We start from the raw sequence: 134,870 nt of genomic DNA on the forward strand, positions 1-134,870 counted from the left end.
GGACAGAGAATGGCTGGTAATAGGTGAATACAGTCGAGGGGAGGTTGTTTGATGGGTAGATTGTTGGCCAGGGATATTCATAAGTTCATAAGAGATAGGAGAAGAATTAGGCCATTCGGTCCATCAAGTCTACTCCACCATTCAATCATGGCTGATCTATCTTCCTACCTCATAACCCCTGAAATCTGTACTAATCAAGAATCTATCTATATCTGCCTTAAAAATATCCACTGACTTGACCTCCACAGCGTTCTGTGGCAATGAATTCCACAGATTCACCACCCTCGACTAAAAAGAAAATCCTCCTCATCCCTTTCCCAAAGGAACGTCCTTTTATTCTGAGGCTCTGACCTCTAGTCCTAGACTGTCCCACTAGTGGAAACATCCTCCACATCCACTCTATTCCAGGTCTTTCACTATTCGATGAAAAGGCAGGTTTGTGCCCGAAAAGGATAAAGAGTTGCGAATTGTGAAACTCAATGGTAGAAAAGTTGTGTTGTGTAGCCACTGGAAGGGATGTAGGTGGTGGGGGAGGGGAGAAACAGGTGCAAGGACAGGATTCAGGGGAGAGGATCAGATGGGGGGGGGGGGGGGGGGTCTAGAGGAAGAAAGGGGAGGGAGAAGAGTGCTGTTTGTGGGCAACAACTACTGCATGTACTCCAGATATACTCAACAGAAACAAAGCCACTTATTCCAGCATCTCTCATCACCCTGACAAAAACCTGTCAGCTCAGCAAAACCCGAGGTCCTCATGAATCGTCTGACACAAGCACTTACTGTGTCAATGCCTAATTCATTCAAACGGGAACAATGCACTCCCGCTCAAATAAGTGTGAAATATGTATTATATTCTTAAAATGGTTGCAGTAACATAATAACATGCGACCAATGTGTCAAGACCAGAATGAATTCATTTAGTTTAGTCGATCATCAAGTACAGTGAAAGCTCTTGTTTGTTGCTTGCTATCCAGTCAGCGGAGACTACACATGATTACAATCAAGCCGTCCACAGTGTGCAGATAAAGAGTAAAGGGAATACGTTTAGCGCAAGATAAAGTCCAGTGAAGTCCGATTAAAGATAGTGCGAGGGTCTCGAATGCTGTGATGCATTCGGATAAAATGCTTTCTACGGCACAGCTGTAGTTGATGAGAGTTATTAGCGACATGCCAAATTTCCTCAGACTTCTAAGGTGGTGTGCTTTCTTGGCCATTGCTTCGATATGGCTGGTCCAGGACAAATCACGTGCATTACAACCAGATCCCTCTGGACAATTTGCTTCTTTTTGTTTTCCTGCAAAATGGACAAATGCACATTTCCCACATTACACCCCAACCATTTGCAAGACCTTTTGTCAGCCACTTAACCTTAACGTGATCTTCTTATGCCCACTTCACAATTTATTTTCCTGCACATTGACGTGTTATCAGCAAGCTAACCCTCAATGCCTTCATTTACTTAAATTGTAAAAAGGCTCAACATCGATTCCTATGGTTGATCACTCGTTATGCCTTGCCACCCAGAACCAGAAAAATACATTATGCCTACCAGTTGCCAAACGAAGCAAGCAGTTTACCATCCGTACCAATATTATTCATGTGACCAGAGGGGTTTCGTCCAGGTGCTCTGGTTTCCTTTGAATTATGGCTTAGTGGCGCAGCGAGTAGAGCCACTGCCTTGCAGAGCCAGAGACCCGGCTTTGAACCTGACCTTAGATGCTGTCTGTGTGGTGTTTGCACCTCCATCTTATAACTCCATTGGTTTCCTCTAGCTGCACTGAATTACTCCCACATCTAAAAGACATGGAGATTGGTCACTGTAAATTGCTCCTTGTGGACATCTGACAGGAATTGATGGGAATGTGCAGAGAATAAAAATGTTATAAGTGGAAATTTATTATGAATGGGTGGTTGATGTTTGGTGTGGACTCGTGGACCAAAGGGCCTATTTCCATGCTGTATCTCTCACTAAAACATATCACCTACACCATAAGCTTTTAGATTCCACAATAACTTTGAAAATGTCCATTTAATTCACCTCTCCCCGAACATTTACCATGCTGAGAGCAAAGCAGGATGCTATGTCATGCTAATGCTTCACAGAAAGAGTATTCGGTACGTCTAGTAATTATTTTCATGAGTAGAAAAAATTGACCGCTTTCTACAAGGTTTAAGCTTTCAAGGACAACAGCTCCACCATGTGTTAACCAAGCCACATTACACATTTAGCTGCCAGTCATTGAAGTCTTAATGGTTTTTTAAAAATTCAGCAATATACTATGTACTTACTTATGAACTCAGTCTATTTGATACTAGTGCAGAATGAGTCAAGTTTTATGTTTCATGATCATCATAGCCAGTTACCTTTTAAACTCCATCCCATAATATCAGCTGCAAACCATCAAATAATTAATTAATTAGATGGCTATACTTTCATCTAATCTTTGACACACAATCTCCATTCTGTACAGCAGAGCAAAATGCATGTATATTAGAAATTCAGGAGTGCAAATCCATATTTGCTGCTCAGTGCCATAGTTGAGATCAGTTCAACTTCACGGATCGACCACACTTCACGGTAATTGATTTCATAAACTACCAGCGAGTTGGCAATAGAAAAAAGATACACATAATTCTTTTTTAATCTATTTTTAATATAAACTTTGTACAAAGAAATGTGAAAAAATACTTCCATATGCTAAAAGCAATCCTGTTTCACAAGTTAGGCTAGCAAGTATGTTCTCAAAAACAATGGTAAATTTACTATAGTGTCAATTTTTTTTTTCTAATTTTTATTTTAACATTTACTCATCAGGACTGGTTGAAAACTGTACAAACTGCTTGTATAAATCAGGATGAAAAATAAAAAAAACAAAAATATACACATCAGAAAAGCACTGGAACGATTCTGAACACAAGGATTATCTCATATACACAAACTCCTTCTGTTCAAATATCAGACACTCCAAGAGGAAACAAGAGCGAACATGGGGAGAAGAGAAACATTGAGCAGCAAGACATACCTCCCCATTTTGTATTCCTTCATTAGAAATGCCAAGACATTGCCCACCCCCCATTTCATGCTTTTACATCACTGGATTTCACAGACTCCTACATATAAATATTATATGCCGTGGTCCAACTACTAAAGGCTTTTTAGTTTTGTCGCATGCTGTATATGTTCCCCAATTCACTACATTTTCAGAAACTAGAGTCTACAATCTTCCATCAAGTCACATTACAGGAAAATACCAACAGGGATGGAGTATCAAGAATTGACAAATTCTAGAGAAAAAAAAGAGAAAAATTTGCCAGATGTGGTCATCTTCTGTAGACGTTGCATAATTTTTTTTAATATGCTAGCATTTTGTAGTGTCATGAAAGCTCTGTATAATTATATACAAAGCAGATAACCAATGCATTTGTCTATTCAAGATTGGAGAACGAAAGGCTGTTCTGATGAATTCCCATGCAAAGTCTTGCTCCATTATGCTGTTTTCTTCAAATGTCCTCAGATTAAATCTGGGGCTTTCAGGCTCTGTGGGCTTGCACAGGGATCGTGGTCTGGGCGCACTGGACCGCAGGCTGCACAGTCGCTACTCCAGCCGGTGAATTCACAACTGGCATGACCTGTGTACAGAAAAACAGCATGAAAGCGCTGAGGAATTGAAGTTCAATTGTAGTAAAAATCCACAGTCCGGCAAAATGCAAGTACAAAAGGCACTGTTTCCAAGCAAGAGCTGCTGTGTGGAGTCATGCGGAAAATATATGCTCATTGTGCTCCACCACTTAATGCACCTGCTTTCATCCCAAACCACACTGCAATACTACACCCTATGCTTTAATTGCTGTAAATGCCTTCCCTTTGCTCCATAGGCAATAAAGAGCAAAGAGAGACATAATTATCAGATGCAACAGCGACATACAACAAGAATATAATAACTACCAAAATAGACAACTGCATTTAAGCTAATAAAATGTTGGTATACAAGTCAAGCTCCCAAATATAAATACGTACAGAGGCACAACAAATTTGCCAGTATTTACCACATGCTGCTTCTTTCTATCTCAGCATTAATTAAAATAATTTACTAGGTCATAAGCGCCAACAGTCAAAATGTTCAAGGAATCAAGCCAAACTTATGTGGCCCTTTCCCACGACCAGATGATCGACGTTACTAAAAGAACACAGATCATTAGATTATTTTGCATTCACAACAGGAACTTCCTCAGCCTAAGTCCCCAGCTATCCACAGTGCAGTTGACCACCTAATTTGATGGCAAGAGTAGAAGTAAAGCACAATAACATGCACAGGTCTTCAGCATTCAGTAACTCCTTGTCAGGAGGATGGACAGTACTCTGCACATTCGTGGCAGATCTTGTCAGTTCTTGTTATTTTATTCAATGCGGTAAAATCACTGGTGTAACTTTTTGTCAACAGCTGGCCACAACTCTATCTTTTGCATTGGCAAAAATAAAGCTTTTAAGAATAGACCTATCTGCCAGCCTCCAACAAATTGAAGAAATTTCTAATTAGATTTGTGACATGACAATTTTTTTAAAGTTTCAGGTTCAAAGGTTAACTGCAATAACAGCAGACATATGGTGCCAGCAAGGTCAACTATTCTAAGTGCTCATTCTTCCAACGGTAAACAGCAAGTTGCACAGAATGGTATTCTATTGTGCATCTATTGTGCGAGCTTCCAAATATTATGCGCTTAAAAATGATTCAACTTCAATCTGCAATTTACTGTCCCATCAATTCAACCATGCTCAAGGCAGCTAGAGTGTGATTTTTCTCCCCCCAGAAATAATAGACTTTGCAGTTTGTAATGGCAACTTTCCAACTTATCCAATAGTCTTTTCTAATTGCCATTACTACACAGGGAGTCGGAATGATCTTACGCAAACCCAACAGAACAGAACTTCCAGTCGTTTTTCCAGTTTAATTAGTTGTTTATTGAAGTAGTTGTACAAACAAGGAGATGAACATACCAGGCTGCACTTATTTCGCATACAAGTCGTAGCTGGCTGCTCTGACCCTGGTCTGATCCCAGGTCTCCAGATCTTTTCCAGGTTTGTTCCCCCCATTTGTTCACAGGTCTGTGCTGTACTGTATACTCTCCCTCCCTGTATCCGATCCTCCCCAGTCCCTGTATCCCATATATATACCACCCAGTTCTGGCTAATGACCGTAGCTAGTCTAAACATAAATAACTCCTACACAGTTATTTGCTGCAAAAATTGAGGTGAGGTGACGCGAAAGGTGGGAAATGCACACTATCACTTTGCAGTTCTGCATTCAGATTGTTACTTTCTTTATGACTGCAAATTATGTTCAAGGTTAGTTTTCTTAATGTGATAACAGTGACTACCACAGGGCAAGCCAAGGGCTTTGACAAGGGCTCGTGAATAATTATTAAGCTCTTGGCTTACATGAGGAATAAAAGTAAAGGACCCATAGATCTTTTTGTTCCCAACATGGAAGACAGTATTCATCCAAAGATTAAGTTTCATATCCTACCCATAACTCTGAGTTGTCCAAATAGCATCTAGCAAATGGCACACTACAGATTATATCCCATGAACATCAAACAGGTACCAACATTCACAAAAGACTGATGCCAATAAACACCATGCACCACCTGACTCCCCAACAAACCAGAAGCAAAGTAGAAATCTAAGAATTATGGATTTAGGAGTTTTTACATCACAAAACCATACGCACCTCTTCACATCCATCTCTAAGGTAACATGCAAGCATCACTTTCTACATGAATTACTGCTGTACTCCTATAGCGGTATAGATGATGGCTTGCTTCTTTCATAACATTTGGATATGGTCATTGATCAAGTCACAGGCCATGTCAAGCTCCATTTCCTCCAAATTGAGTGCATATGTGTATAAATCATCATAAAATGATAATTGTTTGAATATCTCCCCTCATCTTTTAGGATTAAATCGAAGAGGCAAAGAAAGAAAACATTATTTTTTATTTACTAATTCATTTTTCAGACCTGGCTACCATCGTCAAGGCCCACATTTACTGCACAACCATAATTACTATTAAACAATTTGACCTGCTAGGCCAATTCAGAAGGTATTAAAGAGTCAACCACACTGGTAGGTCTAGAGTCAAAGGCAAGCTGGACTCAGGCAAGGAAAGCAGATTTCATCCCATTACGGACAGTAATGAACCAGATGTGTTTTCACATCTGTGCAGTACTAGTAGTGGTCACTGCTAATGACTGGATTTTTCCATGTTGAGATTTGAACTCCCAACTCCCATTAGTCCATCACTGCACTCATCATAATTAGTCTGGTTATCAGTTCCATTTTTTTCAAATACTGATGAAAACCATAAATATACAACAAGGCCATGAGCACAAACTGACAATCAATAGGGCATGTGCTGTACACACAGAGAAACCAACAGGAACACGAAGAGAGAGATATTGCAACTCTGAATCATCATAAACAAAAAGGGAGATTGGGAGGGTCAGAGCTACCGTGACAGAGAATTAATTCAGAATGTAACGTCTTCACCTATGTTTCACAGAGGGGAAAATAACTTTGAAATCACAGACTTAATATGTTACCTCTGTTTCCTCTTCACAATTTCTGAATATCTCCAATACATTCAATTCAATACTCCAAGGGCAGCATGGTGGCGCAGCAGTTGAGTTGCTGCCTTACAAGCGCTTACAATGCCAGTATGTTAGTACAAATTAATTCAGCCTCGTTTTGCTTCAAAAGGTGCATTACATGTACATAATTGTAGATAGAAGTAGCAAGTGTGCTAAAATCGCCTCTGGTAGGTGGAGCGTGTTTCCAGTTTTAGGTTCTTGGGTGCCAACATTTCTGATGACCTCTCTTGGACCCACAATACCTCAACGCTGATCAAGAAGGCTCACCAGCGTCTCTTCTTCCTGAGGAGACTAAAGAAGGTCCATCTGTCTCCTCAGATTCTGGTGAACTTCTACCGCTGCACTATCGAGAGCATCCTTACTAACTGTATCACAGTATGGTATGGCAACTGCTCTGTCTCCGACCGGAAAGCACTGCAGAGGGTGGTGAAAACTGCCCAACGCATCACCGGTTCCTCACTCCCCTCCATTGAGTCTATCCAGAGTAGGCGATGTCTGCAAAGGGCGCGCTGCATCGTCAAGGACAGCTCTCACCCCAACCACAGATTGTTTACCCTCCTCCCATCTGGGAGGCGCTACAGGTCTCCCGGACCTGCAGATTCAGGAACATCTTCTTTCCTGCGGTCGTTACCTTACTTCATAAAGATCATCAGTTCCACAATAATACCCCAAAGAAACAAACACATTTGCCAATGTACCATTTTGATAAGCATCAATGGCTTCTCTCCAGGGCTAGACATTGTATTTGTGAAGATTTTGATCTTGTTTAATTAGTGATATTTTGTTTTTCCTAGTAATCAGTAATCTTCAGTAATCTTGAATGTCTGACATTCAATTTGAAGAGCAAGTAATGCTCCTCAAAGTCTTCATGCCATGAGTCAGAAGGGTCTCAACCCGAAAAGTCACCCATTCCTTCTCTCCAGAGATGCTGCTTGTCCCACTGAGTTACTCCAGCATTTTGTGTCTATCTCCTTCTCTTTCTGCAGACACAAGGAACTGCAGATGCTGCTTTACAAAACAGGAAAAAAAGTGCTAGAGGACATTGATAGGCGATATTTTGGGTCGAGACCCTTGTGAAGAAGGAGGATCCCGATCCGAAAAATCAGCTGTCCATGTCCTCCAGAGATGCTGCCTGATCCGCTGAATTATTACAGCACGTTGTGCCTTTTGTCCTTTTGCTTAACTTTGCAGAATCTGTTGCAGGCTTAATTAATAAATAGACAATAGACAATAGGTGCAGGACTAGGCCATTCGGCCCTTCGAGTCAGCACCGCCATTCAATGTGATCATGGCTGATCATTCTCAATCAGTACCCCGTCCTGCCTTCTCCCCATACCCCCTGACTCCGCTATCCTTAAGAGCTCTATGTCTCTCTTGAATGCATTCAGCGAATTGGCCTCCACTGCCTTCTGAGGCAGAATTCCACAGATTTACAATTCTCTGACTGAAAACGTTTTTCCTCATCTCCGTTCTAAATGACCTACCCCTTATTCTTAAACTGTGGCCCCGGGTTCTGGACTCCCCCAACATTGGGAACATGTTTCCTGCCTCTAACGTGTCCAACCCCTTAATAATCTTATATGTTTCGATAAGATCCCCTCTCATCCTTCTAAATTCCAGTGTATACAAGCCTAGTCGCTCCAGTCTTTCAACACACGACAGTCCTGCCATTCCGGGAATTAACCTAGTAAACCTACGCTGCACGCCCTCAATAGTAAGAATATCCTTCCTCAAATTTGGAGACCAAAACTGCACACAGTACTCCAGGTGCGGTCTCACTAGGGCCCTGTACAACTGCAGAAGGACCTCTTTGCTCCTATACTCAACTCCTCTTGTTATGAAGGCCAACATTCCATTGGCTTTCATCACTGCCTGCTGTACCTGCATGCTTCCTTTCAGTGACTGATGCACTAGAACACCCAGATCTCACTGTACGTCCCATTTTCCTGACTTGACACCATTCAGATAATAATCTGCCTTCCTATTCTTACCAACAAAGTGGATAACCTCACACTTATCCACATTAAACTGCATCTGCCATGCATCCGCCCACTCACACAACCTGTCCAAGTCACCCTGCAACCTCATAGCATCTTCCTCACAGTTCACACTACCACCCAGCTTTGTATCATCTGCAAATTTGCTAATGGTACTTTTAATTCCTTCATCCAAGTTTTTGACTCCTGGCTTGATCATGTATAGTTGCAAGAAATTATCATTTTCAACTTAACAATGGAGTCTAAAACAAACTAGCACTGAGAATCAAGCACCAGTTAGAAATTAATTTCTTATAACAGATGCCCAGTAGGTAACATCAGCTACAAGTTCCAATACTATTTTGTAAATTAATCTCAGTGCGCATTTTAGTAAAGAACAGTGGCTTAAGTACTTAAAATCAGCAGTTCAGCATCTGAAAATGAAAGTGGTCATTGAAATCTCAGAAAAAAAACAGTAACCACCACAATTAAAATGTGGATTACGGAAATGACCGAGACCTTACATTTGGAAAAAATAAGGTTTGTCTTAATTGACAAACCAGATCTATTTTTTAAAATTTGGTTTCCATTTATTGAATTTTTAAAAAAGTAAATGGGTTTGACACAAAACTAAAATTTAAAACTAAAGTTAAAACTTGAGTTTAGGGTTGGATGTACAACTATACTCATCATCTCCCGGATCTATCCCCATAACCTTTATATTTGTAATTCTCTTTCTTCCTTGCTAATAAAAATAAAAATCAAATATATATTTTTTTTAAATCTCAGGTGTTACCTATAGATAGTACTGGTGTGACAAAGAAAATAGGAGTGATAAATAGAAGGCACCTTAAAGTTTCTCGACCTGAAATGTTACCCATCTTTTTTCTCCAGAGATGCAACTTGGTTATTCCAGCACTTTATATTTATCTTCGGTATATACCATCATGTGCAGTTCCTTTCTGCACATAAAAGTTATTCATCCCTTTTTAAGTCTCTTTCTTGTTTAGGGAGTAGGGATGATGCAGGTAATTAATATCATGCTAAAATTTAGGTGTAATCCAATTCAGACGGGTGGGTTGAAAATACGTGTGCTTCTCTCTAGTATAAGACTTCTATTTTTACAAAATGCTTGCAATTCATCGTGGCCTTCTGTATGACAACATAGAACAAATTGAGAGCTATTTCAGCAAAATATCCTCCAAATATATTTGTGGCACGTGAGACCAGGAAAGTAGCAGTCAGGTTTTTTTTTAATGTAAGCAATGTAAATCAACAAATACAAATTAAAACATTTCATTTTTTAAAAAGCTTAGAAAAGAAATGAGGCTAGTAGGGAAGGTAAGACAAATGGAAGTTTTTTTTTAAATGGTTTAAAATATTTTTTAAATAATTAAAATTGGAAGCTATGAGGCTCCACACTGTAAAGTGTAATTTTTCAAAGCCATTTCATGTAAATAACACGTAAAAATAACACTTTGCACCTAAATGTGCAACACTTAATCTTTTCCTGATGTGTATCCAGGATGGGTAAGTGTTGTACCATCAGAACTTCATGCATTCTAATGCCAAATCCACTGGTGATAGTAATACAAAGCTATTTAGAGATGTGCACGATATCTTGAACAGCAACTTACAGATTTCCATGGCTTACTGCACTTCTATAGAAACTAGAAGCTGCTGTGCATTCCATTTTATTCCACAAACAATAATTGATGAAGGCCTCAGTAATATTATTCGTGTTAAAAATGGACCATCATGTTTGTGATAGTTACAACTACCGGATGTCTACAGTGTAAATAAAGAAAATGAATTCCAAACTGTGCAGTGGGGATTTCCTGCATCTATTTCCTGCGGCCATGTTCTTTGACCTTCTTTCCCCCCCCCCCCCCCCCTTACCACGGGAGGAAGGTAAGGCGTGGGGCACGCTGAGACGGGCGCCAGTCCTCCCGGCGCCACTGCGCAGGCGCGACGCCACAGGGCCCAGCAACCCTCCCTCGTTGTGACGCCGTATTAGTTCAAAATGGCGATCTCATATATGATCCATTGGGTTCCCATTGTGACGCAGAACACGGAAGTATTAGATCAAATTGACTTGTCCCAATAACAGTATTATTGTTTATTGGAGTTTATAAAGTGAATTACTGTTAAAATATAATGAAACCTGATACTGCACACCATAGGCGAATGGTAAGGTGGACCTAAAATATATATACTAGACCAGGTCGACCCGTTGGGCCCAAACCTCTCCTGCATTGGTCCAGCACCCTCTCCTCCCCCACTCATCCACTCCATCCCCCCTGAACCCCCCTTATCCCCCCCTCCTCCCCCCCTACTCACCGACTCCATCTCCCCTCAAACCCCTTTATCTCACCCTCCTCCACCAACTCCATCCCCCCTGAACCCCCCTCCACTCCCCTCCCACATCCACTCCATCCCCCTTGAACCCCCCCTCCTCCCCCCCCACTCACCCACTCCATTCCCCCTGAACCCCCCTCCCCCCCCACTCACCCACTCCATCCCCCCTCAATTAGGGTTGCCAAATTCCTCACTCCCAAATACGGGACAATGTGACATCACCGCCCTGCGCCCCACGTGACCTCATCCAGCCAGCGGCCATGTGCTCCCGCTCCACCAATGACGGCGGCCTGGGCCGGGAGGAGGGCTGCTACGCAACCTCAACTGCGTTTGAATCAAGCCATCAGTGGACCGTGCATAGGCTAAAGGACGCAAAATGAGCCTGCGAAAGCAGACGCCCAGCAATTTTCTAAAACAAATCAAAGGGAGGCCAGTGGTGGTTAAACTGAACTCGGGGGTTTATTACCGAGGTGATTTAGCTTGTTTGGATGGATATATGAACACAGCACTGGAACAGACAGAAGAATATGTAAACGGTCAGCTTAAGAACGAATAAGTTTATTGGCCAAGTATGTACACATACAAGGAATGTGCCTTGGTGCTCCGCTCGCAAGTAACAACACGAACATACAGTAAACAATTAAAAATAAAGCATAAAACATTAAAACATTAAGAATACAACATTACGATCTCAACATGTGAGTGAAATAAACCAGAGCAAAATGAGACTACAGACTTTTGGTTATTGAGTAGAGCTACTACTCATGGAAAAAAAGCTGTTTTTAGGTCTGGCTGTGGCTGCTTTGACAGTCCGGAGTCGCCTTCCAGAGGGAAGTGCTTCAAAGAGTTTGTGGCCAGGATGAGAGGGATCTTACCCGTTCGCTTCCTGGCCCTTGCAGTGTACAGTTCGTCAATGGGGGGGAAGGTTGCAGCCAACAGCCTTCTCAGCTGATCGAACGATGCGCTGCAGCCTCCAGATGTCGTGCTTGGTGGCTGAGCCAAACCAGACCATGATGGAGAAGGTGAGGACGGACTCCTATGATGGCAGTGTAGAATTGGACCATCATTGCCTGTGGCAGATTGTGTTTCCTCAGCTGCTGCAGGAAGTACATCCACTGTTGGGCCTTTTTGACTGTGGAGTCGATGGTGGCCCCCCATTTAAGGTCCTTGGAGATGATGGTTCCAAGGAACTTAAATGACTCCACAGATGTGTCTGTAGGGATGGTGAGTGGGGGGAGGGGGAGCTCTCCTAAAGTTTATAATCAGTTCCACTGTCTCAAGAGCATTGAGCTCCAGGTTGTTGCGATGGCACCAGGACGCCATCTGTGTCACTTCCCGTCTGTAGGCAGATTCCTCCCCATCCTGGATCAGTCCAATCAGGGTTGTGTCATCCGCAAACTTGAGAAGCTTGACAGAGGGGTCTGTGGAGGCAGTCGTTGGTGTAGAGAGTAAAGGAGAAGGGAGAGTACGCAGCCTTGCGGTGCTCCTATGCTGAGGGTTTGCGGGTCCGAGATGTGCTTTCCCAGCCTCACATGCTGCTTCCTGTCCGTCAGGAAGTTGATGATCCACTCACTGACAGAGGGGTTCAGGCACAGTCAACTGGGAGAGTTTGGAGTGTAGTAGCTCTGGCACAATGGTGTTAAATGCAGAGCTAAAGCCCACAAACAAAATCCTGGCATAGGTCCCCTTGCAGTCTAGGTGCTGGAGGATGAAGTACAGGCCTAGGTTGACTGCATCATTCACCGATCTATTGGCACGGTATGCAAACTGCAGAGGGTCCAGCAGGGGGTTTGTGATTTTTTCAGCTGGACCAGCACAGGTCTTTCAAAGGTCTTCATGACTACAGAGGTCAGTGTGACAGGCCTGTAGTCATTAAGACCAGTGATCCTGGTCTTTTTGGGTACAGGGACAATGGTGGAGACCTTGAAGCAGGCAGGGACAGTGCAGGTTTGCAGGGACTGATTGAAAATGTCTGTGTGGACCGGTGCCAGTTGTTCGGCACAGAGCTTGAGGGTAGAGGGGGGAACATTGTCCCGTCCTGGGGATTTCCGGCATTTCTGTCTCCTGAATAGCCTCTTCACCTCCTCAATTTCTATTGTTGGAGATGGGGACGTGGCCAGACTGATGTTGGGCAGCAAGGAGGTGGTGTGTAGTGGACGAGGGCCCAGTCATTGCAGACTGGAGTCACGCTGTAAGTGGGTGTGAAGTGGTGATTGCAGAGGGGTGGGGGGGAAGGGGCCAGCCTTAACAAATATGGAGATGCATTTATTCGAGGCAACAACGTGTTGTACATCAGCACACAGAAGAGAAGACTTTAGATGATGTTGTAGACTAAAGATTGATTTTTGATTTGAAAGGCATTATTTTTTTATATGTAACATAACTTTTCATTAACTCTTTTGAAAATTTAGTTTCCTACACTATATAAACTGGTGGTTTCTCACTAAAGAATGATTTAATCCATATCTTAGTGTAAGAAAATAACTGCAGATGCTGGTACAAATCAAAGGTATTTATTTCACAAAATGCTGGAGTAATTCAGCAGGTCAGGCAGCATCTCAGGAGAGAAGGAATGGATGACGTTTCGGGTCGAGACCCTTCTTCAGACTGATGTCAGGGGGTGGGACAAAGGAAGGATATAGGTAGTGGAACAGCACCTCATATTTCGCTTGGGCAGCTTGCAGCCCGGCGGTATGAACATTGACTTCTCCAACTTTAGATAGTTCCTCTGTCCCTCTCTTCCCTTCCCCCTTCCCAGTTCCCCCTCTATCTTCCTGTCTCCACCTGGCGGCACGGTAGCGCAGCGGTAGAGTTGCTGCTTTACAACGAATGCAGCGCCGGAGACTCAGGTTCGATCCTGACTACGGGTGCTGCACTGTAAGGAGTTTGTACGTTCTCCCCGTGACCTGCGTGGGTTTTCTCCGAGATCTTCGGTTTCCTCCCACACTCCAAAGACGTACAGGTATGTAGGTTAATTGGCTGGGTAAATGTAAAATTGTCCCTAGTGGGTGTAGGATAGTGTTAATGTACGGGGATCGCTGGGCGGCACGGACTTGGAGGGCCGAAAAGGACAGTTTCCGGCTGTATATATATGATATGATATATCCTTCCTTTGTCCCGCCTCCCTGACATCAGTCTGAAGAAGGGTCTCGACCCGAAACGTCACCCATTCCTTCTCTCCTGAGATGCTGCCTGACCTGCTGAGTTACTCCAGCATTTTGTGAAATAATCCATATCTTAGTTTGGTTTACCAGATAATGGCTGTGATGAATGTGTCAAACATGATGTCTTATTCTGACTGGTACTGGCCTATTTTGGAAGTATTGTATACAATTAAAGGAACATGCATGTTTGGATAGAAGCTAATATACTGCTGAAAACATTGTGAATAAAGAACTTGATGTACATGTAAAAAAATAATCTCCGTTAGGTGGTGCCCGGGCCTCCGGACCTAGACTGTCTGGAACTAAAATGTCAGAAACCTAGAGTGTTGGGACCTAAACTGTCGGTGCCTACAGCGTCCGGGCCTACAGTCCCCGTCCCCCCCGTCCCCCCCCTCCAACCGGGCCTAATATGGGACAAGGGCGGTCCCGTATGGGACAAAAACAATTTAGCCCAAAATACGGGATGACCAGGCTAATACGGGACAGTTGGCAGCCCTACTGCCGACCCACGGGGCCACAGGCGAGCCGCTGCTGCTGCACTCGATGGGCTGCACTACGTCGGGACGGGTGAGGCGGGGCTGGACGTGGCGCTCTGACCTGACAGTCCCCTCGGCCCGAGTAGTAGCAGTCAAATACGGGACAAGGGCGGTCCCGTATGGGACAAACCAATTTGGCCTAATATGCGGGATGTCCCGGCTAATACGGGACAGTTGGCAACCCTAGGGCTGGCAGCTAGCAGATGGTAACAGGGACCTTTTTCAAAAGAGAGAGAGAAAGAAAAAAAACCAACAACCATGATATTGGTAAACAAATCCAATATATTAACCATCTACACATATCTTCAGTGTTATACATGAAATGTAACACCAAATTATAACAGAGCATAATCTGACCACCAGTCAGACATGAAATAACACCAAATAACCCGACCTGTATGTGCCTATAGAGTAGACATATAATCACTGCAAAAGAGGAAGGGGGGGGGACTCATCAAGTCTACTTTTTCCATGGATATTTCTTGCTACTCTTGACTGATTCAAGCAGTCCTTTGTCTTTTTGCACAGCCAGAGAGAAGTCCATACATGACAAGTCACAGTTCACAGATATTTGAAGTTCATTTTTGATCAGCTCTGTGCTGCATCTATTTCTTGAGTCAGACCATTTAATGGTCATCAGAGAGAAGATCTTCTCTACAAAGGCATTTGAGCCTGGCACACTGAGTACAAATGAGACAATCCTGAACATGTTGACCAAGTTGGCTTTCCCTATGTTTTGGAAAACTGCCACCCACTTCTCACTGGTAGATTTTGTGGTATCCTGTCTGGCTTTTTCTATTTCCTCCTGGCTAGCACAAAACTCTTCATAGAGTTGGTCCATATTGACTGTGTCTGTCATTTTGAGGGCAGCCACCACCTGCTCCAGGTCAGGGAAGGAGAGGTGCTCATAGAGGCCGATCAGTTTCAGTTTTGTCATTACATTTTCTGGTGAGAAATCAAACCACTTGTCAATGTATGTAATGACAGTATCATAGAACTTCACAAAGTCCTGTTGCTGCTTGAACCTTTGTGCTGGCACTTGTTTGTCCATCAGCTGCTTGGTCTGGTATCCAAAAAAGCTGTCCTGTTTCCGTTGAAGCATCTTCATTTTGAACTTTCGGACTTCCTCGTAAACATCTGTGATGCAGAGCTTTGTTTCCTCCAGCTTTTTTACGAGTTGGTCAAAAACACACCCCACGTTGTGGAAAAAGCACAGATAAATTTCAGTAGCTCCAGTTTGTTCTTCATCCTCAAAAATCATCTTCAGTGCCACAGGACAGGTCTCAAGGGACCTGAAGTACGACGTAAGAGCTGGCCAGCTTTGCAGGAGACGTTCGACAGCTGGACGGAGAGAGAGCCATCGTGTGCAAACATGACGCAGAATTTCACGCCACTCAATGTCAACAAAGGCAAAAAATGAACGCAGCTCCTCTCTTCGGGAAGCAGATATTGAGAAGTGGCTGTAGACCTTGAGAACAATTGTCTCAAGATCCACTGATAGCTGATCACAGGCGTGCTTGCAGGCGGTATGAGCTATGTGAGCTGGGCAATTAGCTTTCACAATGCGATCGTTGGCACTGCTCAATAACTGGTAAACTGAGTGGTGTTTTCCAAAGTTTACATTGGCATTATCTGCTGCATAGGCTGTGACGTGTCTAATATCCAGTTCATACTTTTCCAGACAGCTCATCAGAGCTTGATGTATGCCATTTGCAGTTTTATCACCGTCTTCATAAAAGTCAAGTAACTTACACTGCACTCCATCAGATACAGAGAAATATCTCACGCACACTGGAAACACTTTTCTATCTCCCTTGTTTGAGGCATCGGTGGCAACTGAGAAATATGCGGGCTCCGCGGGCTCACCTACGTCAGTCGGGGACAGATCATCCATAATATCCCGCACAGTCTTTGGTCCTAAAGCATTAATTGTAATCATCTCAGCTTTCGTTCTTCCCAAGTGCATCGTCTTCATAATATTTGAGTCATTAAACAAAGCACCGTTGAGCTTAACAAGACAGTCGGTGCTGTTGTAGCTGAGTCCGTGTTTAACTGTATGGTATACATAAGAGGCTTCACTTGCCGCCATTTGATCATTTTCCGCAGTAGATTTCACGAAGAATGCACCAATATTGCTTGCACCTTTAGTTAGTGTGGCCTTCTTGTGCACTTCTGTGGAAGCATGCTGAGTCAGGTCACTCTCACCTCCATGGCCAATTGAGAATTCCCGACGGCATAGAGTACAGAAGGCCTTCGTCGAGTCACCGCTGACAGGCTGAACCCAAGTCTTTTTTGCTTCCCATTGCTTGCGATAGCTGCACAGTCTTTTCTTTTTTGCAGATTTATCCATATTTGCACAAGCCAATCCGACCGAACACCAGACGTCACTGAAACTTCTTGTTTTGGCAGGAATTGGCAAAAGATAGCGTACAACTGATGCACACAAGGGGGCCTGTGATTGGATGACAGGTGAATCACTCGTGCGTGGCGTCAACAGCACATGCAACACATGTTGTATCAGATCTAGATCTGTCTGTAAGCGTGCCCTCTGATGATTACAGAGTACAGATGCTCCTCCACTTACGATGCTTCGACTTACAATATTTCGACTTTACGATGGTGCAAAAGCGATACGCATTCAGTGGAAACCGTATTTCACTAGCCTGGCCTCGTGGCAGCGTTGGGCTGCATTGATAATTTAAGGGACAATGCTGTATTGTTTCATTAAAATTGCTTTCCTGTGGTTTATTTAGATTTACACCTGCTCTGTTGAGCAGATGTACTCACTCACCTGAGCTGGCGTGTTAGTATCTAACGCTACCCTGTGCACTTTCTCTCCTATTTATCTTGATGTAAGGTCGATTGAGTCAGCTGTTTTGTATGCGAGGTATCTGAGCTGAGGCTGGAGAGAGAGAGAGAGAGAGAGAGAGAGAGAGAGAGAGAAAAAAAGCATACAGTGGATACAGAAGAGGCGAGCTTCAGGAATCAGGACCGAAGAAGAGGCTGATGTCCGGCGAGATTTTGCAGGGAGATAAGAGAACCGTGTTAGCCTTTCAGTGGGAGGAAGCGACGAGGGATGGACAGGTGAGAAATCATGCAGGAGGCGAGATGGACACCAAACGGCAACAGATCTGATGAGCCGGTTGATAAAATCTCAGAGCTTCTACCTGCTGTGACAATTCGCCAGGTGTTCGCTCCTGCAGGGGCTGGCACTCGGGAGATTTAAGGGGTGTCGGTGCTCAGGGAACTTGTGAGCGCTCCGCCTCCGAGCCTCCGACCGAACAGGGGAGGTGGGGGTGGGGTGGGGTTTGAGAGACGCCAAAGAGATTTAATAGTTAAAACGTGGAAATTAAAAACACTCCAAAGGGAGAGGAGAGAGAGGGAGGGGGGAAACTAACCCAGTGAATTAAAACCCACAAGCGCCTGGCGGTCCAACACTGAACACTGCTGGTAGCACTCAAATACGGGACAAGGGCTTGTCCCGTACAGGACAACCCAATTCAGCCCAAAATACGGGATGTCCCAGCTAATACGGGACAGTTGGCAACCCTACCCTCAACCCCCCCTCCTCCCCTCACCCACTCCATCCCCCCTCAACCCCCCTTATCTCCCCCTCCTCTCCCGCCCCCCTCACCCACTCAACCACTCCATCCCCCCTCAAGTGGCCGGAAGCGAGCTGTGGCTCGCTACGGGTCGCTGCTGTTTGCACCATCGCAAAGTCGAAATATCGTAGATCGCCCCAACTGTGCACGCACGGACTGACTTTGAAAACGCGGCTCGTCCTTCCGGCGGGGGGGGGGGGGGGGGGGGAGGGAGGGGAGAAGGTGAGTAGGTGAGGGAGGGGGGGGGAGGGAGGGGAGAAGGTGAGTAAGTGAGGGGGGGGTGAGGGATAAGGGGCGGTTGAGGGGGAATGGAGTCGGTGAGGGGGGGATGAAGTGGGTGAGTTGGGGGGGAGGGGGTTCAAGGGGGATGGAGTGGGTGAGTTAGCGGCAGCTCATCGGCCCACAGCCCCCCGCCCCACCATTGGCCACCACTCCCGTCACTCTGGCGGGTCCCATTGTGACGTCGAACGCTGAACACAGCCAGTGTCAGTTTAAAAGGTAATTTTTAAACTTTAAAATGTCTATAACTTTAAAAATAAGACCAATTTGAATGAAACGCATCAAGGTGACCGCAGGACAATGGTACGGTGGGCCTAAAATTGTCGCGTTATCGTGTGACGGGGGCACAAAAATAAGGCATCATCAAACAGGCATGATCACACAAACAAACAGAGTTTTTGTAATATATATATATATATATAAATAGATTTGAGGAGCAAGGTTTTTTAACACCAGGACAGATTGAAATCTGGAACTCACCCTGGTGAGGTGGTAAGATCAGATGCAGACATTTAGACAGACAACTGAATAGGGAAGAATATGGACTAAGTGCAGACAAATGGTACAGATGAGCAAAAAGGTTGGCAACAGTAGATTGAAAGGGCTGTTTCTGTACAATTCCAAGTGTTTTGCTGAGCTTTATTACGCATTTGCAAATCTCTATTATAGTCATCTAATCAATGGAATTATTGCGGGAATGTCCAGGACCTGACCATTCAACTGGAGCAAGGAAACAAGCTATTATGAACAGGTTGATAGAAGACAAAAATTATTGGTGAACAAAGGCAAGAAAATATTGATCACAAATCCAAGGGAAATATAGCCTTGGCTATAAAAAATGATGTTGGAATAAATTAATGTATTACATTGTGCCATATATGTTACATTATATATCTGTTCATTACATTGGTCTTAAGTTAGGTGTGGATGAAGCTTTATATTAAATATTTTAAGGTGGGTTATTGAAACGCAGGATGTTTTATCATCTTGTTCAATACCCAAGCAAAAACCTACTTATGTACCTGACACTGCAAAATATTCCCGCTTCAGTCTCCATAACAGAAAAAGAGCACTGTGTACAATTTGCAAGGAGCAAAATAATGGTTTACGAACAGAATGTGAAAGAAGATGATCAGAAGAACACAAAAACTGAAAATAAGAACAGCCACGATAACAAATTCCAAAGTACTCTGGAAAAACTTTTAATCAGTGACCCTCCAATAGGAGGTTGGACAAAATTTGATAACCAACAAATTTCCTTTAGCAGCGCACTGGTCAATAAAAGTTTCAACAAGCAAAACCACTGTTGTGAAATCTGCACTATTTTTGTTTTATTTTATCTGAGCTGCATCCTTAAGGTGAGGAGGTTTAAAAATAAACACAAGGTATTTGAGAATACTATAGCCTTGAGTCTCTCGGAAAGGTATTATTTACACTGGCGCCAAGCTCAACTTACTGTGACATTTTCCTTGTTCTTATCTGTGCTGGGATCCTTGTCATTTTGGCCTGCTTTGGTCTCTGGTGGCGATTGCTGGACAGTTGGGGCTGGCTGTGCACTTTTATTCAATGCCTCGGAGTTCACTTCCGATTCTGGTTCCTGTTGAGTGGCAGTGGCTGCAATCAAAATACACAACTGTTAAAACCAAACTCCTGAAATGACTGCACCAAGTTAAAAGCAGCACTGGAGAGATGGCAGCAATCTTAAATTGATTCCATCTCAAGAAGTATTGTTTATGTGGAGCAGTGGTTTCATATTGTACAAAATTATACAATACCAGTGCATTTATGGACAATTGAATTAATCTATGCCTACAGCTGTTTTGTAAAGAATGAAGACCGTGCCCACGTATTTTTATTGCTGAAAAAAGAAGTGGCATAGAAATCAAATGAGATGAAGTATCAACCCTTCATCCCTCAGAGTCAGTACCACAGCAATACAGCGACCAAAACTATGTTACTGTTTCGGTCAAATTTTCGATTGAGAAGCAATAGCTTGGGTTGACCTTATGCTCGTAGACAGCACCCAGCCAAGCGGACGCAGGTCATGCCAGTTCAATGGGAAACCACATAGGAATATCAGAGACAGGTTTGCTGCTTAGGTAAAGAAGTAATCATAACACTAAATTGAATTCAATGAAAAGAATCTCAATTATATTGCACGTGTAAAGAAAAGCTTGACAAACACACTTTTTGTGGATTGAATGATTAAAAATCACAGCATGGAAACAGGCCCTTCGGCCCATCGTGTCCACGCCAACCATAACAAAGTTCCTATGTTATCCCATTTTCACATTCACTTCCTACGCACGAGGAGCAGTTTTCACAGGCCAATTAACCTACAAACCCACACATCTTTGGGATGTGGGAGTGAACCGGATACCCGGAGGAAACCCACGCGGTCACAGGGAGACTGTTCCACCCAGACAGCACCTGTGAGACAGCAACTCTACCAGCTGCGCCTCGGTTAAATCCCTTTTTAAACAAAGAAGAATGCATCACTGTGTTGTGAAAGTTAGATAATTTAGGATGGGGAAATGTGCAGCACTATATACCTGACTGAGTACAAGACTTCATGTGTTCCGGCCAGTGTGCCTGCTGGCAAGGGTAGTCGCAGTAGCTGGTGTTCCAGCAACAGTAGAAGATGGCCTCCTTTCTGCAATTTGCACACCATTGCTTCTTCTTAGTTTCGTCAACAGCCTGCTGCTTCTCCGCCTCCATCTGCTTCTTGATCTCTGCAACCATGCGGTCCTTTTCTTGCTCAAGACTCTGGCGCATCTCTGCCATTGTTAGCTCTGTAAAGTACAAATTGAAAAAACATTCAGGAAATGACCACACTTTATTTGTCAAAGGATTGAAGAGCAGATTTCCTGAAACAAAAACGCAGTCAACCAATTACTTAATGGTATTTCAGTTCTCCATCCTACTGTTTTTGATTTTAACAAGCTGCTAGTCAGAACCAACATTTTGAGCAGATTCACTTCGTTTGGGATTAGGAAACATTCTTACATCATTCAAGAAGTGTCCAGTTGCAGGAGTCCACCTACCCTCACTTCGTGATCCGAGAGGAGCTTCTACACACAATCTACTCCTTGACCACCTTTGGCAAAAAATGCCACCAGACTAGAAAAATAGACTCCTACATGAAAAAGGTATGCCAGTTAATATTTCAGCATTATCTGATTCTGTGGTAGAGATGGAATGAAAATCCGTAAGCAATCCGGGAACCTATTTACGATAGGTTCTATCATTGAAGGAATCAGGCCACTAGGGCTATTGCCTCGGAGCCAGCTCAATGCAAGAGCAATCTAGCTGGCCCCATTCCCTCACCTTCTCCATATTCCCTGTAATCTTTTCCATTTTCATGAATATACCCAGTTCCCTTCTGAGTACCATAATCAGCTCTCCCTCTACAGCTCCATCACTGATTTTCCGCCAACTGGTGGTCATGGTTCCCCCCCCTTTAATCCGGACAAAATCACCCCCCGCCGCCCCCCCGGAAGATCCCCCCTGAAAATGTGGTGATTGGCGGGTCAAATTTGCCAACTGCAGCAGGTGCGCTGGAATTCCAGCCCGGCCGGAGTTGGCAGATCAGCTCTCATAGCCGACTTCTGCAGCCAACTGATGGGACAAATTTTCTACCCGCAGCCGGGGCTCTGGAACTCCAGCCGGGCCGGAGCCGGCAGATCCGTTCCCATAGCTGACTTCCACGGCTGATTTTGCAGGTGGGTATCTCGGCCTCCCCAAGGCCGTGACCTCTGTTGGTCCAGCAAAACGGATGATCCAGAAAGGCTCTGGAACCAAGGGCGCCGGAACAATGGTGGTGGGCCTGTATTTCCTGCCACCACCACCCAATGCAGATTCTACACAAATGCTATGCAAAAAAGGTGACACTTCTGGCTGTTTCACCAATCATCTACATTTTTTCTTCTCTGGATCTTAATCCTTCTGCCAAAGGGAACAGTTTCTACAGTGCATAGGTTGTGGGCTGCCCAAGGATTGTTGTATATTTACAACAAATCGAAAAGTAAAAATAAATTCTGTCAAGTTTCAAATTGCTAGGCAGCCGAAAGACCTATGTTTCACTCATCTTAATCTCATTTGCACCATTAGGGAAAGATAATAAAATAAGGCTTTGAGACTTCTCATAAGAGAAAAGAAACCACTTTACATAGGTGTATCTTGCATGCTAATATACTTCTGCAATCTACTGGTCAAAATAACATATTGTAGCATGGAGAGGACAAATAACATGATTTATTCATCCAATATATAAAGTAAAATAGAAAAGAAGGCTGATTTGTGGCACCTACCAAGATTATGCTTCATTTCTGCAAGCTCCTGCTGATGCAACCACTGCAGTTTATCAATTTCAACTTTCATTCGTCGAATCTGCCAGATGAGAAATTAAACCAGTAATTCAGATTGGTTAGCTAATGTCAGTGATGTTATTTAACGGCAAGACTCCAATAAACTAACCTCTGATATTGTGCTTCCAGAGCTGTTTCTGGAGAAATCATTGTAGATTTCAGTCATTGTTCCTTTTATTGCTTCCATCATCTAAAAAGTAATGATTGTATCGATTAATCAAGAAATAAGCAGGGCAAAAGAGTGAATTTGTCGTTGATTAAATGGAAAATATATTTTATGTTGTAAAAATGAATGGCAATCCCCAAGATCAACAGAATGGAGGGTATAAAGAACATCCAGGAACATGAGGTTAGTATAGGAATGGAGGTAACAATCAGAAATTATATTGTTTTCAATAGTGGAGCAGGCATGAGTTGTTGAATGGCTTATTCTTGATCTATTTCTTATATTAAGTCGGTGGGGGGAAAGGGGTGTGATTGGTGAAGACGTGACCAAGTATCGGATTTTTTACGTTGGTGATGATGGTAATGTTGATGGGAGGGGAGAGGGTTGGGTGTAATTATGCCCATTTTGATTGAATGGATACGTTAAAGAGATCGAATGTTAATATGGATTCCCCCTTCGTCATTGGTATTGCATCTTTCATGTCAAGAAATATGCAAAATGGAGCTGAATTAGCATATTCACTGCTTGACCCAGTGAGAGAAAGAACACAGACCAATCAATGATGAATTTAATTAATAGCGTTTACAAGTTTCAATTAACTGGATGACTGGATTGTGACCTTCACATGTTTGCAACAGGCCGTTGAAGATGACAAGTTACAACAGAACCAGGTCTAATTACCTGCCTTATGGTTCTGATTCATTCAAATATTTTATCCTTATTCTGAGACATGACTTGGCTGCCTTTCAAGCCTCATTTCTTTAATTATCTTGCACATTTTTTTCAATATTAGCTCACCATCAAAAAAGAAACAAAGTAATATTCATTTTTGGAGCATATTTCATGAATCATTCTGTTAGCCGTTAAGTAAAAACAATTTATTCAGAAGCAAACTATTTTAATTTTTGTGTTAAAGATTCTCTAAATTTACTCTTTTGACAGAGGTGATGGATTATAATCGAGCTTCAATAAATCTGTAATTATGTTTAATTTACAGAGCTGTAATGCTATATTTTTGATTTCATTATCTTAGTCATTTGTTTTAGCCCAATCTATGTGTGGCACGACAGTGAGACTTGCAAAATTGTGGCATGGTGGCGCAGGGGTAGAGTTGCTGCCTTGCAGCACCAGACACCGGGTTTGATACTGACTACAGGTGCTGTCTGTACGGAGTTTGCACATTCTCCCTGTGACTGTGTGGGCTTTCTCTGGGTGCTCTGATTTCCTCCCACATTCCAAAGACGTGCAGGTTTGCAGGCTATTTGGCTTCTGTAAATTGTCCCTTGAGTGTAGGATAGAGCTAGTGTATGAGATGATTGTTGGTCAGCGCGGACTTGGGACAAACGGCTTGTTTCCACACTGTATCTCTCAAACTAAAATTAATTTTGTGCATACTCAAGAGTGAAAAGTTCATTTTTTGCTCTGACGATCACAAGGCTGACATTGAGATTCAAATTTGGCTCAAGAAAAAGTATCGTAGCAGGGTAATAGGTTTAAGTATTTACAATTCGGCAATGCAGGTATATTGCAGCCATTGAGTGGATACGTGCTACATTAATTATTTTATGTACCAGAACGAAAGAGAAACAATAATAATCCCCAAACCAAAAAGGGATATTGATACGGGTGACTGGGACAAATGGTCTACATCTATGTCATAATTTCTGGACAAAATTCTATGTAGCAGGTATTTTCAATCATAGCTACATTACAAACCTTATTTGTATACTTTGTAAGATCAGCAGCAACGTCAGCAGATGGAGTAGCTATGGGTAGATCTGTGTTGTACATCGAACTGGAGGCTGTGTTCACGACTGCTGAACCGCTACCTGCCGCTGATAGAGATGACGTACTTGTAACCAAAGTAATGGAAGACGTAGAGGTTTGCAGAGTTGCCTCTTTCTGCTGCACAGCTGCAATGGGAAATAAAGTCAAAGTATGAATTGTGAGAACAGGTCAGTATCCTTTCTATCTTGGCTATCAGTCAAACCCTCCCAAACTCTCAAATCATAATCAACTTTTGTACAATATGAGCTTTGACCATTTTGGAAACTGCAATAATTCTGAACTTATGCCACAATAACTCTGAACTTATAAATTTTGTTCTTTCGTAATGTTCACGGTGCCAATAAAGGATGGGGAGTTGTTTTCCTGCAATTAAAGAAAAATGGCCGATCTCAATGTGCTGACTCCGTTAATCTTAAAAGAACTGTGTTTTGATTGAGACACTCCAGATTATTCAAGATAATTCGATTGGGTCCTATTGTGTTTTTTTCTCTGTAACAATCACATGGACAGGATCAATCTACTTATTGCCCCAGTACAAAATCAAGACTTTTTCCATGCCTGTAATGGACAGGAAAGGTTTAGAGGGATATGGGCCAAACACAGGCAAAAGGGACTAGCTTAGATGGGGCATTTTGATCAGCATTGACGAGTTGGACTGAAGAGCCCGTTTCCATGCTGTATGACTCTATAACAAAATTACCGCTATCATGTGGTTTGGCATCTGCCAGATTTAGAGCTAGACTCAAAATATTTATACCTTTCACAGCCAATCTTGTCTGGTACCGCGTTCCTGTGTTCTGAGACTGTTGCTGTTGAGTCGTTGGCACTTGCTGCTGCTGTTGCTGCCTTTGGACCTTCTGCAAATGCCATTTCTGTGAGGAGGTCTGAAACTTGGTCGAGGGATTCCACACAACTGCACGTTGGACAGATGGTACGGTTTCCTTTGGCAATAGAGGCCGTTGCTTTTTAACTGGACTGTTGCTAACAGTGGCAGCTGAAACTGCGGATGTGGACACCGCGCTGGCAGCTGTCGTGATAGTGGTTGAAGGGGTCTGGCTTGGGAGACTGGGATGTGAAGAGGCAACCTCACCTTTTGGTTGATTGGAGACAGTTGCAGTGGGTGATGATTTACCTATACACATAATTAGGAATATTACTTTTTCCCCTTATAACTATTAGAAAGGATAATCAACAATCAATTCACAATTCACTCTTTGATTGCAATATTCATTGTAAAAGAATGGAAAGCTGGTGGGAAGAGCATATTATATTCAAGGTATTCCTTCTCCCACCGCTCTCTGAAATTTTTAGTGAAAATATTTAATCTTTAAAAATCTGATGTAACTTTTATTCTTTATATCATCACCTTTTTGGACTAACCTCCTACAAAATATGGCCAATCACAACCAAAAAAAAATCTACGCTCCCGCCCCATGAAGCAAGCTAGTACTGAGGAAAACATAGTCATGTTAATCCCGTTGTATAAATTAACATCCCCCATCAAAAGACGCCAAACTAGATTTTCTTTTAAGCAATCATCTAATTCACAAAAAGAAGGAAATACTTTGAAGAAAGCACTTCACAAGACTTTCCTTCCTGTTTAGGTTATTGTATTCCCTTATTTCAACACATCATGATGCAGCTGCACAAGTCGTTGGAGAGACCCACACTTGGGAGTACTGTGTGCTCTTCTGGTCGCCCAGCTACAGGAGATATGTCATTTAGCTGGAGAGGATGCAGAGGAGATTCACCAGGATGTTGCCTGGGCTTGCAAGCTTGAGTTACATGGAGTGGATGGGACTTTTTTTGCTTTGGAGTGTGGGAGGCTGAACCTTATTGAGGTGTAAAAGATGATGAGGGGCAAGAATAAAATGAATGCTCACAGTCTTTTTCCCCAGGGGAGAAGATTCTAAAACTGGTGGGCACAGGCTTAAGTTGGGAGGGGAGATTTTTAAGAAGGACCTCAGGGACAACTTTCCCACTCAGAGGGTAGGTCTGTACATTGAATAGGCTGCCAAAGGAAGCTATAGAAGTGGGTACAATTATGACTTTTAAAAGTCATTTGGACAGATTTATGGACAGGAAAGGTTTAGAGGACAATGTGGACAAATGAGGCTAGCCCACTATGCCAACTTGATCGACATGGATGAGGTGGGCCATTGGGGCTTGCTTCCATACCATACATATGGCTCTATGACTCTATTAAATAACATCACAGAAACCTATACCAAGCCAATAAATCTCTAATTCAACTAGTCCAACGGTTCTGCTTAGTTTATGCAAGTAAACTCATAACATCATTTGGCAATTCATGCTTTAAAATAAGCAAATTCTAAATCCCAATGTCCTTTTCATCTGTTAACATTAAATCTTCCAATTTGTTAATCCTGTAGCACCTTCTATATCAAGTTATGGATTTCCTCAAACAATCCTACAAAACCATAAACTGATGAACTAGAAGGCTGGACAAGGTGTTATTCATGACTAATAGCGCACAACATCCAATCGAACCACGAGGAACTAAACGCAGTATTATTAAACTCATTCCAAGTTTAACAATGAGAACAGGTATAATACCATGAAGGAAAGCACAAGTTTAAGTATACATACTTTCCGTATTTGACGAGGCTGGCGATTCCTTCATTGTTGGTGTTGACTCCTTTTTGCTCTTCTCACCTTTCTTGCCTTCTCGTACAGCTTCTTTGCTTTCATCACCTAAATCTATAACTAGTTCATTGTCAGAATCAGAATCCAGTCCCAAATGCATTGTTGGAGAATCAGTCTCATCTTTATTTCCCAGTTTCTCCTTTGTTCCTTGATGTAGATTTTTAATTTTCTCAATGTGCTCTTTGTCTGAATCCCCATTTGCCTTTTCCTTCCCCAGAGCCTCATTTTTGGCCACAAGAGAACTTGGACTGGTCTCCTGCTTCACTTCCCCATGAACTAAATGTTTAGGCTTCTTTTTCACAAAGGGAGAATCCTTTTCACTCCTGGTACCGTCTTTTTCCTCTCTCTCTTCTTGTCCATTGTTTAGCTTTGGACCTTCATCACTGGCATATTCACTGTCAGAGGTGTCCGATTTTTCTGAATCTTCAGAGTCGCTGTGTTCAGCACCCGCATCAACATCTTCAGAAATTTCATTTATCCCTTGGGATAAGAATATATAGAATTTTGAAACAATACCAGACATATCATAAATGATATTTTTTCTCAGAAAAAATGTACATGCTTCTAAAGTTGATGATAAACGTATCAAACTAACTACATTTTTAATAGCATTTCCTATTAACCAATATAATACAACTTGTCAAAACAAGCCATTGAAGCAAGAAGCACCTGGTGGTGCTTTAAAATAAAAATGTGATTTAGCAGCATAAGTAGAACTAATTCAACTTCTAAATCTCCATAAGATTTTTAAAAATACAAGAATATAATTGGCATAAAGTCTCAAGGGCAATCCTCGTGGTTTTTAAGTGATTTAAACTACCTGGATTAGATCAATTCCCACACAAAAAATCTATATCGTTTTACTTTTGTTTACATTTATTACGGTCATGCACAATATATAGCAATCAATTCCAAATTGGAGCATCTGTCTGAAGTTGCAGTGAAGAGTCAATATATTCTAATGGACAGAAAATTATAAATTATAAATTTGCAGCAATTTCGGTCATAAACTAAATAATCAAAAATTGATCAATAAGCATAGCTTAATCTGGAATAGGTTGCATTTTCACTAGTTGGAGTTGCGTTAAACTGGTACCCCACTTAACGCTGCTCGTAATAGTGCTTTTGGTCCCACAGGATAAGCACTCATGTGTACCCCACTGAACATTTTTAAAAAGCTAGACATCGGTTCAGGCTGTGTGCTGGCACGCCAGGAAACTCGTGTGAACCCCACACTTTACTGCTGCTGCAAATTGGCATAAGTCCTTGCCCTCCACTGGGGTCCATGGCTTGCCACAGAGGGATCCAATGAGGATTGAGACACGCAGTGCAACCGCTCACCCTGGCTGCCACTGTGAGTGCAAGTCATTTCTGGAGACTGGCAGCACTAACTCTATTTGTTGACTGACTATCGGATCGCATGGTGTCTGTCATCATTCTTTGTTGTATGTGATAGAAGCTACTAACCTCCCACTCTAAATTGAAAATTACAAAATAAATCTCAGGGCAGGAAAAAAACCTGTGCAGTTAAAGAAAGGGGGAGGCATCACATTCAACTAACGGTGAAGGTGGAGACTGTAGGGTCCATGCAGCACATGGAGAACTACTGCTCTGCCCCAGTAAAGGTCTGCAATCACTGTGCCCGCCAGGGTGCAGATCAAAGCTCACCAGTGCCAAAACAACCCTAGTTTTTCCAATACTAGCCTTCACATGCAGCGTCTCCACACAAAGTCAAAAGATTATTCAGTGGATAGGATGGTTTAGAGGAATATGGTCAAACACAGGCAAAATGGGACTAACTCAGTGATAAAACCTGGACAGCATGAACACGTTGGGCTGAAGTGCCTGTTTCCCTGCTGTATTTTTCTATGACAAATCAGAATAAAATTCAAATCAAATCTAACTCAAATCAGGTTTGTGGTACAGTAGCACAACCAAAGGGGAAGGCACAGGCTTAATCCAATAAGTCGTCTAATGACCCCCTTTAGCTTAAATTCTCAGCACTCTCATTCCCAGTCATGCATCCTGAACACCAAGTGAGGTTCGAGTGTATAATTTACCATGAGAAATGCTAGTAATGGGAAACATGAGAGATTAATGCGAGGGAATATATTCTTACAATAAAATAAAGTAGATGTTACCAATCAAAAATGAAATAAAATTTTGTTTAAAATTTACAAATGAAAAAAGTAAGAATCACATTGCAAATTACTACAAATTCAAATAATTAAAATATAACTTAGCTTATTAATATGTTTCTTCTTCACACTGATTCTCCAGTGCGAATGCTAGGGAATTCCAGAAAACTCCTACTCCATTGTCAAGTGTCAAGAGTGTTTTATTGTCATATGTCCCAGATAGAACAATGAAATTCTTACTTGCAGCAGCACAACAGAATATGTAATCATAGTACACGATATACAATATAATAAATGAGAAAAAAAAGTTCAATGCGTGTATATGCACACACATGCATGCGTACACATAAAAAACAAACAATAATGGTGCAATAATAACAATTATAGTCTATAAAGTTCAGTGCTTATTTCAAGTTGTCGTGTTTAATAGCCCAATGGCTGTAGGGAAGAAGCTGTTCCTGAACCTAGACGTTACAGTTTTCAGTCTCCTGTACCTTCTTCCCAATGGCAGGGGTGATACGAGTGTGTGGCGGGGTGGTGTGGGTCTCTGATGATGATGGCTGCCTTTTTGAGGCAGCGACTGCAATAAATCCCTTTGATGATGTGGAGGTCAGAACTCGTGATGGTCTAGGCAGTGTTCACAACTTTTTGCAGTCTTCTTCGCTCCTGGGCATTCAAGTTGCCGAACCAGGCCATGATGCAACCAGTCATTATGCTCTCTTCTGTACACCTCTGACATACTGAATCTCCGTAATCTTCTCAGGAAGTTGAGGCATTGATGTGTTTTCTTTATAATTGCATCAGTGTGCTGGGTCCAGGAAATATGCACACCCAGGCAGGAATTTTAAGCTTTTGACTCTCTCCACCATCGTCCCTTTGATATAGACAGGTTTGTGGATCCTCATCCTTCCTTTTCCAAAGTCCGCAATCAGTTCCTTGGTCTTACTAACATTGAGAGCCAGGTTGTTGTGCTGGCACCATTTGGTCAGTCAATCGATCTCACGAATGACTCTTCATCATCTGTAATTCGTCCAACAAAGGTTGGGTCTCGTCGGTGAACTTGAGGATGGAGTTTGCACTGTGTCCATCCGGCTACACAGTCGTGAGTTTAGAGTGGACTTCATCTAAAGTCTGGCAGAGAAAACCGCCAGGAAATTGCCAAAGTAGTATTTGCTTGGGTTCCTAACTTGCTTTTGAAAGTGAATAACTATTCTGTGCAGAAATGCCCCCAAAATTCCCAAAAGGTCTTAGCCAATACATTTCCAGTGAACATTGCTCAAAGTTAAGATAACCTGGGTAGTAGTTTCTTGCCTTTTTGCTGGTTTATGAATTGTAAAGCTGCAGAAACCCCAGCAATTCAATCAGATTATTAATCTTTTCTTTACCATTAGGCTGTTTCTTCACAAAGGAACAGTAATTACTGTTCAAAAGACATCATACAAAACCCAACAGGGATCATTGGATATTATAACAGCCATAAATTAAACTGATTTTTCTGCAGTCCTACCTCAAATCAATTAACAATGTTTTTTTATTTTCTGTGTAATAAGGCTTTATAATCCTGTCCTGTATTCTAACAGAGGTCACGCATTATCGTTTGGTCCTACATTGCAGTATAGAATGCCTAATAAAGCACAGGACTTACATATTCAAACGTTTGCCAATGTCTCTTCAGTATAACTAAACAAATAATCTTTGTGATGATCAGAATACAAATACTTAAAGAGCAAGTTTAGTTTAGAGATACAGCGTGGAAACAAACCCTTCAGCCCACCGAGTCCGCGCCGATCAGCGATCACTCCGCACATTAACACTATCCTACACACTAGGGACAAGTTACAATTTTACCAAAGCCAATTAACCTGCACACTTTGGAGTGTGGGAGGAAACTGGAGCACCCAGAGAAAACCCACTTGGTCACAGGGACAACGTACAAACTCCGTACAGATGGCACCCATAGTCAGGATGGAACCGTGGTCTGCCGCTGTGAGGCAGCAGCTCTACCCGCCACGCCACCGTGCCGCCCCTTCACTGTTTATCTCCCCTAAGGAGGCAAACGGGGCTGGGTCTGGCGTGTACCATGGCCCGTGTCGGTGCCATCGTGGCACCCATCGTACGTTGATCGGTGACTACATGCCCTTCCTGCCCATGGCCATGTACAGCGGGATAGCAATCATATCTGGACTGGCTGCCTTTAGCCTCCTGGAAACACGCAATGTGCATATGAAATTGAACTAAATTCTTTTAAATCACATCTTAGTCTTGGCAATTCCAGACATAGAGTACTGGATTAGCCATTAAATGCAAGTAAATACAAATCTCTATCTCAGATATCATTAATACTAAACTTCTCCAATAAATGTTTTTCAGCAGGTCATATCCATCATGTTGGTTTGACGAGTCTTAAGAAAGCTTCCCGAACGTCACCCATCCATTTTCTCCAGAGATGCTGCCTGACCCACTGAGTTACTCCAGCACTTTGTGTCTATGTTGGTTTGATTGTTCATTAAAATGCATCACTCGAACTTTACCAAAGGTATGGGGAAACTAATTTGTCCCTCAAAAAAATGCATACCCCCAGACAAACAGTTAAAAGGTGAAATGCCAACTCCCCTGCCATCCTAACCATTAAGTTTAGAAAAAAATCTTCTTCCAAACTTTAATTACACTGATATTCCAAAGAACAAATAAGTCCTTCCTGAAAGCTTAAAATTTGATAAATAACAAACACATTCTCACCTAACTGTGCTTTACAACTTTCTATTGTCTTGTCGAGATTAAGCAGGAAACTGCTCCGGACCGGTTGCTTTTTGGGTGAAGTAAGAAGCACAGGAGCTGATTGCACCACAGATTCACTCAGCTCTTTCAGATCCATCTCTGCTTTACTGCGATCTATCAGACAAGAGGACAGATTAAAACATTAGCGAGAAAGCAAGACAAATTATGTGGGGTCAGCCTGAAAGCAAGCCTCTGTTGAAGACATCTGAAAAGACAGAGAGGTGACCCAAAGCCAATGTGGAACATGGTCTCAGAATACTGATCATTCTAGAATGCAATATTAAGAGATGGTATGAAAACAATGGAGTTTGGCAAATCAATGACATGGCCTTTGAGACAATAAATTGGACAGAATTCCAAGCTATTACTGTTTTAGGCCCAATATAGAAATGAAAAGCACAGCTTTTGAAGCCACAGAATAAGTAATAATGAAAGAAAACAACTTTTCAATCATACCAAATGCTTAATATAGAAAACTGTATGAAAAGCTACCTACTCCATCTCATGGCCTCCAATATACAATGAAAAATAAACAATGAAAATAACTGGGATGGTGTGCTACTGGGAACTACCTTGTTGAATCATAAAACAAATAGAAAAAGTAATATTTGTCCAACCTTATGCATCTAATTTCCTCTCAAAGAATGAACATTGCTCACTTCAAAGTCCCCTTGCCTGGAAATAACTAAAGGAAGCTGGCACACAACACTGGACAATCCCAATGCATGCACAATCACTGCTCCCACACAGCCTCTTCAACTGGCTACAGATTGACTAAAAATCCCATAAAGCCAATGGAAAAAACATTTTGTGGTCACAACTAACCAAGGTTTAGATTAAGGATGCTGCCCGTAGGAGGGGTTTTCAGAGTCCTTTCTGATTTAGCAGCAATGGGAGTGGAGGACTGAGGAGAGAAGGGTTTTGGGCTGCCCGACACACTGCCAGCTTGACTTGTCTTCACAGATCCAGGAGAAGCTGAAAGAGGAAACAAACTGGATCAATGAGGATCTGGCAGAGAATTTCAGGTTTGAACATTGTTTGTAACCTGTACCACAAATGAACATGAAGTCAGTTGGATGAGAAAGGTTTGTCATCCAAAACTCAACACAGAATGGGAATGGCTGAATGGAACTATTTAACTTGCAAAAGAACACAGAATCCTTCAAACTAATGCATGATCCCTGCATGACTCTTGACTTCCTTCATTCTTAAGATCAAGTTCATTTACCAGACAAATTCCATATTCAGTGGTAATCCATTACCTATCCTCATATCTCCTTTCTGTCAGAATAACATTAAGAATCTTGTGTAAGGTGGTATTCATAATGTCAACACAATTTCAAATTCAGCAGACCAAAGTTGCAGTCTCCATTACTTGGAAGATCTTTACATACTGGTAACATCAGCACATCATCTCCAAAATACAGAACACTCTATGGAAACGGCATGCAAAACTACCCTTTTAAAACCCAAGACGACCTATTTTTAGATTTACTTTTTAACATTTTTAGATTACTCTTTAAAACCCCAGAGCATTTATTTGCCTGAAGAAGGGTTCCGACCAAAACGTCACCCATCCTTTTTCTCCAGAGATGCTGCCTGACCCGCTGAGTTACTCCAGCACTTTGTGTCAATCTTCAACATCTATTTTTAAATCTTTTCACTTTTGACTGCACAAATTCTTAGGAGCATCTGTCTAATGATGCAGTATATGTCATTTCTGCCTCCCAATAAAATTACAGGGATACAGTCACCCATTCCCAATTCATTTTAGGACTAATGGCATTCTGGTTTAGCACTTACTGCTCTACTGTGATATCTGGAAAACAGAACTGACAGTCCTCAGGGCAACCGAAATTCTTTTACGCAACTTACTGGGAACAGTGTGTTATCCAAATAAATGTGATTATATCGGAAAAAAATTGTCAATCAAATTTATAAGCATAAATTTTGAAGGAGTCATAAAGGTACAACCTCTTCAGTGGGTTGCTTTTATATACAGTAGCTTCCGAAAAAAATGTTTCATTTCTCCTTTTCCTTCCCGCTCCATCAAATGCTGCCTCAACAGATACTTTGAAACGAGTTGTTAAAATTAAGGTATATCATACCTGTGCTCCGGTCAATGAAGTCCATCGACTCCTCACTTGCACTAAAGTGACTGGAAGTAGCTTTCATGCTCTTCTCTGTAGGATCAGTTTCTAGGTCAGAACCGGTGTGCACTGAAGAATTGGTGCTCATTGGTGAACGAGGCGTGTCCATTAGTGAAATTCTCTGACTGGGACCACCGATTAACAGAGACTTGCTGAGAACTATTTTTGGCGAGGCAGTCATATCAAAGTTTAGTTTGATTTTTTCATATTTATCAGGCTTAGCAGTTCCTGCGGCTGGGTTCTGGGGATCTTTCAGCATCTGGAATTGGTTGTTGGGAGTGTACGGTGACCGAAAAGATGCATAATTGAATGTTCCAAACTTTTTACGAATGTTCTCCACATATACCTCCATTTCTTGCATTGCACTATTGAAGATGCTTTTCGTCTTTTTTACAGAAAAGGGGATTTCTCTGGACATGAGGTAGCAGTTATTTATTGGAACCCAAGCCCTGTGTATCGGAGAAAAAATTGTTAAATTAATGCCTTTTAGATTTACTTGGCAATATTTTCTCATCGTCTCCAACACCACAATGACAAAAACATGTTACTTATAAATGCAAATCGGCCTTTTCCTAGTTGAGGATCAGATTGTCTTTTGATCCAAGGGCCAGAAGGTCAAGAATTCTGAGAGATCTTTTTCGTTTTTTCTTCGTCATATCATGCTATTTTCAATGGTCATGCTTGTGGGTCACTGACATACAAATCATTCCAGTGTGGCACCGCTGATTAAGACAATTATCCTCAGTGTTTTCAAATCCCTCCCTGGCATTTGGGTATCTGTCCTCGCATCTCTTCATGTGGCTGAAAGTCAGATGTTGATAATGCTGCGGTGAAGTGCCTTGGGATATTTTGTTCTGCAAATGGAGCCACATCAATGCATGGAGTTATTGCCAGGATTGAGTAAACTCAGGGGATAACCAGACACTTTGCACAAATGCCTGCTAGCAACCCATCATGCGGGACAAAACAACCTACTTGACTGGCGTTCCCTTAACCATTTTAAACATTCCCTCCACCATAAGTGCATAGGCTACTTTGGAAGCTCCTCCCAAACCATCCATCACCAAGAAGATCGAGTGCAGCAGGTGCATGGGACCACCACCATTTTGGGTACCACCAAGTCACATCTGAAATTATATGGCTGGTCCTTCATCATTGCTGGATTCAAATCTAGGAACTCCTTAACCAATAGCAATGCAGTTGGATGCTCTCTAAGACAAATCATTCCTTAATTTAGATGTTGAAGACAGACCCTATCTTCCATTTAGAATTAAGAGCGCATTGGTGCCCTGATTATTCTGGCCTCAAGATATAAACTCATGCTCCACTCCAGAATTTGAGATCATGCACTGTGAGTTAGCAAAAAGCAAAAACACTTTGGCATGGGGCTCTGGCAACATTAATAATGGTACACTTAAAACAACAAAATTATTTTCTTGAAGAAGGGTCGCGGCCTGAAACGTCACCATTCTTTCTCTCCTGAGATGTTGCCTGTCCCGCTGAGTTACTCCAGCATTTTGGGGTCTATCTTAGGTGTAAACCAGCATCTGCAGTTCCGTCCTACACATTACTCACCTGTCATGCTGCCCAAAGAATCGTGCGTCAACCTGTCCATCCTTGTCCCGCAGTGCTTTTGCAGGCCAGAAGGGGAAACCTTTAAGCTTTGCCCAGACAAGTGGGTGGGGATTACTCTGCAAACAAAAAACAGACAAAAATTGGGATAAGAGGCAGGTAAATCTGAACTGTTGGAAGATTACTCCATTGCTGAATGGAGAAGATCAAGTAGAACATGAAGAATTACACAAATTCAATGCAAGTAATTCTAACTAAAAGGATTTGTAAACTGCACATAATAAACAATATGTAAACACAATTCCTCTGTGGAAAATCAGTAGCACCGCACAAGCATTAACCCTGCAGGCCACAGACACAGTGACCATTTTTTTTTAAAGGAAATCTCGACCAGCACTCTTGGCAGTTATGCGGTGCCCTGCTACTGTGCTGGCTTCCCCCAGAGTTCGGGCCTGCTACTTGCAACCTAAATTAGTGCACTGAAAACAACCAGACTGTGCCCTAAAGCCTCACAGCAGAGACTGGAAATTGAGCGAAGTCAGTTTTACTTTGATTCAAAGTATTACTCAATATCATTATTCAGAAACAGCAACAACAAAACTTGCCATTGTACTTGTTTTGATTTAGTTTTGGGGAAATAGAATTCCATTCCTTAAGTTTAGCAGGGAAGTATTCCACAAGGTATCAGAGATTTTATTTTCACTGATTCAGTGGCAAAAAGTAGAAGTGATGAAAAAATAAAGTGGTGGCCCAAAAATTGTGATTGCACAAGTTAGATGAAAAACACCAATATTTACCCACTGTCTGAACAACACGTCTATTCCACCAGACTGAACACAGACTCAGAGTCCACTTGATGAAAGATCAATAAGATAAATGGAAGGTAGTAATGTAAAGGAAGTAAGCAATTCTTCATAGACGACTGGAGGATGCAATTTGAAAATTCACAACCCCTGAACAGGATTAGGACCTGACCTGGAGGGGGATAACAAATTTAGCCCGATAACCCATCAAAAATTTAAATGGATTCAGACTAACTTTCATCTTCAATAATGTGATTAATATCTGGTGAGAAGCATAATGGATGTTTTTTCCAATCTTTCATGTTATGCTTAAATTTCCTCTCGTTTCCTTGACCAACGACCTACTGCCCACCAACAATGCACTAATGAAAATATTTTTCTCCGAGACATCTATAGAAACATAGAAAATAGGTGCAGGAGTAGGCCATTCGGCCCTTTGAGCCTGCACCACCATTCAATATGCTCATGGCTGATCATCCAACTCAGTATCCTGTACCTGCCTTCTCTCCATACCCCCTGATCCCTTTAGCCACAAGGGCCACATCTAACTCCCTCTTAAATATAGCCAATGAACTGGCCTCAACTACCCTCTGTGGCAGAGAATTCCACAGATTCACCACTCTCTGCGTGAAAAAAAACTTTCTCATCTCGGTCCTATTTGAGTGAAGGAGCAATGATTTAGAATAACCACTTCTGGATAGTGGAAAGAATGATTGTAAAGATCTTTAGAAATGTCTTAAAGTGAACTAAAGATCATATGGGATCATTTGTTTGATTCAATGGACATATTGACATTCAGTTTACAGAACACTTGAACTTACACAAGGCTCACAGAACCAATTGTCCCTCTTCTGGCATGCAGCCAAATAGCATTCTGGACAAACTTCAATTTCATTCATCTATTTTTTAAGGGGAAAGAGGAGAAAAATATTAGCTTGAAACCACATTTTTTCTTCAATAGAGCAAAGCATTAACTAAAACCACAAACAGTGGACATCTGAGAGAGTAAATAGCTGACAGAGAAAAGAAGAATAGAAGGATGATTATGGGGAATCAGAAAAGTTAAAGGAGCTTTTCTCTTTCAGACTGATCTGAATAGTTTGTTTAACATTGTTTTTCAATTTTATGAAGAACATAGGTTTATTCAAAAGTAAATGATCCTTTTGTACTGTCTAAATAAATCCAATCAAATCAGAGTATAAAAATACAAAATCACACAAACGCCTCATCAATACTTACTTCATGCTCGCAGATCTTAATGATCACTTTAGCTGTTGCTGTTAATTTGTGATTGGCTGCAACACAGAAATCTATTATTGATTTTAAAAACGGAACACAGAATGACATTGGCACCCCGTTTAATAACATGAGGAGTGCACCTAATAACTACACTGTGACAGGTTTCGGATTTATTCTGCATTTGCTTGACTAAGTGGAAATTGTTTCTTCTCTAAACCAGTAATGGGATTAAATCATGATGAGCAGAAGCTACATTGCACAATATAAGATCGTATGTGTTACGTTGTCAGAAATATCATGTTTCAGAAGAGACGCATCCCATTTTGACTAGTTCAGATGAATATTAAAGGCCACTGGAAACATGTTGAAAAGCAATGTAATCTCTCCATGTTATCTTTCACTGCAATACCTTGAAATGATTGCACACATGATAATTATAGCTCATTTGCCATTGCGACATTATCCATTGAGTAGTTAAGGCATACAAGCCATAATTTAATCCTTAACCTTCTGTTAGGTGAACACCAGCGCTGTATAATGCAGCTAAACACTATGGGGCAGAAGAAAGATATCATTCCTATTTGATCATTACCAGCAACTTTCACTTGAAGGTGCATGAATGCATTTTGCCAAGGACAGGAACTGATATAAAAAAATATTCTCCTGGTAGTCATCATTGTTGAATTAATCTTCAAGGATTTTTGCTGTCACAATCACACAATCACAATAAAACTTTATTAGCCAAGTATGTTTTACAACATACGAGGAACTTCATTTGCCATACAGTCACAACAGTAAAAAGCAACAGGACACACAAAATACATTTTAACATGAACATCCACCACAGTGACTCCTCCACATTCCTCACTGTGATAGAAGGTGAAAAACAGTTCAATCTCTCCCTTCTTTGTCCTCCAGTGGTCAGGGGCTCTAATCTTCCATTGACGGGATGATCTTGACTCCCATAGCCGACGGCGAGCCTTCCTCATCGGGGTGATCAAGCTCCTTCATCGGGGGGAGGAGGGGAATCTCAGCTCCCCCGCGCCGGCGATCTACCCCGCGTCGGGTCCAGTTGAACCTCGTGCAGCTTTTGGAGCTCCCGACCAGTCTCAACCTGAGACTGTGAGCTCTGATGTTAAAGTCCGCAGACTGCATTGGAGCATTGATCCCAGGCAAGGGTTAGCAGGCTCAGATGATAAGTCCACGCCCCCGCGGGGACTCGAGGTCAGTCCCAGGCAAGACCTCCAGCTCCGTGATGTTAGGGCGCAGAGCGACCAGAAATACAATCCAGAAAACAATCGCATCTCCGGCAAGGTAAGAGATTGAAAAAAGTTTCCCCCGACCCCCTCTCCCACCCCCCCACACAAAACAAACTAGAGTACATTTACACAAACTTTTAAAACTTACCAAAAATAACAAGAGTTTGAAAAGGACAGACAGACTGTAGGCGAGGCAGCCATCGTGCGGTGCCCCCTGGTGGGGGGCTCATCAACAATTGTTCTGGAAAAAGTGGTGGTGGGTGCTTTGAACACATTTCCAGGGTTGATGGTGGAGGCAGATACAAGACTTTTGGATGGGTTCAAGGATTTGCAGGAAATGGTAGGGATATGGATCAATTGCAGGCAAATGAGATGAATTTAACTTGGCATCTTTATCGGCACACACATTGTGGACTGAAGGGCCAGTCGTCCCTGTGTGGTTCTGTTCTATACTTTGCTGTAGATTGAATGCTGTAGGTAATCCCAAAAGGTGCATGAGAAGGAAAATCCAGGATTTTGACTCCATTCCAATGAAGGAATGGTAATCTATATCCAAGCCAGTTTGCACAAGAATTGGAAAGTATTTTCCAACCATCCATTTCTCTTGCCCTTCCCTGTGGTGGAAACCATAGGCTTAAAGGTGTGGCCAAAATAAACGTTACTGTTCATCGTGTGGAGCACAGTGCACAGATGATGGAAAAGATGATTGTGTAAGACAAGGATTCAGGCAGACAGCTTCCAACACTTTGCCAATAAGTTACTGTTGAGCAATAGTGAATTTTTTGGCAGCGCTAGACCGGCCAAAGGTAGATAGTGTTGAAGCACAGGTTTTCACAAGGGCGGCACGGTGGTGCAGCGCTAGAGTTGCTGCCTTACAGAGCCAGAGACCCGGGTTTGATCCTGACATCGGGTGCTGTCTGCATGGAGTTTGTTCGTTCTCCCCATGACCGCGTGGATTTGCTCCGGGTGCTCCGCTTTCCTCCCACATTCCATGGACGTACAGGTTTGGCTTTGGTAAGAATTGTAAATTGTCACTAGTGCATAGGATGGTGCTAGTGTACAGGGATTGCTAGTTGGCGTGGAAGGGCTTATTTCCGCACTGTATCTCTAAACTAAACTACAGCCAAGAGATTGGCATGCCTAGACTATTTGGTGTGGCCAAAACACTCATTCCATCGTTGCTGTTACAATGAGTAAATCAAATTGGCTTAAGTCTTGCACTTAAGAGGAAACTTTGACTGCGTCAAAGCTCAACTATAACTAACTTGAAGTACCAAAGGCACAGAATCAATTGGAAGAAAATAGACAAGAGTGGACAATAATAAAAAAATAGACAAGACCACCTGGGCTCTGGTTCGCAGAGCCCGCGGCGGACTTACCATCTACGGAGCTAGCTGCCTTCGGTGGCTGTGGTGGCGCTGCGAGTCTGGCTACGACTCACCTTCGGAGGCCCCGGAGGCTTCGGCGCAGGCCGCATGGACGTCGGAAGCTCGCAGGCCCCTGGGAGGGGGCCGACATCTGGAGCTCCGGCAGCGGCAGCGTCTTCGCCCGCCCCGAATAGCGGGGCTTGGGTCGGTCCGCCGCGGACCTTTCACCGTCCGGCGCGGCCTGAAATAGGCCGCGGGATTTTCTCCACCCGGCGGGGGCTTCAATGTCGGGAGCCCCGACCGCCCCGACGTGCAGCAGCAGCGTCTTCGCCCGCCCTGGATCGCGGGGCTTGGGTCGGCCTGCTGCGGACCTTTCACCGTCCGGCATGTGGCAACTTCAACAGCCTGACCGCGGGAGAAGACGGCAGGGGAAGAGAAAAGACATTCTGGCCTTCCATCACAGTGAGGAGGTGACTGGAGGATCTCACTGTGATGGATGTTTCTTTTTTTTTTGTGTTGTGCGTGAAATTGTTTATTTTTATTGCTCTATTGCTGGACTGTGGGTGACCTTTCATTTCACTGCACATCTTGTATGTTTATGTGACAAATAAACTTGACTTGACTTGACTTGAAATAATGGTTGACATCTTATCTGATACCACAATGAAAAGCAGAATAATTTTAAACCATTGCAATTCAGCTTCAATGAAAAGTGAGAGTTGCTGGAATCTCTCATGATCCATTTCCACGTATTATAAGCAAACCAATAGTCAATCGTGCTTCATTAACTTGGTGGGTAAATATTCCAGATAAGACAAACACTGTGTTCCAGTTGTGCAAAAAGCATGAAGTGTCAATGGTTTAATCTTCAATCAATAGCAAGATAACAGACATCAGCTAGAGTAGCAATGAGATACTATATTAATAGTTACAGTATGCACTGGCAATGGAAGAGAAAGTGAATGGGGGAAATTTGATATAGTCCACTCTCTGTGGGGGCTTCCACTCTCTGATACTATCTAGTGCATTTATGGCAAGACAACATGCACAAAAACAAATTTGGTTTGATCTTTGGTGCCCTCCATTGATAGATAGCATGCCGTTTATTCAAACAATGTTCCCAAAACATCCTATTACCAAAGGAAAGAAAATAAATAAAGACTGTCCAACATATTTCTTCTTCCAAAATAAGCAATTACACCTGTCCAAGGATGACAATAGACAATAGGTGCAGGAGAAGGCCATTCGGCCCTTCGAGCCAGCACCGCTATTCAATGTGATCATGGCTGATCATTCTCAATCAGTACTCCGTTCCTGCCTTCTCCCCATACCCCCTGACTCCGCTAACCTTATGAGTTCTATCTAGCTCTCTCTTGAATGCATTCAGAGAATTGGCCTCCACTGCCTTCTGAGGCAGAGAATTCCACAGATTCACAACTCTCTGACTGAAAAAGTTTTTCCTCATCTCAGTTCTAAATGGCCTACCCCTTATTCTTAAACTGTGACCCCTTGTTCTGGACTCCCCCAACATTGGGAACATGTTTCCTGCCACCAACGTGTCCAACCCCTTAATAATCTTATACGTTTCGATAAGATCTCCTCTCATCTTTCTAAATTTCAGTGTATACAAGCCTAGTCGCTCCAGTCTTTCAACATATGACAGTCCCGCCATTCCGGGAATTAACCTAGTAAACCTACGCTGCACGCCCTCAATAGCAAGAATATCCTTCCTCAAATTTGGTGACCAAAACTGCACACAGTACTCCAGGTGCGGTCTCACTAGGGCCCTGTACAACTGCAGAAGGACCTCTTTGCTCCTATACTCAACTCCTCTTGTTATGAAGGCCAACATTCCATTGGCTTTCTTCACTGCCTGCTGTACCTGCATGCTTCTGTACCTGCACTGATCTCAAAATCAGATTACGACTCAAGCCTTTAGGCTCGGGGAAATATAGTGTACAAGGAGGTTGTTTCATAAACAACCATTACTTTTTCCAGAATTTTGGGTTTGTAAGAATTACAATTAGTTGGCTGGTGTTATAGAACTTTAACATAAATCATCAACAGTATTCCCATTCACAGTTGTACCCAAGTGACACTTAATAATATCAGGGAAATTGAGTGCAACATGATAATTCTGGATTTCCCGAAAACGCAGGATTAAAGAAGGGCAGATTATGGAAAGATGTCCATTTCATATTCATTTAGATAGCAGTGGTGTCATTTTATGTCTGCAGCAAGTTTCTATAATTTGGGACAAAGACACCTAGAATCCACACATTCCTTCACAACAGATATCCATCAGAATTGGAGAATAAAGATGGAAGGTATATTCTTAAAACTAATATGTATTAAGGTTGATATTTACCACCATTATATATGATGCAGTTATGCAATATCCATTTAACATCAGCAAGGAAAGCCTCAGTGCAACCGTACATCTTCTTCTTGACATTCTGAAAGAATAGAAATACTCAGTAGTATTAAGTGCATATTCATTAATTACACAACCACAATTTGGAAAGGCCCACAAGGTCACGCTATGTAGTCTATCTTTAGTGAGAGTATGGTAATTTAATCCAATTGACTTGAGTAGGTCATCGATACACTCCAACTTGCCAAGTGCGTAACTCGAGTACGAGCAAGTCATTTTGGTGTCATTGAACAATGAGGCATTTACCAGGATTGTACAAGGTGTGAGTTGTTGCACGCACTGAGCAATTGTGAGGAGTTGCAATTTGAGAGGTTGAATGTAAGTAGACAGTTAATGGCAAGATCCTTAATAGCATTAATGTACAGTCGGATCTTGAGGTCCAAGTCCACAGCTCCCTGAAAATGGCAATGCAAGTAGATAGCATGGTAAATACAGCATATGGTATGCTTGCCTTCACTGGTTGGGGCAATGAGTATAAGAGTCAGTAAGTGTAAGAAAATTACTGCAGATGCTGGTACAAACCGACGGTATTTATCCACAAAATGCTGGAGTAACTCAGCAGGTCAGGCAGCATCTCAGGAGAGAAGGAATGGGTGACGTTTCGGGTCGAGACCCTTCTTCAGACTGATGTCAGGGGGGCGGGACAAAGGAAGGATATAGGTGGAGACAGGAAGTTAGAGTGAGAACTGGGAAGGCGGGGGGGGGGGGAGAGAAGGACAGAGGAACTATCTAAAGTTGGAGCAGTCAATGTTCATACTGCTGGGCTGCAAGCTGCCCAAGTGAAATATGAGGTGCTGTTCCTCCAATTTCCGGTGGGCCTCACTATGGCACTGGAGGAGGCCCATGACAGAAAGGTCAGACTGGGAGTGGGAGAGGAAGTTGAAGTGCTCAGCCACCGGGAGATCAGGTTGGTTAAGGCGGACTGAGCAAAGGTGTTGAGCGAAACGATCGCCGAGCCTGCGTTTGGTTTCGCCGATGTAAAGAAGTTGACATCTAGAGCAGCGGATACAATAGATGAGGTTGGAGGAGGTGCAGGTGAACCTCTGTCTCACCTGGAAAGATTGTTTGGGTCCTTGGATGGAGTTGAGAGGGGAGGTAAAGGGGCAGGTGTTGCTTCTCCTGCGGTTGCAGGGGAAAGTGCCCGGGGATGGGGTGGTTTGGGTAGGAAGGGACGAGTGGACCAGGGAGTTACGGAGTCAGTAAGTCATGATTTTGCTTTATAGGACTTTGGTTAGGATGCATTTTGAATATTGTGTACAGTTCTGATCGTCTCATTACAGGATGTGGAGGCTTTAGAAAATGTGCAGAAGAGGTTTAGCAGGATGCGGCCTGATTTGGGGGTATTAACTATAAGGGGAGTTTGGAGACACTTGAATTGTTTTCTCTGCACTGTCAGAGGTTGCGGGGAGACCAAATAGAGGTGTATAAAATTCTGAGAGGCATAGATAGGGTAAAAGAGTCAGAATCTTTTTCTCAAGGTAGAAATGTCAGACTAAAGAGCATAGCTTTAAGTGAAAGGAACAAAATTTAAAGATATGCGGGGCAAGATCATGGTGGTCAAAGCAGATATGAGAGGCACATGCACATGCAGGGAATGGAGAACTATGGATAATGTGCAAGTAGATGAGATTAGTTTAGCTTGACATCATGTTTGGCACAGATGTTGTGGGCCGAAGGACCTGTTTCTGTGCTGTACCTTTTGTTTTGGTTTGGTATTGGCTTCTGGAACATTGTTACAACAAGCACAAGAATTTAAAAAAGAGGTTCATTCACATAAATCGCACAAGTTTTATAATTTATGGCACTAATGGATTATCTACAGGCAGTTTGCTGGGCAGAGCCATTCAATTCAAATCCAGATCTGCTGCGCTCAACAATAAAAAATATTCAAATATGAGAGAGGCCTGATAAATTAAACAAATAGTAGGTGCTTTTTAAAAATATATTTCCCAAAAGTTTTGCAGAATTTAATTGTAAAGAATATGGGATACATGTGGAGAGGAAGTTTTAATACATAAAATTCAATATGCACATTTTTTTTAAAAACAGCTGCAAAAGGTAAAGGGTGTGTTGGAGATTGAAGAATGATTTAAAGAAGCAACAGAGATTAACAATGGCATAAAATAAAGCAACAAGCTAATTAGAAGAGCGAGCAAGATGTGGTCAATTTCCAATAAGGGGCTGGTAAGACCACACCAAGGGGTTGGTCTGTAAGGGGTTGGTAAGACCACACACAGTGAAATAATTACTGAATTGATCATCCAGAGACCTGGTCTGAATGATCTGGATTCAATTTCAAATTTCACCACAGTAACTGGGAATTATAAATTCTAATAATTGAATAATCTGGAAGAATAACAGAACATTAGAACAGGAACAGGTGTAAGCCACATGGCCCCTCAAACCTCTCTGCTCAATTACCCTATGGCTGATTCTTGCCACAGCCTCGCTCTCCTGCCCATTCTTTGATATCCTCAATTCCCCTAATAACCAAAATCTATCTTCACCGTCATATGTGTTCACTGACTCGGCATCCACAAACCTGTGATAAAGAAATTCATAGGTCCTGGACCTCAGAAGAAATTCCTCATCATCTCCACCTTAAGTGGATGACTCCTTGGTCTAGATTCCACATGAAAGTAGCAATGCAGTATGGTGGAACTACTGAATTAGCTTAAAAAAATCTGATCACTAAGGTTTCTTGGAAAGAAATTTGATGTACTTTCCCAGTATGAAGAATTCCTGATTCATAGCAATAAAGCTGGATATTATCTCCCTTCTGAAATGTCTTGGCAAGCAATTCAGTTCAAGGGAACTTTAAAATGGTTGTTAATCACTGAGCTTTTCAATAATACCCATATCTTATCATGAAATGGCAAAATATATTCAAACACCCCAACCATCAATTTTTTTTTAAAAACCACCTTGCTGCTCTTCTACAAATTTGTTGGATAATTGGATTTGTAGGATAATTGGATTCTGTAAATTGCCCATAGAGTGAAGTCAAGTCAAGTCAAGTCAATTTTATTTGTATAGCACATTTAAAAACAACCCACGTTGACCAAAGTGCTGTACATTTGAATTAGGTTCCAATAGAAAACAAAAATGAAAACATACAGTGGCACGCAAACAGTTCACAGCGCCTCCTCAATGAGCCTCAAACGCTAGGGAGTAGAAATATGTTTTGAGCCTGGACTTAAAGGAGTCGATGGAGGGGGCAGTTCTGATCGGGAGAGGGATGCTGTTCCACAGTCTAGGAGCTGCAACCGCAAAAGCGCGGTCACCCCTGAGTTTAAGCCTAGACCGTGGGATAGTGAATAGCCCCAAGTCGGCCGATCTGAGGGACCTGGAGTTAGAGAGGGGGGTTAGAAGATTTTTGATGTAGGGGGGGGAGTGTCCATTTAGGGCTTTATACGTGAATAGGAGGAGCTTGAAGTTGATTCTGTACCGTACAGGGAGCCAGTGGAGAGAGGCCAGAATCGGGGTGATGTGGTCCCTTTTACGGGTACCCGTCAGGAGTCTCGCTGCGGCGTTTTGGACCAGTTGCAGGCGGGACAGGGAAGATTGGCTGATCCCAGTGTATAGGGAGTTGCAGTAGTCTAGGCGGGAGGAAATGAAAGCGTGAATGATTTTTTCTGTGTCGTCGAATTTGAGGAAAGGTTTGATTTTAGCTATGGTTCGAAGTTGGAAGAAGCTGGCTTTTACCACAGCGTTGACTTGCTTATCAAATTTTAATGCAGAGTCAAATATCATGCCGAGGTTTTTGACATGCGGTTTGACTAGGCAGGATAGGCTTCCAAGACTGCCTGTTATCAATTTGATGGAGTCGGGGGGGCCGAATAGGATGACCTCAGACTTGCTCTCATTTAATTGGAGGAAGTTCTGTGCCATCCAACATTTTATGTCCTCAAGGCAGTGTGAGAGGCTGTTTAAATTTGACTGGTTGTTGGGTTTCAGGGGGAGGTAAAGCTGAGTGTCATCGGCATAGCAGTGGAAAGAAATGCCGTGCCTTTGAATGATTTGGCCAAGGGGGAGCATGTATAGAGAAAAGAGAATGGGGCCTAGGATTGAGCCTTGTGGAACTCCGCAGGAGAGGCTAGCTGGAGCAGAGGAATAACTGCCTATGTTGATGGCGAAACTCCTATCTTTGAGGTACGAAGCGAACCAGCTCAGGGCAGTGCCATCAATGCCAACCGCGTACCGGAGACGGTCAATAAGGATGGTGTGGTCCACTGTATCGAATGCTGCGCTGAGGTCGAGAAGGAGCAGGATTGCACAGTCGCCGGTGTCGATGGCGAGAAGCAGGTCGTTGTGTACCTTCAACAAGGCAGACTCTGTGCTGTGGTGGGCTCTGAAACCTGACTGGAAACTTTCCAGGATGGTGTTTTGGTGCAGGTAGGGCACTAATTGGTTAAGGATTGCCTTTTCAAGGACTTTTGACAGGAATGGCAGTTTGGAAATGGGTCTGTAGTTGCTAGGCAAGGTGGGGTCTAGGTTAGGTTTTTTCAGTAGGGGCTGGACCACCGCGTGCTTGAAACTGGTTGGAACAGTGCCAGTGGCCAGAGAACTGTTGATAATAGAGAGGATGCTGGGACCAGCTATTGCAATGACATCCTTCAGAAGGGCAGTGGGGGCAGGATCAAGGGGGCAGGTTGCAGGTTTCATAGCGGAGATAAGCTTTGCAAGGGAGGATAGAGTGACGGGTTGGAAGCAGTCCAATTTAGATGAACAGACTAGTGAGACAGCTAGGTCACGGGTGGGAGGGGAAATGTTCATTCTAATATTCTCAACTTTGTTGGTGAAAAATTTAGCGAATTCTTCGCACTTAGCAGGGGACCCAACTAAGCTGGTACTGGGGGCGGGACATATGACAGAGGTAATTGTTCTAAATAGGACCTTGGAGTTATGAGAGTTTTTGGAAATAAGGTCGGAGAAGTATTGTGCTCTAGCAGACTTTACTGCTTCCTGGTATTTGAGAAGATTGTTTCTCAGAATTTCGAAGGAAATTTGAAGCTTGTCACATTTCCATCTCCTTTCTGATTTTCTGCACTCCCTTCTTAGGGCTTTGGTGGTGTCATTGAGCCACGGCCGACCTTTGGGCTTAGGCTTTTTCATTTTAAGGGGAGCGATAGAATCCAGGATGGAAGAGCAAGTGATATTAAATAAAGAGGCGAGATCCTCAGTGCTGAGATGGGGGGGAGAGGCCTCAATAGTGCAGATGTTGGGGGCAGCTGTGAGAGCCTCGGAGAATTTACTGGCAGTCAATGAATTTATGTCGCGGGAGTAGCGAACAGGGAGATGAGATTTTGCGGGAGATAAAGGCAGAGATGCGTCAAAAATGATAGCGCTGTGGTCCGATAGACAGGCTTCAGTAGTTTCAATGTTGTTGATTGGGAATCCGGACGATAACACTAGGTCGAGAGTATGGCCTAACTTGTGAGTGGGTCCCGTGGTGTGAAGAGTCAGATTGAAGGACTCAACCAGGTGCATAAATTCACTCACAAGAGGCTTAGTGGGACAGCAAACATGAATATTAAAGTCACCAAGAATCATGATCCGGTCAAATTTGGGCAAAATGCTAGAAATCAGATCAGCAAATTGGGTGATGAAGTCCTTATGCATTTTTGGTGGGCGATACACAAGAACAATTAAGAGGGGGTAGGCTAGGCCTACTTTAATTAGTTGCACCTCGAAACTGGAGAAATGATCAGCGTTCAGGAGGCGGCAGTTGAAATGTTTCTTAAACACAGTGGCTAAGCCCCCACCGCGTCCGGAGAGCCTAGGCGAGGTGAAGAAGTGACAGTTATCAGGACAGAGTTCCACGAGTGGAGCAAGCTCACCAGGGTTAAGCCAGGATTCTGTGAAGGGAGTGGATGCGAAAGTGGGGCACCATGGAACTAGTGAGATTGGGTGGTTGATGGTTGGTGTGGACTCTGTGGGCAGAAAGGCCCGTTTCCGTGCTGTATGACTAAGTTAAGACAAAATATTTAAATTATGAAGGAATTTTATAGAAAAGACACAAAGTCTTACTTTGTCTCACAATGTCCTCAATTATTCCAAATTTAAAATTCTAAATTATATGCTATTCACAAACAAATTCAGAAAATTCTTTGCACATCAAAGTTGGAGCATGGAACCCATTTCCACAGTGAGTGGTTGAATTAAAAAGGTCAGATGTATTGAGGAGATTCTAGATAAGGGAGAAAGGCAAGGAGCAAGCTGTTTAGTTTAGTTTCGATATTCAGCGTGGCAACAGGCCCTTTGGTCCACATAGTCCACTCCGACAGCGATCTCCGTATACTAGCACTATCCTACACGATAGGGACAATTTAAAATTCTTACCAAAGCCAATTAACCTCCAAACCTGTACATCTTTGGAATGAGGGAGGAAACTAGAGTACCCGGATAAAACCCATGCAGTCACGGGGAGAACACACAAACTCTGTACAGGCAGCATCTGTAGTCAGGATCAAACCCGAGTCTCTGACCCTAACCAGTCTGAAGAAGGGTGTCGACCCAAAACATCACCCATTCCTTCTCTCCAGATAGGCTGCCTGTCCTGCTGAGTTACTCCAGATTTTTGTGCCTACCTGCCATTTAAATCATGTTGTCGTGCCAATTGCCTGTGGGATTACCACTATGTTTTTCTACGAGTTACAATGACAGTTTGCAGGTTGTAGATTTAACAGCCAAATTGTCTGTCGACAGGTAAAATGGATGGCAACATTAGATGTCCAATTGTTGGAAGACAAACATTTGACCCACTAAAGTGACTTGCTCCCCAAGGTGCCCAAGTCAATTTCCTAAGGGTCACTAACCAAGCAAGAAAAGATCCCTGCATAAAACATGCATGAACCAACTTTTGTACTTAAAGCATGTATAATAACTAGTAAATCAACAGGTTCATATTTTAGATACATAACTTTTGCAATGGCAGATATTTGAGCAAACAATGGTATTGTACATAACATTGGTAGTGTGCGCATTTATTGGAGTACAATGCTGTTAAATTCGTTCTCTGCCACTGGATGGCACTAGACTGTAACATGCTGAAATTGTTGAACTAGGATTTCATGACTTTTCAAAGTAAAAATTCCAAACTTAGTGTAAAGACAAGAAGGGGCAATAAAAAAAAGAGGGGGGGGGAAATCAAATAGAAACACATGCAAGAGGGACCTGATTTGTTAATAAGAGTCCCACGGTCCCAAAACATACCTTTTCTAATGTGCAGATGTCCATTGGATGAAAGATATATTCAGCATAGTCAGGATGTTGTTCTAATGAAACCGGCTTTTGGAAGGGCTCAGTCTGTAAATAAGCAGTACAGTATTTTTAAAAAGTTACAAATAATTAGAAACTAAATAATTGTTTAGAAAAATACTATAATAAAGCTTGGGTTTTGTTTCATTTTTTGAAGAAAGAATTTAAGCAAGGAAGTTAGCTGCTCCATAATTGCAGCAAATGATTAGCCGTGGCATGACAAATCCCACAATGACATTTAGCACAGCCAGTTGAGCCACTAATGCAATTTTGCACAAAGTTTTGGAGGCAGTAAAATGCTACGCTCTGAGTAGATCAGAGTAATATATTGTTGCAATAATCTTAATTAAAATCTATCATATACAGGCAGGTTGACAGAAATAATACTAATATGTCAATGCTCGGTCCCATGAATCAAGTTTGTATATTGTTTCATATTCCCCAATCATATGGGAGGAAGTCAGCACTAGCAACTGTGATAGTGCAGAGGAGAATTTCCACTGGATAACTCTTTCAGTGGTCATCTGAAAGAGACCCACTCCGTTGATTGCAGGGATATTGAAATAAAAAAAATATATTTGTCCAGATGTCACTGATTTAGCTTAGTTTAATTTAGAGATACAGCACGGAAACAGCCTCTTCAGCCCTCCGAGTACTACGCCGCCAAACTATCCCTGCTCACTAGCATTATCCTACACACACTAAGGACAATTTTACCATTTTACCAAGCCAATTAACTTACAAATCTGTACGTCTTTGGAGTTTGAGAGGAAAATGGAGCTCCCGGAGAAAACCCACTCAGGTCACGGGGAGAACGCAAAAACTCCTTACAGCCAGCCCCCGTAGTTAGGATCGAACCCGGGTCTCTGGTGCTGCAAGGCAGCAACTCTGCCGCTGTGCCACCTTGCTGCCCAATTTCTTTCAAAGCACAATCTCTGACAAACTCCAGCTGCAGTTTATATTTGCAAGGAGTGAGTGAGATCTTGAGCACTGGGACTGCACTCTCAGAAAGGATTTTACTTCTGTGGCTAATGGTAGCTGGATGTTGAACATGGCTACAAGAGGACCAGGGCTGGGAACTGAATATTCAGGGGTACACAACGTATAGAAAAGACAGACAGGTGGGCAGAGGGGGTGGGGTTGCTCTGCTGGTAAGGAATGATATTCATTCCCTTGCAAGGGGTGACATAGAATCAGGAGATGTTGAATCAGTATGGATAGAAATGAGGAATTGTAAGGGTAAAAAGACCCTAATGGGAGTTATCTATAGGCCCCCAAACAGTAGCCTCGACATAGGGTGCAAGTTGAATCAGGAGATAAAATTGGCGTGTCACAAATGTAATGCTACGGTGGTTATGGGAGATTTCAACATGTAGGTAGACTGGGAAAATCAGGTTGGAAATGGACCCCAGGAAAGAGAGTTTGTAGAGTGCCTTCGAGATGGATTCTTAGAACAGCTTGTACTGGAGCCTACCAGGGAGAAGGCAATTCTGGATTTAGTGTTGTGTAATGATCCTGATCTGATAAGGGGACTAGAGGTAAAAGAGCCATTAGGAGGCAGTGATCACAACATGATAAGTTTTACTCTGCAAATGGAAAGGCAGAAGGGAAAATCAGAAAATCGGAAGTGTCAGTATTACAGTATAGCAAAGGGGATTACAGAGGCATGAGGCGGGAGCTGGCCAAAATTGACTGGAAGGAGGCCCTAGCAGGGAAGACGGTAGAACAGCAATGGCAGGTATTCCTGGGAATAATGCAGAGGTTGCAGGATCAATTTATCCCAAAGAGGCGGAAAGACTCTAAGGGGAGTAAGAGGCACCTGTGGCTGACAAGGGAAGTCAAGGACAGCATAAAAATTAAGGAGAGGAAGTATAACATAGCAAAGAAGAGTGGGAAGACAGAGGATTGGGACTCTTTTAAAGAGCAACAAAAGTTAACTAAAAAGGCAATACGGGGAGAAAAGATGAGGTACGAGGGTAAACTAGCCAATAATATAAAGGAGGATAGCAAAAGTTTTTTTAGGTACATGAAGAGGAAAAAAATAGTCAAGGCAAATGTGGGTCCCTTGAAGACAGAAGCAGGGGAATTTATTATGGGGAACAAAGAAATGGCAGACGAGTTAAACCGTTACTTTGGATCTGTCTTCACTGAGGAAGATACACACAATCTCCCAAATGTTCTAGGGGCCGGAGAACCTATGGTGATGGAGGAACTGAAGGAAATCCACATTAGGCAGGAAATGGTTTTGGGTAGACTGATGGGACTGAAGGCTGATAAATCCCCAGGGCCTGATGGTCTGCATCCCAGGGTACTTAAGGAGGTGGCTCTAGAAATAGTGGAAGCATTGGAGATCACTTTTCAATGTTCTATAGATTCAGGATCAGTTCCTGTGGATTGGAGGATAGCAAATGTTACCCCACTTTTTAAGAAAGGAGGGAGAGAGAAAACGGGTAATTATAGACCAGTTAGTCTGACATCAGTGGTGGGGAAGATGCTGCAGTCAATTATAAAAGACGAAATTGCTGAGCATTTGGATGGCAGTAACAGGATCATTCCGAGTCAGCATGGATTTACGAAGGGGAAATCATGCTTGACAAATCTACTGGAATTTTTTGAGGATGTAACTAGGAAAATTGACAGGGGTGTACCTCGATTTTCAGAAAGCCTTCGACAAGGTCCCACATAGGAGATTAGTGGGCAAAATTAGAGCACATGGTATTGGGGGTAGGGTACTGACATGGATAGAAAATTGGTTGACAGACAGAAAGCAAAGAGTGAGGATAAATGGGTCCCTTTCAGAATGGCAGGCAGTGACCAGTGGGGTACCGCAAGGTTCGGTGCTGGGACCCCAGCTATTTACGATATACATTAATGACTTAGATGAAGGGATTAAAAGTACCATTAGCAAATTTGCAGATGATACTAAGCTGGGGGGTAGTGTGAATTGTGAGGAAGATGCAATAAGGCTGCAGGGTGATTTGGACAGGTTGTGTGAGTGGGCGGATACATGGCAGATGCAGTTTAATGTAGATAAGTGTGAGGTTATTCACTTTGGAAGTAAGAATAGAAAGGCAGATTATTATCTGAATGGTGTCAAGTTAGGAAGAGAGGATGTTCAACGAGATCTGGGTGTCCTAGTGCATCAGTCACTGAAAGGAAGCATGCAGGTACAGTAGGCAGTGAAGAAAGCCAATGGAATGTTGGCCTTCGTAACAAGAGGAGTTGAGTATAGGAGCAAAGAGGTCCTTCTACAGTTGTACCGGGCCCTGGTGAGACCGCACCTGGAGTACTGTGTGCAGTTTTGGTCTCCAAATTTGAGGAAGGATATTCTTGCTATTGAGGGCGTGCAGCGTAGGTTCACTAGGTTAATTCCCGGAATGGCGGGACTGTCGTATGTTGAAAGGCTGGAGCAATTAGGCTTGTATACACTGGAATTTAGAAGGATGAGGGGGGATCTTATTGAAACATATAAGATAATTAGGGGGATTGGACACATTAGAGGCAGGAAACACGTTCCCAATGTTGGGGGAGTCCAGAACAAGGGGCCACAGTTTAAGAATAAGGGGTAGGCCATTTAGAACAGAGATGAGGAAGAACTTTTTCAGTCAGAGAGTGGTGGTGTGGAATTCTCTGCCTCAGAAGGCAGTGGAGGCCAGTTCGTTGGATGCTTTCAAGAGAGAGCTGGATAGAGCTCTTAAGGATAGCGGAGTGAGGGGGTATGGGGAGAAGGCAGGAACGGGGTACTGATTGAGAGTGATCAGCCATGATCGCATTGAATGGCGGTGCTGGCTCGAAGGGCTGAATGGCCTACTCCTGCACCTATTGTCTATTGTCTAATTAAGCAAATCATTAAGAGGCACAAAGAAGTAGATTATTTTGCAATTACGGTTGTTCCAGATCAGTATGTTAAAATAAAATCAAGTGCCCCATGGTTTGATTGACTAGTTGCTGACTTTACTCTCTGCCAAAGGAATATTGCAAAATTGTGATCATGTAGTTTCTTGTGTTTTACCTTTTAATATTGTTGACACTGCGCCTTTTTAAAAGATCCCTATTCAGCATTGTATTTGATTATTTAAGTTTATTTTTATATTATTAATAAATATTGAAGTGCATTGTTTAACTCTTTCATTTTGATACTCCCTCCCTTTAGTATGTAGAGTTATCTCACTACCACTCAAAACCATTAACCGAGAAGTTCAACAAACATCAGAAATTTGTCCCTTTAAAAGTCACAGGAAAATAACAGAATTGCCATTTGTACTTACGCCTGGCTGCTTCATCTTCTGTAGTGCAAATTTCAGCAGGTAAGACAACTGATCTATAGTGAGCATAGTCATAGCTTTACTCTGAGTCTCAATACATTCAGCGACCGTGATTTTCTGTGAAGCAAACAGATTGAAGGATTATTTTTTTTAAACAAACACAAATCTGCTTCTGTTGTATGGATTGGGAACCACCTCAGCACAATAAAGATAATGACATGCCGTTGAAAATGCAGTCTTCCAGGGAGTGCACCATTAATCTTCAGTCAGATATTCTTCTTACTCATGAAATGTACAACAGTCTGAATGGCAACGGTACCAAATGAGTCCAACGCCATCAAGTTTAGGACCAAGTTACCGCATTAACCCTTTGGAAAACATTGTGAATTATTTATCTGCCAGCTTCTAAAGCTGCTGCTTGTAAAAGTGCTACAGATGAATTAACAAAACTACAAAACCTGGAACTTAGGAAAAGAAAATCAATAAATTATTTGATTAAAATTCTACCTTTGTAGCTCAAAGGGTTAATGATACAATAAAGAAATATTCCATTAAGCTCACAGAAATTAGTCATGTCCTTAGCAACTCAGTTAGTTCCCTGTATCCATACCAGTTTGTGTTATTGATGAACCTTACCCTAGGAATTGTGGCTTCATGCATCTTTTATCCAAATTTATTTATTACATAGAATCAAAATAATATCCCACTTTCTTATTTAAAGAATGAATTTGTACAAATTCATACCCATTTCCCTCACCATAGTTTTAACTATCTTTTATCATACCTCACATTCTGGACAGAACCAGTCCCCTTCCGGTTCAGCGTTCAGTTTTAAACACTTTGCATGGTAGACACGAGGACAGAGTTCGCAGCATAGAACCTGGCCCTCCCGGTGGCACACCCAGCAATAGAAGTCATTTCGACCATCCTGTGGTACAACATGAAGAAGGTCTTTGGTGAATGGCTGCTTCATAGAAGCAAAGGGACCACGTCTAAGTGTCAACTGAAATGGCAGGCAAGAGAAACAGGCTTGGTTTCAAAATGGGATGATCACCAATTGTTAGGGTGCAAAAAAAATACCAGTTCTGTTAGGCATCCTGAGCACCAGATGGTTAGGAATGCAATAGGAACAATTGTCCATTGAACAAGAATGCTAGATTATTACAAGACAGTCAGAAGATGACAAATTGATGACAAGCTTGTTTTTTTTTTAAATATACAAGCAAGTCTGGTCAAATTCATGCAACAGTACTCTTTACTTCCAAGACATGCACATACTTTTTCTTACATTGTCTTGCAAAGCAAAAGAATACAAAATAGATAAAAGTAGTAAAAGTTACTGATATCCATAGTTTTGGACAAAGTTGGGGACAGAAGCAAAGAATGCAATGCTCAATTGGGTTTGAATTCAATGTTCAGCAAAAAAATATTGCTGAAAATATTATATATTTTATTGAGTGATTGTAGCAGAAACCCATCTGAATACGCAATTTGATACCTAACAAGTACCGGTATTCTAATTACACTACAGTAAAATTAATATATCTCACAAAATACTGCAATTAATAATACTAAATACACACAAAGCAACTAAATTTACTGAAAAATACTGTAAATGTATTAACAGTGAATACCAACATTTACTGTCTGTGCAATATTACTAAAGCTCCTCTCCATTGGGGTAACAAAAGCTACCAATTTATTTGCCTGGTATTTTTCCAAGAAAACTAAGTTTTGAAGGACAACAGTCACGTTTTCCCCTCCAACCCTGGCCATGTGGAGGCGGACCATTACCTCATGAGTAAGAATCATTAACTGCATTCTGTTTTGGAAGGGCTTATTATTATTTTTGATTCAACAGCGTTGCTAAACCATAGATCAGTCCGAGCACCAAAAATATCTGGCACCTCTTATTTGACCTTTTGAAAATATTTGCTCAGTAAATTAAACCAGAATTACAGAATTACAAAGATACCAGTTTAACATGAAACATGTTCCAAACTTGCAATTGGTCTCTGTCCCTATCATGCATTCTGTACGCAACCCTCCAATTCTACCATGCACCCTGACCAGTTTCTCAAGCTAAGCCACACCCCATCATTACATCTAACCTCAAGATGTTCATGTTTATCTGTGCCTCCACCCACTGTTGAAACCAATGATAATGGTTTTGTTATCATCAGTCTCAACAGCTCTAATGTTATCCTGATCCATCATCCATCTTCTATAAACTTGAGCTCATCAGAAGCTCAATTGCTGGCATTTTAATTCCCCATCGCTCCTCCATTTAGTCGACAACACGGTGGCGCAGCGATAGAGTTTCTGCACCAGAGACCTGGTTTCAAACCTAACTACGGGTGCTGTCATCGCAGAGTTTACATTCTCCCTGTATATTTTTATTTAAATATACAAGCAAGTATATTTAAATATACAAGCAATAATTAATTGTTCTCCCTAAACATACGACTCACAACTGGAAATATGGGCTGCTGTTATGAAATAAGGGAACATTTAAAATGAAAAAGCTTTAATTTACTGATTTCAGCTGGTGTTACCAATGAAAACATCCATAGCATATACCCTAAAACAAAATCACTGAAGTATGAAGAATATTGAGTACACAACAGAACTGTAAAGAAATTCATCAGAGAGTGGGGGAAAAAAGGTAAATTGTCTTTGAGTGGTTTTAATTTAGTTAAAGACTTGGTTCCCGAGTGATGTTCTTGTAATATTAGTTGGCTATATCCTAAAATAACCAAATTGGAAACGTCACGATTGATGCTCTTTGAAAAAGAAGAAAGTTGATGGCAAGCATGATAGACAAATGCTCATTTCAAAAACTTTGTACCTCTGGCGAAGTTTTAACAACACCAGATATTATGCCAAATATATTTAACCATTTGTTGCGTGGCCACTCTACAGAGACTATGCAAATGAAATATTGGGCAAGTGATTTTATTACCATGGTGTTCAGACTTGACCAGTTTGAGCATGGAAGCTATTATTTGGAAACAGCCTTGCCCAAACGTCAAATAGGTACATGCCAATTCACAATATAAAACTGAAACCCACACTATGCCAAGCTCCAATTAGGATGTAAAATCACATGTAAAGCTCATAGCTGGGGTGTTTTGGCATTCACATGCCTGATATGTTTTATTCAGCAAAACAAATGGATGCAAATGCCATAGGCTAACAAGTGTCATTTCTGAAGATCTCTGTGATTATGTTAAGACACTAAATATGTACCTGTTTACTCTCCTTTACTATTATTTTTTGTGGAGCTTAGAGCTTTAGAATGGTTTATTACACAATGTAGATGACTGGCCAGAGTTTGAGATCACGTTAAAAAGAGTTTGGAACCACACCTTAAAAGCAAATAATTCTGAGCTTTTGGTTCACTCAAAGTGAGCATTGTTATTAGATCTATGCTCAGTTAAATAAATCAGCCTTTCAAATTTGCATGAAAACAATTATTCAGACTGCAAAAGTGGTGGAATTGGAAGCAGAAAATTATAAACAAATCTACATGGACCTACGGTGATAAATAATGCAAATGGATGCCACGATATAACACAGAGATACAAGGAACTGCAGGTGCAAGTTTACAAAAAAAACACAAACTGCTGGAGTAACTCAGTGGGTCAGGCAGCTCTCTTGGGGACCATGGATAGGTGATGTTTCAGGTTACGACCCACCTAGACCCAGCACATTGATGCAATCATAAAGAAAGCCCATCAACGTCTCTACTTCCTTAGAAGATTGCGGAGATTTGGTATGTCAACAAATACTCTCTTGAACTTCTACAGGTGTACAATAGAGAGCATACTAACCGGTTTGCATCACAGTCTGGTTCGGCAACTCGAACGCCCAGGAATGAAGCAGATTGCAGAAAGTGGTGAACACTGCCTAGTCTATTACGGGTATTGACCTCCCCACCATCAAAGGGATCTACATGAGTCACTGCCTGAAAAAGGCAGCCAGCATCAGAGACCCATTACACTTTCATTTCACTCCTGCCATCACGAAGAAGGCCTAGGAGCCTGAAAACTGTAAGATCCAGCTTCAGGAGCAGCTTCTTCCTTACAACCATCAGGCTATTAAACACTATAACCTCCAAATAAGCTCCAAACTGCATAGACTTGGGGGGATTGTTTTTGTCTTTGCATTATTATTATTATGTGTATATGTATATATATATATATCTATATATATATATATCTCTGTTGTGCTGCTTCATTGTTCTGTTTCGAGACATATGACAATAAAACACTTTTGACTCTTGATCTTCTTCAGACTGAAGAATTGTCCCAAACTGAAACATGACGCATCCATGTTCTCCAGAATTGCTGCCTAACCCTCCGAGTTACTCCAGCACTTTGTGTCTTTTTTTCCCACAATGGAATGAGCGACCAGAGGAGGTAGGTGAGGACAATCACAACATTTAAGAAACAGTTAGACAGGTACATGGATAAGACAGGTTTGAAGGGGTATGGGCCAAACGCCGGCAGGTGGGATGTGTAGCTGGAACATGTTGGCCGGTGTGGGCAGGTTGGGCTGAAGGACCTGTTTCCACACTGTATGACTCGATGACTCTATAACACAATGTCTTTCAGCCACATTTCTAATATGGAGTGTGTAAATACAAATGCCATGGGCAAGAAGTGGAACTATTCAAACTTATGAGTTATCTTTCCAACATGCTTGGAAAGAGTGAAAAAAGCACTGACACCTGGTCGACAAACTTATTCACTCTATTTACTACAACCTTTGAGATTTAAAAAACGAATTAAATGTGACTGGTGTCCAAATGCAATCATAAAAATAAAAGTGAAGGCATAAAGACAATAGAAGAGACAAATACACACTATGAGCGAAGGTGAAGTTTAAGGTGACTAGTCATACACACATGACAGAATTAAATGGAGGCCAAATGAACAGCAGATGATGATTTACCAAAAACTATATCAAAGTACTAGAGTTGCTCAGTGGGTCAGGCAGCATCTCAGGAGAACATGGATAGGTGGAGTTTCAGGTCAGATCCTTCACCCCCTCCCCATTTGAAACGTCACCTATCCATGTCCTCCAGAGATGCTGCCTGACCTGCTGAGTTACTCCATTACTTTGCGGTTTTCTTTGACAGAATTAAACATCAGATTCATCCATAAGCAGGTTTCAAACACTCGTATCCTATTGGATGATCTATTTAAAAAGACATTTTCAGTTTTCAACTAATTACAAATTTGCAATGACTGAAGAAAGTCATTAAAAAAAACCAAATTGGTTGGTTTAGGGATTGTTTAAAGTACATTGATGTGAATAAAGTTATAGAACAGTTCAGAGTTCCAAAGAGAAGTTGTCCTTTTTAATAGCAACATGTTACATTTTGTGCTGGAAAGTTTTACAGTTCTGAATTTACCCAAGCCAGCCACAACACAGACTCTGTAATTAAAATCTTGGTCCTTTGTTTTCAGTGATCTGGTGCAAAGCATCAGGGAGCTGGTAGTATTGAAGTGGAGTATTAAAGCAGCTGAATGGAGACACAAGAAACTGCAGATGCTGGAATCTTGAGTAAAACACAAAATGCTGGTGTAACTCAGCGGGTCTGGCAGCATCTGTGGAAGGAATGTATAAGCAACTTTTCAGGCTGGGTCCCTTCTTCAAACCGCATAGGCATCTTTTTGGGTTGGGACCCTTATTCTGATTCCAATTTGAAGAATCGTTCCGACTCAAAACATTACCTATCCATTCCCTCTTAAGATGCTGCCTGAATAACCTCCAGCACGTTGTGACTAAAGCAGCTCAAGTCAGCACAGGCCAAGGATGTTCATGGACTTTAGTTCTTTAAGATGTACATTTAAGGTACATCATTCCTTGATGAATCAACCACCTATCACTTTTGTTAAGGCATATAAAGAGAACATTTCAGTATTCAGCTCCAATTCCTTTATCAATTGGGAAAGAGCCTAAAACGTCATGTCATACTTGTCAAGAAAGTACCCTCTCTTTATTTTATTCTTTCTTCCACAATATAGCCAGGCACCTTTCTTCCACAATGTAGCCAAGTGTACCTCCAACACATCTCCTGCCTCCTCTCAACACAATCTGAATGATAACCAACAACAGTTTGGTTTTCCTTGTTCCTCAATCTAACCTGCCAACAAGCTTAATGCACTTGCCTCCACCTCATAGCTTCATTTCAGGCCATCAAGTGAACCAAACCATTGGCAATCTTATTGTCCTACTTGACCCAGAATGGAACTTCCAACTTCATCACAAAATCTACCTTTAGTTTAGTAAAGTGATCAAAGGGGCTACTGGCAAGGTCATAAAAAAACACTTGCCAAAACTCACTTGGGGCTCCATCATGATCATTCAGCCCTAGCCTTGCTCCAAATACAGAGAATTCCAGAACTGATCTACAGTGGCTGTTTTGACATAGGGAACAGGAAAAAAAAAAAAAAAAAAACAAGAGTTCATAGGCAGAAGCTGAGAGGGAGAAGATTTAAGAGACCCAAGGAACAACAACTTCTCGGAGAGTCTTGTGTACATGGAATAAACTGCCATAGAAAGTGGTTGAGGCAGGTTGACTGGTTGAGGTATAATAACAACTTTTTTAATGCATTTGGGCAGATTCATGGACAGGAAAGGTTTAGAGGGATACTAGACCGTGGACCCGTTGGGCCCAAACCTCTCCTGCATTGGTGCAGCACCTCTCTCCCCCTCCCTCCCTCCCCTCCTCCCTTCCCCTTCCTCCCCTCAACCCCTCTTATCCTCCCTCCTCCATCCCCCTCCTTCCCTAATAAATAGATTTAAACTTTAAAATGTGAATAATTAAAAATATATAACACCTATATCAATAAAACAACTTCTATTAGCACCAAAGGGACGACGGTGAGTAGGGTAGGCCTAAAATGGTTGTGCTATCGTGTACTGTTTTGACTGTAGTTCAGGAACAAATAAACAAACAAACGAGTTTTAGTATATAGATGGGTCAATCAAGGGAAAATAGTACTAGCTTAGATGGGCATCTTGGGCTGACGAGCCTGCTTTTGTGCTGTGATACTCTATGTCTCAAAAAGACAGCATTAAGCCAAACATGAAGCAAGGGGAAAACTCTCCACTGTCTAGATTCCTGTCAAGTACAGAAGAAAATGAAAGTGCTTATCATAGATTAATTGGTACAATGCTTGGATATTCTGTAGTTGCTCCTTGAGGCGGTGTCCCAAGTCAGCATCTTTAATTGCTTCAACAATGATACTTACATCAAGAGGTTGGAAGCAAAGGTAGTTGCTCATGAATTGGACAGAGTGCATTCTACAACATTAATGTGTGGTTCAGTCATGATGAAGGAGAATATATTGGCATAGAGTAGGCAGTCAGAACCTTTTTCCCGGAATGGAAAAATCAAATGCGAGAGGGCAGACCGCCCAACATTTGATTTTACAAATTCAGAATTTTGATGTCCAAAATTCAGAATTTTACATCAAAATTCATAATATGGCACGTAATGCAGCTTTTCAGCAAAAAAAAGGTATGCATGCCAAATGCGCGTATGCATTGAGCTACATTCACGTGTGAAAAACGACTATTATTACCAACAGTCTGTAGTTCTTGGACTACATGTACAATGTTAGGCCGATCATGAGTATATTCTACTATTATAGAAAGGTTATAGAACAGAAATACTTTTTACAACAAAGAATTGTTTTGTTTTGTTTTTTCTATTTTGCTTTTTCCTTACACATCCCAATTCTCTTGGTATTGAATAAAAGAATAATGGTCATAAAATGTATGACTAAGTAATGAAGAAAGAGTTTCATTAAAAAACCCGCACATACCTAATTTAATTGAAGACATACTTGCTCCAGTGGTCTTCAACAGCAAATCACAACGGTCCATGTCCCCCACAACCCTCCACACCCCCCCTCTCCCCACCCCCATCCCCCCAACTCCCCCCCACCCCTCCCCCCTACTCCACTGCCCCCCTCCCCCGCACCCCAACCACACCCCCCCCCCCCCCATCCCCTCTCAACATCAATGGGCCTTATGCTCCACAGCAAGGTTAGGCCAGCGGCGAGGTGAGCGGCGAGACCGGGCGAGCGGCGAGGCGAGGCCGGGCCAGCGGTGAGAGGCAAGGTGAGGCTGGGCCAGTGGCCAGGCCAGGCGAGGCGAGGCCGGGCCAGCGGCGAGAGGCGAGGTGAGGCTGGGCCAGTGGCCAGGCCAGGCCAGGCCAGGCCGGGCCAGCGGCGAGGTGAGGCTCAGCCAGTGGCCAGGCCAGGCCAGGCGAGGCCGGGCCAGCGACAAGGCGAGGCCGGGCGAGCGGCGAGGTGAGGCAAGGCTAGCGGTGAGGCCGGGCCAGCGGCGAGGCGAGACCAGTGGCGAGGCCAGGCCAGGCTAGGGCAAGGCGAGTACAGCGGCGAGGTCGGGCCAGTGGCGAGGCGAGGGGCGCAACATGTGTTTTGCGGGAAAATGCGAGGCAAAATCAGAATGGCGGAAGAAATAAGAAAGCGGAAACTTTCCACCAAATTCGGAAGGGTTAGGAGGTCTGTATAAGGTAATGGGGCAGAGTTTAAAAGGAGATGTGCGGGGCAAGTTTTTATTTTACACAGAGGGTGGCGAGTGCCTGGAAGGCTTCACCAGGTTTGGTGGTTGTGGCATTCAAGAAGGTTTTGGATAGGCACAGGTATATGCAGGGAATGGAGGGATATGGATTATGTACAGACAGATAAGAGATGGTCTTGGCATCATGTTCAGCACAGACATTGTGGGCTCTAGGGCCTTTCTTGTGTTGTACTGTTCTATGTTCTATGTTCAAGGATGGAAGATCGGTTTGGGAAATGAAAGGGGAATTGAAATTGCATGTAACTGGGAGCTTGTGATGGCCTATGCCGACAAAGCACAGCTTCTCCGCAAACCAGTCACCAAGTCTGCATTTGGTCTCTCCAATCAATACAGTGGTGACCACATCGGGAGCCCAAAGTGTGGGAGATGAGGGTGCAGGAGATACATTCCAATCTTTGCCTCATCTGGAAGGGTCCCTGGAAGGAGGCGAGGAAGGAGGTATAGGAACTATTTCGCACCTCCTAAAGTTACGGTGGAAAATGCCAGGGATCAGGGAGGGGTGGATGGTGATGGATGATCAGACCAGGGAGTCACATGATAGTGATTCCTGCAGATTCCTCAACCTTCTAAGAAACCTAGTGCCAGGGTAATGTCATCAACAGCAATTATTACGTCGCCCAGAACTATTAGCTTTCAGTGACTACAGGAAGCTAACAGCTACTGGAGCTATAACCTATAGGAGCACCTACCCACCACCCACTAACACACCATTTGTTGATCAGCCAGCATCCAAATCAAATAATATCAACACTTATTTTAAATTTCCACAAGCACAAATCGACTGCTTTGCATCTACTTCATTGACTAAAATATACTGGCGAGTCTGGAGGTCATGAAAACTAAAATCTTTCTTCTTTCTATATGTTACAAATTCTCTGGATGGATAAAGGTCTATATAAAATAAAAACATAATCCGTAACATACATGCATGCTATTTACTTGGGATATGGCATTTAGCTACTCTTTTAATCATTAATGTCACTGATATAATTTTGTATTCATTAACAAAACCAGGAAGATTCCCACTCTTTCTTGAAAGTTTTATTTTTATAGATTTGAGATCAGACAGAGCTCAAATTAGATCAGTCAAAAAAGTAAATCACTGGCTTTTATCATTTTGATGCAAACTCATGCGAATTAGTGTGCTCATCCTCCCACTTCCTCGCCTTCTTAATAAGAACCTGCAGGGATATGCAATGGTGAATTGCAAGTAAAATGTTCCCTACACTTCCATCTGCACTATAAATGCCAAACATACATACCCCACACTGTGTTTTACTGTATTCTGCTTATTGCCAAGTAAAACATTCTGGAATGAAGTAAAAAATGTTATACTCTGGAAATACAACCACAGTGCAATTTCATGAATTTATTACTAAAAATACATCATTCACCAAGTACGAAAAGTTAGCAATTAATTGGAAAAACCTTCAGGGATAAGTTTTTTTTTTTAATTTGCTACCACAAATCATTTAAAACATACAGAATAGGCAAAGATATATGTAACATAGAAACATTGGTGCAGGAGTAGGCCATTCGCCCCTTCGAGCCAGCACCGCCATTCAATGTGGTCATGGCTGATCATCTAAAACCAGTACTCCATTCCTGCCTTTTCCCCATATCCCTTGATTCATTTAGCCCTAAGAGCTAATCTAATTCTCTCTTGAAAACATACAGTGAATTGGCCTCAACATTCTGTGGCAGGGAATCCTACAGATTCACAACTCTCTGGGTGAAGAAGTTTTTCCTCATCTCAGAAACTGTGACCCCTGGTTCTGGACTCCCCCAACATCGGGAACATTTTTCCTGCATCCAGCCTGTCCAATCCTTTAAGAATTGTATATATTTCTATAAGATCCCCTCTCATCCTTCTAAATTCCAGTGAATACAAGCCCAGTCAACCCATTATTTCATCATATGTCAGTCCCGCCATCCCGGGAATTAACCTGGTGAACCTTCGCTGCACTCCCTCAATAGCAATAGTGTCCTTCCTCAAATTAGGAGACCAAAATTGCACACAATATTCCAGGTGCGGTCTCACCAGGGCCCTGTACAATTGCAGTAGGACCTCCTTGCTCCTAAACTCAAATCCTCTCACAATGACGGCCAACATGCCATTAGCTTTCTCCACTGCCTGCTGTACCTGCATGCTTACTTTCAGTGACTGATGTACAAGCACACCCAGGTCTCGTTGCTCCTCCCCTTTTCTTAGTCTGACACCATTCAGATAATAATCTGCCTTCCTGTTTTTGCCACCAAAGTGGATAACCTCACATTTATCCACATTATACCAGCATTTGGGTTTTTATTTACAAATCATGGAAAAATGCAGCACAAGAAGAGATTAACCAGCCCATCAAGATTGCAGGTTCTCACTTAGACACATCCATGTGGCCTCAATCCTCTGCCTCGCTTGCAAATATTTCACTTCAATTATTTATCAATTCCTCGTAAGAAGCATGACTGAATCTATTTCCACTACCCAATTTGGCGGTCCATTTCAAATCTGAACTACCACTATGTATAATGTTTTTTTTACTATCACTATTATGCCACAAGATAATCCACTCTTAATCCTTTTGTTTTGCAATTTTCCCGTCTCTGATTTCTTCCAGTATGGTAGTCTTCGAGTGTCACCTCTTGTTGATCAACATGCTCATTGTAAAATCTCATAGTCTTTATTTTCCCCAGAATGTATCTCCTATTGCTGCTTCAGTCACTATTTTCTCACTGTAGACACAAAATGCTGGAGTAACTCAGCGGGACAGGCAGCATCTCTGGAGAGAAGGAATGGGTAACGTTTCGGGTCGAGACCCATCTTCAGACTGATGTCAGGGGAATGGGTGGGACAGAGATGGAATGTAGTCGGTGACAGTAAGACTGGTGGGAGAACTGGGAAGTGGGGGGGGGGTGGAGAGAGAGGGAAAGCAAGGGCTATTTGAAGTTAGAAAAGTCAATATTCATACCGCTGGGGTGTAAGCTACCCAAGCAAAATACGAGGTCCTGTTCCTCCAATTTGTGCTGGGCCTCACTCTGACAATGGAGGAGGCCTAGGACAAATAGGTCAGTGTAGGAATGGGAGGGGGAGTTAAAGTGTTGAGCAACTGGGAGATCAGGTAGGTTTAAGCAAAATGAGCAGAGGTGTTCAGCGAAACGATCGCCGAGCCTGCGCTTGGACTCGCCAATATACAGGAGTTGACAACTGGAACAGCAGATGAGGTTGGAGGTGCAAATTAACCTCTGCCTCACCTGAAAAGACTGTTGGGGTCCTTGGACGGAGTCGAGGGGGGAGGTAAAGGGACAGGTGTTACATCTACTGCGGTTACAGGGCAAAGAACCTGGGGAGGGGTTGGTTTGGGTGGGTAGGGACAAGTTGACCATGGAGTTACGGAGGGAACGGTCTCTCCGTTCCCAAAGCAAAAATGGGTGGGGATGGGAAGATGTGGCCAGTAGTGGAATCCCGTTGTAGATGGCGAAAATGTTGGAGGATTATATACTGTATGCGACAGCTGATGGGGGTGGAAGGTGAGGACAAGGGGACTGCCCTTGTTACAAATGGGGGAAGGGGAGCAAGAGCGGAGCTGTGGGATATCGAGGAGACCCTGGTGAGAGCCTCATCTATAATGGAAGAGGGAAACCCTCGTATTCTACGACCATTATCGTCCGACTGACGTTCTACTTTCTGATATTTTTAGTTGGACTGGTGCTGTGCATGAAAGTTAGCTTTACATTAGAGTTGTTTCATTGTCTAAAAGCGCTCTCTCCAATTTGAATCCTTAAACACCAGCATTCAGAATTGTTAGAAATTGCAACTTCAATCCTACTCCCGAGACAGAAGCACAGAATCAAGACAGAAACCTCTTGTGGAGTCCACAGAGCACATATCCAAAATATTTAATTTGAAAATAAAGTATAAACAACATTGCTGTTACTCATTGCAAGCTAAAACCATGTGTTGGAGCAACTAATAAACCCCCTACTCTATTGATAATAATTAGAAATACAGTCTTGATGGAACAAGTCTTGAATGTAGTTTATCTTCACTACATATTTAGCAGATATATGTTTTTGTACAGACAATCATCTAATCAGAGGCAGGTAATCAGGGACACACACAAGAGTCACTGGAAGAGATTTGTGATGAATTTGTGGTAAGGTAAAAGAACAAAAACTGACAGCTGAAATAAGTGAGAGCAACATTTAGCACACTCAAGAAAAGGAAGGCAATGTCCAAGAAAATTTGGAGAACATCTTAAATGGACTCTAATATACTGTGAACAAACATTATGCTGAAAAGAAAGTAGCTTGTCCATGGAAGATTAAAAATGCAATCAATGTATGCATTAAATTTGTATAATGGGGCCATTTAAATGGCGAGCAAAAGCAACTCAAGACAGATGAAGAGACTACATGATCGAGATAAAGATCACATTGTGACACTTGATGTTGTTGGATCTGCTAAAGCTCAACATGTTCATTAATTAGTCAAAGTTGAGCCAGCTTAGAATCTTTCCGTCATCCTTCTACGAAAGACAGCAACAATTTAACGTAGCAGCAAACCTGAGGATTTTAATTATCTACAGTATATGGCCAACAACACTGAAATTAAGTTATGAGACAAGAAGGCACCAAGATCAAGGTCCACTCCATTTCTCAATACCTACGATCCATTACTGATAAATAAGCATCTTATATTAAATAGCACTCTGCTTGTTGGACATAAATGTCATTTAGCAAATCAAAATACAGAGTTGATCCCAAGATCAAGATGTTGGACAATTCTCTAAAACTCACAAAAGTAACAGGCTGGTCAAATTAGAAAGCACTCGGTTCCTTCAAATTACAAACAGTTGTAAGATAGGAGATGACTGTGCAATAATCCAAAGCTTTCTGAAGCACTTGGATGGCATCATTACTTATGCAGAAATATTAATGATGCTCAGACTAAACCAGCTAATGAAAAACTATTACTGACTAGTCAGTCCAACAAACTTTTAGCACACATGTTAGGAGGGAAGGGGAGCCTGTTAAATTACTTCCTTTCTGTCATGGGCCTCCTCCAGTGCCATAGTGAGGCCCACTGGAAATTGGAGGAACAGCACCTCATATTTCGCCTGGGCAGTTTGCAGCCCAGTGGTATGAACATCAACTTCTCCAACTTTAGATAGTTCCTCTGTCCCTCCCTTCCCCTCCTCCTTCCCATATCTCCCTCTATCTTCCTGTCTCCACCTATATCCTTCCTTTGTCCCGCCCCCCTGACATCAGTCTGAAGAAGGGTCTCGACCCGAAACGTCACCCATTCCATCTCTCCCGAGATGCTGCCTGACCTGCTGAGTTACTCCAGCATTTTGTGAATAAATCGATTTGTACCAGCATCTGCAGTTATTTTCTTAAATTACTTCTTAAGCCCCTTTTGGAATTTATAAGGTGTAATATATTTCAGAGTCTCTTCAATTCCTGAGAATTTTTTTTAAAGAATCTCACGAAACATTTCTAAAGTTGGTTAGAAAATATGATCATGGCAGATGAGAGTTTAATCTATGGCGCAGAGAGATAAAACTAGAAACTTATTAGAAGCCACTCTAGAGAAACTAAATTCAAGCAAAGCTGAAAGAAAGGGACAAAATATTTGAAAATTGGGATAGACAGACCCTCCGAAACTTAAATTGTGCCCAAAGTGTCCTCCATGCCAACAAAATGTTATTTAGATCATTTCAGCAATGAAGACTTATACCTTGACTCCCCTGACTCTCAGTCTGAAGAAGGGTTTCGGCCCAAAAAATCACCTATTCTCTTTCTCTCTAGATACTGCCTGACTGAGTTGGTCCAGTAATTGTGTCGAACTACTTATAATTTTACATTGAAATTGCCTGGACCAACCATTTTGAGACAACACAGAAAAATTGTTGCAGTAAGATAGTGTCACCTATGGAAATGTCTAGGTGGAATGAAAACTATCTTAACTTAATGCTTCATGCCATTTTATTTTTAAATACTGATGAATAAAAGCTTCATACTAAAATGGAAAAATCTGAATACTAACTTGGAGGGGAAAAAAGATTAAGAAAAATAGAGCATTTTAAACAGTCAAACTAAAATGTAATCCAGGGAACAAGTGTCTAATTTTAAAATCAGAGACAAAAATATACTTCCCCCGATGATGCATAGATAAAATGAAGGAATTTATGTCCATCCCCTTATTGAAGATGAAAATATTAAGATTCTACAGTCACCAATGGTTGATGCATCATGCCACGTATCACTACGTGATTAGTTTGATTTGCTAAACAATACAAATGCACTTTTGTCAGTGGTTCACCATTAGGTGCAGGTTTAAATGGCAAGATAGAACATGCTGCTGTTGAATCAGGAGGGTTATTAAGAAAACCACACGGGTTTTGGTTGACGCTCAAAGTAATCCATCTCAGTGAGACAAAATATCATGCAAAGTTGCTCAGATCACAACGTTATAGTGTACAGGTAGCTCTGTTATAACATGAAGGTTCTGTCCCAAAGAAACATCGCATTACAGAAAATTGTGTTATAAAAATGTGGGGAAAATGATTTAAGAGCTAGTTTCAGACTCACGATAATAGTTTTTCCCCCTCCCACAGGATCTTCGAAAATAAAAGATATTTTTAATAGCTGCGTTTATTTTTGTTACTGCAAGCTGAAAATACTAAAGGCTGCATGTTACATTGATTAATAAAATTTATTTGCATAAGTATCAGTAGAAGTTTTTGCTTGTCAATTTCAATGATCACCCGCAGATTAAGTAGCAGCCATGTTCTTACAAGGCAATGGTGCCTTATTACTACGGACAGGCAGTGTGGAGTTTTTCCCCCCAAAATAGCTTATTTTTCTGCTTGTTAGTTTCCAAAGTAATTTTCAAGTGGTTCTCTAGTTCCAAATCAAAATTGTGTGCTAACCAATTCTGCCCTCTTTATACAAATAGTGTTCCCCAATCATCGTTCGTATTATAATTCATCAATTTACATTATGCAAGCACATTATTAACAGAACCAACTCTACATATTAAACTAAATAGAAAAGATTTCAGCCATCAAATTTCCTAAATGGAACAAAACTAGCCAAAAGTATCAAAACAGTATAGTCAACAAACACGCCATGCAAATGTATCAACTGAGAGCTTATTGGAACAATATTAAGCAGAGGTCTAAAACATGCACAACTATTTTACCCATTAGCAACTTTAATCAGTAAAAACTGAAATGGCTAGGTTTTATACTGGTCCATCTTAAGCATGCTCCACTAGTACCATAAGAAAGTAGCATCATTTCCAATTCTATGAATCCAAAGATTTATATACAATCATTCCTAATCCAAGTTTTTCACAGATTTTCTTTTGGCCATATTTATCACTAAGGTATACTCAAAGTATATGCTTAAAAGTCAAACTACTTTTACTGAAAAGAATGAACTTTAATATTGTACATATTTCTGGAATTATGCAATGCCTAATGATACTCTCATTATAACTGCATACTCCACACAAAGCTAGGGCACGGTCCGATTCACTTCTACCTCATTGCGGACATTGGACTTTGTCTGTGGAACTGGTGCACTGCAATGCTGAGAACTATATTCTGCACTCTGTATCATCCCCTACGCTCTACATATTGTACTTGAGTTTGACTTGATTGTACAGATGCTCCTCGACTTACGATGTTCGACTTACGATATTTTGACTTTACGATGGTGCGCAACGGTAGAGTTGCTGCCTGACAGCGAATGCAGCGCTGGAGACCCGGGTTCGATCCTGACTACAGGTGCTGACTATACGGAGTTTGTACGTTCTCCCCATGACCTGCGTGGGTTTTCTCTGAGATCTTCCTCACACACATCAAAGACGTACAGGTATGTAGGTTAATTGGCTTGGCGTATGTGTAAATTGTCCCTAGTGGATACAGGATAGTGTTGATGTGCGGGGATCGTTGGTCGGCGCAAATCTAGTGGGCCGAAAGGGCCTGTTTCCAAGCTGTATCTCTAAACTAAACTAAACTAAACGGCAGCGAGCCGCAGCTGCCAGTCAGCCACGCGATCAGGTGTATTATATGCATTTTCGACTTATGATATTTTCAATTTACGATGGATTTATTGAGACGTAACCCCATCGTAAGTCAAGGAGCATTTGTATTTATGTACAGTATTATCTAATCTGGCTGGATACCATGCAAAATAAAGCTATGTACTATCCCTTGGTGCACGTGACAATAAACCTAGACCTACATATTTAATGTTTATTTCAAGTTTAAGATAAAATGTGGTGCAGCAGAAGACACCGTATCTTAAGATCATTCTGGATCCTATTGATCTGATGATCAATTATCCATGCCTTGGTCAGCAAAATTGGTTGCCATCTCAAATGCTTTTTGAGCATCTGGAACAAAATTTCAACAATCACATTTTTTGCCAGATCAACAGTTATTAATGAACTCAATGTGTAAACACGGCAAATGATGTCATATTGTAGCCAATATTATGGTAGTAACAAGGTATCGTCTGTTTTCACTTAAGCCGAAGATGCAGACTTTGTATTGATAAATGACTGTTCATGAATGGTAGTGTCACATGCAAGGTCAGCTTCTATTTCCCAGCCTACGCTGCCCAGGTAGATAGTGACAGACCATCCTCTTGAATGACTCTAGTCCATATGTTGAAAGACACATTCATTGTGCTGTCTGAGCATTAAGGAAAACACAACAGTGATAACATCCATGCAGATGCAGATGGAAACAATTCATCAGTGATGTAGGATATGAAGGTTAAAAATTGCATTCAAAATGCCAAAAGAGTGGACCACATTGTTTTAGATCGGTGTTCCAAGTTTCTTCAATGTTGTTAAGCTTTCTTTTACATAAATGGTGTGCATTCCCAACTTGTGTCTTGTAGAAAATGGAGATGTTTACTGAAGTCAGCAGATATCTAACTGACCAATGAATATCCAGCTTCCAACGTATTATTTTTGTTTCAGTATTAATATAAAAATAATGACACCAAATGTCAAAGACTCTACGAGATAAAGTTAAACCTACCAAAAATTAGCTTTTTAGTAGGTTTTGTAATTTCTATAGATTGTCATTACAAAGTTTTTGCCTTCCAACCCATAACCACAGAATCGAATATATGCAAGAAATTTAATAAAAAAGAGCCAAATGTCGGCGTACAAGATATTTGAAAAGTTGTGGTTACATTTTTTAAACTGTATATTCAGAAATAGTGATCACTGCAGTAGCATGTTTTATCTCCGGTTTCCCATAAAGAGAAGGGTTTGACATTGGAAAATAATGATCTGAGCCATGGCATCAATCAATTTATTAGACTTATCTCCAAGCTGACACACACACACACACACATAGTCATAAGGTTTAAGACCTATAGTCCACTCTACTTCAATAAAGGCTCTGTTGGATGACACTTCAGTGTACTGCTGAGGAAGTGCTTTATTGCCAGCGCTGCATACTTTCAGATGCAAGGTTAAACTAAGGATATGCCTTCAGATTCGAGCAAGATTCTACAATACAACAAAGAAGCTCCACCGTAACCCTAGTCAACAGCTAACTGTCAATTAAATGTCGTACATTATCAGTAGACTCATTGATACTCTGTGTCTGTACTGAATGCAACATTTTCCGACCACAATCTATAATTGGCTGTTAAATGCTTTTTGATTATACAAGTGAATTATTTTATTTCTGATTTCTCGGCAAGCAAAACCAGCCAAGGCAACCTCTCTCAAATGTTGTCAAGTGTGACATGGAGTGAGAGGCGTGCCCCATTGGTAAATATCTTGCTATTGGCTTACAGTTGAAGAATGTGTATTTCAGCATGTTACATGACAAGGAAATGAAGAAATTAATTCAGTTTTTATACTATTCAGGAATGTAACATTCCTGTACATGGGAAATTGTAATTTAATTAAAATGTTAAAAAATTGTTTTAAATTTTCCATTGAGACCAAATTGAACCAAAAACAGAATAAATATTGATCCTGGATAAGATTATTCTTTAGAAAGGCACTATATATGATATCATATATAGTTTATTTGAATAAGCACTATATATGATATATTAACAGGACTGCACTTTTTGAAATATAGAGAGATATACTGCACATTACGAGATTGCATTGATCTCTCGTAACATTGATAATCGCCCCTACAGTAAATGTAAAATTGAACTTGTTACAGATAGAATTTAGATTTAATATAGGCAGGATAAATTGTTGGATTCTCAATATGGCAATGTACCCAGATCAGATAATATGCACTTGATAGTCATAAGCTTATATACTCAAATAAACTTCAAGAGTTATACTTCAGTGATTTTGTTTAAAAAAGATTAGGAAGTGATTTGGAACAACAAAGCCATACTTGGTCTTGCATTACGAGCTCCTTGATTTTGGATTGATTTTAGTACTTGGAATTACCCTGTTTTAGAATCAATGGTTAAATAGACATGTTACCGAGACTCCAATCAGAATGCAGTTGCCATTTTCAGAAAAGTATCTGCGAAATGTGATGCACAGCCAGAGGTTGTGTACACATCCACCTAAATCTCGCTAAATATGCACAGAGCATTGGTCCTTTGTCACCAAGTTTAGTTAGAAGAATACCAGCAATGTTCACACATAACATAATATATCTAGATTAACAAAAGTAATTGAGAACTTGATAACTAAGTACTTCTGAGATGAAGCTTTGCACTCAATTTAAAACTGACATTTGTGTATGATTGCTTCATGACAGGGGTCTTACATGTTACTTGATCTACAGTACCCTCCATAATGTTTGGGACAAAGACCCATCATTTATTTATTTGCCTCTGTACTCCGCAATTTGAGATTTGTAATAGAAAAAATCAAATGTGGTTAAAGTACACATTGTCAGATTTTATTACAGAGTATTTTTAAACATTTTGGTTTCACCATGTAGAAATTACAGCTGATTTTATACATAGCCCCCCCCCCCCCATTTCAGGGCACCATAATGTTTGCGACACATGGATTCACAGGTGTTTGTAATTGCTCAGGTGGGTTTAAATGCCACCTTAATGCAGGTATAAGAGAGCTTTCAACACACAGTATTTCCTCCAGTTTTTCATCATCTTTGGAAACTTTTATCAACATGAGGGCCAAGGTTGTGCCAATGAAAGTCAAAGAAGCCATTGTGGGACTGAGAAACAATAAAACTGTTAAGAGACATCAGCAAAACCTAAGGCTTACCAAAATCAACTGTTTGGAACATCATTAAGAAGAAAGAGAGCACTGGTGAGCTTACCAAGTGCAAAGGGACTGGCAGGCCAAGGAAGACCTCCACAGCTAATGGCAGAAGAATTCTCTCTATAATAAAGAAAAATCCCCAAACACCTGTCCGACAGATCAGAAACACTCTTCAGGAGTCAGGTGTGGATTTGTCAATGACCAACCACTGTCCGCAGAAGACTTCATGAACAGAAATACAGAGGTTACACTGCAAGATGCAAAGCACTGGTTAGCCGTAAAGATAGGATGGGCAGGTTACAGTTTGCCAAGAAGTACTTAAAAGAGCAACCACAGTTCTGGAAAAAGGTCTGGTGGACAGATGAGATGAAGATTAACTTATATCAGAGTGATGGCAAGAGCAAAGTATGGAGGAGAGAAGGAACTGCCCAAGATCCACCTCATCTGTGAAACATGGTGGTGGGGGTGTTATGGCCTGGGCATGTTTGACTGTTGAAGGTACTGGCTCACTTTATCTTCATTGATGATACAACTGCTGATGGTAGTAGCATAATGAATTCTGAAGTGCATAGATACATCCTATCTGAACAGGTTCAAACAAATACCTCAAAACTCATTGGCTGGCGGTTCATTCTACAGCAAGACAATGATCCCAAACATACTGCAAAAGCAACAAAGGAGTTTTTCAAAGCTAACAAATGGTCAGTTCTTGAGTGGCCAAGTCAATCACCCGATCTGAACCCAATTGAGCATGACTTTTATAAGCTGAAGAGAAAATTGAAGGGGACTAGCCCCCAAAACAAGCATAAGCTAAAGATGGCTGCATCACCAGAGAAGACACCCAACAACTGGTGATGTCCATGAATCGCAGACTTCAAGCAGTCATTGCATGCAAAGGATATGCAACAAAATACTAAACATAACTACTTACATGACATTGCTGTGTCCCAAACATTATGGTGCCCTGAAATGGGGGGACTATGTATAAACACTGCTGTAATTTCTACATGGTGAAACCAAAATGTACAAAAATGGCCTTTTTTAAAATCTGACAATGTGCACTTTAACCACATGTGATTTTTTCTATTACAAATCTCAAATTGTGGAGTACAGAGGCAAATAAATAAATGATGGGTCTTTGTCCCAAACATTATGGAGGGCACTGTAAATGAGCTTGGACATCAGATAATGATACACTCAAATTATGTTACTTTTGTGTTAACCTGCACCCAAAAACCATGATGATATCAATTGAATTTTAGACTCAATTTAGAAAGAAACTAATTTACTAGACCACCTTCCAACATGTCACATGCATAGTGTTGTGTCTAAGAAACACAAACGGGTATGATAAACAGGTACAGTTTTGGAAATACTGAGAAAGCTACCTACCATCTTTATAAGCTGAACAGACAGATAAAATAATTCCAAGGATGGTAAACATACCTCTCTAACTTTGTCATCAAATAAGTTACAAATAAAACATTGCAAAATCTAAAAAATGTTTAAATAATTTACAAGCTGCATTACACCAAACTTTAAATCCATAAATTATAAGCAGATCAAAACAAAATTTAGATTTGTCAGATTTAGATGCTAATTCCTAAAAGTTCCAAATCCTTGATATTTCAATATCAATCTACCAATTTTTTAATATGCTGCTGCACAGTGAGGTTCAAATATAGTACATGTCAAAGGTCTTAGCTACAAAAGGATTTTAGCACTGGTAAAATCTAATGAAATCAAATTAAAATAACATTTGCAGTCAATTTCCAGTACACTGCCAAACTAGCAGTGGCTAATTTCCTATTTTTGTTTCAAAAAAGAAACAAGAAAGTAATCATGTCAACATGCAGAAATGAACATTATGAAAAAGAAAATTAGAGGTTGGGCATTTTTGGACCAGAAAAAAATGTTACTCACTGATGCAGGAATATGGCATTGACAATTCTCTGCAACCATAGATTGTTCCTTTACTTTGCTCGAATAACTATGTATATTGGCGGTCTCCATCTTTTTAGCCAAATTTTGCTTACTATTCAATATCAATGAAGATATTGTACTTTTGGGCAATAACTGCCACACTTATTAATAATTCTTGAGCTGGGCAGCTTTTATTATATCAGAAATTATATAGACCATTATTATAAAGAGCAGTGGCGCACGGGTGGAGTTGCTGCCTGTACAGAGTTTGCACGTTTTACCCGTGACCTGCATGGGTTTTCTTCGGAAGCTCCGGTTTCCTCTCACACTCCAAAGACATACAGGGTTTGTAGGCTAATTGGCTGGGAATAATTGTAAATTGTCCCTAATGTGTGTAGAATAGTGTTGGTGTGCGGGAATCGCTGTTCGCTGACTTGGTGGGCCGCAGGGCCTGTTTCCGCGCTGTATCTCTAAACTAAACTAAATTTAAAATATATCCTTTGAATATGCAGCTGATTTTTCCCCCCCAAAAAATCAAGGCACAGCATACCCGAGTTTCTTCCAAAACATTAAATTGTTAAAGTAACACCAACTCCTTCAGAAGGAAACTTGACAAGTTCCTGTACAAGGGCATTTGCAGTTATAAAAGACAAGCTGTCAAAACACACTCATCTCCGCAGGGGTGTAATTGTGGTGCAGTCGGTGTGATTTTCTGCCACACAGCGTCAGAGACCCGGGATTGAACATGGCCTTGGGTGCCGTTTGTGTTGAGTTTGCACGTTCTCCCTGTGATCCCATGGATTTTCTCTGGGTGCTCATGTTTCCTCCCACATCTCAAAGACGTGTGGGTTTGTAGTTTAATTGACCTCTGTACAATTACCCCTAACATGCAGGGAGTGGATGAGAAAGTGGGACAACTAACATGAATGGGTGATCGATGGTCAGTGTGGACTTGGTGAGCGGAAGGGCCTGCGTACATTCTGTATCTCTAAGCTAAACTAAGTGCATTCACCCTATGCATTCGCCTCATGATTTTTAAACTTTTATACAATTACCCTTTAGCATCCAGCAGGGATGGACTCGATGGGCTGAAGGGCCTATTTCCTTGTTGTATCTCTAAACTGAAACTAGATTCTTAATTGTGGTCAGGTGAAGTTATGGATTATAAATGGTCTCTTGGAGGTTTATGAGATTGTTTATGCTCTACTATTAACCCTTTTCCAGTTGATTCCATGGTTAGGTTGCAGATCAGGATTGAAGACCACAAATAAACCCAAAGTATTATCAGTTTCTCTTTCCACAGATGCTGCTTGACCTGCACGGTTTCCATGGCCAGCTTTTTATGGTTTCAATTTCAAATTAGGATTGTTGTTCATAGATAGTCTTTCATTCTTCTTTATGTTTTCTTGTTTTTTGTAATCAATTTCAAATTATAATCATGAAATAATATGGGGTGATGCAGCTTGATAAAATTACAAAGTATCAGAGCATGAATTAGACACACTCAGATGTTACTATACCTGCTCTTTACTCGAATTTGCTAAACCAGGTTTTTTCTTCTTTTTAATTGGACTCAATGATTCATCTTGTGGAGAATGCCCATTTGAAGATGGCTGCGGGCTGAGCTGCTTTCTTTTCAGACTCGTACGTTCTCCCGAACCAAGATCTGAAAAATAAACTCTAAACATTAAACCAAGAAAGCTTCATTCACTCATGGCAACAAAATTACCATGTTCTATTAAGAGAAAGCAGCTCCAGGAACCTAAAGAAGATTATGCCTTTTCCATCATAATTGGTGGGGTCTCAGTTAAGTTGCCCTTTCTGTCCCAAGTACCTTTGTAAAATGCACTATCATTTTAGATTTAGATTTAGAGATCATAAAAATCAATTCTTTGTTGCTTCCCCGACTCAGTCTTGAGTACTATAACAAACATGTACAAATAGCCTTAGGGCACTTGACAGTGGTAAAATGTTAATGAACCATAGGAAATTGACTACTGAGTATTGTCATTGTTATATAAATTAAAAATGGCATAGCTCTTGACTTCAACTATCTGGGAATGCAAATTCAAAAGTAGAAATCTTAAGCATGAGGAGGAAAACTAATAATCAGAGCCATACAGCATGGAACCAGCCCTTCAGCCAACCTCCGCACGCCAACCAAGATGCCATATCAATGACAGCCCCACCTGCCCATGTTTCGCAAACATTTTTCAGCAAAAATGAAAATTGGCTGTGCAATATAGTACCACAGACGTTTGTTATAATGTAGGTAGCGTAATTCTTATTACTGTAATGTAGGTAACAGCAATTCTTATTACTGTAATGTAGGTAACAGTAATTGTTATTACTGTAATGTAGGTAACAGTAATTCTTATTACTGTAAGTCACACACACATTTCTCAGTTAATTAAATATTTTCTTCAATATAATGACTGTGCAGGTAAGCTAGTGCATTACTTGCTGCCACTGTAAAGCACATTCAAAGCTGCAAATTTTTACTCAGTGTACATTCTTTTTAATGACCAATTACTTTTGCCTCAAAAGGGTGATAATTTTACTCTTAGTCCTAAACCACTCTCTTTAGAAAGGCCGGTGGGCAGAAGTGCCTGTGTACATTCTGTATCTCGAAACTAAGCTAAGTGCATTCACCCTATCCATTCGCCTCATGATTTTATAAACCTTTATAAGATCACCCTTTAGCATCCTGCAGGTAGTTGGTAAGGACTCCAGTCAGGATCGAATCTGGGTTTCTGGCGCTGTAAGGCAACAATTCTACCACTGTGCCATCCTGTCATAGAATCATACAGCACAGAAATAGGCTCTTTAACCCAAAACATCCACGCGGATCAAGATGCCCCATCTAAGCTAGTCCCAATTGCTTGCACATGGCATATATTCCTTTAAACCTTTCCTATCCATGTATGTCCAAATGTCTTTTAAATGTTATAAATTGTGTGGGTCAGCATTTGGATCATACTTGTTATTGTACCAACCTCAACTACTTCATTTGGCAGCTCATTCCATATATCTACCATCCTCTCTGTGAAAACAGTAACTCTCTGGTTCCTATTAAATCTTTCCTCTCGCCTTAAACCTATACCCTCTAATTCTTGATTCCCCTGCCCTTGGAAAAAGACAGCACAGTGGCGTGGCTGGTAGTTGCTGTCTCACAGCACCATAGATCCAGGTTTGATCCTGACTTCAGATGTTTTCTGTGTGGAGTCTGCATGTTCTCCCTGTGACCACATAGGTTTCCTCCAGGTGCTCTGGTTTCATCCCCCATCCCAAAGACATGCAGCTTTCTTGGTTAATTAGCCACTGTACAATTGTCCCTAAGGTGGAGGGAATGGACGAGAAAGTGGGATAACATGGAAATAGTGTGAACGAGTGATTGATGGTAGGCATGGGCTCAGTGGGCCAAAGGGCCTGTGTCCATGCTGCATCTCTAAACGCAACCATGTGTATTCATCCTATCCATTCCCGTCATGATTTTATTCACCTACATAAGAGGCCACGCAGCGGTAGAGTTGCTGCTTCACAGTGCCAGAGACCCGGGTTCAATCTTCTCTATGGGTGCTCTTTGTACTGTGTTTGTACGTTCTGTGCCCACATGGTTTTCTCCAGGTGCTCCGGTTTCCTCCCACATCCCAGACGTGCGGTATTATAGGTTAATTGGCTTATAAATCATCCCTAGTGTGTTGGATAGTGTTATTGTACGGGGATCGCTGGTTGGCATGGTCTCGGTGGGCTGAAAGGCCTGATTGCGTGCTGTATATCTAAACTAAACTGAAATCATCGTTTAGCACGCTGCACTCCAAGGAATAAAATCCAAGCCTGCCCAACCTTTCCCTATATCTCAGGCCTTCACAGTTGTTATGCTCACGTTCAGATAGCTGACCACATCATCTACGATTGTCTTCATGCCTCTTCTTCAGGCGCCCAGATTCGACTTGATATTTATCATTCTATCCATTGCTGGCTCTCTGGTCCACATATCTTCACAGCATACACCATCATCATGAAATTATTTAACACTTAATACATAATAAATGTCTATCCTTGATAATGCTACTGCATTAGATTTATTTAGAAGTAATTTGGAACAGAATTGTCATACTGTTTGCTTTTGTTTGTCAAGTTAAATCATTTGTCAAGTTATACAGAGGAATTATACAAGTTAAATCATTTGTCAAGTTATAGAGGAATTGGAACACTTTTACAACAGTGATATATTTTACAATAATGTTATCTTATAAAGTGAAAACACAAATATTTCCATCGCAAAATAAGTGTGATTCTAAGTCCAGTATTTGTCGACAATCTTGCCAGAACTGGTGATCACTGACTGTTCTCCTTATTTTTCCCTTAAAAAAAAACACAGGCACAATTCAAATGCCAATTATCACAAGAGGTATCCCATTGGTTTTTACTTCTTTTGAAAAACTTTATGGTGCCCAATTCAATCCAAACCTTAGCTTATTGACCAATAAATCACTAAAGCAAGAATTCCTTCAGTCATCCAAAAATTGAATATCAAAAAGCAATCCCCTCTCGCTTAAACTTCACAGAAATGCTTACTTTGTTGCCAAATATCTGACCAACTGCCAAAATCTATTAATACTTCTTGCTCTAAAGGAAAAAAGGTCCAGTTTAATTCCCAATTAAAACATTGGAAATATACTTCTGCAGATTTTTTTGAATATTTCCAGTGATTTATAAGTTTACATTCTGCTCAGCATAACAGAGGAGGAGGAACAGAGACAATGCTGACTGAATGTTAAACAGATTTTTAAACTTATCAGAACTCCTGGAAAACAGAAAAATACTAACTGGTCAATAGTTTCTGTGGCCAAACTTGAATATCACTAAATTGTAACACCCTGAACTCTTCCATTGTTCTAGGATTAGTCATGGAAAGCTGATATCTGCAAGATCTGCATTTTCAAAGCCAACGCCTGCACTCTAGAGCTTAGTGTTATTTCACACAGTTGGTATGCCCAAAATTCAACGGTGAAACATTCTGAAACTGGGCCCAGAAAATGTTTACATGCTTGAGGGTCAACTTCATTGAATGCCCAAACATATCTCTACTATATTATCAATATGAAGGAAAAATATATATTTTTAAAACAGAATGTAGCCAAGTTGTAGAAATGGTAAATTCTTATTCCAAGATGTAGCTCAATGTATTTTTAATACAAAAAAAATGGTTTCGCCACGATACCTAAAATATCATTAATAAAATGTACTATTAAGAAAAAAGTCAGCAAAAGCATAAAAAAATTATTCTTTTAAAACCATTTTCAGCTTTCTGTTTTTTAATTGCAAACAGACTAAACAGATCACTTCCCACATTCCAGATTTATTTTTCAACGAGATAAGAATAGTCATGAAACCTTGGAAAATAACTAGAGAATTCCGCTGGAGAAAAAAAAACATTCATTGGAATTTCTTTGTTTAATGAGCTGATGTCAGCTTCTCAATATTTTTTGAAGTAGTTGAGATGACAAATCCAGACAAACTTAGTGACGTGGTATAATTCTACAAATTGAACACAGTAAATGCATAGTGGGCTAGCAAACGTTTCTAATATTTGTATTACGCGGGACGTTTCAGTGCCCGGTGTGGCTCGGCCGCGGGACGTTTCAGTGCCCGGCGCGGCTTGGCCGCTGGACTTAACATCGCCCGGTGCGGCCGCGGGACGTTTCGGTGCCCGGGGCGGCTCGGCCGCGGGGCCTTCCATCCTCTTGCGTGTGCGTGTCGGTTGCCTCGGTAGGGGTCAAGCTGCCTGTCCGTGGGTGCGGGGGGAAGAGAGGGGAAGTTTTGTTGCCTCCATCACAGTGAGGGGGTGTTTGGAGTCACTGTGATGGATGTTTGTGTTGGGGTCGGGTGTCCTGTGTTCTTTTCTTTTTTTGCTGTGTCTTGTGACTGCTGAAATTTCGTTCGGTGTTGTGCCGAATGACAATAAAGTGTTGTTATGTTATGTTATGTTATGTTAAGATCAGTGTTTCTGGCAAAGATTTCCTACATTACCGTTTCCCTCTTGCAAAAATGTACTAGAATATTAAAAGTATCAAAAAACACAGATATGTTCAATTTACAGATTCCAATGTATATATTTTGTAATTGGTTCACAGGATATGGCGGTCGGTCATTCACAATGTCAGTATTTCATACCCCTCCCTAGGTGTCCTTGAAAGAATAAGACTAGGCTAAGAATAAATGATTGATTGATGATTGAAAGATCCAGAATGGAAAAAGGGGCCCTTCGGCCCTGCTAGTCAGCACAGACCATCATTCACCGGTTCTGTGTTATTCCCACTTTGGCATCCACTACCTACACCCTAGGACAATTTGCAGAGGCAAACTGACTTACAAATTTCCACAGTTTTGGGACGTAGAAGGAAACCAGAGTACCAGGACGAAACCTACACGGTCACAGGGAGAATGTGCAAACACTCTGAGACCTGGCCCCTGGTGCTGTGAGGCAGCAGCTCTAATGGAAAAATAGGCAAATGGAGGACAAAGACACATGCAGCAAGGAATAAAATCCTGACTACACCTAAACAAAATCTATATTCTAAACTTTCAACTCAGATTAACAATAGTACAATATATTTTATAAGATCTTTAACAAAACAATCCAAACATGGTTTCCCAAGAACCATCAAGTAAAATTTGACTCCATTGCGTGAGGTCAAGTGATTAAAAGCTTGCTCAAAATGATAATCTGAAAGAGAGGCAGACAGCTTTGAGGATTGAATTCTAGGTTTTAGGTTTTAACAGTTGAAGTAATGGCCGGCAGAGGTAAGGAAATGAAAATTGGGGAAGTGTTAGGATGCAAGAATCAAAATGTCCAGATACCTCACAAGGTTGCAGAAAGTTACATAGATTGGAATGGTGACATCATAAAGAGACTGTAAAATAACTATAAACACACATGCAAACCAATATGATCTGGCACATATAGACCGAGTCAATGCCACTCAAGAAAGCTAGGATTTCAATAGAACAAGTAGCTCATGATTTTCAGATAATCCATGAGCCATTCTAAATAGATGATGACCAGATTAGTATGCAGAAGTTTCTAGACCAACCTCTTGATCTGGTTGAGATCTCCATCCCCTCCACCTCCTCCTCCCTCTCTTTTCCTTCGTCCTCTTCTTCTTCTTCTTCTTCTTCTTCTTCTTCTTCTTCCCCCTCGTCCTCCTCCTCCTCCTCCTCCTCCTCCTCCTCCTCGTCCTCCTCCTCCTGTTTAGGCAGGTCCTCAGCCAAACTATACAAATGGAAAAGAGAGACCAACACAGTTTTAGACCATCATCGCACAAAATTATATTTCACAAACAATAATATTTTGTTAAAAGCATATGTTTCATTTGAATGCCATGCAAGAAAATACAGGTCTTCCGCAAATTACATTGGCACAATTTATGGACGCTTTGTACATGCTAAGGAGTGGGAACAAGGCATTTCTGCTCGCCTTCTCTTCCACATCTCCACCCGTGAGCAGCAATGATTGAGGGCTGGGTTGAGCCAAGCCGAGCTGGGAATGAACCACTCACTCAGAGTTAATGGTCGGCTGATGACTACTCTTTCCTAGAACTACTCACTCTCCCGACACACCTGCCTCTGCGATCCTCTCCCACACTCAGTTTCATTTCATTTCCAGCCTATAAACAATTCTCAGAAACAAAGCTAGATACTTCCTGTACCTTTTTAATGCTTCCCTTAAATCCTTAACTTGAAAGCCTGCAGACTTGCATGATGGATACTCCAAATATCAACTTATGGCCAATGCTGTGTGGTTCCTTTGACTTCAATAATAAAAAGAGACATTTCAGTTTACATTTGTCTATCTCTCATTGCGCAAGACACAGCCCTGGAATTTTCAGTGGTATCATTAATCATCCTGTTTTTCAGATTCCCCTATGGTCTCACCCCTCCTAATCTTAAACTTGGACATGTAATACAAGGCTGGACAAAGTTATGGGGGCTCCTCAGTTATGGCAAGTCCTTCTTGGCTTTCTTCCACTTTGTCTACCCGTAACCATTGATGCCTCAATTTAATTTGTCATCCTATGTGGAAGAATGAAATTTTCCAAAAACAAATTACTGGAGGAACTCAGCAGAACAGCTAGCATAGACACAAAATGCTGGAGTAACTCAGCAGAACAGGCAGCATCTCTGGAGAGAAGAAATGGGTGACATTTCGGGTCAAGGGAAACAGGGTCTCGACCCGAAATGTCACCCATTCCTTCTCTCCAGAGATGCGGCCTGTCCCGCTGAGTTACTCCAGCATTTTGTGTCTACCTTCTGTAATATATTGTTAGTGTTCAGACTATGGGCACAAGTACCTAGATTAGATACTGTAAATGCTGCCAGCTATTTCCTGACAAATAAATTGCATCATAAAATTAAGTTATATTGGTGATGCATTGTTAGCATCTCACTGATCTTGGTTAGAAAAATGCTCTATAATGCCACACAACGCCATGGGTTACAGCTACTTCCTCACAATTAGGATTGATCATTTGCAATGTTTTTTTAGATATGGGTATACAATGATTAAATATGTTCGCTTTGAATGTTGAACACAGACAATGGCAGGTTGAGGTTGATTAACAACCCTATGAGCTGAAAACATGCCGATATTAAATTCATACCTCAGCACAATTCAGAGCCTTCACTAGCATAGGGAAAATCCCAGGGTATATAGAGTGAAAAAAAAATGAGAAAGACGGTGACGAAGGAATGGACAATTAAATTGGCCGTGACATTCTTGGACAGCAGGCTGTGTCATTTGTATTTTTCTGTTCATTGCTTTCTCCCCCAAATAATTTTGACTCAGTTGCAATGTTTTTATTCTTTTCTTTTACACAATATGAATGAATCAGTCACCGCAAAGATAATTAACCGGCCCTGCTGGCAAATCTGTAAAAACCTGTCAGGTTTTCCACTCATTCTGAGAGTTACAAAATATCCCCTATGTTTACTGTATTGAAAAAGACACGATATTTCTTTCTGTAAAATGATGTAATGGGAGATTTTATAGACTTTGACCTTAAATAAAGGTGTCAGTACAAAATAAGAAACCACAAGAGACTTGAAATATAATTTATAAAAAAGTGATTCTTTAAAAACCCCTAACATTAGTCAGGGTCAGGGGGAAACAAATGCAGTTTTCATTTGGGTGTGTGAGGAAATTAGCAGATGTGACAAGCAGATGTAGATCAACAGTCAACTCACAGTACTCCTTCAAAGGTATATTCTGCTCCCCACAGTGAATGGTTAGTGGAGTGGGCGTATTAGGCAAATTAACAGAACCTCAAATCTGTAAGTCTGATCTTTTTATTTTTTCTCTGACTATACATTACATGTTAAGTTTGAATGAAATAGAAAACCTGCAATGATGTATTGGCCACAAAATGACTCCCTTGTGCAGTCATACCGAGCAGAGGTCTATATTCACATTACCTACTTTGTAATGAAAGCAAATTGATATTAACAGCATCATGCAATCAGCAAAGGAGTATATGATAACATTATTTAAGGATCTCTGGACATTTAGTGCTTAATAGTCATACCTTCAATATCTTATCTGTCCAAACAAACTCAAATAGGAAAATGCATTTATGGTTTAATTGTGATTTGTGAAATGTTTCAACAGGAAAGAAGGGTCTTGATGCACATTGTGCCTACCCAGCACTTCTTATTCCACATAACCATAAAAAAAGTCCCAATTCGTAAGCCAATTGTCCCTTGGTTTTAGAGGTAGTGAATAACGATGCATCAGCAGATTGCCATCGAAATATTTTTGCACTGGATGTATTTGCTTATTAAATATAAAAACAGAAATCCTATTAGCAGTAACTGAGTTGCTCTGCATGCACCATTATCAACCATTTACTTGCCCTCAGTGCACAATGTTTACATTATGTGGAGTCTAAAAATGGAGCCTGGCACACAGTCTGTTCCTATCTGTGCCTAAAATGGTGGCACCCTCCATAATCACTTCAGCAATTGTCAAGCCTGCAAACCTGTACCACAGAACGATTAAAGACACAATTAAATCAAAAGATTGCAACTGTATCAGATTGCACTGCAAAACAACCACTAAACTGCATGTAGCCAATATTTAATTCAGGAAATATTTAGCACAGAACATAAACAAAGTCAAAAGAACATTTCACTGGTATTAAAAGCCAGTTAGAACCTAAAAGGAAAATATCTTTGGCTGTAAATTAAAGGCAAGTAAAATGTATTTGGTTCTGTACAGCTTAACAAATATAGCCCCAAATCTTAAAATACAACTTAAAATACATTTATGGCCTTGAAATATTTACAGAGAAAGCAACTCTATTGTACAGATATGGGAGACTTGCTCAAACTGGTTTGAACCAGCTTTTTACCTTGGGCATGACATCTGCTTCTCCTAGACACTGAATTACATCATTATTTTAATCAATTTAAAACAATTTTGCCTTGTGTCTCTGCTACAGCATTTACAACAACAAAATTATGTAGAATTGAACTGAGTGCACATCCCAAGAGGGTTCTGGGCATAAGGAGTCAATGCACTGGGCTGTCTGTTCTTGTCTCACAGCTTGTACAGCATATCCCATCAACACCAAATATAAACTGTTAACAAAACAGAAGAAATTGCTCATTTTTAGCCGTGTCGTGTATGTTACATAAATGACAGCGTATCACACCTTTTAACTGTTAAAAATATATAAAGTTCTTCAGCTTGGCTGAAATTACCTTGTTGTTGGTGGAACAAAGATGGAGGATATTTCCAGAAGGCCTTTCTGAGTCCAGCTACTGCGATTGTCAATCTTTAACATATTCTGCACAGCTATTGGCTAAATGCTGCATGGTGAGACAGGATTGGTTTGCAGTGAAAAGCTGTACAGCGGCTGCTACCTTGTTACAGACAGCATCTTTCTGCATTGCAGCCTAGATTGCAAGAAACAGCAAAGTATATGTGCAGCTGACTGGCAGACAGATGCACAGAGACTTTAGGGGAGTGAGAGGAAAATTTAAGCCTGCCAAAAAAACCCACAAATAAAGCCATGTTCAGTCATTCATGGCATAGCGTTGATACGGTTTCCACAATTATGATGGTCCTGTTCTTCCATGTAGGCCCTTTTGGCACAACCATGTTTGTACTGTGCTGAAAATACTGACAATAGAAGATCTAGGTAGGTCCCGTGAATGCATGCAATTCTTCAGGTAAAGGAATTGTAAAGGCCATACCCTGTGGATTAAGTACATTTTTGGAGTATCGGTGTTGTCATGCAGAGCATAACTTGAGTATGTATGATGCTACATTTTAAACTGTTTGACAAAATATTTATATTTATACAAGATCCAGGCCTTGTATTGAGGATGAATATCAGAATGTACCAATAAAATGATATGTCGTGTATTAGAACAATCTCAGTTAGTAATCATTCCAACGTCCAAACAGATTCCAATTGACAATCTCTGTTTGCACAAAAATAAAGCATACTCATGAGACAGATGGTTTAAGGAAGACATCAGAGCATCTGACTTTAAGAAAGAACTACGAATTCTCTGTCTGATTTGTCATCTCTTCAGGCCCCCAGTAGATTTTTTTTAACCAAATTTCTGTTGTTTTCCTTTTGAGGAAAGAGAAAAGGGTGGCCATTTTGTACAATAGTTTTAAAACTCAATGTGGTGCTTTTAGATATTCAGTTTATTTTGTTTCCTCACAAATCGAGTTACATTCTCCCTCCCCCACCTTGTGCTGCTGACTGCCTGCACAGATCCCACTTGAATTTAGCTAGTGTTACCAATGAATACACATTACCAGAGAGCACGCACTCATTATCTTGCCTTTGAATCACTCTGACAAACAAAGACTTAACAATGCGCAACACCTCATGTCCTCTTTTCCTCCTACACTGTATGGCATTTAAAAATGCAAGATGTAACACCACTTCCTGATCTAGTTAGTGCAATTAAGGCCATTCAAGCTTTTTTTAGTCATGTACACAGTCAGCATTACATTTTAGTCAGCAGGCAAACTTGCTGTCAGATCACAATCATAAATCAAACACGTATGCAGCATTATCACAGACCAGGAAAGTTTTGTTGCTACTTGGGAACGACAATAAATTCTGCGTACACTTTTGAAGTAAACATAAATGCTACAAATCTAACACTTTGAAAATTTACAAATGAAGAATTTTAAAACACTAACATGTTGCAGACATTTTTTGAAGGGGAGACAGCTGGAGGCGAGGTGTAACAGGAAGTTATTTCAATGCAACTAAGAGCACAAATATTTAAAGAAGCCTGTAATACTGTGGACAAAGATAGCAGTGTAGATTTAGGAGGAAGAAACAGCAGCAAGAATCTGAAGTTAAACTCAAGGTACAAGAGGGATTATCATTATCAAAATCAATATGAATAATTTCTATTTGTGCAGTTACTTTAATCATCTTCTTAAGAATGTTATGAAATAAAATTTGACCCCAAGCCATAAAAATAATTACGAGAATTGATGACCAAAAGCTTAGCAACAGAGACAGGTTTTAAGGAGCACTTCAAAAAGGACACTTGAGAGGCAAGAAGGAAACTACAGATCTAGATTACTGAAGTCATGTCCACCATTTGTGGAATGTTTTAAATTCAGGAATGATCAAAATGCCGGAATCAGCAGACTGCTGACATCTCATGCGATTACAGAACTGGATGACCCCCATCAACAAGTGAGGCACAGAATGGGAAATAATCCAGGACAGGATTGAAAGGATTTGAAGAAAGTAGCAGTGGGGTTGAGAGTCTGGTAGATGCAGTCATCATAGCAGAGGTGGCCAATAAATATAAACAATTAATGAATGGGAAATAACCTTAGGATGCATTTCAGGTTGGATTTTAGATTAACTCTACATTTTAAGTCAGTGACTTACCTCCTGACTTGTCAAAATCTTTCTATCATCTAAAAAGTACAATTTAGAAGTGGGGTTGGCATACACTCCAATTACCTGGATGATTGTGCTCCAACAATACAGGGGAAGTTCAAGAGCACCAATAGGACAATAGTGAACTACTTGATTCGAACCTCACACACTATCTTGCAAATTCATTCAATTTTACTATCTTAGACTGTGACTACTGTACAACTCCATCTATTGGATCCATTGCAACAACTCACTAAAGATTTCTCCATAGACATCCTAAAGCTGTGACCTCTACCACCCAGATAGTCCTGGGCAGCAGATACATGCAAACAGCCAGCACTCCCAGCAAGTCAATCCAATCAGGCTAGGGTGGCATATTATCAATCTTCTGTGGATGCTCAGTTAAAAAAACCTCACAAAGCACCCAATGCAATTGCACCACGTAAATGCCTTCACCACGTATCGGAGCAGTTCACTTGCATTTTCTCAAAGGCAATTTGAGATGGGCAATAAATATTGGCCTTAACAGCAGTACCTATAAATTAATATCAATCACTGTAAAAGATACCTGCAAGGATGCAAACAATGGCAGCATTTAGGGGGAAAAATATCATGAATGGAATAAGGACATAAAGAATAGCATAAACATTAAAAGGTAGAAACATGGGGGGCAAAATTCCAGAGTTGAAAAACATGCGTCTTGATAAGAAAGAGTTCGGCTTAACACTGGTGAGAATGTCAATGCTGTAGAAACAGAATGGAGTCAAAGCTAAAGGCACAAAGCTGTCACTAAAGATCAGCAAGCCACACAAAGGAAATCACTAAAATGTGTCATCTGGGAGGTCAGTACCGTTACAAGAGGATGAATAAGGGTTCACAAAGCAGTTTTAACATAGTAAAATCAAAATATGACAAACCCACCCAAGGAGATTTTTTATTAATTCAAACATAGGGTTTAATATGGCCAATGTGAGACAGTCAAAGGCAGAGAGGACATATATAAGAAAGATTTAGGAAAATAGCACCCAGGTATCTGAAATCATGATGCCATGAGTTAAAATCAGAGTTGCAAAAGAACCAATGCTGCAGCAGCAAAGATCGCAGAGGGTTTTAGGTCTGGCTGAAGTTGCAAGGATGAAGGGTAAAACTATTGCGAGATTGCAAATGTAAGGATTTTGAGAATTAGAGTATTGGTGGACCAAGACCAATACAATCGCGAGCAGTGTACTACTCAGTAAGTGGGATTTGATGCCAGTTAGAACATGGGCAATGGACTTAGACAAGCTTAGGAAGCTGAAGCCATGGAAACAATTGAAGTTAACAAGTCTGCAGGTAGAAAAAACATGCTTCAGGATTCCATCAGTAGTTGACCAGAGACAGATGCACAGTGGAGGTGCAAGTGGATCCTTTTGATTACTGAGAGGATAATTGGTTTAAATCAAAGGTAGACGCAAAATGCTAGAGTGATCAGTGGGACAGGCAGCATCTCTGGAGAGAAGGGATGGGTGAAGTTTCGGGTTGAGGGCTGAAGAAGGGTCTCGACCCGAAACATCATTAATTCTCAAGGAAGTTCAGATGTTACAATGCAGGAATGTGAAGATAGAACATTGGAGGTGACTACAGCAAGAGAGAGAAGAATAGAACCATCCATGGACTAATACGCTCAACTGGCTGACAGAAAAGTAGCATTGGGTCACCAAGACACATCAAAGAGAATGGATAGTTATGACAGTCAATCAGATGAAAAACTGCCATCTGTGTTTTGGATAAGACCTGTATCAGGGCAAAGGAAGAAGGGATGTTCAAACACAGAATTTCATAAAGGATGGATAAGAACATGCCTTAGTTTTATGACTAAGTGACTAACTTATGACTAAGTAGCATTGTCAGAACAGTGGACAGAATCATAATCATAGAGTGATACAGCATGGAAACAAGCCCTTCGGCCCAACTTGCCCACACTGGCCCAGTGGACATGTAACATGTCCCAGCTACACCAGTCCCACCTGCCTGTGTTTGGTCCATGTCCCTCCAAACCTGACCTATCCATGTACCTGTCTAACTGTCTCTTAAACGTTGGGATAGTCCCTGCTTCAACTACCACCTCTGGCAGCTTGTTCCATTCACCCACCATCCTTTGTGTGAAAAGGTTACCCCTCAGATTCCTATTAAATCTTTCCCCCTTCACCTTAAACCTATATCCTCTGGTCCTCGATTTACCTATTCTGGGCAAAAGATTCTGCGCATCTACCCAATCTATTCCTCACATGATTTAATACACCTCTAAAACATCATCCCTCATCGTCCTGTGCTCAAAGGAATAGAGTCCCAGCCTACTCAACCTCTCCCTATAGGTTAGACACTTGAGTCCTGGCAACATCCTCGTAAATCTTCAAGCTTTCCAGTTTGACAACATTTCCTATAACATGGTGCCCAGAACTAAATACAATAAATGCAGCCTCACCAACGTCCTATACAACTGCAACATGATCTCCCAACTTCTATATTCAATACTCTGACTGATGAAGGCCAATGTGCCCAAAGCCTTTTTGACCACCCGATCTACCTGCGATTCCACCTTCACAGAACCACACACCTGCGCTTCTAGATCCCCCTGCTCCACAACACTCCCCAGAGCCCTACCATTCATTGTGTAGATCCTGCCCATGTTTGACTTCCCACAATGCAACACCTCACGTTTCTCTGTATTAAATTCAATCAACCATTCCTCAGCCCATCTGGCCAATTGATCAAGTTCCTGCTGCAATTTTTTATATCATCTGCAAACTTGCTAATCTTGCCATGTGTGTTCTTATCCAAATCATTTATATATATAAGAATGAAATTCTTATTAATGAAACTGAAACAAGGTACACATAACACCACAAAGATACTCAAGTCAGCATTCTCAGTGCACATATGAAACACATATGTGCAGTTATTGTAATGTGGGACATTTTTTAATGCATATTAGATATACACAGTGAGTGGTTAAGATATGGAATGTAGTGTTGGGTTTGCAGGGGAGGCAGACTCAAATTTATTTCCCAAAATGGGAATACGTATCTGGAAGAAAAAAAGAATTTGAAGGTCCTTTGGGAATGGGCAGGGAAATAAACCAGCAGGATGCACTGCTTTAAAGCTGGGTTCAGATTCTGTGGGCCAAATGGCCTCTTCCCATACCATCTTCATCCCGTGCTCTGTAATTCAACAAAGAGCGCAATCTCACTTAGTTTAGTTTAGTTTAGAGATACAGTGAGTCTGAAGAAGGGTCTCGACCCGAAACGTCCCCCATTCCTTCTCGCCAGAGATGCTGCCTGTCCCGCTGAGTTACTCTAGCATTTTGTGTCTACCAGAGAGTATCTCTTTCGGCCCACCGAGTCTGCACCGACCAGCGATCCCTGTACATTAACACTACCCTACACATACTAGGAACAATTTCTACACATACCAAAACAATTAATTTACAAACCTGTACGTCTTTGGAGTGTGGCAGGAAACTGAAGATCTCGGAGAAAACTCACACGATCACAGTGAGAATGTACAAACTACGTACAGACAGCACACGTAGTCAGGATCGAACCCGGGTCTCTGGCACTGTAAGCGCTGTAAAGCAGCAACTTTACCGCTGCGCCACTGTGCCACTTGCTCCAATCCAATTCTGGTTTCTGGATAGCATTCAGGTTCAGGGTCTAAGATGAATTTAATGCTCCACTGCCATCCAGCTGATATTGATTATCTCAGATTACCAGGAACAGAATTTGCCAGACCCTTCCAGACTCAATGGTCCAACTCCATATCAAACTGCACACACATTTGCTCAATGAGCAGTGAAGAATAAAGTGTAAGAAAGTGAAACATGCATTGTTTAGTTTAGACACAAGCAACTGCAGATGCTGGTTTACAACAAAAAAAGACACAAAGTATTGGAGTATCTCAGCAGGTCAGGCATTATCGCGGGATGACATGGACAGTCAATGATTCAGGTCGGAACCCTTCTTCAGACTGATTGTGGTGGGGGGGGGAGGGGAAAGAGGTGGGGGCAGGACAGTTTAGAGATAGAGCATAAAAATAGATCATCCGGCCCACCTAATCCATGCCGATCATCAATCGCATGTTCACACTAGTTCTGTTATCTCACTTTTGCATCCATTCCCTACTCATTTGGGACATTTTGTACAGAGGCCAATTGACGTACAAACCCATACATCTTTGAGACGCCAGGAAACCGGAGCACCTGGAGAAAAACCATGTGGTCATTAGGAGAACGTGCAAACTCCACATTGAGAGCACTCGAGGTTAGGATCAAAACTAGTGTCTGCCGCTGTGAGGCAGCAACTCTACCAGCTGCGCCACTGTACCACCCTTGCATTGTGCATGGGTCAACCATAAAAAAATTAAATTTCCTTCTTTATCACTAAATTCTTTATTAATCATCACTATTGTGCAAAGGTGATTAATAAAGTGAATTATGTGATAAAAGAGGAGAGTTTAATTTTTTTTGTGCATTCTGCATAGGTCAACCAAAAAAATATAAATCTGCTTCACCACTTTTTATTTATTAATCGTCAGTATTGTGCAAAACAATTTTATAAATGTAACTCAACAGTATTTTGACTTACCACAAATCAATTCATAGCCTGACGTGGCTCAAAAAAGATACTTCCTTTGTGCACACCATTGTTAGGACTGAAGAGACGTAAAATACCAGGCAGTGGCAAAGAAAGAGTGGTTGGGCCAATTCCCCAGTTACTAACCTAATTTGTAATCAATTATAAAATCAAATGATAAAGCGCACATTTTTAACTGACAAATGGAAAGAATGGTGCAGGCAAATTTACGTGAACCTATTTTACCATTATCCACTCAATCCGTAATCATCTGCAGTATCTTCCTTCCTTCCTTCCAACATTACACTGTAAAATAAGGTAAATCCTTCAACTCTTGCCCAGTAAATATGTTTTTTTTTTAAAAAGGAGGCTGGAAGCACAATGCACATCAGCTGTAAAATGCCATGAAGCAGCCAGCTACGTGGTTCTCTCCACGATTTCCGACACGGGTTTTTCAGACTGCAGCTGTACCACTTCTGGGACAAGCATTTGAAAATCTTCCCACCCTTGCCCATCCCCCATCACCCTAGGGTCAGGGGGGAGGAGAAAGCAGCAAAAGAAAAAAGAGTAAAGTCATTAGTATGATCTCCTTGAGCATCTCAACTTTCAATTGGTGATGACGTTAGCCTGTGCAATTAAAGCATAGGGCAGGGTAACTAAATAACAAGGTCTTTCATATTTGTGGTAAAAAAAAGGTATTATAGTTCTGTATCATAAGGCACTCTTAAAAACAAGCTTCAATTATTATTTTGATGCAGTTAATTCAAATTTGTAAGTGGAAGATTATGTTAAATTGCTGATTTATTTTGCTGCAGAAGTCGTGTATACTTGCACGTCACTGTCAGGGGTAGCTTAATTCCTTATCTTCACAAGCTTTCTGAATTTGAATCAGATTTTAGTGTTCATTACGGCACAGCTTGTGTACAATCTCACTTCCGATTTAGAAGTTTCTGAATTGGGCAGAACAATGGCACAGCTGGAAGAGATGCTCTTCACAATACCAGAGACCTGGGTTCGATCCTGCCCTCTGGTGCTGTCTGTGTGAAGTTTGCACATTGGCCCTGTGACCGTGTGGGTTTCCTCCCAGTGCTCCAGTCTCCGACCACATCCCAAAGACATGCGGGTTTGTAGGTTAATTCGGCCTCAGTAAAATTGCCCCTAGTGTGTAGGGAGTGGATAAGAAAATGGAATAACATAGAACTAGTGTGATCAGCGTGGATTTGGTGGGCTAAAGGGCCTGTATCTATGCTGCATCTCTAATCAAATTCATACACCACTCCAGGAAATATGGAGGACAAAACGCTTGACTGACTTTCGAATGCAGTAAAAGATGTCTTTCACATAGAGTGGTGACATCGTTCAGAAGGAACTTAGAGAGCCCACCCCTTTCTCAGGGAGATGTACAAGATCCTGTGGCACTATTTAGAAGAGGTGGGGTTATCCTCAGTAACTTTGAAAATATCTTTCAAACTAAACAATAGCACATCATCAGGCCACCAACATAATCCTGTTGATGGGAACTTAAGAGTGGGTTTGTTGTTGCACTATTAACATACTTCAAATGGGTAGGACAGAACTGCAGATCCTGGTATACACCAAAGATAGACACAAAATGGTGGAGTAATTCAATGGGACGGGCAGCATCTCTGGAGAGAAGGAACGGGTGAGAAGGGTCTCGACCCGAAACATCATCCATTCCTTCGCTTCAGAGATACTGCCTGTCCCGCTGAGTTACTCCAGCATTTTGTGTCTATCTTGCCACATCTCAAATCTTCTTTGCTATCTGAAGAAGGCTTTGGGATATTGTGAAAGGCACAATATAATGTGAATATTATTGGAGAACAAAATAAAACATATTGAAAATATAAAAAGTAGTACAAAATTATAACCTCATTGCACGAGCAATCTTTCCATCTGAATTCCTATAATATCAATCCCATTCCACAAGAATGCAAGCTCAATTAGGAAAGAACAGAAAAGTGCTCAGAAGGAAGAAATAATGAAGACATGCAGGGGTAGATGTTTAAAGGCCAGAACTTCCCAATCAGGGAGAAAACCATACTCATGAACTTGCAAGAATAAAATCCTCTTACCATTAACATTTTAAAAAATTGGTGCAGTAATACACAATTTGATTGATGGATTGTGGAGCATCATCTATTCCCAAACAAAGTGATTCTGTGCCATTAAGCGCGAGAATTAAACATGTTCATCGTTTTAAGCAGTTCATTCATGAGCTTCTGAATGCACATGTATGTGACTCAGCACATCAGCCTTTCTTTCTTGGTATTCAATATCACATGCAGGCATAACCTCTTATTCTGAAAGCAGTCTGGTTCTGGGCTGTACATATCACACATCTTACTATCATCTACCTCAGATATGATTTCAAAATTTCAGGGCATATGTTCCTTTCCATGCCACCTAAATCTCCCCGCCCCCAATGTAATTTGCCATTTTGTCTTGACACGAAAAAAAGAGATATACTGAACTATATTGTTACCGAAGCAGATCTGATTTTAAGTGTAGCAGCAATCTGTATCCTACCTTGTTGGTGACGATGGTGATCTTGTTTGTAATTCAAACTAACTATTGCCTGCCTTGATTCCCTGCAGGGCAGAAGCCTGCTTCTGTGCTGCTGCTTCTTCTATTTGCCCACCAACAGGCATGTGACTCTGCTACACAAAAGGGCAAGGACCTTCTGTTAAAGAGAAGGCCCCTGTAATTGATCAGTGAGGATAAAAAACTCTTGTGAGACAAAAGTCAAGTCTCCCTTCTTCAGAAATATATTTGTAAAAACCCAGATGATTGCACTTTAAGCAGAGGCAGTGCTTAGCAAAATGGCATTAGCATGTGACCCAGGGAACAAAAAGTAAAAACTCTGCCATTGTAACCACTGAAACTACTTGGATTGCTGGTTTTTACAGCAGTCTGGCCACAGAAGTAAATGGAAACAGACTTTAACACTTTAAAAGTACATAGAATAAACTATTTACTACTTACCTCTGGGGTTGCATAGTACTGTAACACAGGGTTAAGTCAATACTTAAAAAAACATGGTGGACAGTAACTCAGTAGTCAGAGAAGGGCTTGGCACACAAGCTTGATGATCTGTCAGTCTGCAAAGTACCTCCAATGCAATTGGACGGCCTTCTTTACCAGCATATAAAAGTGAGGCTGATTGGCTCCTACACTTCCTGAATGGTAACTTCTGCACGGCATTTGCAGACAGAAACCACTCTCTGAAAAGAATTTAAATCCAAAGCTTTTGGCTTGGTTTCAGAAGCAGAAAGCAACGATATTGAAAAAGTCGACTCGGATCAAACTGCTGTTCAATTCTAAAACAGCTAGGAATGTCTTCTTGTAATGTTTCAACTCATTTTAACAGATTTAGTTTGCAATTTGTCCTTTTCCCTGAAGAAAAGAATGTCAAGAACTGCATTTTGTGAACATTTTTTTAATTTATTTTTGCTGTGTTAATCAAATAGCTGTGATGTTTTTGGCTCTTTAAAAATTAATATCAGCAACACAAAGTTGTGAGTGAAAGGAAACTTTTATCCAGTAATGTAACTATTAGAAATGGAGGAAAAGACACAAATTGCTAGGGTAACTCAGCGGATAAGACAGCATTTCTGGAGAACATGGCTAGATGACGGGTGGAGGCCCTTCTTCAGACTGATTGTGCGGGGAGAGGGAGAGAAAGCCAGAAGAGAGGTGGGGGCATGAAATTCTGGCAAGTGATAGCAGGATACAGATGAGGGAGGGGAGAGGATGGGGGGTTGATTGGCAGTTGCTTGGTCAAAGGCCAGAAATGTGAGATGAGGAGGTGTGGTGAGATAAAGAGATAAGGTTAGAATAGATGCAATTTGTGAAACTAAGTGGAAGGAATAGGTGGAAGGGGACTGGAGAGGGAAAGGGGGGGAAATGGCTGTGAATCTAGATGGGGCACAAGGAAGATTTGGGAGGAGAAGGGGGGAGATGTTGTTTGTAGATAAGTAGATCAGAGAATTCAATGTTTATACCATCAAAGGGCCCTGAACCAAAATGTCCTCCAGAGATGCTGCCTGATCTGCTGAGTTACTCCAGCACTTTGTCTTTTTTATTAATCAGCACCTGCAGTTCTTTGTGTCTTCTTAGAAATAGAAGATATTTGTTGAAACAAAATGCATTATTGCAATACACTGTCAATGTCTTGAATGTATTTATTAGCCTTTTAAACACAGAAAAACACCCTAAGGGGCATTTACAGAGATGGAATTAGAAGAGGGCTGGATGCAAGGCAAAGAAAGGCAAAATGAGGATATGCTAGATGCTAAGGGGATGTTTTCTCTTGTGGATTATCTAGAACTGAGCAACGAAGTTTCAAAATAAAGAATCAACAACTTAAGGTGAGGATGAGATACTTCTCCCAAAAGTTTGGGAATCTTTGGACTTCACTGTAAACTTCACTTATGGAAGTAGAATCACAGAATATATTCAAGACTGAAAGAAACAAATTTTTGAAAAGCCGTGGAGATGGGGGTCATGAAAAACTGGCAGGAAATTCAAAATGTAGCCAGGATTAAATTAACTAAGATCTTATTTACAGGGGGGGGGGGGGGGGGGTCCTGGGGTTTTTTGGGCCATCTAAGCCTTGGGGATGATGTTAAAGAAAATGGTGTAAGTGAGACAGGAAAATCAAGGGATGCATTTCCAGTGCATAGAAATTAAGATGGCACCTGTCTGTGGCAACATGTTGCAATCAGCACACCAGAAAATAATCAAATGTAGCAGTTCTGAGCGTACCTGGATAAAAGAATCAGATTGTTTACAGAGTACTACATTTACATATTCTATTGTGCTGCATCATGACTGTTTTTTTATTTCAGCATCACTTTGCTGCACCATCCGTATATCTGTTGATCCCCTTAACATCTAAACAACATCAGTCAGCAACATGTGCAGGAAAGAACTACAAATGCTGGTTTAAATCGAAGGTAGAGACAAAATGCTGGAGTAACTCAGAGGGATAGGCCATTATGGTTCCGCTATCCAGCTGATTGCAATTTAGTCAAGTCAAGTCAAGTCAATTTTATTTGTATAGCACATTTAAAAACAACCCACGTTGACCAAAGTGCTGTACATCTGATTAGGTACTAAGGAAAAAAATGAAACATACAGTAGCACGCAAACAGTTCACAGCGCCTCCTCAATGAGCCTCAAACGCTAGGGAGTAGAAATAGGTTTTGAGCCTGGACTTAAAGGAGTCGATGGAGGGGGCAGTTCTGATGGGGAGAGGGATGCTGTTCCACAGTCTAGGAGCTGCAACCGCAAAAGCGCGGTCACCCCTGAGCTTAAGCCTAGACCGCGGGATAGTGAGTAGCCCCAAGTCGGCCGACCTGAGGGACCTGGAGTTAGAGAGGGGGGTTAGAAGATTTTTGATGTAGGGGGGGGGGGAATGTCCATTTAGGGCTTTATAAGTGAATAGGAGGAGCTTGAAGTTGATTTTATACCGTACAGGGAGCCAGTAGAGAGCGGCCAGAATCGGGGTGATGTGGTCCCTTTTACGGGTACCCGTCAGGAGTCTCGCTGCGGCGTTTTGGACCAGTTGCAGGCGGGACAGGGAAGATTGGCTGATCCCAGTGTATAGGGAGTTGCAGTAGTCTAGGCGGGAGGAAATGAAAGCGTGAAAGCGTGAATTTAGTTTCGATTAATATTGTCACGTGTACCGAGGTACAGCGAATCCCTTTTTTTGGAGGATAATGAAATCCTCAGAGGAAATAGGAGAAAAAACAGCAGAGATGGGCATGGGACAAGGGTATGGGAAGGTAATTTTTCATTAATGGTGAGGAAGCCATGGGGTTCTTAGAAAAAATCCTGAAGAAGAACAGGTCGATGATTTCCTGGCAGGGTCCACAGCACCAGAAAGTTTCCGGGGGCTCACTAGGAAAGGTAAACTGATTGCTAGTGACAATGCCCTGTCCATTTTCCAGTCCCCAAATTCTTTTGCTGTTACATTTATCTGCAAGGAAAATTCCATGTTTTCCCATGCTCCCCTCCTCATGTTGGACAACCAGGATCTCAACCGCATATTCATCTTAAGGAATCTCTGCAACCCAGAGGAGCCTCAGTTGCCTGCTCAAAAACAAAGTTTAATATTGTGACCACTAAGTCAGTTAAATCGCTACAGTAGCAACTCAACTGTTTATCCAGATTGTTTGCGGAGTTCATTTCATTTTAATACTGCCTTGGAAATATGCTATTGCCAGAAGATTTCACAGTGATGCAATCAGCTAAAAAGTCATTGCTACTGATTTCATTTGACACTTTGTAATGGTAGAGAAGAGTAAAAGTACTGCCAGAATTTTGCCCAATAAGAGATTACAGCATGCCAATGTTTATAATCCATGAAAACTTTGTTCTATTTACTTCACTTCATCCTGGCAACATATCATGATGACAACATATCGGGATCCCACTGCTAGCCACATTTTCCCATCTCCACCCCTTTCTGCATTCCGCAGAGACCGTTCCTCCGCAACTCCCTGGTAAACTTCCTTCCCCACCCAAACCACCCCCTCCCCAGATACTTTACCCTGCAACTGCAGGGGATTCAACACCCTGTCCCTATATAATATTCATTTATTGTCATTGCAACGAGTACAACGAAATTAAAAAATAGCCAATCCTGACGGTGCGTACAAACATATATGCAATAAATGCAAAAACAAATAAATACAATTATATTAAGTACAAAGATTTTTTAACAGTGTTGCGTAGTGCAGAAGGTAGTGTTCAGTTCTCGTATGGCCCTGGGGTAAAAACTGTTCTTAAGTCTGTTTGTTCGGGATTTGATCGACCTGAAACGTCGACCAGAGGGCAGATGAACAAACAGACGGTGGCCGGGGTGGGATGGATCTTTTATTATTTTGCCTGCTCTACTGAGGCAGCGTAGGCTGAACAGGTGCTCCAGGGAGGGCAGTGAGCAGCCGATGATCTTCTGGGCCGTTGTGATGACCCTCTGAAGGGCCTTCCTGTCCTTTTCTGAGCAGCTGGCATACCATGTGGTTATACAGTATGCCAGCACACTCTCGATGGAGCAGCGATAGAAGGACATCATGAGCTTCTCCTGCAGGTTGGTTTTCCTGAGGATCCTCAGGAAGTGGAGTCTCTGCTGTGCCTTCTTTACTGTGGTGATGGTGTTGGTAGACCAGGTAAGATCCTCTGCGATGTGCGTACCCAGGAACCTGAAAGCGGGTACCCTTTCCACACAGACCCCATTGATGTAGAGTGGGTCGTATTCTACACTGGTTTTCCTGAAGTCAATTATAAGTTCCTTTGTTTTGGAGGAGTTCAGGACAAGATTGTTCACTGAACACCATGCTGCCAGCCTTTGGATTTCATCCCTGTAGGCTGTCTCATCTCCTCCTGAGATGAGTCCAACCACAGTCGTGTCATCCGCGAACTTGATGATGGTGTTGGTGGGATGGGTGGGGGCGCAGTCGTGAGTGTAGAGGGAGTAAAGGATGGGGCTCAACACACAGCCCTGTGGTGAGCCGGTGCTCAGTGTAATGGTGGAGGAGAGGTGAGGGCCTATTTTGACGGTCTGGGGGCGGTTGGTCAGGAAGTCCTTGATCCATTGGCAGATGGTTTGGGAAAATCCAAGGTCAGAAAGTTTGGTGACCAGTCTGCTCGGGATGACCGTGTTAAAGGCAGAGCTGAAGTCGAGGAAGAGCATCCTCACATAGCTCCCCTGGTGTTCAAGGTGGGTCAGTGCAGTGTGAAGAGCAGTGTCGATGGCATCCCCTGTAGACCTATTTGCTCTGTAGGCAAACTGGTGTGGGTCGAAGGTGGGTGGGAGGCTGGCTTTGATGTGCTGCAGGACCAGTCTCTCGAAGCACTTTGTGATGACCGGTGTGAGTGCTACCGGACGGTAGTCGTTAAGGCCGCTGATGACAGACTTTTTCGGCAGTGGGATGATTGTGGCGGACTTCAGGCAGGGAGGGATGGTGGATTTTAAAAGGGACAGGTTGAAGATTTTTGTGAAGACCTCAGATAATTGGTCTGCACATTCCCTCAGCACTCTGCCCGTCACACCATCGGGGCCTGCAGCTTTCCTGGGATTCACTGCTCTGAGCACGCGCTTAACATCATACTCCTGCACAGTGAAGGTGTTGCTGTCAGGTGCTGGAGAGGGTGTTATGTCTGCCACTGCAGCTTTCACCTCGAAACGAGCAAAGAAACAGTTAAGTTCCTCTGCCAGCGAGGCGTCGCCGTCGGCAGTCGTGCGGTTGCTGGTCTTGTAGTTGGTGATGTGCTGGATGCCTTGCCATACCCGCCGTGGGTCATTGTTGGTAAAGTGGTCCTCAATCTTCCTCTTGTAGGACGCTTTGGCATCCTTGATGCCTCTCTTCAGGTTGGTTCTAGCAGCACTGTATAGAGCTCTATCACTAGACCTGAAGGCGGTGTTACGGTCCTTGAGGAGAGACCTGACATCCTTTGTCATCCAGGGCTTCTGATTGGGATACAACCGGATACGTTTGTCGACCCCCCCGACTCCATCCAAGGACCCCGGCAGTTTTTTCGCGTGAGGCAGAGGTTCACTTGCACCTCCTTCAACCTCATCTACTGTATCTGCTGTTCCACATGTGGATTCCTTTATATCGACGAGACCAAGCACAGGCTTGCCGATCCTTTCGCTGAACACCTCCGTTCAGTCCATCTAAACCTACTCAATCTCTCGGTTGCTTAATACTTTAACTCCCCCTCCCATTCCCACACTGACCTTTCTGTCCTAAGCCTCCTCCATTGTCAGAGTGAGGCCCAGCGCAAATTGGAGGAACAACACCTATTTCGCTTGGGTAACTTACACCCCAGCGATATGAACATTTACTTCTCTAACTTCAAGTAGCCCTTTCTTAGTGTGTAGGGAGTGGATGCGAAAGTGGGATAATGTAGAACTAATGTGAACGGGTCAGTGTTCACAGAAGGGCCCATTCCCATGCTGTATCTTTCAATCAATCCATAGATGCTCCCTTATCCACTATGCCACTAAACATCTCAAAGTAGTTAACTAGTCAAACATGTTTCACCTTTTAGAAACAATGATCCGGTATTTGTTCAAGTTCTTAGCTGCCCATGGGAAAGCTATGAGGAAATAGGTAACATTGATACACTGGAAGAATCCCCAAGGGCTGGGAACTGTTGAATTTACGAACAGGCTTTACTTTACTTTTCTCTTTCATTTCTTACTCACAGTTGACCAGATTGATGGACTGCTTATCTGTTTTTTTGTGTTGGATAACAAGAGAGGACTTGGTTTTGATGTATGGTGTGCAGGAGTCATTTGGGGAGGAAAAAAATAACAGTCAAGTCAAGTCAAGTCAATTTTATTTGCATAGCACATTTAAAAACAACCCACGTTGACCAAAGTGCTGCACATCTGATTAGGAAGGTCACAAAGGAAGACACAAACAATCTCCAAGATGTACTAGAGGACAGAGGATCTAGGGAGAAAGAGGAACTTTAAAAAATTTGCATTAGGCGAGAAATAGTATTGGGTAGACTGATAGGGCTGAAGGCTGATAAATTCTCAGGGCCTGATGGTCTGCATCCCAGGGTACTCAAGGAGGTGGCTCTTGAAATCGTTGACGCATTGCTGATCATTTTCCAATGCTCTATAGATTCAGAATCAGTTCCTGTGGATTGGAAGGTAGCTAATGATATCCTACTTTTCAAGAAAGGAGCGAGAGAGAGAAAACAGGAAATTATAGACCAGTTAGCCTGACATCGGTGGTGGGGAAGATGCTGGAGTCAATTATTAAAGAAGTAATAATGGCGCATTTGGACAGCAGTAAAAGGATTGCTCCAAGTCTCAATGGATTTATGAAGGGGAAATCCTGCTTGACTAATCTTCTGGAATTTTTTGAGGATGTGAAGTAAAATGGATGAAGGAGAGCCAGTGGATGTTGTGTATCTAGACTGTCAGAAAGCCTTTGATAAGGTCCCACACAAGAGATTAGTTGGCAAAATTAAAGCACATGATATTGGGAGTAGGGTATTGACATGGATCGAGAATTGGTTGGCAGACAGGAAACAAAGAGTAGGAATAAATGGGTCCCTGTCAGAACGGCAGGCAGTGGCGAGTGGAGTGTCGCAAGGCTCAGTGCTGGGGCCACAACTATTTACAATATATATTAATGATTTGGATGATGGAATTAAAAGTAACATTAGCAAATTTGCAGATGACACTAAGGTGGGTGGCAGCGTGAACTGCGAAGAGGATGCTAGGAGGTTGCAGGGTGACTTGGACAGGTTGAGTGAGTGGGCAAATGCATGGCAGATGCAGTATAAAGTATATGTGAGGTTATCCACTTTGGTGGCAAGAACAAGGAGGCAGATTATTATCTCAATGGTGTCAGATTAGGAAAAAGGGAAGTGCAAAGAGACCTGGGTGTCCTTGTGCACCAGTCACTGAAATTAACCATGCACGTACAGCAGGCAGTGAAGAAAGTTGGCCTTCATAACAAGAGGATTTGAGTATTGGAGTAAAGAGGTCTTTCTGCGGTTGTACAGGGCCCTGGTGTGACCACATCTGGAGTATTGTGTGCAGTTTTGGTCTCCTAATTTGAGGAAGGACATCCTTGCTATTGAGGAAGTGCAGCATAGGTTAATCCCCAGGATGGCGGGACTGTCATATGATGAAAGATTGGAAAGACTGGGCACTGGAATTTCATGAGGGGGGATCTTATAGAAACATATAAAATTATAAAAGGACTGGACAAGCTAGATGCAGGAAAAATGTTCCCAATATTGGAGGAGTCCAGAACCAGTGGCCACAATCTAAGAATAAAGGGGAGGCCATTTAAAACTGAGATGAGGCAAAACATTTTCACCCAGAGAGTTGTGTATTTGTGGAATTCTCTGCCACAGAAGGCAGTGGAGGCCAATTCACTAGATGAATTTAAGAGAGTTAGTTAGAGCTCTTGGGGCTAGAGGAATCGAGGGGTATGGGGAGAAGGCAAGCACGGGTTAATGATTGTGGATGATCAGCCATGATCACAATGAATGGCAGTGCTGGCTTGAAGGGCCGAATGGCCTCCTGCACCTATTTTCTATGTTTCTAATTATGAGTAGGGTGTATGGGGCTAGGGTTTAGAGGGTGGAAGGAAAGGAATATCAATCAGGAGAAAGAGAACTACCTACTGGTGCATGTTAGAAGTGAATGACGCTGGGGTTAGTACTGAGATCTCTGCATTAGAATGTTAGGGTGTCAGAAGTTATGGGGTGAAAGCAGGAAACTGGTTGAAAGGGATAGTTCAGCCATGATTGAATGGCGGAGTAGACTTGATGGGCCAAATGGCCTATTTGTGCTCCCAGAACATTTGAACATGAACTAATGAAGAAGATATATTTCTGTAATAACTTTATGCTTGTGTGCAAGATACATCTTCTGGATGCGCTGGGACGCATCCTCAGTGATGTGACCTGGGATCATTGGGTGTTTCGGGTCTCGCAACATCAGACACCCTCGCCCAGGCGAACCAGCCGGGGTTGATCAGGCCCCGACGCGTCCCAGCAGCAACCGCCCACGGATCAGCCCTCTTAATCCAAAGCCACCTTTCTCTGTGGCTTCGCTTGCGGATTGAATGGCTCTCTTCTTTGCCAGCCCCATAATGCCCAATTGGTTGAGGACTTTGCAGAGTGAGCATCCTGCAAAGCCTCTACAGCCCACCTCTATGGGTTCATGGTATGTCTTCCAGCCTCTGTCTCCACCAGTTCCTGGTACTTTGCGCATTTCCTCTCATTAGCTTCTTCTATATGCTCTTCCCAGGGCACTGTCAGCTCCAGAATGATCAGCTATTTTGTCACTTTGGAGGTGGCAATCATGTCTGGCCGGAGTGATGTTGCTGTGATGTGCTGTGGAAATTTCAGCTGTTTGCCCAGATCGACGTGCAGCTGCCAGTCAGTGGCCATGTAGAGGAGGCCCGCCCTTGTTTTTGGTTGTGGTCGAGGCTTCTCTCCAGTTTTGACAAAAGTGGTTGATTTCTTTGGGGCATTATATTGAGAAGTCCATAGTTGCCCCATTTCTCCTTCCACTCCTTGGAAGGGAGAGCGGTTTGTAGGTTAGTTATCTAAAATTGGAGAATTCAATGTTCATAAAGACTCCAAAGACGTACAGGTATGTAGGTTAATTGACTGGGTAAATGTAAAAAATTGTCCCTAGTGGGTGTAGGATAGTGTTAATGTGTGGGGATCGCTGGGCGGCGCGGACTTGGTGGGACGAAAAGGCCTGTTTCCGCGCTGTATATATATGATACGATATGATAACATTGCTGCCCAAGTGGAATATGAGGTACGGTTCCTGCAGTTTGTGTGTGGCCTTACTCTAACAATGGAGGCGGCCAAGATGGAAAGGTTAGTATGGGAATGGGAAGGGGAGTTAAGATGGTTAGTAACTGGGAGAATCAGCAGGTCTTGTGCAAGTGTTCGGTGAAACAGTCACCTAGTCTATGCTTAACCTCATTGATGTAAAGGAGGTCACATCGGGAGCACCGAATGCAGTAGATGAGGTTGGAGGAGGTGCATGTGAACCTTTGTCTCACCTGGAAGTGCTATCAGAGGCGGTAAAGATGGTTGTGGATTGCAGTGGGATCTTGATCAACTGGCAAAGTATGCTGAGGAATGGCAGATGGAGTTCAATTCAGGTAAGTGTGAGGTATTTTGCCAAGTCAAACCAAGGCAGGACCTTCACACTAAAGAATAAAGCCTTGGGAGTTTTATAGAGCAGAGGGATCTAGGAGTACAAGTACATAGTTCACTGACAGTGGCTTCGTGGGTAGTTAGGGTGGTGAAGAAGGCTTTTAGCAAGTTGGCCTTCATCAACAAGGGAATGAAATATAGAATTTGGGAGATCATATTACTGTTGTACAAGACATTAGTGAGGCCACACTTGGTATTGTGTTCAGTTTTTGTCACCGTTCGACAGGAAAGATGCCATTATGCTGGAAAGAGTGCAGAGAAATTTTTCAGGGATGTTGCCAGGAGTCGACTGAGATACAGAGAAAAGTTGAGCAGGATATGACCTTATTCCTTGGAGTGCAGAAGGCAAAAGGGCGACCTTATAGAGGTGCATAAAGTCATGAGAGGAATAGAAAGGGTAAATAATTGTCTTTTTCCTAAGGTTGGGGAATCAAGAACTAGAGGACATAGGTTTAGAGTGAATAATTTAATAGGGACCTGTGTGATAACCTTTTTATTTAGTTTAGTTTAGTTTGGAGATACAGCGTGGAAACAAGCCCTTCAGCATACCGGGTCCACTGTCGACCAGCAATCACCCGTACACTAGAACTATGTTATCGCATCCTACACACTAGGGGCAATTTACAGAGGCCAATTAACCTACAAACCTGCACGTCTTTGGAATGTGGGAGGAAACCAGAGCACTTGGGGAAACCTGATACGGTTACTGGAAGAACATACAAACTCTGTACAGACAGCACCCGTAGTCAGGATCGAACCTGGGTCTCTGGCGTTGTAAGGCAACAACTCTACCGCGGCGCCACTGTCTGTGCATACAGAGGGCGGCGGGCATATGGAATGAGATGCCGGAGCAAGTAGTTGAGACAGGTACAATAACAACATTTAAAAGACATTCGGAGAGGGTGGATGGAAAGGAAAGGAAAGGTTCGTAGAGGTATGGATCATATGTGGACAAATGGTACTAGCTTAGATGGGGCATCTTGTTCAGCATGAAATGAGTTCAAAGAACCTGTTTATTTGCTGCATTCCTCTATAAAAAATACAAAGTCAACAAATCTTGTGATTCTCTGCAAATAAAACAAATATATTACAACGGAAGACAGATTTTTGTTAAAATATTCTGCTCTAAGGAGAACAACTCCAGCTTTGTTTCTGCTTCCTTGTTTCCCTCCTCATGTTCTGTTGAATATTTCCTGAATTTCCTCCTTTTAGATTAGCCTCTGATCTCTTGACCTGACCAAAGTGTTCCCTCCCTCATCATTGTAAATTCCTGTGCGCCCCTTCAGGCCTTCTTTATTTCTCCTGAAGTATAGTGGGCAGAATTAAAAACAATCTGGCAGTCAAGGATTAAACAGTGATTTATTAGGTTTTAATGTATCTCCCTGCTTGTACTACGTCTAGAATACAATTGCTCAACTTTCAAAAGGGAGAAATATTGGAAGTCCAGAATGGAAGCAAGGTGGCGAGCATTGCTTTATCACTACTTTTTCCTATTCTTCCCCACATTATAAAATATTTAAATAATTCAGCCATTTCTAGATACAAACTCATGGACCTTTGATAATTGCCCTAGATTGAAGGAAAAGCTATTTATTTTGTATGAAGATGATATTAAGCATAGAATATGTGACATTATTGAGAGTGTATTCGAATAAATTTGGTGCTTTATTTTTGTTTTGTTCTGTAGTTGTTGCCATGGTAATAGGAGGGACTGTTTTCACATTAGGCCTTGTGTATTTTGCTCATTCGTTCAATGTGGTTGTTCGGAGAGCACTTGATTGCCTTGGGACTGTATGTGTAATGTGGATAATTTTCTTGCTTCTGGAATTCATCAATATTAACACAGCTGACATATCTGATAGTTTGTACAAATCGTAGTGGGCCAGAAAAGATTGATTATTGAGATTGGCTCAACTTAAGCTTGTCACCCAGAGCAAGGGCAGAGCAGTGTGAAGACTTGTGGAAGGTGATTCAGTTTGTGGTGACTAAATCTGGAACATTATTTGAGTAACATCTATGGATTCGAGGAAAGAATGCATCCAACCTCCCAGACATGTCTGTGTCTGTTCTTGTGGATTCTGAACCCAGGTTGACAGCTTCTTTCTCCACAATTTGTTCCATTTTAGTATTCTTTATGTCTATGACAATGAAAATATCATTATTGCATAGACCTCTTATCTTTTTCAGATGGAAAATCCTTTGCAGCTGACTTAACCCAAATTACTTGGTGGATGCTTTCAACACTTAATGCATTCAACACTTCTACATTAATTGTTATGCAGTTCTGAGTCCACTTCCACATTCAGCTGTGTATCTGCATCAGATAGTTCCATCTTGATAAAATATTGACTAATAAATCTTGAGCAAAGAAGAAAGTGATGGAGGAACTCAGCGGGTCAGTCAGCCTCTGTGGAGGCAACGGATAGACAACGTTTTAGGTTGAGACCCTTCCAATCAGTCTGAAGAAGGATCCCAACCCAAAATGTCATCTGTCCATTCCCTCCACAGATGCTGCCTGACCTGCTGAGTTCCTCCAGCACATTCTTCTTTCCGCAAGATTCCAGCATCTGCAGTTTCTTGGGTCAACAAATACATTTTTACATGTTTAGCAGTAGACCTTGCTCATTATCAACAGTTCTGTTTAGGGTATCTTTGTAAACCCCACATAATTGTGCCAAGGGGATCGCCAATAATAATGAGCCAAACACTGTGTTAGACCTTCACCAACGCCCTGTTCCAACAGGCAAGAGTCAAGAGACTCAACAGTGTTTAATTGTGAGATGCTGGAACAATGAAATTCTCTCCTGCTTTAGGTTAGTTTAGTTTAGAGATGTAGCACGGAAACAGGCCCTTCGGCCAACGAAGTCTATGCCGATTGCTGCCACATATTCAGCATCCTTTTCCTTTGGTCCCTTTGCGTTGTACCAAACTTCTATCTCTTGAAAATCTCTGAAGGTGTGAGTGAAAGCACTCATTTCACAATGTCCTCATCTGAGCTTGTGGCACTAATCGGCTTACTTGTTGTTGGATGCATCTTGCTGTGCATGCAGCCCTGCCATCAGTTAGTAACTGAGACTCTTTGCAGTTCTCAAGGTTGCCATGTCTGCTGAATTCTCCGCTGCATGCCAGCATCAATATACTACCTGGATAATCCTTTCTCAATTTACTTCACACATGGTTATTCCTTCAAGCACTCTGATGTTCCCAAAGCCAATGTAGTATATTGAGATTCTGTGGAAATACTGCGTCATCAGGCAAATATACGAGGTGGAGCTACTGAAATAATATCCTTTTTTGAACATAACTCTTGAGTAACAGCAGTGATTGATCTACCAATGTATCTTTTTTTTTCTTAAAAGGTGCAATAACTCTTATAAATGCTACACTATTGTCAACCTGTAACCAAGTATTGAAACTGGTGCAACATTGTGTATATAATCCTGCAACATGAAGGTTGCTTTTGTGTACGCCAGGGTGCAATAATATCCCTAGTTCCCGTGAAGGTTATTCACTTTGGAAGTAAGAATAGAAAGGCAGATTATTATCTGAATGGTGTCAAGTTAGGAAGAGGGGATGTTCAACGAGATCTGGGTCTAGTGCATCAGTCACTGAAAGGAAGCATGCAGGTACAGCAGGCAGTGAAGAAAGCCAATGGAATGTTGGCCTTCGTAACAAGAGGAGTTGAGTATAGGAGCAAAGAGGTCCTTCTACAGTTGTACCGGGCCCTGGTGAGACCGCACCTGGAGTACTGTGTGCAGTTTTGGTCTCCAAATTTGAGGAAGGATATTCTTGCTATGGAGGGCGTGCAGCGTAGGTTCACTAGGTTAATTCCCGGAATGGCGGGACTGTCGTATGTTGAAAGGCTGGAGCGATTGGGCATGTATACACTGGAATTTAGAAGGATGAGGGGGGATCTTATTGAAACATATAAGATAATTAGGGGATTGGACACATTAGAGGCAGGAAACATGTTCCCAATGTTGGGGGAGTCCAGAACAAGGGGCCACAGTTTAAGAATAAGGGGTAGGCCATATAGAACGGAGATGAGGAAGAACTTTTTCAGTCAGAGAGTGGTGAAGGTGTGGAATTCTCTGCCTCAGAAGGCAGTGGAGGCCAGTTCGTTGGATGCTTTCAAGAGAGAGCTGGATAGAGCTCTTAAGGATAGCGGAGTGAGGGGGTATGGGGAGAAGGCAGGAACGGGGTACTGATTGAGAGTGATCAGCCATGATCGCATTGAATGGCGGTGCTGGCTCGAAGGGCTGAATGGCCTACTCCTGCACCTATTGTCTATTGTCTATTGTGAAGCTCAGAGTTCGCAGTATATATACAGTAATAATAAATCCAAGTGCAAAATAGCAGAATGGTGCAATATTGTGTGCAAAATCGTGAAGTACAAAAAAAATTAAGGTACAATAACAGAATAATTGAATAAAATAGATTTAAGAGTAGTATGTGGCAGCACCATGTGAAAGAGGTGAAGGTTCAGGGGTAGGATAGCACTGGAGAAGAAACTGTTCTTAAGTGTGCATGCCAGAGCTTTCATCGAGTCATACTGTGTGGAAACAGGCCCTTTGGCCCAACTTGCTCACACCAACCAAAATGTCCCATCTACTCTAGTCCCACCTGCCCGTGTCCCTCTGTAAACCTGTCCAATCCATGCGCCTGTCCAAATGTTCCTGTTTTGTTTTCCGCAGGAAACTAAAGAGAGAAAAGGAATTGGACAGGGTGACGGACATCCTTGGTGATACTTTCAGCCTTCCTGATGCAATGCACTGTGAAAATGGGCTGGATGAAAGTGACAGGCCTGTGATGGACTGGGCTGTGTTCACCACTCAACAGGTTAAGGCAGTCAAGAGCAGAGCAGTTACCATACCAGGCTGAGATGCACCCCATCAGAATATTTTCTGCAGCAAAACTATAGAAGTACGAGAGAATCCTTGTGGTCATGCCAAATCTCAGGTATCTAAGAAAGTATATAGACTGATACACTTTCTTGATACATAACATATATACATGACAAGATGTATTTGAGATTCCTGTACAAGACATTAGCACTGAATTCATGCAGAGAGTGTGTGGACATATCCACAAAGCAGAAACCCACCTCCTCTCTTGTTGATATTTTCAGAAACCCACTGCAGCATGCTTGAACATTCTGAGGCAAAATATTGACCTGAAGTGGAATTGACGGTAACATGTTAGTTTTAGCGGTTAATATTGCCTGGAATATTCCACTTCCATTGTACTTATTCAATCTGGTGGATAAGTGGCTCTAAATTGACTGCATTGTGTTGAATACAATGAATTGCTAATGCTGGTTTATACCAAATATTTTCACAAGTTGCTGGAGTAACTCAGCGGAATAGGCATCATCCATCTCTGGATAGAAGGAATGGGTGACGTTTCAGGTCAAGACTCTTCTTCAGACCGATGGTATGGGGGAAGGGGAGAAGGCGGCTGGAAAAAGGAATGTCTGAAAAAAGAGTGGATATCTGTCAAAATCCACCCTCAACTGTATCACCTTATTACCTGCCAAATAATAACCTGCCTCTCCTTTCTTCCAGCTTTCTTCCCCCCCCCCTCCCCCACCCCCAACAATCGGTCTGAAGAAAGGTCCCACCCCAAAATGTTACCTCTCCATGGTCTCAAGAAATGCTGCTTGACTCCAGCGGTTTGTGTCTTTGTTTGCAATGTATTGAATGTTAATTACCCTCCAAACTGACCAAGCAAGCTTTCAATTAACGGGCAATTATTGGATGAGCGTTAAATGCTGGCCTTGCCAATGACGCCTATATCCTGAACATGATTAAAAAGAGCAAATAGAAAATATAGCAACTTCTTTTCCCATCCGTTCAATGTAATGTCTTAGTGTAAACAGCAAAATAACGAGTCAAACATGAACTCTTTTAGAAATCATTTTGGCACAGATGCTATTTAAACTTTCTAAATCTTCCACAGCAGACAATAGGCATAGACACTAATTGCTTGACTGGAAGTGGGAGAAACCTTCATGACGTCAACATTCTAAAATAATGAAGCTTTAGTTTTTGTATATAAAATCCATGGAATATAAGGGAATCAGAAAATAAGTACCCAGATTCTCGTCTGTAATAGTCATAGAGTAATGAATCTCTACAGCATGGAAACAAGACCCTTGGCCCAATTTGTCCATGCCAACCAAGTTGTCATTCTGGGCTGGTCGCTTTTGCCTGCATTTGACTCGTATCCCTCTAAACCCTTCCTAATAGAATCCATAGATTGTTGAAAGTGCCCAGACTGATGATGTAACTGGCAACTGTAAAATCATTCCATTTTGGAAACTAGAGAATGAGGTGTGGATTGAATACAAATTCCCTCCATAAATCATGTACTCATAAAGAGGGTGCATCACTGACCCTCCACCACATCTTCAGACTTCCTTCTGCCAAATTACAAATCTCTATTCCCATTGCAATCAGTACATCTCCTCATGCTGAAGCCAATGCTTTGGCCCACCACGATTCCCATCAACTATATTTCTCACGAAAAGAAATCTGCCCTGTGATTTGCCATGACGGTCCTCAAGGATTGCTTTATCCAAACTTCTGCCGTGAATTCCCTGCTGGCAGCAGGGAAGCTCTTCAATTTGGCCAGCTGCTAGGTAGCAGAAGAATAGAAAGATTAGCTTAGTTTTTAATTTAGAAATGCAGCACGGAAACAGGCCCTTTGGCCCACCAAGTCTGCGCCGACGAGCGACCCCCATACAGCAGTGCTATCCTATGCATTAAGGATAATTTTACAACACAAACACAGTACAAGTAGCAGCCGTAGTCAGGATTGAACCCGGGTCTCTAGTGTAAGGCAGCAACTTTACCACTCCGCCACCATGCCGTCCCAATGGCAATGGAATTATAAAAGACGAAATTGCTGAGCATTTGGATAGCAGTAACGGGATCATTCCGAGTCAGCATGGATTTACGAAGGGGAAATCATGCTTGACAAATCTACTGGAATTTTTTGAGGATGTAACTAGGAAAATTGACAGGGGAGAGTCAGTGGATGTGGTGTACCTCGACTTTCAGAAAGCTTTCGACAAGGTCCCACATAGGAGATTAGTGGGCAAAATTAGGGCACATGGTATTGGGGGTAGGGTACTGACATGGATCGAAAATTGGTTGACAGACAGAAAGCAAAGAGTGGGGATAAATGGGGCCCTTTCGGAATGGCAGGCAGTGACCAGTGGGGTACCGCAAGGTTCGGTGCTGGGACCCCAGCTATTTACGATATACATTAATGACTTAGACGAAGGGATTAAAAGTACCATTAGCAAATTTGCAGGTGATACTAAGCTGGGGGGTAGTGTGAATTGTGAGGAAGATGCAATAAGGCTGCAGGGTGACTTGGACTGGTTGTGTGAGTGGGCGGATACATGGCAGATGCAGTTTAATGTAGATAAGTGTGAGGTTATTCACTTTGGAAGTAAGAATAGAAAGGCAGATTATTATCTGAATGGTGTCAAGTTAGGAGGAGGGGGAGTTCAACGAGATCTGGGTGTCCTAGTGCATCAGTCAATGAAAGGAAGCATGCAGGTACAGCAGGCAGTGAAGAAAGCCAATGGAATGTTGGCCTTCATAACAAGAGGAGTTGAGTATAGGAGCAAAGAGGTCCTTCTACAGTTGTACCGGGCCCTGGTGAGACCGCACTTGGAGTACTGGAGTACTGTGTGCAGTTTTGGTCTCCAAATTTGGGACTGTCGTATGTTGAAAGGCTGGAGCGATTGGGCTTGTATACACTGGAATTTAGAAGGATGAGGGGGGATCTTATTGAAACATATAAGATAATTAGGGGATTGGACACATTAGAGGCAGGAAACATGTTCCCAATGTTGGGGGAGTCCAGAACAAGGGGCCACAGTTTAAGAATAAGGGGTAGGCCATTTAGAATGGAGATGAGGAAGAACTTTTTCAGTCAGAGAGTGATGAAGGTGTGGAATTCTCTGCCTCAGAAGGCAGTGGAGGCCAGTTCGTTGGATGCTTTCAAGAGAGAGCTGGATAGAGCTCTTAAGGATAGCGGAGTGAGGGGGTATGGGGAGAAGGCAGGAACGGGGTACTGATTGAGAGTGATCAGCCATGATCGCATTGAATGGCGGTGCTGGCTCGAAGGGCTAAATGGCCTACTCCTGCACCTATTGTCTATTGTCTATTGAATTTCTGCAAGACTTCTGCATTCCCAGCTCGGGTTTCATCTGCATTTTCCCGATGTTTTGTCAATGTCTTTCATGTCCTTGAGTTGTCCCTGTTGCACTTTACAGGCAGTTAAGTATTATTGTCATGGGGAAGAGTGGACAGTGACAATGCATATTATTGAGGTATCCATCAGTATGCCTGGATGGGATGAGCTATAGCAGTAGCTCAACACATGCCGATCAAAGCAGTCAGATTGATTGACATACTACCCCAACAGCACAAGCTGGACATCTTAAGCACTGTCTATGAGATACCAACATACCATGACTTCTGCTGAACCTTGTAACCTCTTCCATGGAGAAGGGCAAAAATAACAGTTGCATGAAATACCTCCAATTATCCTCTTAAGTCAAACACCAACATTTGCTCAGCACCAAACTCATTCATGTTTTACACTTCATCGGGTCACACAATCATACAGCCAGTAGATCTGCTACCTTGCAACTCCAGTGACCCAGTTCAAGCCTAAACCATGGTGCTGGCAGTGTGAAGTGTGCTGACAGTGTGAAGTTTTTATGTTCCACCAGCTACCATGTTGATTTCCTAATGGTCCCCTGGTTTTCTCACATATCTCAAAGACGTGCAGGCTGTAGTGAGGTAAAGCTGGGTGTTATCTCCTAATGTGGAAATTATAGCTGTATTTTCAGATGATGTTAACCAAGGGGCAGAAGGTCAAGTCAAGTCAAGTCAAATTTATTTGTCACATACACATACTCGATGTGCAGTGAAATGAAAGTGGCAATGCCTGCGGGTTGTGCACAAAAATAATTACAGTTACAGCATATAAATAAAGTTAATAAGTTACTAACATAGCACAAAAAGTGTCGACAAAAATTTAGTCTCTGGGGTTATCAAAGTTGACAGTCCTGATGGCCTGTGGGAAGAAGCTCCGTCTCATCCTCTCCGTTTTCACAGCGTGACAGCGGAGGCGTTTGCCTGACCGTAGCATCTGGAACAGTCCGTTACTGGGGTGGCAGGGGTCCCTCATTATCTTGCTTGCTCTGGATCTGCACCTCCTGATGTATAGGTCCTGCAGGGGGACGAGTGTAGTTCCCATGGTGCGTTCTGCCGAACGCACTACTCTCTGCAGGGCCATCCTGTCCTGGGCAGAGCTGTTCCCAAACCAGACTGTAATGTTGCCGGACAGGATGCTCTCTACAGCCCCAGAGTAGAAGCAATGAAGGATCCTCAGCGACACTCTGAATTTCCTCAGTTGTCTAAGGTGGTAAAGGCGCTGCTTAGCCTTACCCACCAGTGCGGCAATGTGCGTTGCCCACGTCAGATCCTCTGCGATGCGGACTCCCAAGTATTTGAAACTGCTCACCCTATCCACAATAGACCCATTTATCTCCAGTGGCGTGTACGTCCTTGGATGTTTAGCCCTTCTGAAGTCCACAATCAGCTCCTTTGTTTTAGTGACATTCACGAGGAGGCTATTGTCCTGACACCAGAGTGCCAGATCAGCCACCTCCTCCCGGTAGGCCTTCTCATCGTTGTTGGAGATCCGGCCCACCACCACAGTGTCATCAACAAACTTGATGATGGAGTTTGAGCTGAACCTGGCCCTACAGTCATGTGTGTACAGGGAGTACAGTAGGGGGCTAAGGACGCAGCCCTGGGGGGATCCTATGTTCAGGGTGAGGGAGCTAGATGTGTGTTCCCCCATCCTGACCACTTGGGGCCTGGCAGTGAGAAAGTCCAGGACCCAGGCACACAGAGGGGTGCTAAGCCCCAGTTCCAGCAGCTTCTCAACCAGTCTGCTGGGGACTATTGTGTTGAATGCTGAACTAAAGTCAATGAACAGCATCCTCACATAGCCCCCCTGGCTGTCCAGATGAGAGAGAGCGGTGTGTAGAACCTGGGAGACCGCATCATCCGTGGACCTGTTCGGACGGTATGCGAACTGTAGTGGGTCCATGTTGCGAGGAAGGAGGGCGCAGATGTGCTTCTTGACTAGCCTCTCCAAGCATTTCATGACAACCGAGGTGAGGGCCACCGGTCGGTAGTCATTTAAACACGCTGGAGAGGCATTCTTTGGCACCGGTACAATGATGGATCTTTTGAAGCATGCAGGGACCACGGACTTTGCCAAGGAGAGGTTGAATATTGTGGTGAGCACTGGAGCAAGCTGAGTAGCACAAGACTTTAGTACTCGCCCAGATATACCATCTGGGCCTCCAGCTTTCCTCGTGTTCACACGCGTCAGAGCCCACCTCACCTCATGCTCGGACACCGAGAATGTGTGCACATCCCCGGCGGTGGATCCCCCTCCAGCCTCGCTAGCCAGCGCCCCTTCGGTGCTGTTTTTAGACGGTGAGCTGGTGGTGTTACCCGTCTCAAACCGTGCGTAAAAAGAGTTCAGGTCATCAGCTAAGGAGGAGCCGGCACTTCCGGTTGAGGGGGTGCTGGACCTGTAGCTAGTTATAGTCCGTAGCCCCTGCCAAAGGCGCCTGGTGTCCTGCTGCTCCATCTGTGACTCCATCTTGTCCCGGTACCTCTTTTTTGCAACCTTCACTGCCCTTCGCAGTCGGTAGGACTCTCCCTTGTAGTCGTCCATGTTGCCGGATGCCAGGCCGGAGTTGTAAGCAGCGGTGCGAGCATTCAAGGCCACGCGAATAGACCTGTCCACCCAGGGTTTTTGGTTAGGGAAGATACTGACCCTTACCGTGGGGATGATGGTATCGGCTATTGTGGCAATGGAAATAGCAGGAGGCCATGAACTGCTTTGTGTGAGATGCCAATTGTAATGGTTGAGTATGAGAAGTGTTTACATGTGAGCCTCTTACTACAATTGCATTAAGCATGTAACAAGGTGAGTATGCGGGGGGAGGAGGGGTGGGGTGGTGGAGGCTTTGAAAAGGACACTGTAATGTGGTAAATAGTGTCAAATATAGCAGAGGTTGAGAACAAATAATGGATAAAATATTTTCGTCACAGACAGGCCATCATTACTGCCTATAAATTGATTTGAGGTTTAAAAGGAGTTCAATGTAAGTTGGTGATGAACGTGAAAGAGTGCAGTATATTCAAGGACTTTGGAGATGAAAGGAATATTGCAGTAAGGTTAACTTGCACACAAAAAGATCATAAGTTGGTTTTGTGAGGAGAAAGTTGATAATTGCAAATTTGAAGGAGAGGGTTAGTATCAAAGAACTGTTAATAATATCAGTTAACAAAACAGCCAGAAAGGAAAGTTGAGTGGTCAGTAGTTTAATATGCAAGTAGGAGCTAAATCTTATGGGCAAGATGAATTTGCAGTGAATGGGAGGAGAAAGGGAAAACAAAAAGATGCAAGTGTGGGATTAGGTCTGGAAGCATTAGAAAATTAGTCGCAAGAGTAACTTTTTTTGTAAACCAGCAGACTGCAGTTCCTTGTTTCTATATTCAAAAATTTGTATTGAGGATTAGAGGAAGTGAAAGTGGTGGAAGCAGTCAATGAAATGTTCTCAGTCTCAGCGACAAACAAACTCCTCCCACTATAGGGCGTGAGGGAACAGTTTAAGAAGACAGTGTATGCCGAAGAAAAGAATCTGAGATTATCTTTTCAGCTCAAGATGATCTTGCCAAAGTGAACAGTTTTGGCAGTGGAGAGCAGTTTGATTAGATTTGAAGATTGTTCCATAAACTCTGCTATATCAAATAAGCGAAGATTTATTGACCGATAAACTTAACTGACTGATTAAAACCAGGAAAACTTGTTGCGCACTTAAAATGTTTGTACAATATCAGCAAAGGTTCATAGTGAACCAGTATAGAAAAACACATTAAATTGGAAAACTGTAAGAAAGAAGTTATGCGTGGTGTATTTTAAGATAGAAAAACAGGAAGAATAATGCTCAATGATTAGCTGAATACCAGGAAAGTCATTAAGAAACAGCTAACCACTGTGTGTGGGCTGAAAGGTCAGATTCCATTGTACTCGGTTGTTTAGAGCAGTTCAATAATGAAGCTGGTGGAGCTGGATGCAATCCATCCAAGAAATGAAATGCCTGAACGGACATTATAAAAAAGGCTACATAAAAGCACTAGGACATTAAAAGTTTATTTCTTAGGAGTATCTAGCACTGTTTGCTTCATTAAAGGTTGTTATTCTCAAAATGATAAATAGTTCTCAACATGTTTTTGGAAAAAACGTACTTTTAAAATTTGTTTTCCATATTAAAATAACATTAATGGGCGATCCTAAGCTGGGTGAAATTCATGTACCTACCAACAAATGGTGGATGAAAGCAAGATTTTGAAACGTTTGACATCGCAACAAGCTTCAATGTTATGGAGAAACATGGAAACTCAATCTTTGGGAAAAGCAAATAGCATTTTTAAAGAATTAACTTGGTGTTTTGGTTTTGCTACATTTGTAAAACAGAAAATAATAAAATAGAAAGTTATTCCATCTATTTTACATGTGAAAACTTTATATGTTACTCCAGCTGCACTGGTTAAAATTCTTCCAATTTAAACAGTTTTAAAATTCATTTTCAACATCTGGATGATTCTGAGGAATCATCATTCATTGCCCTGCCCTTAAAGTACACTCTTCATGGCAGCCATAATACATCAGTACAGAGATGGCATAGGCGAAAGGGTGTGGGTCAGGTCAATTGTTCATTCTGCTGAAATTCCCTTAGGTCATGGTGAAGAAAAACTTTTAATCGCTCAGGTTCCGATTGTGTTTGTATGGCCGTGGTCAGGGTTGACTGGGGTCAGGGTACTTTTATATTCAAATAGACCAAGCTCTGACAGATATGAGTTAAAGCATTATGGGAAGGGAATGGGGGATGTGGGGAGGTGGGGGGAAGAGAGGCGGCTGTCTCCAATTCCTTTGGACATTCCCATGTAATGAAGCTATTTTGAGCTTTGGAATAAGCCAGGATCAAAAATCACTGAACAGAGGTCACCAATGATATACAATGAGTGTAGGAAGCTGCAGGAAGTTATCTTTGTAATGCTGGCCCCTGAAAAGTGAGGCTTGTCATTCTATGTGCAGAATGTCAGTAACAGTGCAAAGCCTTTAATTGTTGTCTCTTTCCAAGCCCTGCACAACGGTTCCTGCTTTTTTTTTTAATGATGAGGAACTTAAAAAAATACTGTTACAATACTAAAATAAATCTTTCAACTTTGAAATACTGTTTTCTTTACAGTGAATATGAGAGTTGCTGCCTTAGAAATCCTGGGCATTCAGGTCTGGTGACGCAGAGGTGTATAAGAAGTCCAGATATGACCTTGGCAAGGCCATCAAAAAGGCCAAAAGGGACTTCCGCTCAAAGCTGGAGGATGAGGCAGATGTTTGGCAACTGTGCCATCACTTCCCACAAGGCAAAATCAGAAGGCAACGCAAGCGACAGGGAAGCATCACTCCCTGACGAGCTCAATGTGTTCTATGCACGTTTTAATAGGGAGAACAGAGGCCGACTTCAGAAGATCCTTCAGGGGGGGTGAACTCTTGGAAAGTGTCTGGACCTGATGGTCAACCCGGTTGTTCTCAAACCAACTGGCTGGAGTTTTTGCGGACATTTTCAACCTCTCATCACTCAGGTCTGAGGTTCCCACCTGCTTTAAGAGGGCATCAGACATACCTCAATGATCATCGTCCATGGCACTAACGTCTGTGGTGATGAAGTGCTTTGAGAGGTTGTTATGGTGCATATCGACTGGTAGCTCAACAAGAACCTTGACCCACTACAGTTTGCCTACTGCTATGACAGGTCAATGGAGGATGCGATCTCACTGGCTCTCCACTCTACACTCCACACTGAACCACTTGAACAATAAAAACACGTACGTCAGGCTGTTGTTTATCAACTACAGCTCAGCGTTCAATACCATCATCCCCTCCAGGATAGCTACCATGCTCACAGAACTGGGTCTCTGCGCATCCCTCTGCAACTGGATCCTGGACTTCCACATCAACAGACCACTGTCTATTCGAATTGGCAAGAACACTTCTTCCTCAATAACAATCAGTACGGGAGCACCGCAAGGCTGTGTGCTCAGTCCCTTGCTCTACTTACTTTATCCTCACAACTGTATAGCTGGACACAGTGCAAACTCCATTTTCAAGTTCGCCGATGACACCATTGTTGTTGGATGAATTACAGATGGTGATGAGTCAGAGTATAGAAGTGCGATCAATCGATTGACCAAATGGTGCCAGCACAACAACCTGGCTCTCAATATCAGTAAGACCAATGAAATGATTGTGGACTTTGGAAGAGGAAGGATGAGGACCCACAATCCTGTTTATATCAACGGGATGATGGTGGAGAGAGTACAAAACTTAAATTTCCTGGGCGTGCATATTTCTGAAGATCTTTTCTGGACCCAGCACACTGATGCAAGTATAAAGAAAGCACATCAACGCCTCTACTTCCTGAGAAGATTACAGATTCGTTATGTCAGAGAGAATTCTCTTGAACTTCTACAGGTGTACAGTAGAGTGCATATTGACTGGTTGCATCATGGCCTGGTTCGGCATCTTGAATGCCCAGGAGCGAAAGAGACTGCAAAAAGTTGTGAATACTGCCCTGTTCATCACCAGCTTTGACCTTCCCACCATTGCAGGGATTTACTGGAATCACTGTCTCAAAAAGGCAGCCAGCATAATCAGAGACCCACACCACCCTGGCCACACACTCGTTTCACCCCTGCTATCGGGAAGAAGGTACAGGAGCCTGAAAACTGTAACGTCTAGGTTCAGGAACAGCTTCTTCCCTGTAGCCATTTGGCTATTAAACACTGCAACCTCAAATAAGCTTTGAAGTACATAGACTATTATTGTTATTATTGCACTATTACTGTTTTTTTTTGTGTGTACGTATGTGTGTGTGTGTGTGTATGTGTATATATATATATACATATATATATATATATATATATATAGTATGACTGTATGGCAAATGAAATTCCTCATATGTTGCAAAACATACTTGGCTAATAAAGTATGATTATGATTATATATAGGTGTATTTGTGAGTATGTGTGTATATATACACACACTGAGCTTTTTTTCTCTCGTGTATTATATTTTTTTAGTGTACTATGTTTACATATTTTGTTGTGCTGCTGCAAGTAAGAATTTCATTGTTCTATCTGGGACATATGATAATAAAACACTCTTGACTTGAGTCAAAGTAGAATGAAAAAGGAATTGGATAGTGAAGTGGGTCAGGAAGGTGCCAATTCATTTCTGATCGCTGTGATGCTTTCTTCCTCTATTTCCCTCCAATGTTTAATACAAACGATCATACTCCTCCAACATCAATCCTTAATTTGGGAGAAGGCAAGAGAATGGGGTTGAGAGGGAAAGATAGATCAGCCATGATTGAATGGCAGAGGGAACTCGATGGGCAGAATGGTCTATTGCTGCTCCTAAGATTTATGAACTTATGATGTATTTCTCAACTATAATGGGTCCTTTCATCATCAATGTCATTTAGAATGTAGCTAACACACCCCTGGCAAAGGTTTCTAAGTAGTATTTTGCATTGTTAGCTTCAAAGTTATGGAGTCATCCTGCACAAGAACAGGCTCTTTGTCCAACATCCATGCTGACGAAGATACTCCATAAGCTCATTTGTCTGAGTTTTGACTATAACCCTCTAAATCTTTTTTATCCACGTACCTGTCCAATTGTCTTTTAAATGTTGTAATTGTACCTGCCTTAACTATTTTCTCTGGCAGCTGTTCCATATACCCACCAGTTTATGTGTGGAAAAAGTTGTCTCTCAGTTAACTATTAAATCTTTCCCCTCTTGCATAAAACTCTGCAATCTTGTTCTTGATTCCTGAGAATGAGGAAAAAAAACTGTGCATACTCCCTTTCTATTCCCCTCATGAGCTGTATACAGCTCCATAAGATCACCCCTCAGCCTAATGCCCTCCAAGGAATTGTCTTTCAAGAATCTCTAAAGCTCAGCTTTCTATTTATAATCACCTTTAATGTAGTAAGATATTCTATACTTTTCATGGGACTATTATCCAAGCCTGGTGTCACAGAAGTATGTTGTTTGGCAGATGGCCAAAAGCTTATTCAGAAAGATAGATTTTAATATGAGTTTTAAAGGAGGAAAATGAAATAGAGAGGTTGAGATACTTTGACAATGGGCTGGACCTCAAACGTTTGTTGGATTGTAGATCATAGAGTCAGGGAGGAGAGTCCATCAAGGAGATGACAAACAATTTTTTTTTAAATCACCATATTGCAAACTAGAATTTATCATCTGCGGGTTAACCAGCTTTCACTTGTAGGTCGAAGACACCACCTCTAAAACCTCCTTGGACCCTCTGATTACTTTCGTATGGTCCGATTCCTTGCTAAATTTCCTCCATCAACAATACCAATGTACCTGAGGCCATGCCACAAACTGCAATCCTTAGCTTGTACAGTTCAGTAATTCACTGAAGTCAGTGGTGTTTCATACATTTTACTTTCTAATCTGGTTTGAAAGGTGTAGTGATCAAGGAACTATATTTGTTTGAACAATTTGGCATTAAGATGAATTTGTTATAGTTTGCATAACATCACCATTAAAGGCACTACTTTCACATTTCTGTAAGGTCTTGCCATTTGGAAAGAAAATAGGAATCCAATGTGTATAGAACATTATTTTTTTTATTTTTTTTCCCTCGATTACATAGGCATTCTACAGTTTTGAAAAAATAATGAGGCCTTTTTATTTCAGAATAGAGATCAACTAATTTGTTGGGTTCTTCAGTTATCATCCTCATTTGACAAAGCTGTCCTTAACAGGATTCTGTATAGTTTAATGCAATGTTAGATGTTGATCTTAAGATTAAGTGTTGCACTTCCAATGGCCATACATTAATCATTTTTGTCCCATTTTTTAATCTGTGCCTCACTTTCATTAGCATTTACTGCTCACTTTAATAATGTGGTAAAGGGCACTAATATTTATTTGGATCGCAATGGTAACATTGGCATGTGTATTAAATTTAAGATAAAAAGCTTACTGTTGAATTTCCAAAAAAAGACAAAAATACTGCACGAAACTTAAAAGTTCTAGTAACTCATGAATTTAAAACATATTATCAGCATAGTGTTTGCAATATGGTTTAGTTACAACGTAGTCATGTTTGATGAAAATGTTATTATATGAGTTCAAGTAAAATGATAGAATAACCCCAAACATGTTATTATTGCTCTGATGACATTCTACAGAGATGCTGCCAGGCCCATGTCTTACCTTACTATTTTTTTTAAAATGTCAGATTTCCGACAAGTGCAATATTTTCCTTTTAACAGAGAAAAATAATTGATGATAAGGTCATTAACGTCCTGCAGTCGGTTTGATTGAGATAGTGATATAAACAGTAATTCTTATTTAGGTTAAGATCTTGGTTCGATTCTGACTGTGGGTGCTGTCTGTACTGGGTTTGTATGTTCTTCCCATGACTGCCTGGGATTTCTGTGGGAGCTCCGGTTTTCTCCCACACTCCAAATATGTACAGGTTTGTAAATTAATTGGCTTTGGTAAAAATTGTAAATTGTCCCTAGTCTGTAGAATGGTGCAAGCGTATGGGGATCACTGGTCGGCATGAACTCGGTGGGCCAAAGGGCCTATTTCTTTGCTGTTTCTATTTCTATTTCTAAACTGATCTAAACTAAAAAGGATGTTTTTCCCCAAAAGTATACTTTATGCATTAAATATGCAGCAGAATATCGATCAGATGGAAAGTTAGACAGAAGTTATAGTATTACCCATCTGTAGGGAGGTTTTGAGAATAGTTTCCTTGCTGCTCAGGATCATCAACCCTTTTATGTCCTTGTCCTTCACAAAGATTCAGCAAATGACTGAATAAACACACAAATAAGTCAAGTCAAGTCAATTTATTTGTATAGCACATTTAAAAACAACCCACGTTGACCAAAGTGCTGCACATCTGACTAGGAAAAAAAAGAAACATACAGTGGCAGGCAGCCAAACACAATGGCGCGGCAAGGCAGAAGAGAGAGTTTAGGCTGACTCCAGAAAAGATAAATGTTATTAATGAGAAACAATTGCACCAAAAGAACAAATGTAGAAATGAATGATACTGCAGAATACATTTGAATTATTATGATTATAGTACAAGTAAGAAAATGCATCTTTTCATTAATTTTCTTTTTTCATTTTTTATATTTACATATTATAGAATAACCCAATAGTTTGTGGGAGAGTTGGCAATCCGAATTTGACATTGAATCACATCTCTGGTAAAGATGATTGAAATTTGGTCAAAGGTCAATGTTTTAGACAGAAATTAAAAAAGAGAGAAGGGTAGAGAGGCAGTGAATTACAGTTTAAAACACAGGAAGCAGAAAGCAATGTCACAAGCGCAGTGATGCAAGTTGAGGACTAAAAGGGTTATGGGCATCAAGATGATGGAACTGAACCAAACTACTTTGTAATCTTGAAATATATCTATAAACATTAAGTAAAATATAAATATTGTGACCAATGTCTGTGGTTTGTTTTCAAAATTATTTTCCCCCCCAAGTCATGCGAATTATACAAGTGCCAGACAGAATAAAAGCAGCTGATCCACTGAGTTTCTTCTGTTCAATCACTTTGTAACCAAGCAACACAATTCCTATTATTTTCCATCTGCCAAGCAGCCCAGCTATTTCTGAGAAGAGGCAAATCATTTGTATGAAAATCTGGCAAAAAACCCATCTGGGAATTCCTCTCACACCCAAATGACAAGTATATATATACATTTTTGGTATGTTGCTATTGCTGGGAACTCTAGCATTTCGTGCCCACCCTTGCATGTACAAGGAAGGTGGTGGGTTTCATTCTTCAATACTATTCTCATGATTTGTTATGAATCACTGGCATATTTAGACCAAATAAGAATGCTAAACTTCCTTCTCCAAGGATACTAGCAAAAACAGTTAAGATTTTACAACAACCCCATTATTTTTAAATCACCTTGTAATTACTACCAGCTGTGTGCAGTGCGTTTTAAATTAAATATTTGAATACAGGTGACTTCACTTTGAGTTTGAGTACTTTGTTGGTTTGATAGCCGAATCTCATGTTGCATTCAAGTGACTGCATTATTCCAAAGTTCAAAGCTAGGGTCACCCATACTCTTTATAACCTTGCATCAGGATCCTTGGAGGTTGCTGATATATGCCATATGAGGCTTTTGTCCTCAGTACTTTATTGCAGAAGTCAAGCGTAGCTGTACTGACAAAATGGGGAACCTAATTCTTCCAAGTGCAACGTTTGGATTCGTATCAGGAATAGTCCTTTGGCTTCACTGACAGCTCCCAGGGATGCAGGATATAGATACATTTTACAGACATCACCTTGACAATTCCATGCTAAGAGTACAATTTCTTTAGTCAAATGTCTTTTGACAGTTTCTAATACATTTCTGCTCAAAATCAAATCAGTTTTGTTTTCACAAATTTCTACTGGGATTATTTTTTTCCCACTTAATTCTCAGGTCAACTCGAGTTTATTGCCTTATGCTCCAGTTTGGTGAGGTACAGGCACAATGAAAATTATGTTTGCAACAGCATCACAGGAACAGACTCCGACAAAGCTCAAAAACATTAATATTAAAATTATACTTAAAATACACAAAATTCTATGACAGTGAAAAGAAAACTTCAAAAAACAAGATATTAGTGAAAAACAATTTTAAAATAGTAAACCCTTGGTAGTGAAAGATGTGGCCCTTAGTGTATTGTATTTAAGGTAAGTTTAGGGTTGTGCAGGTCAGTTCAAGAACCTTATGATTGTAGGAAAGTAGCTCTTCCTGAACCTGGTGTTCTGGGACTTCAGGCTTCTGTACCTCCTGCCCAATGTTAGAGGTGAGAAGATGGCATGGCCCAGATGGTGGGGATCCTTGAGGATAGATGTTGCCTTGTAGCAGCTCCGATGTAGATGCTTTTGATGGCGGGAGGGCTGTATCCGTGATGGACTGGGCTGAGTCCACTAATCTCTGCAGCCTCTTTTGTTCCTGTGCATTGGAATTGCCACACTAAGCCATGATGCAAGAAGTCGGGATTCTTTCAATAATGTGTTTGTAGATGTTTGTTAGATGTCTGGAGATATGCTGAATCTTTATAAACTTCTAAGAAAGTAGAGGTGCTTGCATACCTTCTTTGTGAGTTAGAATGATTGAAAAATGAGCATGATAAAGGTTAAGAATTTAACCTTTTAAAAACATTTAACATTTAAGAAAAAAAGCTTATTCAAAAAAACTTATTGATCTGACATTGTAAGCCAAATACATAATTCTTTTTTTTAGAGAAACTGCATGGAAACAGCCCCTTGGCCCACTGAGTCCACTCTGATCATCGATCACCCATTCACATTAGTTCTATGCTATCCCACCCTACATACTAGTCAATTCACCTACAAACCTGCACCCTTTGGAATGTAGGAGGAAACTGGAGCACTCGGAGAACACCGGGTCACAGGGAGAACGTACAAAGTCTGCACAGACAGCACCTGTATTCAGGATTGAACCCACTTCTCTGGCGCTGCGAGACAACAGCTCTGTTGCTGCAACACTGTGCAGCCTTGGTAAGTTGATTTCTGTGATCTTGTAGAACAGATTATGGATTTGTGATTTATCTTCTGATTTCTCTGTGTGTGAACGAGGTTGCAACAGATGAAGCCACTTCTTCTTAGAAAGTAAAACAACATTAAAAGACATTTTCACTATTTTGTTAAGACTATCCACATTGTAATTTGAAGTGAAGGACAGCAGAGGGCAGATAGGCAAAACACCAATGCATTTAATGCTGCTCCGGAAACAACCATGAGAGAGAAACCTGACAAAGCCTTAGTCATTCAGTGATTAATTGCTCTCAAATACATCTGACCTCTGCCTGATCTTGCCATATGATAGCATGGTTACAGATTTTGTGGGTTTATAAAGCATTTATAAAATAGACTCCACAAACATCCTTCAATATTTTGATTGTTGTTAATGCTTTTCAATGCAGAAAGTATTTACAAGGTGATGTGCTTGTGCAAGTGCTTGTGGCTCACTGTAAATCTTCAAAATGTTACTGATTTGTGAAGAAAGGCCAAAAGACTATTATTATATATTGCTGTTCAATTTGGATGATGGCTTTGCATTAATTTTATTGAGAGAGAAAAACCTCATTCGAAGTGCCTTATAACAGCAGACAATGACTGGGTCTCATTGATGGCAGCTAGAGAGAGCCAACAATGTCACTTAAAGCATAAGGATGAGACTTTTTGATCCAGCACTATAGTGAATTAAATAAAGTCCAAATTTATTGAAAATTTGAATACTACGTTTGTGAATTTAGGTGACTTAATTTAACGTAACATTTATACAAAATACTGTAAGTATTATATGTAGGAAGGAACTGCAGATGCTGGTTTACACCAAGGATAGACACACAATGCTGGAGTAACTCAGCAAGTCAGGCAACATCTCTAGATAAAAAGAATAGGTGACGTTTTGGGTCGAGACCCTTTTAAGACTGAGAGTCAGGGGAGAGGGAAACTAGAAGTATGGAGGGTACAGAACAAGGCAGAGCTGGCACTGATGGACGGTAATCCATCTTTCCAGAGATGCTGCCTGACCCACTGAGTTACTCCAGCATTTTGTAGCTATCTTCACGATAAGTAGTAAGTTGTACTATGTAATGTTATGACCCAAGAGCTCCTGCTCTTATTTGTTCAGTATAAAATTCTTTAAAATAATCAACTTGACAAGATGGTACTTGTAGAATATGACAGTGTAAAGAAGGTTTCTTATGGAAATAAGTTGGGGATGGTGCAGTGGAAAAGCAGAAATTGGCAAAGCTAATTAATGCAAAATTAATATGATAGGTATTTTGTTTTCCAATGGTAGCAATTTTATTATTATCCCCTGGTGTGTAAATAGAGGCAGAACAACAGATTCTATTTGAGAGAGATCTGGAATTTGATAATCACAATTAAATAGTGAATATTTGAGAACAGGTTATCTGTTTGGAACGAAATGATACATGTCTAATGAGGAATGAAGAACTGAGAATCCTGTCCTTGTCTTATTTTATGAAATTAAGTAGACCTGTGCTATAATATTATACAGACAGAGACATGTAGGGCCACAGAAGCAAAGCTGTCAGTTTCAACTGGCTAGCAGAAACAGCACTGGAAAAAGATATTTTGGCATCTTTTGCTGAAAGCAGAGAGGCATTGCCAGATGTTCTAGAAATGTCTGTAAGGTCTCATTTGCCTTGACAGATGGAATCTAGGGTGGGAGGCCTTCAGGGCCCGACGCAATAAAATGGAGACTTACAAGATATATAACTTGCAAAAGGAAATAAAATAAAATTCAAAGGAATTAACTTAAATAGGGTTTGCAAAATCAATCCGAGAGAAATATGAATACGAGTATGTGTCTTTCAAAATGGTATGTAGAATAGTATTAATGTTGGGGATTACGTCTAGGGCTCTAAAGGAACTGAATTAGTATGAATAAAGACTGTGGACATATGATTTAATTTGACTGATCTGTATTTAAACATTTAATTGATCTACTATATTAAGACCGATGTACTGTATTTCGTTCTTTAGCTAACTTCTGTATTGGAATGAAATTTATTGTTGAATATACTTTCAACAACACATGAACAGCATTTTAAACACTTTGAGCTTAACCTCGATTATATGTAAAATGTGGAGACTTATTTAAAGTATCATCAGCCGTACATTCAAAAATATGCAACATGCTCACTAGGTAGAGCACCTTTTTTAAACAAGCGTCTTTCATAGAAAGATTCCTGAGGAACAGCAGAACCTGTACTGATATTGGAGGGTAAGGAGATTCAGAGCACCCAAATAAGTAAAACTTTGAATAATGAGGAGATCCTTGTAATTGAAAGCACCAGCCTGCGTAGGGACATAAGGGTGGTAGAGCTTTATGGGGTTATGTGGGTCGAAAGAGGCACAGTATAAGAAAAGGTGCCAAGGGGCAAAGTGAAGAATATATTCCATGAGAGGTCAGCAAGCAAAGGGACAGTGTCAAACCCTTAAGGCCCTGTCCCAGTTAGGCATTTTTTAAGGCGACTGCCGGCGACTGTCATAGTCATAGCAGGTCGCCGAAAAACCGGTGACTGGACCCCCCCCCCCACGACAATGTCTACGACAAGTTACAACAACCTACCACTTAGTCGACGTCAAGCTATGGCAAGTGACCGAAAACCGGCAACCCAATCGTCGCAAGTAGAACGTCCACCTACGACCGCACCTACGACAACCTACCACCACAGAGGCGACAACCTACAACAACCGAAGCCAACCTATGTCCACCCGTGACAAGCTACCACAAGCTGTGACCCTGAAGACTGAAGACAACTGAAGAAAATTCACATTTCGCCCACTTTCCCTATAAAAGGGGGTGTACGATAGGGTTTCCAATCATTCTGCATCATGACTATTTGAAAGTGATGCCATGAGAAACTACTTTGAAATACAATAACTTCATACATCAATTTTCCATCAAAATGTCAAGAATTTCCTTTATTGATATACAAACATTTTTTTTAAAAAGTTTGATAAGAACATACAACAGTGCATACAAAAATATTGTAATGAACTTCAATACATTTCAATAAACTTCAAACTTTAAAATTCAAACTTTAAACAGAATACAAGTGCAAAAACCTACAAAACCTAACATCATTTATGGACACATTACACTGATGAATGATCAGATCAAGTCCACACTTGGAATGCGCCGAAGTCAGCACCGGCGACAACCTTAATCACCTGGTGACAACCTACTTCACCTGGTGTCAACCTACGACAGCGCCCACGTCAGGAGACGTCAAGCTATGCTCATTAGCGTCAAACCAACAGTCGCTGAAAAATTTCAAGCCGTCACAAAATCCAGCGACAACCAAAAAAACGCTACGACTCTTTGGACTCTTTGCAATCAGCAGCAGCAGCAATCAGCAGCAGCAGCAATCAGCAGCAGCAATCAGCATGTAGCAACAGCAGCAAGCAGCAGTAGCAGCAGCAGTAGCAAGCAGCACCTAGCTGTGTTGCTTGGGAAGTAGTGTGTGGGGATTGTGTGGGGATAGTAAGGAGTAAGACCTGTGTGATCTCCCGGACTAGTTTCGATCGCCTAGCTTGGGATCGGAGAGGAATTTCCCGGATTTTTTCCCAAATTGGCCTGGGTTTTTTATCCGGTTTTTCGCCCCTCCCAGGAGATCACTCAGTTCTTTTGGGTGGGCGGTTGGAGCGGTTGGAGTAGCGGCCGGGCGGTAGGTTTAGTAACCGAGCGCGGGGCTTTGTTTGGAGAGTATGACTGCCAGGGCAGTTTTTTGTTCTGGGTGTCAGATGTGGGGAATCTGGGAGTCTGATAGTCTTCCAGACATCCACATCTGCGCCAGGTGTGACGAGATGGGGCTCCTAAGGGACCGTATTAGGAACCTGGAGCGGCAGATTGATGACCTCCGTCTGATCAGGGAGAGTGAGGAGGTTATAGATAGGAGTTACAGGGAGGTGGTCACTCCTAGACCACGGGAGGTAGACAAGTGGGTCACTGTTAGGGGGGGCAAGGAACAGAGGCAGGGACTAGGGAGTACCCCGGTGGCTGTACCCCTTGGAAATAAGTACTCCTGTTTAAGTACTGTTGGGGGGGACAGCCTACCTGGGGGCAACGACGGTGCCCGGGCCTCTGGCAAGGAGTCCGGCCCTGTTGCTCAGAAGGGTAGGGAAAGGAAGAGGAGAGCAGTAGTAATAGGGAACTCTATAGTGAGGGGGTCAGATAGGCGTTTCTGTGGACGCAGTCGGGAGACCCGGATGGTGGTTTGCCTCCCTGGTGCCGGTGTCCGGGATGTGTCTGAGCGTGTCCAGGATATCCTGAAAGGGGAGGGAGAGGAACCAGAGGTCGTGGTACATATAGGTACCAACAATATAGGTAGGATAAGGGAAGAGGTCCTGAAAGGAGAATTCAGGGGGCTAGGAAGAGAGTTTAAAAAAAAGGACTTCCAAAGTAATAATCTCAGGCTTACTGCCTGTGCCACGCGATAGTGAGAATAGGAATGGAGTGAGGTGGAGGATAAATACGTGGCTGAGGAACTGGTGCAGGGAGCAGGGTTTCAAGTTTCTGGATCATTGGGACCTCTTCTGGGGGAAGTATGACCTGTACAAAAAGGACAGGTTGCATCTGAACCCGAGGGGAACCAATATCCTGGCGGGTAGATTTGCTAAAATAACTGCGGAGACTTTAAACTAGTACGGTTGGGGGGAGGGACTCAAACACAGGTAGCTAATAGGCAGTGTGTGAGGCAGGAGGCAGAAAAGGGAAACACTCAGACCCAATATGTAGGAGAGAAAGAAGGGAAAAGAAATAAACTGAGAATAAGAAATGATGGGTCCCTTAAATGTGTATATTTTAATGCTAGGAGCATTGTAAGAAAGGTGGATGAGCTTAGAGCCTGGATTGACATCTGGAAGTATGATGTTGTGGCGATCAGTGAAACATGGTTGCAGGAGGGTTGCGATTGGCAATTAAATATTCCAGGATTTCATTGTTTCAGATGTGATAGAATCGGAGGGGCAAGAGGTGGGGGTGTTGCATTGCTTGTCAGGGAGGATATCACAGCAGTGCTTTGGCAGGACAGACTAGAAGGCTCGATTAAGGAGGCTGTTTGGGTGGAACTCAGAAATGAGAAAGGTTTAGCAACACTTATAGGGGTGTATTATAGACCGCCAAATAGGGAACGAGAATTGGAAGAGCAAATATGTAAGGAGATAGCAGATATTAGTAGTAAGCACAGAGTGGTGATTGTGGGTGATTTCAATTTTCCGTATATAGACTGGGAATCACATTCTGTTAAAGGGCTGGATGGTTTGGAGTTTGTAAAATGTGTGCAGGATAGTTTTTTGCAGCAATACGTAGAGGTGCCTACCAGAGAAGGGGCAGTGTTGGACCTCCTGTTAGGAAATGAGATGGGTCAGGTGACGGAGGTATGTGTTGAGGAGCACTTTGGGTCTAGTGATCATAATGCCATTAGTTTCAATATCATTATGGAGAAGGTCAAATCTGGACCAAGGGTTGAGATTTTGGATTGGAGAAAGGCTAATTTTGAGGAGATGAGAAAGGATTTAAAAGGAGTGAAATGGAAATTGTTGTTTTATGAAAAGGATATAATAGAGAAATGGAGGATATTTAAAGGTGAAATTTTGAGAGTACAGAGTCTTTATGTCCCTGTTCGGTGGAAAGGAAAGAATAATAATTTGAAAGAGCCATGGTTTTCCAGGGAAATTGGACACTTGGTTCGGAAAAAGAGGGAGATATACAATAAATATAAGCGGCATGGAGTAAATGAGGTTCTTGAGGAATATAAAGAATGTAAAAGGAATCTTAAAAAGGAAATTAGAAAAGCGAAAAAAAGATATGAGGCTGCTTTGGCAAGTAATGTAAAAGTAAACCCCAAGGGGTTCTACAGATATGTCAATAGCAAAAGGATAGTGAGGGATAAAATTGGTCCATTAGAGAGTCAGAGTGGACAGCTATGTGCTGAGCCGGAAGAAATGGGGGAGATATTAAACAATTTCTTTTCTTCGGTATTTACCGAGGAGAAGGATATTGAATTATGTGAGGTAAGCGAAACAAGTAGAGTAGTGATGGAAATTAGGAGGATTAAAGAAGAGGAGGTACGGAAACTTTTGAAGAATATAAAAGTGGATAAGTCTCCAGGTCCTGATAGGATATTCCCTAGGACATTGAGGGAAGTTAGTGCAGAAATAGCAGGGGCTATGACGGAAATATTTCAAACGTCATTAGAAACAGGGATGGTGCCGGAAGATTGGCGCATTGCGCATGTTGTGCCTTTGTTTAAAAAAGGTTCTAAAAGTAAACCTAGCAATTATAGACCTATTAGTTTGACGTCTGTGGTGGGAAAATTAATGGAAAAGATACTTAGGGACAATATATATAATTATTTGGATAATCAAGGCCTGATTAGAAACAGTCAACATGGATTTGTGCCTGGAAGGTCATGTTTGACTAATCTTCTTGAATTTTTTGAAGAGGTTACCAGGGAAATTGATAAGGGCAAGGCTGTGGATGTTGTCTATATGGACTTCAGTAAGGCATTTGACAAGGTTCCACATGGAAGGTTGATTAAGAAGGTTAAATCGTTGGGTATTAATAGTGAGGTTGCAAGATGGATTCAACAATGGCTGAATGGGAGATACCAGAGGGTAACGGTTGACAATTGTATGTCAGGTTGGAGGCCAGTGTCTAGTGGAGTGCCCCAAGGATCTGTGTTGGGTCCACTGTTGTTTGTCATTTACATTAATGATCTGGATGATGGTGTGGCAAATTGGATTAGTAAATATGCAGATGATACTAAGATAGGTGGAGTAGTTGATAGTGAGGTAGATTTTCAAAGTCTACAGAGAGACTTGGGCCTTTTGGAAGGGTGGGCTGAAAGATGGCAGATGGAGTTTAATGCTGATAAGTGTGAGGTGCTGCATTTTGGTAGGACAAATCAAAATAGGACGTACAGGGTAAATGGTAGGGAATTGAGGAATGCAGTGGAACAGAGGGATCTGGGAATAACTGTGCATTGTTCCCTGAAGGTGGAATCTCATGTGGATAGGGTGGTGAAGAAGGCGTTTGGTATGCTTGCCTTAATAAATCAGAGCATCGAGTATAGAAGTTGGGATGTAATGTTGAAATTGTACAGGGCATTGGTGAGGCCAAATCTGGAGTATGGTGTGCAGTTCTGGTCGCCAAATTATAGGAAGGATGTCG

The 134,870-nt window shown here is 41.8% G+C and overlaps 2 protein-coding genes across 10 annotated transcripts; one reads left to right on the top strand and one right to left on the bottom strand.

Annotated features, from left to right (window-relative positions):
- Nucleotides 1-2,671: 2,671 nt before the first annotated feature.
- On the bottom strand, nucleotides 2,672-96,775 carry zmynd8 (zinc finger, MYND-type containing 8). 9 transcript variants are annotated; one of them, XM_078418734.1, is made up of 20 exons: nucleotides 83,705-83,805; nucleotides 78,125-78,270; nucleotides 55,599-55,742; nucleotides 54,818-54,931; nucleotides 50,505-50,597; nucleotides 43,224-43,311; nucleotides 38,230-38,285; nucleotides 37,812-37,889; nucleotides 36,191-36,306; nucleotides 34,574-35,064; nucleotides 33,291-33,440; nucleotides 32,427-32,579; nucleotides 27,493-28,029; nucleotides 25,640-26,014; nucleotides 24,811-25,007; nucleotides 23,038-23,118; nucleotides 22,872-22,950; nucleotides 21,114-21,353; nucleotides 20,018-20,175; nucleotides 2,672-3,627 (listed from the first exon to the last, which is right to left on the bottom strand). In XM_078418734.1, the coding sequence occupies exons 1-20, from the start codon at nucleotides 83,727-83,729 to the stop codon at nucleotides 3,529-3,531; spliced, it is 3,420 nt and encodes a 1,139-aa protein (XP_078274860.1). In that variant the 5' UTR covers nucleotides 83,730-83,805; the 3' UTR covers nucleotides 2,672-3,528. The 9 variants fall into 9 exon arrangements, with proteins under 9 accessions (XP_078274860.1, XP_078274855.1, XP_078274853.1 ...); XM_078418729.1 differs by having other exon boundaries at nucleotides 38,230-38,300; XM_078418727.1 differs by having other exon boundaries at nucleotides 55,599-55,817.
- On the top strand, nucleotides 11,357-13,352 carry LOC144604641 (U6 snRNA-associated Sm-like protein LSm6). The gene is made up of 2 exons (XM_078419276.1): nucleotides 11,357-11,516; nucleotides 13,216-13,352. The coding sequence occupies exons 1-2, from the start codon at nucleotides 11,357-11,359 to the stop codon at nucleotides 13,296-13,298; spliced, it is 243 nt and encodes an 80-aa protein (XP_078275402.1). The 3' UTR covers nucleotides 13,299-13,352.
- Nucleotides 96,776-134,870: the final 38,095 nt, after the last annotated feature.

This window comes from Rhinoraja longicauda, chromosome 22 (genome assembly GCF_053455715.1).
Source record: "Rhinoraja longicauda isolate Sanriku21f chromosome 22, sRhiLon1.1, whole genome shotgun sequence".
NCBI lineage: Eukaryota > Metazoa > Chordata > Chondrichthyes > Rajiformes > Arhynchobatidae > Rhinoraja > Rhinoraja longicauda.

Bases quoted from the DNA above. Each gene is read 5' to 3' on its own strand.
- zmynd8 (XM_078418726.1), bottom strand. From the start codon at position 83,729: ATGGAGATCTCAACCAGATCAAGAG. The intron at 54,932-55,598 runs GTATGATAAAAG...TTTGCTTCACAG, and splicing joins GGTTCTGTCCAGAATGTGAG to AAAATCACGGTCGCTGAATG. The intron at 23,119-24,810 runs GTTTGTAATGTA...ATTACTTTTTAG, and splicing joins TTACAAAGTATACAAATAAG to ATGATGGAAGCAATAAAAGG.
- LOC144604641 (XM_078419276.1), top strand. From the start codon at position 11,357: ATGAGCCTGCGAAAGCAGACGCCCAGCAATTTTCTAAAACAAATCAAA. The intron at 11,517-13,215 runs GTCAGCTTAAGA...GTGGGGGGGAAG, and splicing joins GACAGAAGAATATGTAAACG to GGGCCAGCCTTAACAAATAT.